Source organism: Ranitomeya variabilis, chromosome 1, assembly GCF_051348905.1.
Source record: "Ranitomeya variabilis isolate aRanVar5 chromosome 1, aRanVar5.hap1, whole genome shotgun sequence".
Classification (NCBI taxonomy): Eukaryota; Metazoa; Chordata; class Amphibia; order Anura; family Dendrobatidae; genus Ranitomeya; species Ranitomeya variabilis.
The window spans coordinates 26987326-27131504 of record NC_135232.1 but is presented as its reverse complement, the minus strand read 5'-3'; the positions used below and the strand labels follow the sequence as shown (position 1 = coordinate 27131504).

Genomic DNA, 144179 nt, shown 5'->3' with positions numbered 1-144179 from the left:
AGGAAGCAGTGGACTGAGTCTGGTGTGGAAACATCCAGAGCCACCGTGCACAGGCGTGTGCAGGAAATGGGCTACAGGTGCCGCATTCCCCAGGTAAAGACACTTTTGAACCATAAACAGCGGCAGAAGCGCCTGACCTGGGCTACAGAGAAGCAGCACTGGACTGTTGCTAAGTGGTCCCAAGTACTTTTTTCTGATGAAAGCAAATTTTGCATGTCATTCGGAAATCAAGGTGCCAGAGTCTGGAGGAAGACTGGGGAGAAGGAAATGCCAAAATGCCTGAAGTCCAGTGTCAAGTACCCACAGTCAGTGATGGTGTGGGGTGCCATGTCAGCTGCTGGTGTTGGTCCACTGTGTTTCATCAAGGGCAGGGTCAATGCAGCTAGCTATCAGGAGATTTTGGAGCACTTCATGCTTCCATCGGCTGAAATGCTTTATGGAGATGAAGATTTCATTTTTCAGCACGACCTGGCACCTGCTCACAGTGCCAAAACCAGTGGTAAATGGTTTACTGACCATGGTATTACTGTGCTCAATTGGCCTGCCAACTCTCCTGACCTGAACCCCATAGAGAATCTGTGGGATATTGTGAAGAGAAAGTTGAGAGACGCAAGACCCAACACTCTGGATGAGCTTAAGGCCGCTATTGAAGCATCCTGGGCCTCCATAACATCTCAGCAGTGTCACAGGCTGATTGCCTCCATGCCACGCCGCATTGAAGCAGTCATTTCTGCCAAAGGATTCCCGACCAAGTATTGAGTGCATAACTGAACATTATTATTTGATTGTTTTTTTGTTTGTTATTAAAAAACACTTTTATTTGATTGGACGGGTGAAATATGCTAATTTATTGAGACAGGTTTTTTGGGTTATCAGGAGTTGTATGCCAAAATCATCAGTATTAAAACAATAAAAGACCTGACAAATTTCAGTTCGTGGATAATGAATCTATAATATATGAAAGTTTAATTGTAATCATTACATTATGGTAAATAATGAAATTTAACACTATATGCTAATTTTTTGAGAAGGACCTGTATATCTACTCTATTCTAACCTGTCAGTGTGATTTTACTGTACACCGCGCTGAATTACCTGCTTTTCAAAGGACACCGGTGCGTAAAAATCGGACAAAACTCGCATGGTGCGAGTGCTGTGCGATTTTTTTCTCGCACCCATTGACTTGCATTGGCGAGTCTAGTCCAAGACTTGCAGCATGCTGCGATTTTTTTCTCAGTCCGATTTCGGCTGAGAAAAAAAATCACAAATGAAAAGACACCTATTGAATAACATTGGTCCGAGTGCAATCCGATTTTTTATCAGATTGCACTCGTCCGTTTTCCTCGCCAGTGGAAATGAGCCCTTAGTCTCAGCTCTCCCCAATTGCCCTAGTGCACTGACAATCAGGGTAACGGGATTGTGAGGTCAGCTGTGTAATGTCCACTGACATCGAGCCCATGGGTTAGGCCGGCGTCACACTAGCGAGTTTTACGGACGTAAGAGCGCAGAAAATACGTCCGTAAAACTCGCCACACAAACAGCACAATTAGGCCGGCGTCACACTCAGCGTAAGACAATACGGTCCGTTTTTTACGGCCGTAATACGGAGAAATGTTCCCAAAATAGTGATCTGTATGTCATCCATAGGCAGGGTGTGGCAGCGTATTTTGCGCATGGCATCCTCCGTATGTAATCCGTATGGCATCCGTACTGCGAGATTTTCGCGCAGGCTTGCAAAACCGACATCTAATGGATTTATGTGCTCAAATGTCCGTTAAAACATATATACAGTATGTATACAGTATATATATATGTCATTGAGACACATATATATATTCTGTATTTATATTTAATTCAGCGCGATATATGTGAAAAGTCGGTAATTCAATTGCCGGCTTTTCATTTCTCCTGCACAAACCCGACATGATATGAGACATGGTTTACATACAGTAACCATGTCATATCCCCCTTTTTTTTTGCATATTCCACACTACTAATGTTAGTAGTGTGTATGTGCAAAATTTGGGCGCTGTAGCTGCTAAAATAAAGGGTTAAATGGCGGAAAAAATTCCAGATGTGCCTTTTCTGGGGTGGCTGGGGGCAGATGTTTGTAGCCGGGGGGGGGCCAACACACAAGATCCACCATTCACAATAGGTGACGTCTCAGCTCCCCTCCTCCTCCTGTATAATGACTGATAACACCTCTATATACAGTAGATAACACAGGATCCACCATTCACAATAGGTGATGTCACAGCTCACCTCCTCCTCCTGTACAATGACTGATAACACCTCTATGCTCAGTAGATAACACAGGATCCACTATTCACAATAGTTGATGTCACAGCTCACCTCCTCCTCCTGTACAATGACTGATAACACCTCTATATACAGCAGATAACACAGGATCCACCATTCACAATAGGTGATGTCACAGCTCACCTCCTCCACCACCTGTACAATGACTGATAACACCTCTATATACAGTAGATAACACAGGATCCACCACCCCCAATAGGGGATGTCACAGCTCACCTCCTCCTCCTGTACAATGACTGATAAACCTCTATATACAGTAGATAACACGGGATACACCATTCACAATAGGTGATGTCACAGCTCACCTCCTCCTCCTGTACAATGACTGATAACACCTCTATATACAGTAGATAACACAGGATCCACCATTCACAATAGGTGATGTCACAGCTCACCTCCTCCTGTACAATGACTGATAACACCTCTGTATACAGTAGATGACACAGGATCCACCATTCACAATAGATGATGTCACAGCTCACCTCCTCCTGTACAATGACTGATAACACCTCTATATACAGTAGATAACACAGGATCCACCATTCACAATAGGTGATGTCACAGCTCACCTCCACCCCCTCCCTTCACAATGACAAAAGATGGGGTCTATTGCTTCTAATGTACATAATGATTTCCTGAAATAAGAAGTGTTAATCTTAACAATCCTCATTGTCTAGTGTGAAAATTGCAAAATTTCAAAGCTTTTTTTTATAATATTGATTGCGATATGAAAAAAAAATTATCAAGAATTAAAAAATGTATATTTATCACAAAACCTGGATTTAATCAATAGGTCACTTATCTGATGACTTTTCATGTCGTCAGCTGGTTTTCTGGCATTTTTTTTCTTTTTTCAATTTTATTGTGCAAAAACAAGTGACAGGTTCCTTTAGTCCTTTCTGCCTCTTTTGGGGCAGGAACGTTAGTTCTACACATCAGAGACTACAAGGTCTCCTCTCTGCCTTTGTTACATTCACTTTGTCAACTTCATACATGTTCTACATCTCATGTTTTAGGATTAGGGGCTTGGTGATAACATTTCCGGATTATCCATGGAGGTCAAGAGTGTGTTAGAAATCCTCAATATATGTGGTCTCCTTGGGTAATGTAGGGGTTGTAGATACCGTCCATTATCCACGATTGCAGAACTCTCCTGGTTTTTATCCATCATTATAAATATGTCAGAAGAATAATATGGAGTGAGTTATTATGTCATTTAGGGGAAGGGGTTAATACTGGTGGTGTAGGGCAGAAAAGTTTTTCTGGTGGTCAGATAATTTTTTTTAATACAGAGTTCCTGTAATGTGGTAATGTGCCCCCAGACGGACCCGGATACACTCTAATTCAGAGGTCATACATTGTATCATGATTTATGATCAAGTTTTCATTTTTCCCGGTTTCTCCTCTGGGATTTGGATTTTTGTCCTCCCTGATTCGTAATGCCTTTGTCATGTCCAGATGGAGTTATCATGAGTCAGTGCGGAGCTTCAGCCTCCAAAGTTTAGGCAGAATGTTCGGTATCGGAATTCAGCTCTGAATCTTATCTGGTGTCGTGAAAAATTGCCAGAAAATCGCATTACTTGTTCTGACTTTACAGTCGAGGGCTTTGCAACAATTCCCTAATTGATAACATATTCAAACCAAGCAAGAAAAAGAGCGGTGATCCCCGTGCGCTGCCCAGAGTGAAGATGACGGTTTAGAGTGTGTTCTCTGAATCTTCATTCATTCATTCATTCATTCATTCATATAATGCGTTTCGAAGTTGGGTTGATTCCTTCATAACGCGTTTCGGAATGAACCCGACTTCGAAACACATATGAACGAATAAGGATCCAGAGAACATACTGTAAACCCTCGTCTTCACTTTGTGGTATTATCGCTCTTTTCCTTGCTTAGTTTGAACACATTTCTTCCCACCGGCGTGTGGGTCAGTGGTCAGAGCAGCAGCCCTTAATTTTTACTAGTAGGGACTTGTACCAGATCACACCAAGGCCGGTGGGCATAATCAATCCTTTGATCACTGTGTCTTATATTGAGGGTAACACGCTTGGAGCACTTTTTCTCTTTTTTTTGCTAATAACACGGTTGCCATCGATCCTGGTGCCACTTACTCAACAGATTTCTCATGTTTTGCTCTTCGTATTTTTTGGTATAACTTTCTGTCCACTACTTGTTGTCATGTGTAATCCATCCCTAACAGCAGAGATCATTACAGGACCTGTGGGTGAACCTTTGTCTCTCTACAGGAAGTGGGGGAGGGTCTTTGACTATCTTCAGGAAGTAATGGTGTGTCTTTGTTATTTTACAGGAAGAGGGGGGGTATTTGTCTCTCTACAGGAAGTAGGGGTGTGTCTTTGTTGCTTCACAGGAAGTAGGGGATGATCTTTGTCTCTCTACAGGAAGTAGGGGTGTGTCTTTGTTGCTTCACAGGAAGTAGGGGATGATCTTTGTCTCTCTACAGAAAGTAGGGGTGTGTCTTTGTTACTTCACAGGAAGTAGGGGATGATCTTTTTCTCTCTACAGAAAGTAGGGGTGTGTCTTTGTTACTTCACAGGAAGTAGGGGATGATCTTTGTCTCTCTACAGGAAGTAGGGGTGTGTCTTTGTTGCTTCACAGGAAGTAGGGGATGATCTTTGTCTCTCTACAGGAAGTAGGGGTGTGTCTTTGTTGCTTCACAGGAAGTAGGGGATGATCTTTTTCTCTCTACAGAAAGTAGGGGTGTGTCTTTGTTACTTTACAGGAAGTAGGGGATGATCTTTTTCTCTCTACAGAAAGTAGGGGTGTGTCTTTGTTACTTCACAGGAAGTAGGGGATGATCTTTTTCTCTCTACAGAAAGTAGGGGTGTGTCTTTGTTACTTCACAGGAAGTAGGGGATGATCTTTGTCTCTCTACAGGAAGTAGGGGTGTGTCTTTGTTGCTTCACAGGAAGTAGGGGATGATCTTTGTCTCTCTACAGGAAGTAGGGGTGTGTCTTTGTTGCTTCACAGGAAGTAGGGGATGATCTTTTTCTCTCTACAGAAAGTAGGGGTGTGTCTTTGTTACTTTACAGGAAGTAGGGGATGATCTTTGTCTCTACAGGAAGTAGGGGTGTGTCTTTGTTACTTTACAGGAAGTAGGGGATGATCTTTGTCTCTCTACAGGAAGTAGGGGTGTGTCTTTGTTACTTCACAGGAAGTAGGGGATGATCTTTTTCTCTCTACAGAAAGTAGGGGTGTGTCTTTGTTACTTTACAGGAAGTAGGGGATGATCTTTGTCTCTCTACAGGAAGTAGGGGTGTGTCTTTGTTACTTTACAGGAAGTAGGGGATGATCTTTGTCTCTCTACAGGAAGTAGGGGTGTGTCTTTGTTACTTTACAGGAAGTAGGGGATGATCTTTGTCTCTCTACAGGAAGTAGGGGTGTGTCTTTGTTACTTCACAGGAAGTGAATGGCAGCAGGCAGGTGTCAGTGCATCTACACGCACAATGAGGTAGCGGCCTTTGGAGGCTGCCTGGTGTTAGGAAGGGCAGCAAAGAAGCCACTTCAGAAAGTGCATGGATTGGATCACAGAGGACGGACATAAAGTTATGTTCTCCGAAGAAGCCCTTTCCGACTATTTGGGACATCTGGAAGAATGCCCTCTCTCCTTGTGTCTGACACTGATCGATGTGATCGGTGCAGAGGAGGAGAAAAAGCTGCATGCGGCAGAGCTGTGTATATCTATGGGCATGTAACAGAGCTGTGTATGTCTGATTGGGCATGTAGCAGGTCTGAGTCTATATGTGCATGTAACTTTACTGTGTATGTCTATGGGCATGTAGCAGAGCTGTGTATATGTGCATGTAGCTTTGCTGTATATATATGTGGTCATGTAGCAGAGCTGTGTATGTCTATATGATCATGTAGCAGTGCTGTGTATATCTATGTGCATGTAGCTTTGCTGTATATATATGTGGTCATGTAGCAGAGCTGTGTATGTCTATATGATCATGTAGCTTAGCTGTGGATGTCTATGGGCATGTAGCAGTGCTGTGTATGTCTATATGATCATGTAGCAGAGCTGTGTATATTTATATGTGTATGTAGCTTTGCAGTGTATGTCTATGGGCATGTAGCAGAGCTGTGTATATCTATATGTACATGTAGCTTTGCTGTGTATGTCTAAGGGCATGTAGCAGAGCTGTGTATGTCTATATGATCATGTAGCAGAGCTGTGTATATCTATATGTGCATGTAGCTTTGCTGTGTATGTCTATGGGCATGTAGTAGCAGAGCTGTGTGAGTATAATACACACAACAGAGAGACACTATCAATTGATTTTTTTACCTCCTTATTCCATCCTAGTGCATTAAAATTAGTGATAATGACCCCTCTGCTTTACACCACTAGGGAAGTTTTAATTAGTAGGAAAAATGTTTTTCCTATTTTCTGCTGTCTACACCTAGGGTGAGTCTTATGGTAAGATGCGTCTTATAGTGCAAAAAATACGGTAAGAGTTTCAGGGAACAAAACAATGACGTTTTGGGTCCTTAGCCAGGAAACTCCCTAATTCCAATTTAATTGAGAACCTGTGGTCAATCATTAGAGCAGCACCGTGGTTCAGAGGTTAGCACTGTTTCTGGGGTCCTGGGTTCAAATCCTACCATTTTGCATAGGTTTACTCCTGGTTCTCAGGTTTTTCTCCCACTCTCCATATACATACTGATCTTGAATGTAGATTGTGAGCCCCAATGGGGACAGTAATGGTGATAATGTCTGTAAAGTGGTGTGGAATATAATGGTGCTATATAAATGAGTAAAATAAATAAAATTAATAAATACAGTAAATCCACAAAAATCGAGTGGACAAACAATCGTGATTAACTTCAAGGTCTGATGTAAATACTCGGAGGACCCCCGAGCGTGCTCGAGAAATCTCGAGTAACGAGTATATTCGCTCATCACTAGTGACCATCAGTCAGGATCTGCCCAGAAGCCGATATCCAGCCGCCGGGGAGAAGGGCAAAAGTCTGGAGCACAAGGGGTAGAAGTCTGGAGAATAATGGGCAGCGCTGGGAGTATTGAGACGAATTTCTCCAACCCAGGTATCATTTTAACATAGCGCCAACCTGACAATGTTGGCTCTGACGGGATTATGTGGGCTATTAGGGGTAGTGGTTCAGTGGCTCTGGCTGACGGGATGATGTGGGATATTAGTGGTAGTAGTCCGGTGGCACTGACGGGATGATGTGGGATATTAGGGGTAGTAGTCCGGTGGCTCTGGCTGACGGGATGATGTGGGATATTAGGGGTAGTAGTCCGGTGGCTCTGGCTGACGGGGTGATGTGGGATATTAGGGGTAGTAGTCCAGTGGCTCTGGCTGACAGGATGATGTGGAATATTAGGGGTAGTAGTCCGGTGGCTCTGGCTGACGGGATGATGTGGGATATTAGGGGTAGTAGTCCGGTGGCTCTGGCTGATGGGATGATGTGGGATATTAGGGGTAGTAGTCCGGTGGCTCTGGCTGACGGGATGATGTGGGATATTAGGGGTAGTAGTCCGGTGGCTCTGGCTGACGGGATGATGTGGGATATTAGGGGTAGTAGTCCGGTGGCTCTGGCTGACGGGGTGATGTGGGATATTAGGGGTAGTAGTCCAGTGGCTCTGGCTGACAGGATGATGTGGAATATTAGGGGTAGTAGTCCGGTGGCTCTGGCTGACGGGATGATGTGGGATATTAGGGGTAGTAGTCCGGTGGCTCTGGCTGACGGGATGATGTGGGATATTAGGGGTAGTAGTCCGGTGCCTCTGGCTGACGGGATGATGTGGGATATTAGTGGTAGTAGTCCGGTGGCTCTGGCTGATGGGGTGATGTGGGATATTAGTGGTAGTAGTCCGGTGGCTCTGGCTGATGGGATGATGTGGAATATTAGGGGTAGTAGTCCAGTGGCTCTGGCTGACAGGATGATGTGGAATATTAGGGGTAGTAGTCCGGTGGCTCTGGCTGACGGGATGATGTGGGATATTAGGGGTAGTAGTCCGGTGGCTCTGGCTGACGGGATGATGTGGGATATTAGGGGTAGTAGTCCGGTGCCTCTGGCTGACGGGATGATGTGGGATATTAGTGGTAGTAGTCCGGTGGCTCTGGCTGATGGGGTGATGTGGGATATTAGTGGTAGTAGTCCGGTGCCTCTGGCTGACGGGATGATGTGGGATATTAGTGGTAGTAGTCCGGTGGCTCTGGCTGATGGGGTGATGTGGGATATTAGTGGTAGTAGTCCGGTGGCTCTGACTGGCGGGATGATGTGGAATATTAGGGGTAGTAGTCCAGTGGCTCTGGCTGACAGAATGATGTGGAATATTAGGGGTAGTAGTCCGGTGGCTCTGGCTGACGGGATGATGTGGGATATTAGGGGTAGTAGTCCGGTGGCTCTGGCTGACGGGATGATGTGGGATATTAGGGGTAGTAGTCCGGTGCCTCTGGCTGACGGGATGATGTGGGATATTAGTGGTAGTAGTCCGGTGGCTCTGGCTGATGGGGTGATGTGGGATATTAGTGGTAGTAGTCCGGTGGCTCTGGCTGATGGGATGATGTGGAATATTAGGGGTAGTAGTCCAGTGGCTCTGGCTGACAGGATGATGTGGAATATTAGGGGTAGTAGTCCGGTGGCTCTGGCTGACGGGATGATGTGGGATATTAGTGGTAGTAGTCCAGTGGCTCTGGCTGATGGGGTGATGTGGGATATTAGTGGTAGTAGTCCGGTGGCTCTGGCTGACAGGATTTGGTATATTAGAGTGAGTGTGGCTATGCGGCACTCAGCTTTATATATAGATATAATCATTATAAGTTGTTATAACTAACCACAGTTAAGCTACTATACCCGGGCAACGCCAGGCTCTTCAGCTAGTCATATATAAAAACAAAGTCCTTTATTTGGCATAGAAATGGAAAAGGAACTTTAAGTCCAGATTGTCATTTGCAAATGAGGCTGAACTAGTCCGGGTGGGTGTTGATTCCCCCTTGACTAGTCCAGTCTTGGGCACTGTCTTATTTGCATATGACAAAAGTTGGCTTTTAAAAGAAGGCGTTAAGGTACCTTCACATTAAGCGACGCTGCAGTGATAGCGACAACAATGCCGATCGCTGCAGCGTCGCTGTTTGGTCGCTGGGGAGCTGTCACACAGACCGCTCTCCAGCGACCAACGATGCTGAGGTCCCCGGGTAACCAGGGTAAATATCGGGTTGCTAAGCGCAGGGCCGCGCTTAGTAACCCGATGTTTACCCTGGTTACCAGCGTAAAATGTTAAAAAAACAAACAGTACATACTCACCTTCGCGTCCCCCAGCGTCTGCTTCCTGCACTGACTGAGCGCCGGCCCTAACAGCAGAGCGGTGACGTCACCGCTGTGCTTTCACTTTCACTTTACGGCGCTCAGTCAGTGTGGGAAGCGGACGCCGGGGGATGCGAAGGTGAGTATGTACTGTTTGGTTTTTTACATTTTACACTGGTAACCAGGGTAAACATCGGGTTACTAAGCGCGGCCCTGTGCTTAGTAACCCGATATTTACCCTGGTTACCAGTGTAAAACATCGCTGGCATCGTTGCTTTTGGTGTCAAACCTGACGATACACGGCGATCGGACGACCAAATAAAGTTCTGAACTTTGTTCAACGACCAGCGATATCACAGCAGGATCCTGATCGCTGCTGCGTGTCACACTCAACGATATCGCTAGCCAGGACGCTGCAACGTCACGGATCGCTAGCGATATCGTTTAGTGTGACGGTACCTTTAGGGCTTACCTAATGAGGAGCATTCACTAAGCCATAGGTCTAGGTAAACACAAGGACCGAAGGCGAAGGCACAGTGAGCTGGATGACACGTGGAACAAAGAGGACCAAGATTATGGGTTATGCTGGATGGCAGGCATACAAATGGAGTAGGCCACATCATATGCCAGATGTGTAGACAAACACAGGACATCGAGATATATGGTAGTCCAGGAATTGCTGGAGCATAATGTGAACAAGTGCAGATAATAAATCATTTTGCTTACAGCAGATGAAGGGTTAAACTGCAGTTGGATACATATTGCAAAATCTTCCGGAGTTTGCAGAGATGATTGCAGTGTAATGTGAACAAGTCCATAAAATAGGGTTAATAGGCTATGGGTGGCAATTCCTTAGCATTAGGGATGAAGGGACAAACTTGAAAAGTTACACTGTAGGCAGTAGCAATATTAATATGAGCACTCTCTGGAGAGGAGTTTGTAATGCTTACAGCAGACGATGGATTGATCCGCAGGTCTGAGCCAAGAGAAGTTGCAGAATGTGGAACCTACAGGAGTTTTCAGCCATAATTACAGCTGAAGGTACAGGATGGAGACAAACTCCTAATTGCATTGTAACTGAACACTAAGGCTAGTTTCACACTAGCGTTAACTGCAATACGTCGCAAATGCGTCGTTTTTGCGAAACGCCGCATCCAGCAAAAGTTTTTGCTGGATACGTTGTTTCGTCATAGAGTAACATTTGCGACGCATTTGCGACGCATTTCCAAACGGTGAATGCGTTTGGCGGCGTTTGGGCGTATGGTAGCGGTCCGTCGGGAGAAAAAAACGTTACATGTAACGTTTTTTGCTCCCGACGGTCCGCTTTTTCCGACCGCGCATGCGCAGTCGGAACTCCGCCCCCACCTCCCCGCACTTTCCCGCACATCACAATGGGGCAGCGGATGCGTGGGAAATATGCATCCGCTGCCCCCGTTGTGCGGCGGAGACCACACTAGCGTCGGGAACGTCGGCCCGACGCGCAGCGACGGGTTGTTCCCGACGCTAGTGTGAAAGTAGCCTTAGTTAATCATACAACCAGGTTTGTTAGAACTGGCCTTAAGGCCATGTGCACATGTTCAGGATTTTTCGCGTTTTTTTCGCGTTTTTTCTCTATAAAAACGTGATAAAAACATGAAAAAAACGCTAACATATGCCTCCTATTATTTACAGGGTATTCCGCATTTTTTGTGCAAATGTTGCATTTTTTTCCGCGAAAAAATCGCATCGCGGAAAAAAAAGCAACATGTTCATTAAATTTGAGGAATTGCGGGGATTCCACACACCTAGGAGTGCATTGATCTGCTTACTTCCCGCACGGGGCTGTGCACACCATGCGGGAAGTAAGCAGATCATGTGCGGTTGGTACCCAGGGTGGAGGAGAGGAGACTCTCCTCCACAGACTGGGCACCGTATAATTGGTCAAAAAAAAAGAATTAAAATAAAAAATAGTCATATACTCACCTTCGATGGCCCCGGAGTCTTCCCGCCTCACCGCTGCATGCTGCCGCTTCCGTTCCTATAGATGGTGTGGTGAAGGACCTGCGATGACGTCTCATGTGACCGCTCACGCGACCAATCACAAGCCGCGACGTCATAGAAGGTCCTGAACCACACCGGCATCTATAGGAACGGACGCCGCTGAGGGGATTGGCTGTCTGCAGAGGGTGAGTATAACCATTTTTTTATTTTTTTTATTATTTTTAAACATTCTATCTTTTACTATAGATGCTGCAAAAGAGAAAGCTACTTGAAAATCCAACAAATATCCACTGCCTCTTGGCTATAAAATGTACCTCTCCTCCCAGGGCCGGACTGGGACCAAAAAGCAGCCCTGGCACAAATAAAAACTCACCAGCCCACATACGAGTGTCGTAGAATCAAATCGTAAAGCACTGACAGGATGTGCCGACTTTTTTGCTTTATTTGTTAAACCAATCAAATGTGTTATACCACTTTACATATGTAACCTGCAGTGGCCATAGGGGGAATAGACATGAATTCAACACAGATAGCCTGCAGACTATTATCACACTGCAGAATATGCTAAAAAATACAGCACTGATCACACACATAACACACACTACAATTACCTCACACACATGTAACACATATACACTACAGATACCTCACACACAAGTAACACACTACAGATACCTCCCACACGTGTAACACACACTACAGATACCTCACACACGTAACACATACACACTAGATACCGCACACACATGTAACACACACTACAGTTACCTCACACACATGTAACACACACTACAGATACCTCACACACATGTAACACACACTACAGATACCTCACACACATGTAACACACACTACAGATACCTCACACACATGTAACACACTACAGATACCTCACACACATGTAACACACTACAGATACCTCACACATGTAACACACTACAGATACCTCACACACATGTAACACACTACAGATACCTCACACACATGTAACACACTACAGATACCTCACACACATGTAACACACACTACAGATACCTCACACACATGTAACACACTACAGATACCTCACACACATGTAACACACTACAGATACCTCACACACATGTAACACACACTACAGATACCTCACACACATGTAACACACACTACAGATACCTCACACACATGTAACACACACTACAGATACCTCACACACATGTAACACACACTACAGATACCTCACACACATGTAACACACTACAGATACCTCACACACATGTAACACACTACAGATACCTCACACATGTAACACACTACAGATACCTCACACACATGTAACACACTACAGATACCTCACACACATGTAACACACACTACAGATACCTCACACACATGTAACACACTACAGATACCTCACACATGTAACACACTACAGATACCTCACACACATGTAACACACTACAGATACCTCACACACATGTAACACACACTACAGATACCTCACACACATGTAACACACACTACAGATACCTCACACACATGTAACACATACTACAGATACCTCACACACATGTAACACACACTACAGATACCTCACACATGTAACACACACTACAGATACCTCACACACATGTAACACACTACAGATACCTCACACACATGTAACACACACTACAGATACCTCACACACATGTAACACACACTACAGATACCTCACACACATGTAACACACTACAGATACCTCACACACATGTAACACACTACAGATACCTCACACATGTAACACACTACAGATACCTCACACACATGTAACACACACTACAGATACCTCACACACATGTAACACACTACAGATACCTCACACATGTAACACACTACAGATACCTCACACACATGTAACACACACTACAGATACCTCACACACATGTAACACACACTACAGATACCTCACACACATGTAACACACACTACAGATACCTCACACACATGTAACACACACTACAGATACCTCACACACATGTAACACACTACAGATACCTCACACACATGTAACACACACTACAGATACCTCACACACATGTAACACACACTACAGATACCTCACACATGTAACACACACTACAGATACCTCACACATGTAACACACACTACAGATACCTCACACACATGTAACACACTACAGATACCTCACACACATGTAACACACACTACAGATACCTCACACACATGTAACACACACTACAGATACCTCACACATGTAACACACACTACAGATACCTCACACACATGTAACACACTACAGATACCTCACACACATGTAACACACACTACAGATACCTCACACACATGTAACACACACTACAGATACCTCACACACATGTAACACACTACAGATACCTCACACACATGTAACACACTACAGATACCTCACACATGTAACACACTACAGATACCTCACACACATGTAACACACTACAGATACCTCACACACATGTAACACACACTACAGATACCTCACACACATGTAACACACTACAGATACCTCACACATGTAACACACTACAGATACCTCACACACATGTAACACACTACAGATACCTCACACACATGTAACACACACTACAGATACCTCACACACATGTAACACACACTACAGATACCTCACACACATGTAACACACACTACAGATACCTCACACACATGTAACACACACTACAGATACCTCACACACATGTAACACACACTACAGATACCTCACACATGTAACACACACTACAGATACCTCACACACATGTAACACACTACAGATACCTCACACACATGTAACACACACTACAGATACCTCACACACATGTAACACACACTACAGATACCTCACACACATGTAACACACTACAGATACCTCACACACATGTAACACACACTACAGATACCTCACACACATGTAACACACACTACAGATACCTCACACATGTAACACACACTACAGATACCTCACACATGTAACACACACTACAGATACCTCACACACATGTAACACACTACAGATACCTCACACACATGTAACACACACTACAGATACCTCACACACATGTAACACACACTACAGATACCGCACACACAAGTAACACACACTACAGATACCGCACACATGTAACACACGCTACAGATACCTCACACACATGTAACACACACTACAGATATCTCACACACATGTAACACACTACAGATACCTCACACACATGTAACACACTACAGATACCTCACACACATGTAACACACACTACAGATACCTCACACACATGTAACACACACTACAGATACCTCACACACATGTAACACACTACAGATACCTCACACACATGTAACACACACTACAGATACCTCACACACATGTAACACACACTACAGATACCTCACACATGTAACACACTACAGATACCTCACACACATGTAACACACACTACAGATACCTCACACATGTAACACACTACAGATACCTCACACATGTAACACACTACAGATACCTCACACATGTAACACACACTACAGATACCTCACACACATGTAACACACACTACAGATACCTCACACATGTAACACACACTACAGATACCTCACACACATGTAACACACACTACAGATACCTCACACATGTAACACACACTACAGATACCTCACACACATGTAACACACACTACAGATACCTCACACACATGTAACACACACTACAGATACCTCACACATGTAACACACTACAGATACCTCACACACATGTAACACACACTACAGATACCTCACACACATGTAACACACACTACAGATACCTCACACATGTAACACACTACAGATACCTCACACATGTAACACACACTACAGATACCTCACACACATGTAACACACACTACAGATACCTCACACATGTAACACACACTACAGATACCTCACACACATGTAACACACACTACAGATACCTCACACATGTAACACACACTACAGATACCTCACACATGTAACACACACTACAGATACCTCACACACATGTAACACACTACAGATACCTCACACACATGTAACACACACTACAGATACCTCACACATGTAACACACACTACAGATACCTCACACATGTAACACACTACAGATACCTCACACACATGTAACACACTACAGATACCTCACACACATGTAACACACACTACAGATACCTCACACACATGTAACACACTACAGATACCTCACACACATGTAACACACACTACAGATACCGCACACACAAGTAACACACACTACAGATACCGCACACATGTAACACACGCTACAGATACCTCACACACAAGTAACACACACTACAGATACCGCACACACGTAACACACACTAGATACCGCACACACATGTAACACACACTACAATTACCTCACACACACATACACTAGATACCTCACACACATGTAACACATACACACTACAGATACCTCAGACACATGTAACACACACACACTACAGTTACCCCACACATGTAACGCACACACACTACAGATAACACACACACTCTGTGCTGCAGCAGTGGCTGATATACATGTGCAGCTCCTTCTGCTCACAGCAAGCACTTTCCCAGCACCTCCCCCGCTCTCTCCTTCTCTGTCGGGGCTGTGGACCAGAGCAGGAGAAGATGTTATGGTGGGGAATTGAGCGGCTTCTCTATCGGTTCCTGGGAGCACACACAGGGAGATATTCCTGACCTTGCAGCTTGATTGCAGGCTCTCTCTCTCCCTCAGAGGCGCCCAGTGCAGGGGGACAGGAGCACTGGCCAATCAGCTCTTCTATCAATCTGATGCTCATTGGCCAGTGTTCTTCTCCAGCAGGCACGCCCCTTTTTTGAATGGCTGAACCCGGCGCAGCAAAGAAAAAAAATAAATCAGTGCATAGAAAAATGATTGCACCCCCTCATGCCCTGTCACCTCACTAGACAGGGAGAAGTGTGCAGTCTGATGTCCTGATCACAGGCTGCAGCGGGAGGCATGGCCGGAGCAGCACAGCACAGCGTGGCCCCTCATCCTGTTTGTATGTTACCTCGCTGCAGCGCTAGTGATCAGGACGTCAGACCGCCCACTTCCTCCTAATACGGCGCGATCAGTGTGCAAGGGAAGCAAATGCCGCCCGGCGTGCTGGCTGCTGAAGGGAACTCTGGAACGCCCACTGACAACGCGGAGGGGGCGATAGGTCTAGCGGCCCATTACAAGGACCGGCCCTTCTGGCATTTGCCAGAAATGCCCTATGGCCAGTCCGGCCCTGTCTCCTCCTGTTTCTCTCCCTAATCACCTTCCATGTGCGATTTAGTATTATCGGGTAAGAAGATCTGTGTGAACTCAATAAACTCTGGTTTTGCTCCTGGCTTTAATGATGTGCAGAGCTCTCTCCTCCGGCTTATTATATGGCAGGTGTCTCAAATCAAATTATTCTCCTTTACATGATGTGAGGTATAACTTTATACCAGATCCGTCAGAGCTGAGCTGCTTTATTCCTCCTCTAATCACTGTCCATGGAGGAAAAAAACACATTTATCAATGGAACTGCAAAAGCGTAAATCCAACCGAGGGTTTGTATGATCTCCTCCTATTTGTGGGGGTTTCCTATCAGAGGCCAGCAGCTGTCGTCATTGTGCACGTCACCGGAGGCGCATGGCAGTGACATCATGTGCTCCCGTCGCTTGCACGCTGCAGTCAGCTGCCAGCTTCAGAAGATGACACCGCGTGGTGAGGGAGCGGGGGGAAGGTTTGTTTTTTTTTGTAAATTTGTGAGTACATGGTGGTCATACTACTACATGGATGATTACAGGCTCTGCATTATACTGTATGGATGACTATCGGGTGCACATTATATTATATGAAGAGTATAGGCTGTGTATTATACTAATATGGAGGACTATGTGCTGTGCATTATACTATATGAAGGACTATGGGCTGTGCATTATACAAACCCTGGCAAAAGTTATGGAATCACCGGCCTTGGAGGATGTTCATTCAGTTGTTTAATTTTGTAGAAAAAAAGCAGATCACAGACATGGCGCAAAACTAAAGTCATTTCAAATGGCAACTTTCTGGCTTTAATAAAAACTAAAAGAAATCAAGAACACAAAATGTTGTAGTCAGTAATGGTTACTTTTTTTAACCAAGCATAGGGGAAAAATTATGGAATCACTCAAATATGTGGGGAAAAAATATGGAATCATGAAAAACAAACAAACAAAAAATCACTCCAGCGCATCCCTAGTATTTTGTTGCACCACCTCTGGCTTTTCTAACAGCTTGCAGTCTCTGAGGCCTGGACTTAATGAGTGTCACACAGGACTCTTCATCAATCTGGCTCCAACTTTCTCTGATTGCTGTTGCCAGATCAGCTTTGCAGGTTGGAGCCTCATCATGGACCATTTTCTTCATCTTCCACCAAAGATTTTCAATTGGATTGAGATCCGGACTATTTGCAGCCCATGACATTGACCTTATGTGTCTTTTTACAAGGAATGTTTGCACAGCTTTTGCTCTATGGCAGGATGCATTATCATCTTGAAAAATGGTTTCATCATCCCCAAACATCCTTTCAATTGATGGGATAAGAAAAGTGTCCAAAATATCAACATAAACTTGTGCATTTATTGAAGATGTAATGACAGCCATCTCCCCAGTGCCTTTACCTGACATGCAGCCCCATATCATCAATGACTGTGGAAATTTGCATGTTCTCTTCAGGCAGTCATCTTTATATATCTCATTGGAACGGCACCAAACAAAAGTTCCAGCATCATCACCTTGCCCGATGCAGATTCGCGATTCATCACTGAATATGACTTTCATCCTGTCATCCACAGTCCACGATTGCTTTTCCTTAGCCCATTGTAGCCTTGTTTTTTCTGTTTAGGTGTTAATGATGGCTTTCGTTTAGCTTTTCTGTATGTAAATCCCATTTCCTTTTGACGGTTTCTTATAGGTCGGTCACAGACGTTGACTCCAGTTTCCACTAATTCGTTCCTCATTTGTTTTGTTGTGCATTCCCTGTTTTGGAGAAATATTGCTTTAAGTTTCCGGTCTTGACACTTTGATGTCTTCCTTGGTCTACCAGTATGTTTGCCTTTAACAACCTTCCCATGTTGTTTGTATTTGGTCCAGATTTTAAACACAGCTAACTGTGAACAACCAACATCGTGTGCAACATTGCGTGATGATTTACCCTCTTTTAAGAATTTGATAATCCTCTCTGTCATGGATTCCTTCTCCGTGGTTTCACTAATTTGTTACGTGCCCGCTCTCAGCACGTGACTTGGGTTGTGCCTGCAAGGGTTAATCTATCTCCCCTCTCTCAGTCCAGCATTCAACCTCTGTCCTATGCTGTAATGGGAGCATAAATCACATACCGACCCAGGCCACACACCCGCTCATACACGCTGCCACCACTCACTGAATAAATGGGCGATGAGTCCCAGAAAAATTAGTACTAACAATGTCTACCACTCATAAGGCTCACACACATCATGCTATGGATTCTTTTAGAACATTCAAGGTTCAACTTGTTAAAGTTTTATACTTAAATTCAAAAACGGTTCAGTGCTTACAGTAAGAAAAGTTATAAAAATATGATAGTAAAAAGACATATAACTTATGCAAAACAGTATAAAATAACAGGAGAAAACTTACAGAAATTATCTAACTTGGTAGTCTGATTTCTGCTCCCTGAGGGTAGGATTAATGTAGATTGGATCACACAAGCTCGGCCCCCCCATTATGTGAACACGTTTCTCCGTATACAGGTCTAATTTATAGCTTTGGTCTGGAGGTAAGGTTTCTAGACCAGCCCCTCAGATTAATATTACAATTGCATGGTTTTTGATTGGACCCCCCCAATGAATATATTATTTTCCCTTGAGATCCTTTGTGTAACAGCGCTCACAGAGATACCATCAGGCTGTAATTAACATCTCTTTTCCAAGAGCTAGAAGGTGTCAAATGTTACCTCTCTTCTTGGCTTCCAGCAGGACCCCCTGGTGAGATTGGATATAGAATTCTACTTGTCCCAGGAAAATACATATTACCACCTGGGTGCGAACCTACAGCCTTCAGGACAGATGTTCCTAGTCACACAATACCTATACATAAGGTCACTGCACACACACATATATATATATATATATTATACATACACATATTTCACCACCCTCTCCTTTGTTTCAATTGACATCTCTCGAGTTGGAGCCATGATTCATGTCAGTCCACTTGGTGCAACAGCTCTCCAAGGTGTGATCACTCCTTTTTAAATGCAGAATAACGAGCAAATCTAATTTGATGCTGGTGTTATTTTTGGGAATTGAAATTTAGAGGGTGATTCCATAATTTTTTCCCACATAATTGACTGAGTCCATATTTTTTCCCCGCTGCTTGTTCTAAAAAAGTAACCATTACTGTCTAAAACAGTTTTTGTTCTTGATTTCTCTCAGTGTTTATTAAAGCCAGAAAGTTGACAAATGAAATGACTGTAGTTTTGTGCCATGTCTGTGATTTGCTTTTTTTTCTACAAAATTACAAAACAACAGAATGAACATCGTCTAAGGTCGGTGATTACGTAATTTTTGCCAGGGGTTGTACTTATGTGGAGGACTATGTGCTGTGCATTATACTATATGAAGGACTATGAGCAGTACATTATACTAATATGGAGGACTATGCACTGTGCATTATATATGGAGGTGCCTTATGCTTTATGGAGGAATATGGGCTGCGCATTATACTATATGGAGGACTATGGGGCGCATTATACTATATGGAGGCCTATAAGGGGTGTATTATACTATATCAAGGACTATGGGCTGTGTATTATACTACCATGGAGAACTATGGGCTGTGCATTATATATAGAGGTGCATTATACTATGTGGAGGAATATAGGTGGTGCATTTCATTATTTGGAGGACAATGTGGTCCGTTATACTATATGAAGGACTATGGGCTTTGCATTATCCAAACGGAAGACTATGGGGGGCACATTATACTATGTGAGGACTATAAGGGTTGCATTATGCTATATGAAGGACTATGGGGGTGCATTACATTGTATGGAGGACTATGGGGGTGCATTATACTATAGGGGTGCATTATACTATATGGATGACTGTGGGGGATGCATTACACTGTATGGAGGACTATAGGGTGCATTATACTATATGGAGGATTATGGGGAGTGCATAATACTATATGGAGGACTATGGGGGATGCATTACACTGTATGGAGGACTACGGGGGTGCATTATACTATATGGAGGACTATGGGGGTGCATTACAATATATGGAGAACTATAGGGGTGCATTATACTATAAGGATGACTATAGGGGTGCATTATGCTATATGGAGGACTATGGGGAGTGCATTCTGCTTATGCTATGGGGACCCATGACTTGTATGACCCCTGGTGAGTATAATGGTATATTTTTTTCTATACATTAAAGAACATATAAAGGACATATTTACGGTATATACATATCTGGATGAGGGGGGGCCGCAGTCTAAATCTTGCACGGGGCCCATAAGACTCTAGATACATCTCACTGACCAAGGCCCAGAAATAAATTGAAAACACAGACCCATTCAATAAAAATCTGAATACCGCTAAACAAACCCTCTAAATGCAGATCCAAACCCTCCAAAATAATCGCAGACCCCAGGGGAACATTTTCATGCGTAAACCTAAAATCTAACAACAACATACAGACTCCAGGTCGGACTACTACCCTCATATCTCACACACACCTCAGACCCTAAATTCACACTGATCTTGGTCCAGACAGCAGATAATCATCTAATTTCCTCAGCGTGTCACTTACTTGCCAACATTCCTGAATTTGCTGAGAGTCCAGGTCACGTGGGAAACTTGGGAAACTTGCAGCCTTGTGGCTCTCATTGATGTAGGGACATGTGAATCAGATGGGCCAATTTGCAACCTTGGATATTAAAAGTGGAGGGGTGATATCAGATTGCTGGGTTGTTGATTTTCTAGATTTTTTAAGGTTGAGGTTTTAATAAGTTGCATCTTGATGAACCCAACCGAACGGTCAGTATACTGGACACTAATCTCCGAGCACGTTTACCAGAACGATAATGATATCTTCCAGTTATTTTATACAAAACCTGGAAACATTCAGTGGATTGTGAAATAGGATTTGTCAGTTCTTCAGTGTTACGGGTAATGTCAAAAAAGTTGCTTTACAGTAATTTTTACTTTTCCTGCACATAGGAAATGATCTATAGCGAAGTTCAGACTATATTTACCACTATCTACAGTTATTACCACCAAAATTACCTATTGACCACACATTGTAAATTAAGTTTATTAGTGATGTGTATAAACTCTTTGCTGTTTGCAATAAACCAATAAAACAAGAACAATGTGAATTATTCAGCACAACTAATATACCAAGTAGTTTCTTCAAACGCACCACAAATTGTCACTTTTACTGACTCCTGCAGTCTCTGGATTATTCACCCCTTTGTGACAAGTGTCTTTAGTCTTTAGTTGACCCCTTTGGCTGTTCTGCCTGCTGGTCCTCTGGTTCTTATGACCTTCGGCCAACGTAACATATACATCTCACTAGACAGCACCTTCTGACAGCATTCCTGAGGAGTCCTAGCCCATTCTCCATGGCCAATGGCTGCCAGGTCACTAATTGTTTTGGATTTGTGTGCTGCAACTGCCTTTTTTACCTCCCACCAAAGATTTCCTATGTATCATGTGGCCGCAATGCAGGTAGGTGCAGGCTTCACTAGTTGGCAGTAGAGAGGAAGCAGATCTGCACCTAAACAGAGCTGGCCTGCAGTGCAGCAGTGAGGCTACCACAGGTGGCAGGAGAATAGTCAAACAAGCCGGTTCTATATAGTCAGTAGCGCAGTACCAAAGGAAAAGACAAAACACAGAGTCAGAGACAAGCCAAGAGGTCAGTAACAGTCAGGATTGGATAAGCCAAAGACAGAAGACAAAAACAGGTCAGGATACCAGCCAAGTCAAAACCAGGGGAAAACAGAGACACGGGTTCAGGCAGCTAAAGCAGCAGGACTAATCAGGATATACCAGTCAACTACACACGCCATAGGTAGAACTATAACTGACACCAGGATGCAGGATGCAACAGAGACAAATAGCAAAATCAGACCGAGAAAAGGGGAAACAGTACTCAAAGCCCAGTCTGGATCATGACACTATGGAGTTCAAGTCAGGTGACTGTGGCTTCCATTCCAGAAACTTCCAGAACTTCTTCTGAAACCAGGCCTTGGTGGACTTTGAGGTGCGCTGGGTTCATTGTTGGGTTGAAACGTCCTATGAGCTTCAGGTTCCTCACGTAGAAAATATGTTTTTTTCCTAGAATTTCCAAATATTTCATTGAATTCATCTTATCATACACATGCTCCATGTGTTCAGGACTGGATGAAGGAAAGCAGCTACAAAGCATCATCAAACTACCACCACAGTCATCATTGAGCCACCACCGTCTTTCACTGTAAGAATCACAGAGCTGCCATGATGCTTCACTGTAGCCATCACCGAACCACTGCAAAAATTAATTGTGGGGATCACTGAGCTACCTCCATGCTTCACTGTAGGCATCACCAAACCACCGCAATGCTACATTGTAGGCATCACTGAGCTACCTACATGCTTCACTGTATGAGTCATTGAACCCCCACCATGCTTCACCGTAGGTAATGAATGCTTCATTTTTCAAAAATACCATGGACCTAGAGGCCTGAAAAGTTCCAGTTTTGTTTCATTGCTCCACAGAACATAATCACAAAACTACTGTGACATATATAAGGTTTTGAGCTTATCTTTTTTGTGCTTTTGCATAAGTAGAGGTGATGTGTTGGAGTTCGGGCATGTAGATCATAAGTGTTTAGTATGCCCCTTACTGTTTAAACTGAAACCTCAGAGCCTGTTGCTACCAAATCTTGCTGCAGGTCTTTTGCAGTCATTAGGGGTTTTAAGATCTCCTGCCTTCTCAGAGGCAGAGATAGTGGAGTGTGTTGAGCTTGGTATACTATAGAGAGTGGGGCAGCGTGGATGTCTCAGTATGGAGAAGGGACAGCATGGGAGGTTCAGTATGGAGTTGGGCAGTATGAAGACTCAGTATGGAGAGTGAGGCAGCATGGGGGCTAAATATGGTTAAGAGACAATGTAGGGGTCTCAATATGGAGAAGAGGCAGAATGGATATTTTTCATTCAATGGTGGTGCCACTCCAACAGAAGAGCTTACCTATGAGTATGTGCATGTTTGGTACCATTATTACTCATATCATCTTTGTTTCTACGATATACAGTTTGTACTTTAATATTCATGCACTACCACAACATTGGATTGTTGAGATATCTTGTATATTTTTACGATAACCTCTCTAGCTGTCAATGTTCCCCTTTTCTGTTACGTTCCTTTTCTGACCTGTACTGTGTTTTTACTGGGTTTTTTTTAATATGTTTGCCATATTTATGATGCTTTTCACCATTTATTTTCCCATTTTAATGTTTCTGTTGAGAGTGGGGCAGCATGGTATGGAGAAGAGACAGCATGGATGATTATTTTTTATTCAGTCAACATTATAATGACACAGTTATTTTTAGGGCCACCATGTTGGGATATGGTAGGATGTGCTGCAGAAGACCAGAGAAGATGGAAGTCTACATAGGTGCTTGTGAAAAGTCATTACGGCATCCGTTCTAGACCAGATGAAGAAGAAATTGGTGATAACAACTCCAATCAGAGAAGACTTTACCTGTGAGATACGTGGATATAAGGGTGCATTTACACTGGAGAACCACAATCTTTAAATGACTGCCGACTGGCTATATGAATCTGTATTCATGTACTGATGATGGTTTTGGTGATGTATTCCTGTGCTGAGGCTGGTTCTAGTAATGTATTCCTATACTAACAGTGGTTTTGGTGATGTATTCATGTACTAATGATGGTTCTCATACTGTATTAATGCAGATGCAGTAATCTTTAATTTGTTAGACTTGATACTAGATGAGTACAGGGTAAGTGTGCTGTCCTTTGCCCGCATGAACAACACAAAGAGTGAAAATGCAGCCTTCTGAATGAGGCCATACACAGTCTGTCAACCAAACAAGTTATACCTAAGGCCTCTGTACACTTTATATACAGTAACTATTTGTGTCGGGGTCGTCACGACAATAACCCTCATTCACCAGTCATCCCAAATTAAAGTATGAGCAGAGCATTTGGTACCAGGTAAGAATGAGTCAGACAAAGGGCTGGTTCAATCTCAGTGCATGCTCGTGCGTCTACAAGTATCGGCAACGATCATAGCAACTGACTTTATTTCCGGATACGCAGTACTATATTGTGTGTTAGGAGAAGCAATAGGCGGGGTTTAAGCAGTACATGTCTAGTATTCGGTCTTTCTGATTTGTCCTGATGTCTTCTGGTGAATCCTCCTCTCTTCACATTCCTCAAGTTTCGATTTCAGAAGAAATGATACTTGGCTTCTCAGAAACGAAAGTAGGGCATAGGTGAATACTGGCAGCCATTTTAAATATAGTTACATCTACATTAGCTAGCAGATGGGGAAAACTTATTGTTTCACAGCATAACTTTATAAAAGTACAAAAAGTGTATAAAGATATATCTTTTCACCCTGACAATCCCCCCTAAACACTAAGTTTTTCCCTTAAAGAAAGATCCTTCGAGACTGTCCATGTGATGGGGAAAGGGGAGGTGGATTTCTTCATCCAGACACCTCAGAAACTCTCCCCTAGCGAGAGGCCTCCAGGCAGCCGAACCCTTCACTAGCCTCACATGGAGTTCTCCCACTGTCCCTAAACTAAATCTCTTAGCGTCATCTGAGAATAGGGGGTTTTGTCTAATTTCTTGAGGGGGACGTACTTAGGGATCTCCCCTGGATCAGTACCGTCGTACTCTAGTGGGTCTACTTCTTGATTGAGGAAGGTGCCAGTCGGAATTGCTTTGGCAATAACCTTTTTATACAAGGGAATAACACAACAGAGAATTATCGATCCAACTATAAGGAGGGCAATCAGTACCAGACAAGCTTGTTGAAGGAATCCCTTGAGCCCACCCAACCAGCCGGAAAAGAAAGATGTGTCTACTCCAGCATTAGTTTTCAATTCTGCTGCTAACCCAGTTATCTTTTTAAGGGCTATCATGGTTTTTCCATTCACTCCAGAGTTCTGAGGGATATAGGTACAACATTCTTCTCCTATCATCCCACAAACTCCTCCTTTCTCAGCTAAGATCATATCAAGGGCTAGTCGGTTTTGGAGAGTCATTCTAGTGTTAGGGCCCAATTCCTCAACTATACCCTGAAAGGCATCTTGGCTAAAATTGACAAACCTTTGTTCACTGTAATATATGTAATTGATCCAATCAACATTTTTATTAATCTGCACCTGTGGGATTAGAGAAGCAAAGCCAGCATAGATCTGGTTCTGGGCCTTAAACTGTTCGGGCACCCCCCTTGGCACTCCAATGGCATCAATATATACTAGTGGATCTTCTTCAAAACTCATGTGGAGCTGATCGAGACTTCTCCTCTTTCTGGCAGGTTCATCAGGTACCTCTGGATCCCAAGGTAAAATCTTGAACTGCATAGCTAGTTTAACAAGGGTGCATTGGCCTGTCCAGGCATTAGGCAACCTAGGACGGAGCTTACCATCTCCACATAACCAATAAATGTCATACATATATTGTGTATGTTTAATTAGCAAGTCAGTATCTAGAGAACTGTTCTCTTTGCAGAAACCTGTCTCGAAGATCCCTACTGGTGTACGTGTGGTATCGTGGGAATTATAGCAGGTGTAATTGTCAGCTAATACGGTTACTTCTCCTGGGACCTTTAGTTTAGGTTCCTCATGAATTAGTGGGACGTAATCTGGGCAATCAGTGGGCTTCAGACCTTTCAACAGATTCATGACACAGGCAGTGGTGTTGTCATCAGGAAAAAGCAATGCGTGTGTGTAGAGATGTGAATTCGCAGCAGCACAAGCAATACATCCTACAGAGATATTCTGGACTCTTACATTGTATCTCACCCATTCTAACCACAGGTTTTTCCTTGGGGCTGTTTGTGTTTCTATGGAGAAAACTTCTTGCCAACTGAGACCTGGAATGGGGATTACTTCGTTAACTACATTTTGCAAACGCTCACCTGGGCTTGTTTTAGCTGTACTGGTAACGGGGGCCTTGGTTGGTCTGAAGCTAATATCCTGGAGCTGTATATGGCCTAAATTCCCATAGTATCCACCATTAAATACATAATGAAAATGCCTTCCCAGTACAAATGTCTGCAGGTCAGCAGATTGGGGGCTTTCAAGATTTAGGAGGAGGGGGTAACAGTTTCTACCCCATTTACAGCCTCTAGGTGGTTGCAAAAGGGCTGTTAGATGCATTCTCTCGCGAAGACTCCTACCCGTCCCATCCTTAGGGAACATGGCTTCGCTAGGTCTATATCCCCAATCATCCCCCGTATTCCAGGCAGCATCTGACCAATAATAACAATTATTGTTGTCATTTCTGGTAACATATATAAAACTGGATGATTCCCTCTACCACCCGTTGAGTCTCGGGGCACTTGACTACATCACAGAAATCAAATCGCCAGATATTTACCGGGGCCGTTAGGTTTACCCAGAGAATAGTGGCACCAGGATTCTTATTTACAATAGGGGCCGAAGAGGTAGGGGCGAGGATGGCCTCCAGCCCCAGGATCAAAAACGACAGCGACATTTCCCTTCAGTCACTACAGTGACTAAACGCTGGTTCGGTCTCTTTTACAGTGTGAGGCGTGGATCCAGCTAGGTTTTCCTTCGAGCTTGACAGCTGTGGCTGTGGTCAGGAGCACTTGGTATGGTCCGTCAAATCTTGGTTCCAGGCTCTTCCGGACGTGCCACTTTATCACTACCCAGTCTCCTGGCTCCAAGGGATGGTGTCCAGGAACCTTGTGTAGGTCTGGAAGAGAACTGAAGACAGTTAAATGCACTTTAGCAAGGTGTCTATGTAAGGCCTGCACATAGCTAGTCAAGTCCTGTTACTTGAGCTGCAACTGTTGTGGAAAGAAACATCCAAGATTGGGGCTCCTGCCAAACAGAATCTCATACGGTGACAGTCCTGTCTTCCTGTTTGGGGTATATCTTACTGAAAACAAAGCTAGAGGAAGGCATTCTGTCCATGGTTTACCAGTCTCTGCCATTACCTTCTGGATTTTAAGCTTAAGAGTTCCATTTAGTCTCTCCACTTTTCCACTGCTCTGCGGATGGTATGGAGTATGCAATGCTTGACTTACCCCCAGTGCTGCCATTACCTCTGACATGATCTCTCCAGTAAAATGGGAGCTCCGATCGCTTTCAATGACTTCAGGAACTCCATACCTGCATATGATCTCAGCCATCAGTTTCTTCGCCGTTGTCTTAGCCGTAGCTTTGGCAACTGGGTAGGCTTCTGGCCAACCTGAAAATAAATCAATGCAGACCAACACATACTCATACGTCCCTACCCTGGGTAACTGAATATAATTAATCTGCAGTCTCTGTAGGGTGTCACACATGGCCGTCTTCGAGTGGTGCACATTCCCGTGCAGAACCTGTGCCATCATTGGGTACAGTACCTGTGGTAGGCAGACCTTTTCACCCCTCCCCCATAACCCAGTGACGGTATCAGAGCAAGCCCCTATCTCTTGCCACCTATTTTTCTCCTCCTTACTTGCCTGTTCTTGTAACTGGGCTAAGATGTCTTTTGACACAAGTGGAGATGGTGGGGTGTCTAGGTGATGTACTTTAGAGGCTACAGGAGTGCTTGCTGCTTTCTTGGCAGCCTGGTCTACCAGTGCGTTACCCTTTGTCCGTCCATCAGTGCCTTTGGTATGTGCCTTTACCTTTATGATGCCTGCTTGGGTGGGAAGCTGTAGTGCATTCATAAGTTGCTGGACTGCCTCAGCATGTTTAATGGGGTGGCCATTTGCTGTCAGGAAAGCCCTGGCTCTCCAGATAGGCCCATAATCGTGTGCAATGCCAAAAGCATACCTGGAATCAGTGTAGATATTTACAGTCTTACCTTCTGCTAGTTTGCACGCTTCTGTGAGCGCCTTGAGCTCGGCTTCTTGTGCAGACATATGAGCTGGCATTGACTCTGCCTTGATTACCTCATGTTCTGAGACCACAGCATATCTGGTACAGAAGCGTCCTCGGTCATCTTGGTGACGGGATCCATCTACAAAAAGCTCAAAATCAGCATTAGATATCGGCACACTAGAGACCAGCCGTTTCCTGAGACATCAATTCTAGACAATCATGTGGTTTGGAAACCTGATCTTGTTCCTCTGGATCCATTCTAGAAAGAAAAAGAGTGTCCTTTTTCATGTCACCTCCCCCTCCCCCATTTGGATCCATAGGAACTAGGAGAAGAGTAGCGGGGTTTAGGACAGTGCACCTTTTCAAAGTCACATTAGTAGGCATGAGAATAGCACACTGAAGTCGCAGCTGTCTGGCCATGGACAGGTGGCCAGGTTGTACTTGGTTAAGGATACTATGTACATCATGTGGGGTATGGACCATCAGTGGGTGATCCAAAACAATCTCTGAAGACTTGTGTAGCAACAGCTGGACAGACAACACGGCCCGAACACAGGAGGAACTTCCTCTTGCCACTGTATCCAGGCGGCCGCTGTAAGAAGCAACAGGTCACTGTTTGTCTCCAAGAAGCTGAGTCAGCACACCTGTAGCATGTCCTGCATAGGTGAGTACTGTCTGCAAGGCAGTCTGCAATACTGTACGGCAGTGCTCTGGTGTCTTGTAATCATGTACGGGGCCTGCAGTGTGTAACACTATATCACAGGGTAAATTCCCTCCTTGGGTGGACATAGCGTCTCCTGGTTGCAAGGGGCCATAAACGGCAAGGTAGGCCTGACACTCTTGGGCTATGACTGGGCCTCCCTTGTTGGCTATCTGTTGGGCCAAACCGCCTCTATGTGACAGGGTAGAGTTGGCTGGGTTTACTATGGCTCCCATCTGGTGGGTAATTATGTCCCCATACCCCACAGAGAAAAGAACCTGGGAGCCCTGAGGTGTGATGTAGTAGCGTGAATGACAGGGGGACCAAACTTCAGGTTCTTGGAGAATCTGGCCTTGTAGGTGTGAAGGTTTCACAGGAAGAGGAGATCTAGGGGCCTTTCCGGGCTGGGGGGGGGGGTCTGCCATCTACACGGATTAAAACAAACTCTTGGTCTGAGAATTGACATGACAGGCTTGGGAGGGAGTGAGATTCCCATACATGGTTAAAAAGGGGTATTTTAGTATGAGACTGGATTTGTATACAATGGGAGGAGGGCAGGGGCTGGAGTCTGTTACATGGGCCACTGATAAGGAATGGAGCTTCGTCCTTGTACTGCGGTGGGGACTAGAGAGCGAGTAAGAATCACTGCGGCTGCTGATTTAACCTTTAATTTCCCTGCTGATGCAGAATGGGCTGTTTGTTACAATGAGAATCTCAGATCTTTAAATACTATCATAAGACACCCATAGAACTTCTCGGCAGTCCAGGATATATTGGTGCCTTGGCTTTAAGGGGCATAGGGCTTACAGTTGGGAGTAGAGGCTTAATTTCCTGGGGAGGGACCATATTATCTAACAGCGAGCCCCCCTGTTTCAGATTATTATTTTTAATTATTTATCTTTCTAACACATTAATCTCAGTCACTTTCTCAGTTCCTTCTGGTACCACAAAACATCCAGTTTTTTTGTCAGAGTAATAGACAACTTTTCTTTTTCAACGTAGCAAAAACAATCAGAATTCACTTCCTCTGTTGATCCTCAATTTGCTATATATCAACCACTCAACTTGAAGCAGGTGAATCTTTTACCAATCTGTCAATTACACTGATAATCAAACAATCACTTACAAGTTTCCTTCTAAAACTAGGTACCATATTTCACTTTCAAATTCCAGCTTATAATATTTCCTTGTACTTCAAAACAATATTGTCGCTTTAAACAAAACACAGATCTACCAGCGCGTACTACACCAAGAAAATACAAAGAGAATGCAGCTATGTGTCCAGTCCATTCCAGGGACACAGAGATAAGAAAAATCACAGCATTCCTCAACACAGAGAAAGCAATAGCGCAGCTGTTTGACCCCTCCCATCGGGTATCTTAGAAAACTTTAACACAGAAACGAAATACAGCAGTTCTCAGACTTAATTTCTACAAAACCTTCCTCTGATCCTCCCTCTTCATCAACCTCTTTCCATCCTTCGTTCTTTAAGCCTCATGCAACTCGTAAATGAGCTTGCGCTTGTTCTAACAATCCTTTATCCTTCAACATGCCCCTTTTGTTCTCTATGAGATTGTGCCATGTAGACGGCTGCAATCTCCCTGACTAGGGCAATCCTACATGCTAGTACAACCTCTCAACATTCTTGACTGCCTTCTTTCCCTCCCGTGACTCTACTATTGTCTTGACTTCCACAGCATCCTCATTTAACTTGTGGGGCACGGACTTCTTCTGCTTTAAGAGACGCAGCATGACTCACAGAATACTATGCCCCGCTGCAGCAGGCCACAGACAACGATATCAACACTGTGTCCTATAGCACGGAACCTCGCGTTCAACGTACTAGGAATATAGAGCCTCGCGCTCAGTATTTGCTGTCCCTAACCTGAACAACAGTGATTAACAGACTATCCTGTCACGATATTCTAAACCGTTGGGAGGCGGTCTCCTTGTGAGACCCCTCCACTGAAATTCTGGTGGTCCCCCTCTTGGGACGTCTTAATTACCTATTTGTACTGAAATTCTGGTGGTCCCCCTCTTGGGACGTCTTAATTACCTGTTAGTACAATATCACAGAGGCTGCGTCTCCTATCCCTTTCTCTAAGCCGCCCCACAATCTACAACTTTCTCAATCTTTCTCTCTACTTCGCTACTAGACAATAGTCACGGGTAGGGTGGTTGAATGGAGTACAATGACCGGTGGAGGAGGTATGGTGTACACGAGGACGCGCAGGATGCGACGTCTCTCAGTTGCTGGTTCAGAGCGTGGCACGGGATCGCGCTCGGTCTCACCACTCGACTGGTCACCCCTAGGACCCAAGGAGACCACAGACAAACCAATAACGGCTGAGACACTAGCAAGTGTGACACATACAGAGAATATGATCTCCACTTACCGTGTTTGGAGGGTGATCAGTCCTCGAGGTCAGCCACTCCGGGTGTCATCCACGGACATCCAGGGATGGGTCCAGGGGGTCTCGGATCGCTGGCCATGCCCCACATTGGGCGCCAAATTGTCGGGGTCATCACGACTAACCCTCATTCACCAGTCATCCCAAATTAAAGTATGAGCAGAGCATTTGGTACCGGGTAAGAATGAGTCAGACAAAGGGCTGGTTCAATCTCAGTGCATGCTCGTGCGTCTACAAGTATCGGCAACGATCACAGCAACTGACTTTATTTCCGGATATGCAGTACTATAATGTGTGTTAGGAGAAGGAATGCAATAGGCAGGGTTTAAGCAGTATATGTCTAGTATTCAGTCTTTCTGATTTGTCCGGATATCTTCTGGTGAATCCTCCTCTCTTCACATTCCTCAAGTTTCGATTTCAGAAGAAATGATACTTGGCTTCTCAGAAACGAAAGTAGGGCATAGGTGAATACTGGCAGCCATTTTAAATATAGTTACATCTACATTAGCTAGCAGATGGGGAAAACTTATTGTTTCAGAGCATAACTTTATAAAAGTACAAAAAGTGTATAAAGATATATCTTTTCACCCTGACAATTGTATACAGTAATATATACCAATTGTTTGGCTGGCAGCTATCTTTCACAAATCTTATCCTTTGTTCTGTATGAGTGAGTCACTGACAGACACCTCTGGCGATAGCTTATCTCTTAGAAAACAAAAGGATATACAGTCCGAATTCGGACATGATGGATCATTGTTAGTGATGAGCGAGAAGTAAACATTGAGTATCAAGCATAAAATAAGTCAATGAGTCAAACATTGCACTACAGAGGATGTCAGGAGAGCCAGCCACAGCAGCACAGAGTCATGTCCTGCCAGTTACTCTGTGCCTGTGTCTGTGTCAGTGAACCTGACCATTGGGGTCAGCAGGTGCTGTGCTGGGGACTGCCAAGGAGTGGTACCTGCAGCTCAAGTCTAACTACACCATAAGAAGCCCTTGCGAAAACCAGGTAGCCGTTTAGCTACGCCTATGTGAAAGCGGAGAGAGGAGGAAGAGGAGGAGAGAGGACAAGTTACATTGTATCCACCTTAGCTATTGTATAAGACCAATGCTGTGAGAGGGGAGGAAGAGGAGGAGCGAGGACATGTTACATTGTATCCACCTTAGCTATTGTATAAGACCAATGCTGTGAGAGGGGAGGAAGAGGAGGGAGGACATGTTACATTGTATCTACATTAGCTATTGTATACGACCAAAGCTGTAAGAGGGGAGGAAGAGGAGGAGAGAGGACATGTTACATTTTATCTACCCTAGCTATTGTATAAGACCAATGCTGTGAGAGGGGAGGAAGAGGAGGAGAGAGGACATGTTATATTGTATCCACCTTAGCTATTGTATAAGACCAATGCTGTGAGAGGGGAGGAAGAGGAAGAGAGAGGACATGTTACATTATATCCACCTTAGCTATTGTATAAGATCAATGCTGTGAGAGGGGAGGAAGAGGAGAGAGGACATGTTACATTGTATCTACCTTAGCTATTGTATAAAACCAATGCTGTGAGAGGGGAGGAAGAGGAGGAGAAGGGACATGTTACATTGTATCTACATTAGCTATTGTATACGACCAATGCTATGAGAGGGGAGGAAGAGGAGGAGAGAGGACATGTTACATTGTATCCACCTTAGCTATTGTATAAGACCAATGCTGTGAGAGGGGAGGAAGAGGAGGAGAGAGGACATGTTACGTTTTATCTACCTTAGCTATTGTATAAGACCAAGGCTGTGAGAGGGGAGGAAGAGGAGGAGAGAGGACATGTTACATTGTATCCACCTTAACTATTGTATGAGACCAATGCTGTGAGAGGGGAGGAAGAGGAGGAGAAGGGACATGTTACATTGTATCTAGATTAGCTATTGTATACGACCAATGCTGTAAGAGGGGAGGATGAGGAGGAGAAGGGACATGTTACATTGTATCTACATTAGCTATTGTATACGACCAATGCTGTAAGAGGGGAGGATGAGGAGGAGAGAGGACATGTTACATTGTATCCACCTTAACTATTGTATGAGACCAATGCTGTGAGAGAGGAGGAAGAGAAGAAGGAACATTTTACATTGTATCTACCTTAGCTATTGTATAAGACCAATGCTGTGAAAGGGGAGGAAGAGGAGGAGAGAGGACATGTTACATTGTATCCACCTTAGCTATTGCATAAGACCAATGCTGTGAGACGGGAGGAAGTGGAAGAGGTGGAGAGAGGACGTGTTACATTGTATCCACCTTAGCTTTTGTCTAAGACCTATGCTGTGATGGGAGGAAGAGGACATGTTACATTGTATTTGCGTGTTGTGAAATTGGATTTTGGGCTCCCCCGGTGGCCACTGGTGGAATTGAACTTGTGTGCATCATCCCCTCTGTTCACCTGTTCCCATCAGGATGTGGGAGTCGCTATTTAACCTTGCTCCTCTGTCACTTCCATGCCGGTCAACATTGTAATCAGAAGCCTTTCTGTGCATGTTCCTGCTACCAGACAACTTCCAGCTAAGTCGGACTTTTGTCCTTGTTTGTTTTTTGCATTTTGTTCCAGTTCACAGCTGCAGTTTAGTTTCTGTGTCTGGAAAGCTCTTGTGATCTGAAATTGCCACTCTGATGTTATGAGTTAATACTAGAGTCTTAAAGTAATTTCAGGATGGTGTATTGATAGGGTTTTCAGCTGACCATGAAAGTACCCTTTCTGTCTTCCTGCTATCTAGTAAGCGGACCTCGATTTTGCTAAACCTATTTTCATACTACGTTTGTCATTTTCATCTTAAATCACCGCCAATATATGTGGGGGCCTCTGTCTGCCTTTCTGGGAAATTTCTCTAGAGGTGAGCCAGGACTATAATTTCCTCTGCCAGGATTAGTTAGTCCTCCGGCCGGCGCTGGGCGTCTAGGGATAAAAACGCAGGCTACGCTACCCGGCTACTGTTAGTTGTGCGGCAGGTTTAGTTCATGGTCAGTTTAAGTTTCCATCCTTCCAAGAGCTAGTTCCTATGTATGCTGGGCTATGTTCTCTTGCCATTGAGAACCATAACAGTTTGACCGGCCGCAAAGGGTTAAATTAATTGGCAGAGAAAGGAGAGAAAAAAGAAGTCTGCTGAAAAATTTTTTTTTTTTTTTTTTCCTTCAGTTCTGAGTGTGCTTTCAATTGAATCACTTGCAAGTCTGCCTATATTGCAGCCTTCCTCTCTCTCTCTCCTTCTAATCCTGGAATGGCTCTGTGTTCACCTGTTTAAAATGGATATTCAGAGTTTAGCTGCAGGTTTGAATAATCTCACCACGAAAGTTCAAAATTTACAAGATTTTGTTGTTCATGTTCCTATATCTGAACCTAGAATTCCTTTGCCTGAATTTTTCTCGGGGAATAGATCTTGCTTTCAAAATTTCAAAAATAATTGCAAGTTGTTTTTGTCCCTGAAATCTCGCTCTGCTGGAGATCCTGCTCAGCAGGTCAGGATTGTGATTTCCTTGCTCCGGGGCGACCCTCAAGATTGGGCTTTTGCATTGGCTCCAGGGGATCCTGCGTTGCTCAATGTGGATGCGTTTTTTCTGGCCTTGGGGTTGCTTTATGAGGAACCTCATTTAGAGCTTCAGGCGGAAAAAGCCTTGATGTCCCTATCTCAGGGGCAAGATGAAGTTGAAATATACTGCCAAAAATTCCGTAAATGGTCTGTGCTTACTCAGTGGAATGAGTGCGCCCTGGCGGCGAATTTCAGAGAGGGTCTCTCTGATGCCGTTAAGGATGTTATGGTGGGGTTCCCTGTGCCTGCGGGTCTGAATGAGTCCATGACAATGGCTATCCAGATCGATAGACGTCTGCGGGAGCGCAAACCTGTGCACCATTTGGCGGTGTCTACCGAGAAGACGCCAGAGAATATGCAATGTGATAGAATTCTGTCCAGAAGCGAACGGCAGAATTTTAGACGAAAAAATGGGTTGTGCTTTTATTGTGGTGATTCAACTCATGTTATATCAGCATGCTCTAAGCGTACTAAGAAGCTTGATAAGTCAGTTTCAATTGGCACTTTTCAGTCTAAGTTTATTCTATCTGTGACCCTGATTTGTTCTTTATCATCTATTACCGCGGATGCCTATGTCGACTCTGGCGCCGCTTTGAGTCTTATGGATTGGTCCTTTGCCAAACGCTGTGGGTATGATTTAGAGCCTCTTGAAACTCCTATACCTCTGAAGGGGATTGACTCCACCCCATTGGCTAGTAATAAACCACAATACTGGACACAAGTAACTATGCGAATTAATCCGGATCATCAGGAGATTATTCGCTTTCTTGTGCTGTATAATCTACATGATGTGTTGGTGCTTGGATTGCCATGGCTGCAATCTCATAACCCAGTCCTCGACTGGAACGCTATGTCTGTGTTAAGCTGGGGATGTAAGGGGATGCATGGGGACGTACCTTTGGTTTCCATTTCGTCATCTATTCCCTCTGAGATTCCTGAATTCTTGTCTGACTATCGTGACGTTTTTGAAGAACCTAAGCTTGGTTCATTACCTCTGCACCGGGAGTGCGATTGTGCCATAGATTTGATTCCGGGTAGTAAATACCCTAAGGGTCGTTTATTTAATCTGTCTATGCCTGAACATGCTGCTATGCGAGAATATATAAAGGAGTCCTTGGAAAAGGGACATATTCGTCCTTCGTCATCTCCCTTAGGAGCCGGTTTTTTCTTTGTGTCTAAGAAAGATGGCTCTTTGAGGCCGTGTATTGATTATCGGCTTTTGAATAAAATCACGGTTAAATATCAATATCCGTTGCCACTGCTGACTGATTTGTTTGCTCGCATAAAGGGGGCCAAGTGGTTCTCTAAGATAGATCTCCGTGGGGCGTATAATTTGGTGCGAATTAAGCAGGGGGATGAGTGGAAAACCGCATTTAATACGCCCGAGGGCCACTTTGAGTATTTGGTGATGCCTTTTGGCCTTTCAAATGCCCCTTCAGTCTTTCAGTCCTTTATGCATGACATTTTCCGTGATTATTTGGATAAATTTATGATCGTGTATCTGGATGATATTCTGATTTTTTCGGATGACTGGGACTCTCATGTCCAGCAGGTCAGGAGGGTTTTTCAGGTTTTGCGGTCTAATTCCTTGTGTGTGAAGGGTTCTAAGTGCGTTTTTGGGGTTCAAAAGATTTCCTTCTTGGGATACATTTTTTCCCCCTCTTCCATCGAGATGGATCCTGTCAAGGTTCGGGCTATCTGTGATTGGACGCAACCCTCTTCTCTTAAGAGTCTTCAGAAATTTTTGGGCTTTGCTAACTTTTATCGTCGATATATTGCTGGTTTTTCTGATGTTGTTAAACCATTGACTGATTTGACTAAGAAGGGTGCTGATGTTGCTGATTGGTCCCCTGCTGCTGTGGAGGCCTTTCGGGAGCTTAAGCGCCGCTTTTCTTCCGCCCCTGTGTTGCGTCAGCCTGATGTTGCTCTTCCTTTTCAGGTTGAGGTCGACGCTTCTGAAATCGGAGCTGGGGCGGTTTTGTCGCAAAGAAGTTCCGACTGCTCCGTGATGAAACCTTGTGCTTTTTTTTCTCGTAAATTTTCGCCCGCCGAGCGGAATTATGATATTGGGAATCGGGAGCTTTTGGCCATGAAGTGGGCTTTTGAGGAGTGGCGTCATTGGCTTGAGGGGGCTAGACATCAGGTGGTGGTATTGACCGACCACAAAAATTTAATTTATCTTGAGTCCGCCAGACGCCTGAGTCCTAGACAGGCGCGCTGGTCGTTGTTTTTCTCTCGGTTTAATTTTGTGGTGTCATACCTACCGGGTTCTAAGAATGTTAAGGCGGATGCCCTTTCTAGGAGTTTTGAGCCTGACTCCCCTGGTAATTCTGAACCTACAGGTATCCTTAAGGATGGAGTGATATTGTCTGCCGTTTCTCCAGACCTGCGGCGGGCCTTGCAGGATTTTCAGGCGGATAGACCTGATCGTTGCCCACCTGGTAGACTGTTTGTTCCTGATGATTGGACCAGTAAAGTCATTTCTGAGGTTCATTCTTCTGCGTTGGCAGGTCATCCTGGAATCTTTGGTACCAGGGATTTGGTGGCAAGGTCCTTCTGGTGGCCTTCCCTGTCACGAGATGTACGAGGCTTTGTGCAGTCTTGTGACGTTTGTGCTCGGGCCAAGCCTTGTTGTTCTCGGGCTAGTGGATTGTTGTTGCCCTTGCCTATCCCGAAGAGGCCTTGGACGCACATCTCGATGGATTTTATTTCGGATCTTCCTGTTTCTCAGAAGATGTCTGTCATCTGGGTGGTGTGTGACCGTTTCTCTAAGATGGTCCATTTGGTTCCCCTGCCTAAGTTGCCTTCTTCTTCCGAGTTGGTTCCTCTGTTTTTTCAAAATGTGGTTCGTTTGCATGGTATTCCGGAGAATATCGTTTCTGACAGAGGAACCCAATTCGTGTCTAGATTTTGGCGGGCATTCTGTGCTAGGATGGGCATAGATTTGTCTTTCTCGTCTGCTTTCCATCCTCAGACTAATGGCCAGACCGAGCGGACGAATCAGACTTTGGAGACATATTTGAGGTGTTTTGTGTCTGCAGATCAGGATGATTGGGTTGCTTTTTTGCCTTTAGCGGAGTTTGCCCTCAATAATCGGGCCAGCTCTGCCACCTTGGTGTCTCCTTTTTTCTGTAATTCGGGGTTTCATCCTCGATTTTCCTCCGGTCAGGTGGAATCTTCGGATTGTCCTGGAGTGGATGCTGTGGTGGAGAGGTTGCATCAGATTTGGGGGCAGGTGGTGGACAATTTGAAGTTGTCCCAGGAGAAGACTCAGCTTTTTGCCAACCGCCGGCGTCGGGTTGGTCCTCGGCTTTGTGTCGGGGACTTGGTGTGGTTGTCTTCTCGTTTTGTCCCTATGAGGGTTTCTTCTCCTAAGTTTAAGCCTCGGTTCATCGGCCCGTACAAGATATTGGAGATTCTTAACCCTGTGTCCTTCCGTTTGGACCTCCCTGCATCTTTTTCTATTCATAATGTTTTTCATCGGTCATTGTTGCGCAGGTATGAGGTACCGGTTGTGCCTTCCGTTGAACCTCCTGCTCCGGTGTTGGTTGAGGGCGAGTTGGAGTACGTTGTGGAAAAATCTTGGACTCCCGTGTTTCCAGACGGAAACTCCAGTATCTGGTCAAATGGAAGGGATACGGTCAGGAGGATAATTCTTGGGTGACTGCCTCTGATGTTCATGCCTCCGATCTGGTCCGTGCCTTTCATAGGGCTCATCCTGATCGCCCTGGTGGTTCTGGTGAGGGTTCGGTGCCCCCTCCTTGAGGGGGGGGTACTGTTGTGAAATTGGATTTTGGGCTCCCCCGGTGGCCACTGGTGGAATTGAACTTGTGTGCATCATCCCCTCTGTTCACCTGTTCCCATCAGGATGTGGGAGTCGCTATTTAACCTTGCTCCTCTGTCACTTCCATGCCGGTCAACATTGTAATCAGAAGCCTTTCTGTGCATGTTCCTGCTACCAGACAACTTCCAGCTAAGTCGGACTTTTGTCCTTGTTTGTTTTTTGCATTTTGTTCCAGTTCACAGCTGCAGTTTCGTTTCTGTGTCTGGAAAGCTCTTGTGATCTGAAATTGCCACTCTGATGTTATGAGTTAATACTAGAGTCTTAAAGTAATTTCAGGATGGTGTATTGATAGGGTTTTCAGCTGACCATGAAAGTACCCTTTCTGTCTTCCTGCTATCTAGTAAGCGGACCTCGATTTTGCTAAACCTATTTTCATACTACGTTTGTCATTTTCATCTTAAATCACCGCCAATATATGTGGGGGCCTCTGTCTGCCTTTCTGGGAAATTTCTCTAGAGGTGAGCCAGGACTATATTTTCCTCTGCCAGGATTAGTTAGTCCTCCGGCCGGCGCTGGGCGTCTAGGGATAAAACGCAGGCTACGCTACCCGGCTACTGTTAGTTGTGCGGCAGGTTTAGTTCATGGTCAGTTTAAGTTTCCATCCTTCCAAGAGCTAGTTCCTATGTATGCTGGGCTATGTTCTCTTGCCATTGAGAACCATAACATTGCGGCGCCCCAGGGTCCTGGTCAGCGCAGTGGTATTGCTTTCCTCTCGGGGAGAGTGATGCTACATTTGGATGCAAAGAAAGATAACTGTATTCAGGTATCACAAACATGCAACACATTTCACACTCCAGGCCACCAGGGGGAGCTCCTGCTCCTATTTATTAGGACACTCCCCATATATAGATAACTGGTAGTCTGTAGGGAAAAGCTAGTCAGTTCCAGACAGGAGTCAGTTCCTGACAGAGCTCCAGACAGGAGTTCTGTTAGAACATTCCAGACCAGAGTCTGAGGAGGATGGAAGGTTAAAGGAGCTGTGCATGCCCTCAGAGCTGCAGCTCCCAGAAAGAGACATTGAAAGGCAGAACTGTATTGCAGCGAGCATGAAGGAAGTCGAAGCAATGGAGAGGATGCCAGAAGGGGACCAGCCCCGCTCAAGCTGTCTCCTTCTGAGGCGCAACATCCCGGTAGCCGGAACACCGAGGGAGTAAGGACCTCTACGACTTATTTCAGAGACCGGCAGGACAGCTAATTTCAGGTTACCTGTCCGCACCTACACCCAGGAGGCATGGTGACACCTACAGAGCCGGGTCATCTAAGAGACCCTATAAACAGGCTCAAGTCACCAGTCCTATCCTATATGGGGGACAGAGAGAGCGAAACATCACATCTGTGAGACCCTTATGTGAAGCCTTAGGCAGTAAGGGACTACACCACTGCAGCGCAAAGGAAGGCTACTGATTTCCACCTGGAAAAGGGGACTCTGGATTTGCCTCTGTCACGATATGGTATGAAATATCATATAAGTTTAGTTTCTCTTGTCAGCCCAGGATGTGGGCTAAGAAACCCCCCTTCTCTTTTTCTTCAGAGTTGAGCTGCCTTTCCACTGTGCATGGGGGAAGAGAGTTTTATTGACGAAAGGCATTTACAACCGGTATTTCCTGTAGTAGACAGTGCTCAGCTTTAACTGTTAGAGAAACTTCTAGAACCATGCGGTCCTTTGTTCTGTTATTGTGAGATATTAGACAAACTATTTAGGATAGTAGAATGATAAATACATATTCTTGATCTCCATCGAAGCATCTACCCATCACTCTAAACACAGTCGTCTAACTCCATCGGGGGAAGAAGTAGGGATTGCTCTGTAAATAATAGGACATATTTGATCTCATACATAAGAAAGCTCATGTTAATACAAGCTGAATGCTGGGTGTGATATGATTCTGATATGTACTGGAACGGAGTTATAAGCATTAGACCAATTTGTATTCAAAGTACTCAGACTGAAAGGTAGGAGGATCTGGAAAAGCCAGCCCTTTCTGTGAGGTCACAGGCTGTAGGTTATAAAGTTGCTGGCAGGCTTCCAGGGGGGGAGTTGTGAGTTTTTACCTGAAGCGACCAGACTGCGAGTGCCAATGCACTGGGATAGATGGAAAGCTCTCCTAGCCTAGCCTGCAATGCAATGATCTGAGAATATGTGAGTGTTACCTTTTCTTCCTTTAATCCTTTTATTTTCATAATTACCTTGTACATATTTGCAATTGTCTCATTTGTAACATCTTTGTAAAATATTTTATAAACACTGCCTAAAAATCATTTATGGAGTATAATATTTAATACTAGTTCGTTCTTCCTGCCCTAAACCGTACCCTGTCTCTGAAGGGAATTACGCTACTATTTTGGGGGTTAGCTCCGGACCTGTTTGATCGGAGCTGGTGGCAGCTTACCGTGTGCCGGCTTTTTGGGGGGGTCACTGTAGCGACTGCGGCTTGATAATTATTGTTCCTGCCTGAGTGGGAGTAGTTATCGCGTTGCTGCAGTGCGCCCAATAGCCAGTACATAGCAGGCAGCCTTTCTGGCGACTAATTACCCCAGGTGCAGTACCTAATCTGACCTGAGAATAAGGGGGGCGCCAGAGAGCTGCAAGTGTTAAGTGGAACTGTAAGCGGGATAGACACAAATCCCTGCAGTTCATGGTATACTGAAGAGCAGTGGGATACCTAAAATAAGCCCCTGCTGTAAACTAAGAGGTCAATAGCCTCGTGTGTGTTTTTTTTCATCACATTGTGGCAGTGGAGGGATAACTAGGATAAGCCCCCCTGCACATGTGATAGCCGTCTGCTGGTCTAAAGTCACCCCAATCCGTGACATATTGTGGGCAGCGGCTAAGGGACCTTGACAATTGGTGACAGTCACGGTGTGAATCGTGACATATTGGTGGCAAGGCGGTGGGATATTAGAGCATTAGTGATTTGGTTTGAGCAATCATTCCTCTCACTAAAAACTTGCAGAAAGTTCTTGCGAGAACTCTGCGCAAATAAGTTTGGAGAACGAACTCAGTGTTTATTAGTTGTGAGACAATTGTGTACTGGTAATTATCCCCTCCCTTTCTCTTTGTTTTTCTATTCTCTCTTTTATGTGGCAACCATGGTTGGGCTAGGAGAAGCCTTCTATGAACAGCAGACCAGAGACACCCTTGTTGCCTTATGCAAGTCACAGCACATTGACTATGCAAGCAAAAGCAAAAGCGAACTGGTCGCAGCCCTGATGCAATGGGAAGCCGCTCTAGACCACTCACAGAGCCCAGAGGCCGCAGAAGCCGGCACAAGCGAACATGGTGCTGCCGCAGAGGTCCAACCACAGAATACGGGCCCTACTGGCAACCAAGGGGGCGCAGACCTCCTCCTGCAGCTGGCTCTGCAACAATGCCCCACAGATGACCTAGAGAGACGTCTGCAGCTGATCCAGCAATACCAAGAGCGAGCCGAGCGAGAGGCCTGAGCAGAGCGAGAGGCCCAGCGAGCCGAGCGAGAGGCCCGAGCAGAGCGAGAGGCCCAGCGAGCCGAGCGAGAGGCCCAAGCGCAGCGAGAGTACCAGCTGCAGATGGCCCAACTGCAAATGCAGGGGTCGCCTCAGAGCCGTGAGCCCAGCAGCGCTCAGACACCAAAGCCCCGGCCCGACCACTTTCCGGTTATGGAAAAGGATGGGGACTTGGACACTTTTCTGCGGGCCTTTGAGAAAGCCTGCAGGCAGTACCAGCTGCCTACACAAGAATGGGCACGGTATCTGACACCAGGGCTGAGAGGAAAAGCTCTGGAAGTGTTTGCTGCACTCCCTCAAGAACAAGATGGTGACTATGAGGCCATCAAGCAGGCTCTGATAGCCAAGTACCAGCTTACACCCGAGGTGTACCGTAAAAAGTTTCGGACCCTCCAACGTGGCCCACACGACAGTTACAGTGATGTGGTGCATGGACTGGGGACCCACTTTGACCAGTGGACCCAAGGACTGTCAGTGACCACCTTTGCACAGCTGCGAGACCTGATGATCAAAGACCAGTTCTTCCGTCTTTGCCCAACTGAGGTGCGACAGTTCGTGATGGACAGAGAACCCAAAGACGTGACGAAAGCAGCGCAGATTGCCGATGCCTATGAGGCCAACCGTAGATCGGAAGTGCGGAAGCCAGTCACCTCCAGCTGGAGAGGGGGTAAGCCTGCATCCAACGCCAGTACCCCTGCCAGCCAACACACCAGAGGTCCTGTCCCCGTGGCCAACAGCACCAGACCTACCACCGAACTTCGCCAGTGTTACCACTGCAGGCAGACTGGACACCTCAGTCACCAATGTCCAGCCAAGCAGAAGAACCCCTCATCCCAGGCCCCAGGGCCTAATGCAGCTGTTCTTTTGGTGGGTGGTGTGGTTGGGAGGGTGTGTGACAACGTACAGCCCGTCACTGTGGGAGGTCGTGTTGCTACCGGCCTCAAGGACACCGGGGCTGAACGAACCCTCATCCGACCCGAACTGGCGGCCCCTGAAGAAATCATTCCGGGGAAAACCCTAACTGTCACTGGGATTGGGGGCATCAGCTGTCCCTTACCGATGGCCCGGGTTTTTATTGATTGGGGTGCCGGGAGCGGGGTGAAAGAAGTGGGGCTGTCTGATAATTTGCCCACTGATGTTTTGTTGGGGACTGATTTGGGGAGGTTGTTTGCATACTACGTCCCTGACACCCCTCCCCAATCTGCTAATAAGGGTAACGTTAACCCTGATGATGATGATGATGATGATGGGAAATCGCATGTGTTACCTGACCATGCTTTATCTTGTAATGATGCATCTGTTAACCATTTTTTCCCTAGGATTGATGGTGAAAATGTTGTACCTGTGCCAACTGTACCTGATAACGCTGTTTCTATGAAAGTTGATGTGTCCGTAGGTACAGGAGTGCTCAGTCACGTCGCTCTGCGGAGTGAGACGGCTGAGGAACCCCTAGCAGGGGCAAGTGTCGGTGCTACCGGAAATGGGGAAATACATGGGAACCGTGAGGAAGGTGATGCCATGCAATTGACCAGTGCCACCGAGGAAGGTAACTGGCCCATAAGTAGCAATGCTCCTGAGGTAATGGGGGTGGATGGGGAGGTAGAGCCCATAGCAGCGTCGGCTGTTGGGTCTGTAGAAATCCCCGGGGAGACAGCCTACGTAGCTGCTGTCACCCGCAGTCAGAGTGCCCGGAACGCAGATAACTGTCTGCCTCCCGGACCCTCCTCAGTCATCAGTATGATTGAACCAGAGGTGGACCCAGAACAGGTCCCAGAGGGCTCCCGTGGGGAAGGGACCCTAACGTCACTTCTGGCTTCCCCTAGCCAGGAGTTTAAGGCCGCTCTGCACACAGATGCGAGCCTAGAGAGTTTGAGACAACTCGCCGGGACGTCATTCTCTGAAACTGATAAGGAGAAGGTGTTCTGGGAAGGAGGAAGGTTGTACCGGGAGACAGTACCCGGAGAATCACAAAAGGAGTGGTTGAGGGAAAGACAGCTGGTCGTCCCACAGCAATTCCGGGGTGAGTTGTTGCGGATTGCCCATGAGATCCCGCTAGCTGGACACTTGGGTATCAGCAAAACTAAGGCCCGGCTGTCTCAACACTTCTATTGGCCTAAGATGGGGACAGATGTGTCAAACTACTGCCGCTCCTGTGTCACCTGTCAAAGAGTGGGGAAGGCGGGGCCTGCTCTTAAGGCTCCCCTGATCCCTTTGCCAGTGATAGAGGAGCCTTTCCAGAGGATTGCGGTGGACATTGTGGGCCCGCTGGCCGTCTCCAGCAGCTCTGGAAAGCGATTTATTCTTACTGTGGTAGACTACGCTACCCGGTACCCAGAGGCAGTAGCTCTGTCGTCAACTAGGGCAGATAAGGTGGCGGATGCCCTGTTGGCCATCTTTTCACGGGTAGGATTTCCCAGGGAAATGCTTACTGATCGAGGGACCCAATTTATGTCTCACCTAATGGAGGCTCTCTGTAAGAAAATGCAGGTGAAGCACCTGGTATCGGGTGCGTATCACCCACAGACCAATGGCTTGTGTGAACGTTTCAATGGTACCCTCAAACAGATGCTACGCATGCTGGTTGAGACACAAGGGCGCGACTGGGAGCGGTACCTCCCACACCTGCTATTCGCTTACAGAGAGGTTCCGCAGGCCTCGACGGGGTTCTCCCCCTTCGAGCTCCTGTACGGCAGGCGAGTCCGGGGACCCCTTGGGTTGGTAAGAGAATCCTGGGAAGAGGAGCCGAACCCTTCTGAAGTGTCCATAGTGGAGTATGTCATGCGCTTCCGTGACAAGATGCAGACCTTGACGCAGTTGGTGCATGACAACATGACGCAGGCTCAGGCTGATCAGAAGCACTGGTACGACCAGAACGCCCGGGAGCGGACCTACCACGTGGGTCAAAAGGTGTGGGTGCTGGTTCCTGTACCAACGGATAAGCTTCAGGCAGCCTGGGAGGGCCCGTACGTCGTCCACCAACAGCTCAACCCGGTCACCTATGTGGTCACGCTTGACCACACTCGGGGTAGGCGAAAGGCCTTTCACGTCAACATGATGAAGGCTCATCACGAACGCGAACCTTTCGTCCTACCGGTCTGCAGCGCACCCGAAGACGGGGAGGAAGACGCCCTCCTGGACATGCTGGCCCAAGCCAAGGCCCGTGGGTCCATTGAGGACGTGGAGGTAAGCGCCTCGCTAGATGAACCACAGCGGTTGCAGTTGCAAACCACACTGGAACCCTTCCGGGTCGTGTTCTCCAACCGGCCTGGAAGGACTGAGTTAGCGGTCCACGAGGTGGACACCGGGAATCACGCCCCACTACGGCGAACACCCTATCGAATCTCTGACCAGGTGCAGCAGATTATGCGCCAGGAGATCGATGAGATGTTACAGCTGGGGGTGATTCGACGGTCAAAGAGCGCGTGGGCCTCACCTGTAGTTCTCGTGCCAAAGAAGGACCGGACCACCCGGTTCTGCGTGGACTACAGGGGGCTCAACGCCATTACAGCCTCTGACGCGCACCCAATGCCGCGCATCGAGGAGCTGCTTGAGAAGTTAGCTGGCGCAGAATACCTGACAATAATGGATCTGAGTCGCGGATACTGGCAGATTCCCCTGAGCCCCGAGGCGCAGGAGAAGTCCGCCTTTATCACACCCTTTGGACTGTACGAGTCCATGGTCATGCCCTTCGGCATGAAGAATGCCCCTGCCACTTTCCAGCGGATGGTCAATCTCCTGCTTCAGGGACTGGAGAAGTACGCCGTGGCGTACTTAGATGACATTGCCATCTTCAGTCCCTCCTGGGATGAACACCTGCAGCATCTCGAGGAGGTGCTCGGGCGAATTCACCGAGCAGGACTGACTATCAAGCCGGGAAAGTGCCAGATGGGCATGAGGGAGGTTCACTACCTGGGGCACCGGGTAGGCGGAAACACCCTAAAACCAGAGCCTGACAAAGTGGGCGTGATCGTGAACTGGCCCACTCCCAGGACCAAGAAACATGTGATGTCCTTCCTGGGCACTGCAGGGTACTATAGGCGCTTCGTGCAGCACTATAGTAGCCTGGCAAAACCTTTGACGGACCTCACCAGGAAGAAGCTACCCCACATCGTCAACTGGACAGATGGCTGTGAGGGGGCCTTCCAGGCGTTGAAAACAGCACTGTGCAACGCCCCTGTGTTGAAAGCAGTCGACAGCAGTCGACCGTTCTTGGTACAGACCGACGCCAGCGAGTTTGGCCTTGGTGCTGTGCTCAGCCAGGTTGACTCGGAGGACCAAGAGCACCCCGTGTTGTACCTGAGCCGGAAACTTTTGCCGAGGGAAGTGGCCTACTCCACCATTGAGAAGGAGTGCCTGGCCATAGTCTGGGCCCTGCAGCGCTTGCAGCCCTACTTGTACGGTCGCACCTTCACCGTGGTGACCGACCACAACCCTCTGCGCTGGCTAAGCACCATGTGTGGAACCAATGGCAGGTTGCTGCGCTGGAGCCTTGCCCTTCAGCAATTTGACTTCACCATTAAACACAAAGCGGGCAAAGAGCATGGGAATGCAGATGGACTCTCCCGCCAGGGTGAACCCACGGAGGTGCGCATGGAGGCATACCGAGAGGTTCTGCCGCCGTAGCGCACGCTAAAAGGGGGAGGTGTCACGATATGGTATGAAATATCATATAAGTTTAGTTTCTCTTGTCAGCCCAGGATGTGGGCTAAGAAACCCCCCTTCTCTTTTTCTTCAGAGTTGAGCTGCCTTTCCACTGTGCATGGGGGAAGAGAGTTTTATTGACGAAAGGCATTTACGACCGGTATTTCCTGTAGTAGACAGTGCTCAGCTTTAACTGTTAGAGAAACTTCTAGAACCATGCGGTCCTTTGTTCTGTTATTGTGAGATATTAGACAAACTATTTAGGATAGTAGAATGATAAATACATATTCTTGATCTCCATCGAAGCATCTACCCATCACTCTAAACACAGTCGTCTAACTCCATCGGGGGAAGAAGTAGGGATTGCTCTGTAAATAATAGGACATATTTGATCTCATAAGAAAGCTCATGTTAATACAAGCTGAATGCTGGGTGTGATATGATTCTGATATGTACTGGAACGGAGTTATAAGCATTAGACCAATTTGTATTCAAAGTACTCAGACTGAAAGGTAGGAGGATCTGGAAAAGCCAGCCCTTTCTGTGAGGTCACAGGCTGTAGGTTATAAAGTTGCTGGCAGGCTTCCAGGGGGGGAGTTGTGAGTTTTTACCTGAAGCGACCAGACTGCGAGTGCCAATGCACTGGGATAGATGGAAAGCTCTCCTAGCCTAGCCTGCAATGCAATGATCTGAGAATATGTGAGTGTTACCTTTTCTTCCTTTAATCCTTTTATTTTCATAATTACCTTGTACATATTTGCAATTGTCTCATTTGTAACATCTTTGTAAAATATTTTATAAACACTGCCTAAAAATCATTTATGGAGTATAATATTTAATACTAGTTCGTTCTTCCTGCCCTAAACCGTACCCTGTCTCTGAAGGGAATTACGCTACTATTTTGGGGGTTAGCTCCGGACCTGTTTGATCGGAGCTGGTGGCAGCTTACCGTGTGCCGGCTTTTTGGGGGGGTCACTGTAGCGACTGCGGCTTGATAATTATTGTTCCTGCCTGAGTGGGAGTAGTTATCGCGTTGCTGCAGTGCGCCCAATAGCCAGTACATAGCAGGCAGCCTTTCTGGCGACTAATTACCCCAGGTGCAGTACCTAATCTGACCTGAGAATAAGGGGGGCGCCAGAGAGCTGCAAGTGTTAAGTGGAACTGTAAGCGGGATAGACACAAATCCCTGCAGTTCATGGTATACTGAAGAGCAGTGGGATACCTAAAATAAGCCCCTGCTGTAAACTAAGAGGTCAATAGCCTCGTGTGTGTTTTTTTTCATCACATTGTGGCAGTGGAGGGATAACTAGGATAAGCCCCCCTGCACATGTGATAGCCGTCTGCTGGTCTAAAGTCACCCCAATCCGTGACATATTGTGGGCAGCGGCTAAGGGACCTTGACAATTGGTGACAGTCACGGTGTGAATCGTGACAGCCTCCAAACCGACTCTGCCTGCCCTGTGATCTGGTGCCCTGGATTGTTGATGCTGAAGTCTTCAGTAAAGGTAAAGAGACTACAACCTTGTGTCCTTGTTCTTCACTGCGCCATTCATCATTCACCATCTACACACCGGGAAGCGCTGGGGATACACTTCACCTGTGGGAGGGTATACCATCTATGTGCCATAATATCACCCCAGCAGACCCCTAAAAGCAGTGTCAGTCACCCTGACCGAATACCACAGGTGGTGTCATGAACATTCTCCATAAGGACCTTTACCTTTTATATGGACGTCCCAGGGCCACGGACCGGGTCAGCCACCGTGACATCCACCTGTGAACTGAAGGACCCGGTACCGAGTACCCCACTGCCCTTGGGGGGCGATCCATATCCACTTTAGCTATTGTATAAGATCAATGCTGTGAGAGGGGAGGAAGAGGATGGAAGACATGCTACATTGTATCCACCTTAGCTATTGTATAAGATCAATGCTGTGAGAGGGGATGAAGAGGAGGGAGGACATGTTACATTGTATCCACCTTAGCTATTTTGTGAGTTGTATGCTGTGAGAGGGGAAAGAGAGCAGCAAAGATGACTATTTAAGGAGGTTTTTCCTTTGCATTTCAGAAATCCAACCAGGACTCAACTCTATTCAGAAGCAACTCCTCTGCATCAGTCCTGTGTACAGGAGAATAGAGGGGCTCTTTAAGGGGTCAGATGTTGACATACAGGGATCTCCCCATAGATGGCACTAGAGAAGCCGCTTTCTTTCTGCTTTAGAGAAAAATATTCTGCATGCTCTTCTCAGCTGTGATACTCCCCAGACGTCTGATCTTGTTTGCAGTCCGTCTTGTGAATGATATAATTTAGGATCATCTCTCTGTCAGCTCTGTGCTCCCCTGTATACTTTGCAGCACGTGTATGATATATATATATATATATATATATATATATATATATATATATATATATATATATATATGTTATGATCATTTTTAAACTTATGTGCAGGGTGTCAGGCATAGAAGCAGAGCTGAAATGAGAGTTCAGGCGCTGATCATCCACATTGTGTAGAAGTTTCCAGAAGCAGCACATTTTGTACTGAATATACAGATATAGGTCGTACAGTATGTAGAGACACACATCTCACGGCATCGGAGAATCCTCAGCAATGTATCCTGGTGACACAATGAAGCTGAAAAAGTTTCACAAAGCAAACAAGCAAATAGAAATATCAGGTCTTCCTATTTTTTTGCAGGACAAGTTGTAGTTTTGAATGTCACCATTTATTTTATCATAACATTTATTCTAAATTGGTAACAAAAATTCCAAATGTGGAGAAATTTAAAAAAAAATAAAAATTCTTGAATGACATAGTTACATACGTAGATTGAAAGAAGACGCAGGTCCATCAAGTTCAACCTTATACATTCATTGTCACTATTTTTTTTCCCCTGTGCTTATTGTGTGGTAAAAACAACCTGATATTATAATTATCCAGGTCAGAATGATTTTGGCAACACCAAACATGTCCAAGTTTTTTTTTTTACTATTTTAATAACGAAAAAAAATTCAGATATTTAAAAAAAAAAAAAACTTTTACGCATATGTTGCCATTTTCCGGAACAAATAACTTTTTTATTTTTCCATTATAGGAGCTGTGTGAGAGCTTGATTTTCCCCAGGGCAATCTGAAGTTTTGTTGCTACAATTTGGGGATATATAAGATGTTTCGATCATTATTTTGTTTTTTTTTGCTGTGTTGTGGCAACCCAAAAAAAACCCACAATGTTGGCAGCGTTTATAATTTTTTGCATGTGGAATTATATACTTAACAAAAAAGTGTGAAACAACTGAAAGTATGTCTTACTGTATATTCTAGGTTCTTCAAAGTAGCCAGCTTTTGTTTTGATGACTGCTTTGCACACTCTTGGCATTCTCTTGATGATCTACAAGAGGTAGTCACCGGGAATGGTTTTCACTTCACAGGTGTGCCCTGTCAGGTTTAATAAGTGGGATTTCTTGCCTTATAAATGGGGTTGGGACCATCAGTTGTGTTGTGCAGAAGTCTGGTGGATACACAGCTGACAGTCCTACTGAAAAGACTGTTAGAATTTGTATTATGGCAAGAAAAAAAGCAGCTATGCTGCTCAATACTCATGTATAATGGGGCTCATTTTGCTGCTGTCTTGTAAATGTTTTATCCCACACTACAGCTGGATTCACAGCTGCACTGCTCAGTATATAGTTATGTTACTTGTTTTTATAACTCCTTTAATTTCCATTGGTTCTCACCATGGATTTACTTGTTTTCATGAATTGAATTTTTAAGTAAATAATTTTCTGTTTTATCCAATAGTTCTGCGAAACTCTTCCTCCAGAGTTTGGTATTTTGACTGCATCTCTGCTGCAGGACACAGCACCCACCAGTGCAATATTCTTAGCTTTTCATCTATATAAATAAATAATAAATAATCTATATATAATATCTTTGTACAAGTGATATTTTTTCTATAGCCAAAAATAGTGTATTTCTTTGTGTACGCACACATCAGCTTAGTCTGGACAGCACTTGAAATGACCGGTACATGGACCGAGCTGCTAGGAAGTGAAACAGTAATTGTGATTGTAAAAAATTAATCAACCACATCTTCATTATTAGAGGACTAAAATTTACTTTAAAGAATGAAGACACTGTTCTTCTTTCCCAACCATAGTCTTACGATATGAAATGTGTAAAGAAAATTATCAAAGGGTCATCATTAGATTTTTGCACTCCCATCGGGAAGGTTAAACAATCGGGACTGAAGAACCTGGATTATGTCCGATGAGTTTCAATACTTCCATTCTATTTACCAAAGGACAAAAGACAAATATGTTTTATTATCTTCTCTCTTATCTTAGATGTGGTTGCCTTTGTTTTTTTTTTGGTCTGGCTTCAGTCCACAAAGAGAAAAAATGTGACCCTGACATTTCCTAGGTCCGATGTTTACTTCCTGGCAGAAGAACACAACTTAATAGCAATAAAAAAGTTTCCTCTTGATTTTGGAAACAAAGGTTATAATACAGGTGTAAAGTAATAAAAAGAAGCCAGAGTTTGGCACCCAACAATTAAAGGAAACTTTTATGTTAAAGGGGCTGACCCCATATCTTTTTATTTTTCTGGCACGATAAGGAATACATCAACCGATCTTCCACGATCTAACGACCTTCTAAATAATCCACACGTATTACTAATGGTCTTGAGGCTGGTTACTACAAGAGGAGAAAAGCTTATAAAACTAGTCGGCTCTCCTGTGTGGCATAGTACAGGGGTGATAGATCTCTGCCTGCTAACTTATCCATGATATGACCTGACAGACCCTGCCAGAAGGTTGACAAGCCAGCTCCACCGCCAAGGTACAGAAGCGTAAGGTCTACTGGACCACGGAGTCTGTGCTCTGACTTAGAGACAAGAGGGATTAAGCAGCTGAAAAGGTGCGGCCAGGAACCTCAAATATCGCTCAGAACATCTCCAGGAACCTCCCAAGGTCACGGGTCTCCGGAACACAACACACCTAAATGGAATTTGCCGAGGCCAGGCCTTTTCCAGAGAGACCATAAATGCCATCTTGGTCTGGTCAGAAGGAAAGAGATGAGCGTGGAGTGTGAACTGGATCTCCTTGGGATCTCCATCGTAGTGGGATGGAAGTAGAAGCTGAAGCTTAGCAGTTCCACCAGAGACTGAGGCGTTAGGTGGTTCCCTTGGGGAGGCTGATAGTATGGAGGAGGGTTGGCCAGAGGCAAAAGGCAGAGCAGACACTGCAGTGGACAGGCCATGCGGCTGGGTGGCCACCACATTTTAGCCTGCCTCATCTGGACCTGATCCTCAAATTCAGCGCAGGCCTCTTGCACATTTGACTTGGGATCTCAGGGTCCAGATTTGTCAGCGGGGTCCATGGTCCGAACGTACTGTAATGGTGGTGGGAGTGGACCCACTATGCCATGACCCGGGCTTACTCTAGAGGGGCGTAACTAGGTGACCACCTGATAATCACTAGAGGATGTGATGGTGAGGATAGGCTTGGCCACAGGTAGTCACCAGGTACCTCTCCAGGACAGTCCATGGGTCTGCAGCATCTGGCCGGAGGGTCAGGCACGGGTACGAGGTACAGGAGGGCGAAGGCAAAGATGTGGTCAGACAATCTGAAGTCAGGAGAGGTAGCACAGGTTCTTTATACATTGCTGAGGTCAGAAGCAGATAGATTAGGATAAACGGTAAACGAGCCGGGTCACTAACAGGAGAGACAGAACCAACATGCACAAACAGGAACTAGAGACAAGCTACTACGAACCTGCGTTCAGGCAATGAGTGGTGGCGGGGGCTGCCTAATAAACCCCCTGCTGCCTGGGGATAGGCAAGGGAAACCAAACTGTGGTGTAGTAGTGTACAGTCATGGACAAAAATTTTGAGAATGAGACAAATATTAATTTTTCCAAAGTCTACTGCTTCATTTTTTCTAATGGCAATTTGCATATACTCCTGAATGTCAGAGTGATCAGCTTAACAGCAATTACTGTACTTGCAAAGTCAATATTTGCCCAGAAAATGAACTTTAACCCCCAAAACACATTTCAACATCATTGCAGTCCTGCCTTAAAAGGAGCAGCTAACATCGTTTTAGTGATTGATCCAGTAACACAGGTGTGGGTGTTGATGAGGACAGGGCTGGCGATCAATCAGTCATGATTACGTAAGAATGACATCACTGGACACTTTAAAAGGAGGCTGGTGCTTGGTATCATTGTTTCTCTTCAGTTAACCATGGTTATCTCTAAAGAAACACGTGCAGCCATCATTGCACTGCACAAAAATGGCCTAACAGGGAAGAGTATCGCAGCTACAAAGATTGCACCTCAGTCAACAATCTATCGCATCATCAAGAACTTCAAGGAGAGAGCTTCCATTGTTGTCAAAAAGACTCCAGGGCGCCCAAGAAAGACCAGCAAGCGCCAGGACCGTATCTTAAAACTGTTTCAGCTGCGGGATCGGACTCCCAGCAGTGCCGAGCTTGCTCAGGAATGGCAGCAGGCTGGTGTGAGGGCTTCTGCATGCACTGTGAGGCGGAGACTCTTTGAGCAAGGCCTGGTTTCAAGGATGGCAGCAAAGAAGCCACTTCTCTCCAGAAAAAACATCAGGGACCGACTGATATTCTGCAAAAGGTACAGGGAGTGGACTGCTGAGGACTGGGGCAAAGTCATTTTCTCTGATGAATCCCCTTTTCGATTGTTTGGGACATCTGGAAAACAGCTTATTCGGAGAAGAAGAGGTGAGCGCTACCACCAGTCTTGTCTCATGCCAACTGTAAAGCATCCTGAAACCATTCATGTGTGGGGTGGCTTCTCAGCCAAGGGAATCGGCTCACTCACAGTCTTGCCTAAAAACACAGCCATGAATAAAGAATGGTACCAGAATGTCCTGCAAGAGCAACTTCTTCCAACCGTCCAAGAGCAGTTTGGCGCCCAACAATGCCTTTTCCAGCATGATGGAGCACCTTGCCATAAAGCAAAGGTGATAACTAAATGGCTCATGGAACAAAACATAGAGATTTTGGGTCCATGGCCTGGAAACTCCCCAGATCTTAATCCCATTGAGAACTTGTGGTCAATCATCAAGAGACGGGTGGACAAACAAAAACCAACAAATTCTGGCAAAATGCAAGCATTGATTATGCAAGAATGGACTGCTATCAGTCAGGATTTGGTCCAGAAGTTGATTGAGAGCATGCCAGGGAGAATTGCAGAGGTCTTGAAGAAGAAGGGTCAACACTGCAAATATTGACTTGCTGCATTAACTCATTCTAACTGTCAATATAACCTATTGGTCCTCATACTATGATTGCAATTATATTTCTGTATGTGATATAAACATCAGACAAACACTAATAAAAACCAGAGGGCAGCAGATCATGTGAAAATATAATTTTGGTGTCATTCTCAAAACTTTTGGCCATGACTGTATATAGAGGATCTGTAAGTTCTTCCATGTAGTGCAGTACTGTATATAGAGGATCTGTCAGTTCTCCTGTGTGATATAGTACTGTATATAGATGATCTGTCAGTTCTCCTGTGTGATGTAGTACTGTATATAGAGGATCTGTCAGTTCTCCTGTGTGATGTAGTATGTATATAGAGGATCTGTCAGCTCTCCTGTGTGATATAGTACTGTATATATGCAGCGCCCCCGCTGTTGCAGGGCCGAGGGGTACCTGGCACCGGGCCTCTCTGTCTCGGTTCTGGGATTGTCACGGTGGCTAGACCCGGTCCGTGACCCTGCTGAGGGGCGCCCAATAAAAGGGTGTAGATGGTGATGGTGTTATGGTGTGGTGCAGGTCGCGGTGAATAACGAGGACACCAGGTTGCAGTCTCTTTACCTCTTTACTGAAGGCTTCAGGATCCTCAGTCCAGAATACGGTTAACCGGGCTGCCTGAGTCCGGCCGGTCCAATGGCACCTCCAGAGTCCCCTTTGCAGGTGGAAATCTGTGCCTACCTTCTAGCGCTTATGTGTTGTGGTCCTTCCCTGCTGTGCTTACGGGATAGTCCTCACAACTGTTGTGTCTGTTTCTCGTGTTCCCTCACGACTCGACTATGATGTTCTTCTTCATCCCCCAGATGATATGGATAGGACGCACCCGTATGACGGGTGGGCTCGGAGGTCTTCCGGGACCCTAGAGTCGCCCCTCTCCAAATGTTGCCCAATGTGTCTGCTTAGGTGATTTTGGGTGAGACAGCCCGCCTAGAACTGACTGTCCTGCCGTAGGTTTGAAGTAAGGCCTGGAGCTCAATACTTCCTCGGCGATTCTGGCCACCGGCTGCGCGCCTCAGTAGGATGTTGCCTTGTCTTACAGCACGACTCCTACTGGTGATTCTCCTTGTTGCGTTGATCTCGTTTCTCACTCAGCACAATAAACCTCGCTTCTTGACCTTTCTTGGGGTACCGCCACTACAAAGTGCAGGAGCGGTCCCGTAACCTTCTTTCTGTTCGCTAGGCCTCTGTCAGGATCCCACCCCTGACAGGGACCCCCCTGAATCTTCCCCTGCAACACCCTCTGCCACAGGATGTTGCCTGGTTCCAACCCAGTCAGCTTTCTTCCTAACTTCCTATCTAACCCCCAGTTTTACCAGATTGTGAGGAGTGGCCTAATACAAAGCACCCTTAGCTCCCCCTGGAGGCCAGACTGTGAAGTGTATTGGTGTCTGTGATACCTGGTCAGGTGAACTCCTTCAATGCCATCAGACGTACCATAGCCCCCCTTAGTGGCGGAGCAACAGTACTGCAACGACCAGGACTCTGGGGCGCTGCACTCCCTGTTATGGACCTGGTGGTTAGGAGCACCCGGAATGACCTGATGGTTAAACTAGAAATAGGGACAAGCTCTGGGGAAGTGGGAACTCTGCTGACCGCAAACCCTACTCCTATCACACACACTAGAAATAGCCGTGGAGCGTACCTAACTCTCCCTAGACGCCTCTTCACAGCCTAAGAGCTAACTACCCCTAAAGATAGAAATAGAAGCCTTACCTTGCCTCAGAGAAATTCCCCAAAGGAAAAGGCAGCCCCCACATATATTGACTGTGAGTTAAGAGGAAAGTCACAAACACAGGAATGAAACAGGTTTTAGCAAAGGAGGCCAGTCTTCACTAAATAGTCAGAGGATAGAAAAGGGAACTATGCGGTCAGCACAAAAAAAACTACAAAAACCACGCAGAGTATGCAAAAAGACCTCCACACCGACTCACGGTGTGGAGGTGCAACTCTGCACCCCCAGAGCTTCCAACTCCTGTACTGGGAAGAAAACAACAATACATGTCAGCAAAAAGACATACAATTTTTGAAATGCAAGAACAAGTAAACTTGAACAGAGCTTCCCTTTATGGGAGGTGAGGACACTTGAACGTTACAAACATGGTTAAATATTTTAGACACAACCGCTGCTGCTGCTCTCTCCTATGGTGGACTACATAGTTACATAGTTACATAGTTACATAGTTATTAAGGTTGAAGGAAGACTGTAAGTCCATCTAGTTCAACCCATAGCCTAACCTAACATGCCCTAACATGTTGATCCACGGGAAGGCAAAAAAACCCCATGTGGCAAAGAGTAACTCCACCATGGGGAAAAAAATTCCTTCCCGACTCCACATACGGCAATCAGACTAGTTCCCTGGATCAACGCCTTATCAAGGAATCTAGTGTATATACCCTGTAACATTATACTTTTCCAGAAAGGTATCCAGTCCCCTCTTAAATTTAATTAATGAATCACTCATTACAACATCATACGGCAGAGAGTTCCATAGTCTCACTGCTCTTACAGTAAAGAATCCGCGTCTGTTATTATGCTTAAACCTTCTTTCCTCCAGACGTAGAGGATGCCCCCTTGTCCCTGTCTCAGGTCTATGATTAAAAAGATCATCAGAAAGGTCTTTGTACTGTCCCCTCATATATTTATACATTAAAATAAGATCACCCCTTAGTCTTCGTTTTTCCAAACTAAATAGCCCCAAGTGTAATAACCTATCTTGGTATTGCAGACCCCCCAGTCCTCTAATAACCTTGGTTGCTCTTCTCTGCACTACACTTTTCTCATACCCCAAGATCAGACAACAGAGCAGGTGGAGGTGTTGGGCTGCTCCTTTCACCCAAATGTACCTTCCAAGTTATCCCCCAAGTACCCTCACTTGTATTCCCTTCCTTTGAGGTCCATGCTGTCAGACTCTACGTCCCCTTCTCCATGTGAGTGGCGGTGGTGTATCGTCCTCCCGGCCCTTCTCATCAGTTCCTGGATCACTTTGCCACTTGGCTTCCACACTTTCTCTCCTGTGACACCCCCACCTTTATCATGGGTGATTTCAACATCCCCATTGCTTCTCCCCTTTCCCCGTCTGCTTCTCACCTTTTATCTCTAACCTCCTCTTTCGGCCTCTTGCAGCATACTAACTCTCCAACGCATGAAGATGGAAACTCCCTTGACTTGGTCTTCTCCCGACTTTGCTCAGTGGATGATTTCACAAACTCCCCTCTCCCGCTCTCTGACCACAACCTTCTTTCATTCTCTATCAAGAACTGCCATCCCACTCAGGTCACCCCCACTTTCCACACTTATAGAAACATACAGGCCATTAACACCCAGAAACTTATGAAGAATTTGCAGTCCTCATTGGCCCCAATCTCCTCCATCTCATGTCCTGATTCTGCTCTGAACCATTACAATGAAACCCTGCAAAGTGCCCTGGATGAAGCTGCTCCTCCTATACATAGAGCAACTCGACACAGACGGCGACAACCGTGGCACACGCTGCAAACACGCTTCCTGCAGCGATGCTCCAGGTGCGCCGAACGTCTGTGGAGAAAATCTAATCTACCCGAAGATTTCATCCATTATAAGTTCATGCTAAAAACATACAACTCTGCCCTTCACCTCTCCAAACAAACCTATTTCAACACCCTCATCACCTCACTGTCCAATAACCCTAAACGTCTCTTTGACACTTTCCAGTCCCTACTCAACCCAAGAGAGCAGGCTCCAACCACAGATCTCCGCGCTGACGATCTGGCCAATTACTTCAAAGAAAAAATTGACCACATTCGACAGGAAATCATCTCCCAATCTCTTCATACCAGGCACTGTCCTCCCTCCCCCACTGCATCTAGTTCACTCTCTGACTTTGAACCAGTTACTGAAGAAAAAGTAAGCAGGCTCCTTGCATCGTCTCGCCCGACCACTTGCACCAGTGACCCCATTCCGTCACATCTCCTCCAGTCCCTTTCCCCGGCTGTCACCTCTCACATAACAAAAATATTCAACCTTTCCCTCACTTCCGGTATTTTTCCCTCCTCATTTAAGCATGCCATCATACATCCATTACTTAAAAAACCCTCCCTCGACCAAAACTGTGCCGCTAATTATAGACCTGTCTCTAATCTTCCCTTCATCTCTAAACTCCTCGAACGCCTGGTCCACTCCCGTCTTACCCGCTATCTCTCAGATAACGCTCTTCTCGACCCTCTTCAATCTGGCTTCCGCTCTTTACACTCTACTGAAACTGCCCTCACTAAAGTCTCTAATGACCTACTAACAGCTAAATCTAATGGTCACTACTCCATGCTAATTCTATTGGATCTTTCCGCAGCATTTGACACTGTGGATCATCAGCTCCTCCTCACTATGCTCCGCTCCATCGGCATCAAGGACACCGTTCTCTCTTGGTTCTCCTCCTATCTCTCTGACCGATCCTTCTCTGCATGTTTTGCTGGTTCCTCCTCCTCTCACCTTCCCCTTACTGTTGGGGTTCCTCAAGGATCAGTCCTAGGCCCCCTCCTCTTCTCTTTGTATACCGCCTCTATTGGACAAACAATCAGTAGATTTGGTTTCCAGTACCATCTCTATGCTGATGACACCCAATTATACACCTCTTCTCCTGCTATCACTCCGACCTTTTTAGAAAACACCAGTGATTGTCTTACCGCTGTCTCTAACATCATGTCCTCCCTTTATCTGAAACTGAACCTGTCAAAAACTGAACTCCTCGTGTTCTCTCCCTCTACTAACCTACCTTTACCTGACATTGCCATCTCCGTGTGTGGTTCCACCATTACTCCAAAGCAACATGCCCGCTGCCTTAGGCTCATCCTTGATTCCGAGCTTTCATTCACCCCCCACATCCGATCACTGGCTCGCTCTTCTTATCTGCATCTCAAAAACATTTCTAGAATTCGCCCTTTTCTTACTTTTGACTCTGCAAAAACTCTTACTGTTTCTCTTATTCATTCCCGTCTGGACTATTGTAACTCTCTACTAATCGGCCTCCCTCTTACCAAACTCTCCCCGCTCCAATCTGTCCTGAATGCTGATGCCAGGATCATATTCCTCACCAACCGTTACACCGATGCCTCTACCTTGTGCCAGTCATTACACTGGCTACCCATTCACTCCAGAATCCAGTACAAAACTACTACCCTCATCCACAAAGCACTCCATGGCTCAGCACCACCCTACATCTCCTCTCTGGTCTCAGTCTACCACCCTACCCGTGCCCTCCGCTCCGCTAATGACCTCAGGTTAGCATCCTCAATAATCAGAACCTCCCACTCCCGTCTCCAAGACTTTACACATGCTGCGCCGATTCTTTGGAATGCACTACCTAGGTTAATACGATTGATCTCCAATCCCCACAGTTTTAAGCGTGCCCTAAAAACGCATTTGTTCAGACTGGCCTACCGCCTCAACGCATTAACCTAACTATCCCTGTGTGGCCTAATTAAAATTAAAAAAACAAAAACAAAAAAAAACCATCAGGTTCCTCGCATCATGTTCTCATACACTTTATGCAGTTAATAGCCCTCTGTGTCTGTACTGCTACATACTTAGGCGGTTAACTGGTTCATGCAGCTTTACATGAACACCCGAGCCTTACACTATGGCTGGTCCAAATAACTAAAGCAATTGTTACCATCCACCTCTTGTGTCTCCCCTTTTCCTCATAGATTGTAAGCTTGCGAGCAGGGCCCTCATTCCTCCTGGTATCTATTTTGAACTGTGATTTCTGTTATGCTGTAATGTCTATTGTCTGTATAAGTCCCCTCTATAAGTTGTAAAGCGCTGCAGAATATGTTGGCGCTATATAAATAAAAATTATTATTATTATTATTATTATTATTATTATTATTATTAAATAACATACTATAAATAACTTCTCTTACCCAACCGGGTATTCTACTGAGTGCAATTTCTAAACAATAATTTAACATTGTCTTTAAGGACGTGTAAGCTGTATCCACTAAAGACCTTCTTATAAAACGCTATAAGGCTAATCAACTTTTCTTCATTTTCCATCTTTACATCTGCAGGACGGCCTGTCTATCTGCCCAGGCCTACTGCCTCTCGCTCTATTGCAGGACCGCCCCATTCCTCATCCGGGCCTACTGCCTTTCTGCTACTATACACAGTATAGAACCTATCAACTTTCTCTCAGTTCAAGATCGCTGAGCCGTCTCTGTGTGGCTCCTAGGAGGACTCACCATCTAACCCCGTATGGGCTCACTTCCTGTCCTCATTCTCTAACACATTATTAAACCTCTCTTACAATTAACTAGCTAACTACATATAACTTTTACATGTAAGCATTATTACTTGTTCTTTTAAGACATCATTACACCTTAAGTGCTATTGGCGAACGTTCCCTTTAAGAGAGAACCAAGTCTCTTGGAGGTAGTGCAACTTCTCAAGCTGCAAGTTCGTATACAGCAAGGACTCCAGTACTATTTCCAGGAACAGTTTCTTCGCAGAGTCCTTTTCTTTGTAAAACCAGTAGAGGGCACCTTTAAGAAGGTGCAAACTATTTACAAGGAGTTTGTAATCATGCAGTGTTCATGATCCAGCAGTTCTTTATAAACTCGGGTAAACAAGGAACAAAAGGAAAATAAAGACAAAAAGAGAAAAATAGGGATCCCAGGTAAACTAAGGGATCCCCTTAAGAGTTAACCCTAGTCGGGTTGTAGCAGCAAAAAGACACATAGAAAGACGAACAGTTAACTATGTACATTCCCGTGGTATCGAGGTTTATCCCTCCAAGTCTGGGGATGGCTTCCGTGAGTACTGCCCTCCACCTACTACCACATAGAGTGCGTCCGCACCCTGGATAGGGGTCTGTGTACTCACGGTTCTCCTCGGGGTGATGGTCCGCAGGCATTTGGCACACAAGGAGATTGGAGCAATGACCGCCGGTCCCGGAGAATCGTCGGATGGTGGCGCAGTCACTTCCGGCTTGTATTTGCGCACATGCAGGGCATACCACCCTTTGTCTTCCCAGTGGCGGGTGTACCGAACGCGGTCCCCCGGGTAAAGATCCCGGCCTGGGTGCCCCTCGATGAGGTGCGCCTCCACATCCCGCCGGTTCATGAATACCTCCAAAGCGAGACCGGGCTCTTTGATGAAGCCCCAACCTCCCTGCAGCCGGAAGGTGTTGATGACTCCATGGCGCTGCGGGCCCCAGTCTTCTTCAGCCGCCCGCCTAACCTGGATCTTGGCCTGGAGGTCCCTTTCTCGCTCGGCCCGTCGGCAGAGTTCCTTCTTGCGGGCCCACTCTTCCTCCTGTCTGCGCAGCTGTTGGCGATACTCCCGTTGGTGGATAACCTCAATGCTCTCCCCCTCGGGCTGAGCCTCTCCGGGGAACCCGATCAAGTTGGTGGTGGCGTGGGTCCACTTAAAGGTCATCCACTCACTCTGGAGGTTCGCTGGCTGTGCAACAGGCCGTCAGGGGACATCAGCGGTCTTTAGCGTCTCCCACGGCCTCTCACATTCAAGGCGGCTACACACCCCTCTGAGTGGTTGTGGTGGAGGGGAGTCTATGTCAACAAGCAGGAGCTCTTCGGCCGCCCGGGCTGGGTCAATGGCGCCATCCGCCTCCCCGGTGTCCCCGGCGTCAGCCTCCTTCTCCTCGGATTGCGGTACCAGCGCTTGGGGATGATGGGGTCCCTCACTGGTAGCGGCTTTCCGCCGACACAGACTCCAGAGTTGCCGGCATAGCTCCTCCACTTCCGCCCCAAGAATTTCCTGGTCCTCGCAGCCTGGTGAGAGTTTGCTCAGCTCCCATTGGCTGGGACCGGTGCAGGTCTTCTCCCCCTCTTCTGGGGAACCTTGGCTCGTCATCTTGCCAATCTGGCTCTGTCTCATGTCATCCAGGGCTTCTAGCTTCGCCCCATCTGCAGGGCGGTCCTTTTTCCCGCCGCCGTCCCAGACTAAGAGGCGGGCCTCCCTCGTTGATGGGCATATCTCCCGAACATAGTAGTACTTGTGAGGGGCTGGCTCAACCTTCGCGCCGTTCTTCCAACCTACTCCCACGATGACACGCCCCACTCGTTCCGCACGCCACATGTCACAATGGCGGTGGTTTTGGTGGGAATTTCTGGCGGCAATACGCAGTCTTTGCAATAAGTCACAGTCCAAGCACAATAAATCACAGTTCCAAGGTACACATGACCCGATTCTTCAGGCTTAAGTAGATCCTGTTCGTGACGCCAAGTTGCAGCGCCCCAGCTGTCGCAGGGCCGAGGGGTACCCTGCACCAGGCCTCTCTGTCTCGGTTCTGGGATTGTCACGGTGGCTAGACCCGGTCCGTGACCCTGCTGAGGGGCGCCCAATAAAAGGGTGTAGATGGTGATGGTGTTATGGTGTGGTGCAGGTCGCGGTGAATAACGAGGACACCAGGTTGCAGTCTCTTTACCTCTTTACTGAAGGCTTCAGGATCCTCAGTCCAGAATACGGTTAACCGGGCTGCCTGAGTCCGGCCGGTCCAATGGCACCTCCAGAGTCCCCTTTGCAGGTGGAAATCTGTGCCTACCTTCTAGCGCTTATGTGTTGTAGTCCTTCCCTGCTGTGCTTACGGGATAGTCCTCACAACTGTTGTGTCTGTTTCTCGTGTTCCCTCACAACTCGATTATGATGTTCTTCTTCGTCCCCCAGATGATATGGATAGGACGCACCCGTATGACGGGTGGGCTCGGAGGTCTTCCGGGACCCTAGAGTCGCCCCTCTCCAAATGTTGCCCCCTGTGTCTGCTTAGGTGATTTAGGTGAGACAGCCCGCCTAGAACTGACTGTCCTGCCGTAGGTTTGAAGTAAGGCCTGGAGCTCAATACTTCCTCTGCGTTTCCGGCCACCGGCTGCGCGCCTCAGTAGGATGTTGCCTCGTCTTACAGCACGACTCCTACTGGTGATTCTCCTTGTTGCGTTGATCTCGTTTCTCACTCAGCACAATAAACCTCGCTTCTTGTCCTTTCTTAGGGCACCGCCGCGATGAAGTGCAGGCGCGGTCCCGTAATGTTCTTTCTGTTCGCTAGGCCTCTGTCAGGATCCCACCCCTGACAGGGACCCCCCTGAATCTTCCCCCGCAACACCCTCTGCCACAGGATGTTGCCTGGTTCCAACCGAGTCAGCTTCTGTCTAACTTCCTATCCAACCCCCAGTTTTACCAGATTGTGAGGAGTGGCCTAATACAAAGCACCCTTAGCTCCCCCTGGAGGCCAGACTATGAAGTGTATTGGTGTCTGTGATACCTGGTCAGGTGAACTCCTTCAGTGCCATCAGACGTACCATCACTCCCCTTAGCGGCGGAGCATCAGTACTGCAACGACCAGGACTCTGGGGCGCTGCATATAGAGGATCTGTCAGCTCTCCTGTGTGATATAGTACTGTATGTTGAGGATCTGTCAGCTCTCCTGTGTGATATAGCACTGTATATAGAGGATCTGTCAGTTCTCCCGTGTGATCTAGTACTGTATATAGAGGATCTATCAGCTCTCCTGTGTGATCTAGTACTGTATATAGAGGATCTGTCAGTTCTCTTGTGTGATATAGCACTGTATATAGAGGATCTGTCAGCTCTCCTGTGTGATGTAGTACTGTATATAGAGGATCTGTCAGCTCTCCTGTGTGATCTAGTACTGTATATAGAGGATCTGTCAGCTCTCCTGTGTGATCTAGTACTGTATGTTGAGGATCTGTCAGCTCTCCTGTGTGATATAGCACTGTATATAGAGGATCTGTCAGTTCTCTTGTGTGATATAGCACTGTATATAGAGGATCTGTCAGCTCTCCTGTGTGATGTAGTACTGTATATAGAGGATCTGTCAGCTCTCCTGTGTGACCTAGTACTGTATATAGAGGATCTGTCAGCTCTCCTGTGTGATCTAGTACTGTATGTTGAGGATCTGTCAGCTCTCCTGTGTGATATAGCACTGTATATAGAGGATGTGTAAGCTCTCCTGTGTGATCTAGTACTGTATATAGAGGATCTGTCAGCTCTCCTGTGTGATCTAGTACTGTATATAGAGGATCTGTCAGCTCTCCTGTGTGATCTAGTACTGTATATAGAGGATCTGTCAGCTCTCCTGTGTGATATAGCACTGTATATAGAGGATCTGTCAGTTCTCTTGTGTGATATAGCACTGTATATAGAGGATCTGTCAGTTCTCCTGTGTGATATGGTACTGTATATAGAGGATCTGTCCTATGTGATGTAGTATGTATATAGAGGATCTGTCAGCTCTCCTGTGTGATGTAGTACTGTATATAGAGGATCTGTCAGCTCTCCTGTGTGATATAGCACTGTATATAGAGGATCTGTCAGCTCTCCTGTGTGATCTAGTACTGTATATAGAGGATCTGTCAGCTCTCCTGTGTGATCTAGTACTGTATGTTGAGGATCTGTCAGCTCTCCTGTGTGATATAGCACTGTATATAGAGGATGTGTAAGCTCTCCTGTGTGATCTAGTACTGTATATAGAGGATCTGTCAGCTCTCCTGTGTGATCTAGTACTGTATATAGAGGATCTGTCAGCTCTCCTGTGTGATCTAGTACTGTATATAGAGGATCTGTCAGCTCTCCTGTGTGATATAGCACTGTATATAGAGGATCTGTCAGCTCTCCTGTGTGATCTAGTACTGTATATAGAGGATCTATCAGCTCTCCTGTGTGATGTAGTACTGTATATAGAGGATCTGTCAGTTCTCCTGTGTGATATAGCACTGTATATAGAGGATCTGTCAGCTCTCCTGTGTGATGTAGTACTGTGTATAGAGGATCTGTCAGCTCTCCTGTGTGATATAGCACTGTACATAGAGGATCTGTCAGCTCTCCTGTGTGATGTAGTACTGTATATAGAGGATCTGTCAGTTCTCCTGTGTGATATAGCACTGTATATAGAGGATCTGTCAGCTCTCCTGTGTGATCTAGTACTGTATATAGAGGATCTATCAGCTCTCCTGTGTGATGTAGTACTGTATATAGAGGATCTGTCAGCTCTCCTGTGTGATATAGCACTGCATATAGAGGATCTGTCAGTTCTCTTGTGTGATATAGCACTGTATATAGAGGATCTGTCAGCTCTCCTGTGTGATGTAGTACTGTATATAGAGGATCTGTCAGCTCTCCTGTGTGATCTAGTACTGTATATAGAGGATCTGTCAGCTCTCCTGTGTGATATAGCACTGTATATAGAGGATCTGTCAGTTCTCTTGTGTGATATAGCACTGTATATAGAGGATCTGTCAGCTCTCCTGTGTGATGTAGTACTGTATATAGAGGATCTGTCAGCTCTCCTGTGTGATCTAGTACTGTATATAGAGGATCTGTCAGCTCTCCTGTGTGATCTAGTACTGTATGTTGAGGATCTGTCAGCTCTCCTGTGTGATATAGCACTGTATATAGAGGATGTGTAAGCTCTCCTGTGTGATCTAGTACTGTATATAGAGGATCTGTCAGCTCTCCTGTGTGATCTAGTACTGTATATAGAGGATCTGTCAGCTCTCCTGTGTGATCTAGTACTGTATATAGAGGATCTGTCAGCTCTCCTGTGTGATGTAGTACTGTATATAGAGGATCTGTCAGCTCTCCTGTGTGATCTAGTACTGTATATAGAGGATCTATCAGCTCTCCTGTGTGATCTAGTACTGTATATAGAGGATCTATCAGCTCTCCTGTGTGATCTAGTACTGTATATAGAGGATCTGTCAGTTCTCCTGTGTGATCTAGTACTGTATATAGAGGATCTGTCAGCTCTCCTGTGTGATCTAGTACTGTATATAGAGGATCTATAAGCTCTCCTGTGTGATCTAGTACTGTATATAGAGGATCTATCAGCTCTCCTGTGTGATCTAGTACTGTATATAGAGGATCTGTCAGTTCTCCTGTGTGATCTAGTACTGTATATAGAGGATCTGTCAGTTCTCTTGTGTGATATAGCACTGTATATAGAGGATCTATCAGCTCTCCTGTGTGATCTAGTACTGTATATAGAGGATCTATCAGCTCTCCTGTGTGATGTAGTACTGTATATAGAGGATCTATCAGCTCTCCTGTGTGATGTAGTACTGTATATAGAGGATCTATCAGCTCTCCTGTGTGATGTAGTACTGTATATAGAGGATCTGTCAGTTCTCCTGTGTGATGTAGTACTGTATATAGAGGATCTGTCAGCTCTCCTGTGTGATCTAGTACTGTATATAGAGGATCTATCAGCTCTCCTGTGTGATGTAGTACTGTATATAGAGGATCTGTCAGTTCTCCTGTGTGATCTAGTACTGTATATAGAGGATCTGTCAGTTCTCCTGTGTGATGTAGTACTGTATATAGAGGATCTGTCAGCTCTCCTGTGTGATCTAGTACTGTATATAGAGGATCTATCAGCTCTCCTGTGTGATCTAGCACTGTATATAGAGGATCTATCAGCTCTCCTGTGTGATGTAGTACTGTATATAGAGGATCTGTCAGCTCTCCTGTGTGGTCTAGTGCTGTATATAGAGGATCTATCAGCTCTCCTGTGTGATGTAGTACTGTATATAGAGGATCTGTCAGCTCTCCTGTGTGGTCTAGTGCTGTATATAGAGGATCTGTCAGCTCTCCTGTGTGATGTAGTACTGTATATAGAGGATCTGTCAGCTCTCCTGTGTGGTCTAGTGCTGTATATAGAGGATCTGTCAGCTCTCCTGTGTGATGTAGTACTGTATATAGAGGATCTGTCAGTTCTCCTGTGTGATGTAGTACTGTATATAGAGGATCTGTCAGCTCTCCTGTGTGATGTAGTACTGTATATAGAGGATCTGTCAGTTCTCCTGTGTGATCTAGTACTGTATATAGAGGATCTGTCAGCTCTCCTGTGTGATGTAGTACTGTATATAGAGGATCTATCAGCTCTCCTGTGTGATGTAGTACTGTATATAGAGGATCTGTCAGTTCTCCTGTGTGATCTAGTACTGTATATAGAGGATCTGTCAGCTCTCCTGTGTGATGTAGTGCTGTATATAGAGGATCTGTCAGCTCTCGTGTGATCTAGTACTGTATATAGAGGATCTGTCAGCTCTCCTGTGTGATCTAGTACTGTATATAGAGGATCTATCAGCTCTCCTGTGTGATGTAGTACTGTATATAGAGGATCTGTCAGTTCTCCTGTGTGATCTAGTACTGTATATAGAGGATCTGTCAGTTCTCCTGTGTGATGTAGTACTGTATATAGAGGATCTGTCAGCTCTCCTGTGTGATCTAGTACTGTATATAGAGGATCTATCAGCTCTCCTGTGTAATCTAGCACTGTATATAGAGGATCTATCAGCTCTCCTGTGTGATGTAGTACTGTATATAGAGGATCTGTCAGCTCTCCTGTGTGGTCTAGTGCTGTATATAGAGGATCTATCAGCTCTCCTGTGTGATGTAGTACTGTATATAGAGGATCTGTCAGCTCTCCTGTGTGGTCTAGTGCTGTATATAGAGGATCTGTCAGCTCTCCTGTGTGATGTAGTACTGTATATAGAGGATCTGTCAGCTCTCCTGTGTGGTCTAGTGCTGTATATAGAGGATCTGTCAGCTCTCCTGTGTGATGTAGTACTGTATATAGAGGATCTGTCAGTTCTCCTGTGTGATGTAGTACTGTATATAGAGGATCTGTCAGCTCTCCTGTGTGATGTAGTACTGTATATAGAGGATCTGTCAGTTCTCCTGTGTGATCAAGTACTGTATATAGAGGATCTGTCAGCTCTCCTGTGTGATGTAGTACTGTATATAGAGGATCTATCAGCTCTCCTGTGTGATGTAGTACTGTATATAGAGGATCTGTCAGTTCTCCTGTGTGATCTAGTACTGTATATAGAGGATCTGTCAGCTCTCCTGTGTGATGTAGTGCTGTATATAGAGGATCTGTCAGCTCTCGTGTGATCTAGTACTGTATATAGAGGATCTGTCAGCTCTCCTGTGTGATCTAGTACTGTATATAGAGGATCTGTCAGCTCTCCTGTGTGATGTAGTACTGTATATAGAGGATCTGTCAGTTCTCTTGTGTGATATAGCACTGTATATAGAGGATCTATCAGCTCTCCTGTGTGATCTAGTACTGTATATAGAGGATCTATCAGCTCTCCTGTGTGATCTAGTACTGTATATAGAGGATCTATCAGCTCTCCTGTGTGATCTAGTACTGTATATAGAGGATCTGTCAGCTCTCCTGTGTGATGTAGTGCTGTATATAGAGGATCTGTCAGCTCTCCTGTGTGATCTAGTACTGTATATAGAGGATCTGTCAGCTCTCCTGTGTGATGTAGTACTGTATATAGAGGATCTGTCAGCTCTCCTGTGTGATGTAGTACTGTGTATAGAGGATCTGTCAGCTCTCCTGTGTGATGTAGTACTGTATATAGAGGATCTGTCAGCTCTCCTGTGTGGTCTAGTGCTGTATATAGAGGATCTGTCAGCTCTCCTGTGTGATGTAGTACTGTATATAGAGGATCTGTCAGTTCTCCTGTGTGATGTAGTACTGTATATAGAGGATCTGTCAGCTCTCCTGTGTGATGTAGTACTGTATATAGAGGATCTGTCAGTTCTCCTGTGTGATGTAGTACTGTATATAGAGGATCTATCAGCTCTCCTGTGTGATGTAGTACTGTATATAGAGGATCTGTCAGTTCTCCTGTGTGATCTAGTACTGTATATAGAGGATCTGTCAGTTCTCCTGTGTGATGTAGTACTGTATATAGAGGATCTGTCAGTTCTCCTGTGTGATCTAGTACTGTATATAGAGGATCTGTCAGCTCTCCTGTGTGATCTAGTACTGTATATAGAGGATCTGTCAGCTCTCCTGTGTGATGTAGTACTGTATATAGAGGATCTGTCAGCTCTCCTGTGTGATGTAGTACTGTATATAGAGGATCTGTCAGCTCTCCTGTGTGGTCTAGTGCTGTATATAGAGGATCTGTCAGTTCTCCTGTGTGATGTAGTACTGTATATAGAGGATCTGTCAGCTCTCCTGTGTGATGTAGTACTGTATATAGAGGATCTGTCAGTTCTCCTGTGTGATGTAGTACTGTATATAGAGGATCTGTCAGCTCTCCTGTGTGATGTAGTACTGTATATAGAGGATCTGTCAGTTCTCCTGTGTGATCTAGTACTGTATATAGAGGATCTGTCAGCTCTCCTGTGTGATCTAGTACTGTATATAGAGGATCTGTCAGCTCTCCTGTGTGATGTAGTACTGTATATAGAGGATCTGTCAGCTCTCCTGTGTGATGTAGTACTGTATATAGAGGATCTGTCAGCTCTCCTGTGTGGTCTAGTGCTGTATATAGAGGATCTGTCAGTTCTCCTGTGTGATGTAGTACTGTATATAGAGGATCTGTCAGCTCTCCTGTGTGATGTAGTACTGTATATAGAGGATCTGTCAGTTCTCCTGTGTGATCTAGTACTGTATATAGAGGATCTGTCAGTTCTCCTGTGTGATGTAGTACTGTATATAGAGGATCTGTCAGTTCTCCTGTGTGATCTAGTACTGTATATAGAGGATCTGTCAGCTCTCCTGTGTGATCTAGTACTGTATATAGAGGATCTGTCAGCTCTCCTGTGTGATGTAGTACTGTATATAGAGGATCTGTCAGCTCTCCTGTGTGATGTAGTACTGTATATAGAGGATCTGTCAGCTCTCCTGTGTGGTCTAGTGCTGTATATAGAGGATCTGTCAGTTCTCCTGTGTGATGTAGTACTGTATATAGAGGATCTGTCAGCTCTCCTGTGTGATGTAGTACTGTATATAGAGGATCTGTCAGTTCTCCTGTGTGATGTAGTACTGTATATAGAGGATCTGTCAGCTCTCCTGTGTGATGTAGTACTGTATATAGAGGATCTGTCAGCTCTCCTGTGTAATCTAGCACTGTATATAGAGGATCTATCAGCTCTCCTGTGTGATGTAGTACTGTATATAGAGGATCTGTCAGCTCTCCTGTGTGGTCTAGTGCTGTATATAGAGGATCTATCAGCTCTCCTGTGTGATGTAGTACTGTATATAGAGGATCTGTCAGCTCTCCTGTGTGGTCTAGTGCTGTATATAGAGGATCTGTCAGCTCTCCTGTGTGATGTAGTACTGTATATAGAGGATCTGTCAGCTCTCCTGTGTGGTCTAGTGCTGTATATAGAGGATCTGTCAGCTCTCCTGTGTGATGTAGTACTGTATATAGAGGATCTGTCAGTTCTCCTGTGTGATGTAGTACTGTATATAGAGGATCTGTCAGCTCTCCTGTGTGATGTAGTACTGTATATAGAGGATCTGTCAGTTCTCCTGTGTCATCAAGTACTGTATATAGAGGATCTGTCAGCTCTCCTGTGTGATGTAGTACTGTATATAGAGGATCTATCAGCTCTCCTGTGTGATGTAGTACTGTATATAGAGGATCTGTCAGTTCTCCTGTGTGATCTAGTACTGTATATAGAGGATCTGTCAGCTCTCCTGTGTGATGTAGTGCTGTATATAGAGGATCTGTCAGCTCTCGTGTGATCTAGTACTGTATATAGAGGATCTGTCAGCTCTCCTGTGTGATCTAGTACTGTATATAGAGGATCTGTCAGCTCTCCTGTGTGATGTAGTACTGTATATAGAGGATCTGTCAGTTCTCTTGTGTGATATAGCACTGTATATAGAGGATCTATCAGCTCTCCTGTGTGATCTAGTACTGTATATAGAGGATCTATCAGCTCTCCTGTGTGATCTAGTACTGTATATAGAGGATCTATCAGCTCTCCTGTGTGATCTAGTACTGTATATAGAGGATCTGTCAGCTCTCCTGTGTGATGTAGTGCTGTATATAGAGGATCTGTCAGCTCTCCTGTGTGATCTAGTACTGTATATAGAGGATCTGTCAGCTCTCCTGTGTGATGTAGTACTGTATATAGAGGATCTGTCAGCTCTCCTGTGTGATGTAGTACTGTGTATAGAGGATCTGTCAGCTCTCCTGTGTGATGTAGTACTGTATATAGAGGATCTGTCAGCTCTCCTGTGTGGTCTAGTGCTGTATATAGAGGATCTGTCAGCTCTCCTGTGTGATGTAGTACTGTATATAGAGGATCTGTCAGTTCTCCTGTGTGATGTAGTACTGTATATAGAGGATCTGTCAGTTCTCCTGTGTGATGTAGTACTGTATATAGAGGATCTGTCAGTTCTCCTGTGTGATGTAGTACTGTATATAGAGGATCTATCAGCTCTCCTGTGTGATGTAGTACTGTATATAGAGGATCTGTCAGTTCTCCTGTGTGATCTAGTACTGTATATAGAGGATCTGTCAGTTCTCCTGTGTGATGTAGTACTGTATATAGAGGATCTGTCAGTTCTCCTGTGTGATCTAGTACTGTATATAGAGGATCTGTCAGCTCTCCTGTGTGATCTAGTACTGTATATAGAGGATCTGTCAGCTCTCCTGTGTGATGTAGTACTGTATATAGAGGATCTGTCAGCTCTCCTGTGTGATGTAGTACTGTATATAGAGGATCTGTCAGCTCTCCTGTGTGGTCTAGTGCTGTATATAGAGGATCTGTCAGTTCTCCTGTGTGATGTAGTACTGTATATAGAGGATCTGTCAGCTCTCCTGTGTGATGTAGTACTGTATATAGAGGATCTGTCAGTTCTCCTGTGTGATGTAGTACTGTATATAGAGGATCTGTCAGCTCTCCTGTGTGATGTAGTACTGTATATAGAGGATCTGTCAGCTCTCCTGTGTGATCTAGTACTGTATATAGAGGATCTGTCAGCTCTCCTGTGTGGTCTAGTGCTGTATATAGAGGATCTATCAGCTCTCCTGTGTGATGTAGTACTGTATATAGAGGATCTGTCAGTTCTCCTGTGTGATCTAGTACTGTATATAGAGGATCTATCAGCTCTCCTGTGTGATGTAGTACTGTATATAGAGGATCTGTCAGTTCTACTGTGTGATCTAGTACTGTATATAGAAGATCTATCAGCTCTCCTGTGTGATGTAGTACTGTATATAGAGGATCTGTCAGCTCTCCTGTGTGATCTAGTACTGTATATAGAGGATCTATCAGCTCTCCTGTGTGATCTAGTACTGTATATAGAGGATCTATCAGCTCTCCTGTGTGATGTAGTACTGTATATAGAGGATCTATCAGCTCTCCTGTGTGATGTAGTACTGTATATAGAGGATCTGTCAGTTCTCCTGTGTGATGTAGTACTGTATATAGAGGATCTGTCAGTTCTCCTGTGTGATGTAGTACTGTATATAGAGGATCTGTCAGTTCTCCTGTGTGGTGTAGTACTGTATATAGAGGATCTGTCAGCTCTCCTGTGTGATATAGTACTGTATATAGAGGATCTGTCAGTTCTCCTGTGTGGTGAAGTGCTGTATATAGAGGATCTGTCAGTTCTCCTGTGTGATGTAGTACTGTATATAGAGGATCTGTCAGTTCTCCTGTGTGATCTAGTACTGTATATAGAGGATCTATCAGCTCTCCTGTGTGATGTAGTACTGTATATAGAGGATCTATCAGCTCTCCTGTGTGATGTAGTACTGTATATAGAGGATCTGTCAGTTCTCCTGTGTGATGTAGTACTGTATATAGAGGATCTGTCAGTTCTCCTGTGTGATGTAGTACTGTATATAGAGGATCTGTCAGTTCTCCTGTGTGGTGTAGTACTGTATATAGAGGATCTGTCAGCTCTCCTGTGTGATATAGTACTGTATATAGAGGATCTGTCAGTTCTCCTGTGTGGTGAAGTGCTGTATATAGATGATCTGTCAGTTCTCCTGTGTGATGTAGTACTGTATATAGAGGATCTATCAGCTCTCCTGTGTGATGTAGTACTGTATATAGAGGATCTGTCAGTTCTCCTGTGTGGTGTAGTACTGTATATAGAGGATCTGTCAGCTCTCCTGTGTGATATAGTACTGTATATAGAGGATCTGTCAGCTCTCCTGTGTGGTGAAGTGCTGTATATAGATGATCTGTCAGTTCTCCTGTGTGATGTAGTACTGTATATAGAGGATCTGTCAGTTCTCCTGTGTGGTGTAGTACTGTATATAGAGGATCTGTCAGTTCTCCTGTGTGGTGTAGTACTGTATATAGAGGATCTGTCAGTTCTCCTGTGTGGTGTAGTACTGTATATAGAGGATCTGTCAGTTCTCCTGTGTGATCTAGTACTGTATATAGAGGATCTGTCAGCTCTCCTGTGTGATCTAGTACTGTATATAGAGGATCTGTCAGTTCTGAACACTAGAATTCCCTGGCTCGGCCGTCCGTGATTCACCGCCTCTTCCGGTATTTCCGCCCCCTCACTACTAGACGCTGGGATTTCTGGATACAACAGATGATTATGAAGGAAAACTATGTGAATACATTGAGAAGAGAAAGTTTCAGTTCCGTGCTTGGCTCTGGTCTCGGCTCTGGTCTCGGCTCAGGTCTCGGCTCTGGTCTCGGCTCAGGTCTTGGCTCTGGTCTTGGCTCTGGTCTCGGCTCTGGTCTCTTCTCTTCTCTTTTATTGAATCGGAATCTGTGGATCCCTCTGAGGATTTCTGGAGGACGGAGGCTCAGTGAGTAGATCTGTTGTCACCCGGGGGAAGAATGTGCTGACAACTCGGGTACAGCTGTTTATGTACACAGTGGTTGTCAGGCTCGGTGTGTGCTACATTCGCAGTTATCAGCCGAGGCTTAGACCTTAGTGATTATTATGATACTGGATTGGTGCCATAGTGAGTATAGAGGACGACCCGAAGATGTGAGACACTGAGGAGATGAGTAACAATGTATCGTCCGGGAAGGAATCGCGCTCTGTAACATTGTGTTCGGATACAGATGTAACAGAGATTGTCACATTTATCGGATGTGAGGCATCTGTTTACGTGGGACTGCAAATCTACACCGGCAGTCACTCTCCAGGAGTTAAGAAAGAACAGAAGCCCCATCTGATACATCTGTACTGGTAGTTGTATGGCGGTTCAGTGGTTAGCACTGTACGGTGGCTCAGTGGTTAGTACTGCACAGTGGCTCAGTGGTTAGCACTGTATGGTGGCCCAGTGGTTAGTACTGTGTGGTGGCTCAGTGGTTAGCACTGTATGGTGGCACAGTGGTCAGCACTGTTAGGTGGCTCAGTGGTTAGCACTGTATGGTGGCTCAGTGGTTAGTACTGCAGTGGCTCAGTGGTTAGCACCGTATGATGGCTCAGTGGTTAGCACTGTATGGTGGCTCAGTGGTTAGTACTGCATGGTGGCTCAGTGGATAGCACTGTATGGTGGCCCAGTGGTTAGTACTGTGTGGTAGCTCAGTGGTTAGTACTGCATGGTGGCTCAGTGGTTAGCACTGTATGGTGGCCCAGTGGTTAGTACTGTGTGGTGGCTCAGTGGTTAGTACTGCATGGTGGCTCAGTACTTAGCACTGTATGGTGGTTCAGTGGTTAGCACTGTATGGTGACTCAGTGGTTAGCACTGTACGGTGACTCAGTGGTTAGCACTGTAGGGTGGCCTAGCTAGTTGTTAGTACTGTACGGTGGCTCAGGGGTTAGCACTGTATGTGGCTCAGTGGTTATCACTGTATGGTGACTCAGTGGTTAGTTCTGTATGGTGGCTCAGGGGTCAGCACTGTACGGTGGCTCAGTGGTTAGCACTATATGGAGGCTCGATGGTTAGCACTGTACAGTGGCTCAGTGGTTAGCACTGTATGTTGGCCTAATGGTTAGTACTGTAAGGTGGCTCAGTGGTTAGCACTGTATGGTGGCTCAGTGGTTAGCACCGTATGGTGGCTCAGGGTTAGCACTGTATGGTGGCTCAGTGGTTAGCACTGTATGGTGGCTCAGTGATTAGCAGCTCTGGGGTCCTGGGTTCAAATCCCTCCAAGAACAACATCTGCAAAGAGTTTGTATGTTCGCCCTGTGTTTGCATGGGTGTCCTCCAGGTTCTCTGGTTTCCTCTCACACTCCAAAGACATACTGATAGTGAATTAGATTGTGAGCCCCAATGGGGGCAGTGATGATAATGTGTGTAAAGTGCTGCAGAAATATGATGGCACTACCTTATTTTTCAGATTTTTTTCCCCCTCTAAAATTGGGAGGAAAATTGGGGGGTGTTTTATAAGGAGCCGAGATCTTAATCAGCGCATGTGCTGCCTCCGGTGGCCATTCTCCTGAAGCCCATCCCATAGAGATCAATGGCTCCTGCCTCACACCGCTGGGACCTCCTCCCAGCCCAGGGCCCTCCGCATCACCCCACCCCTGCCACCGACAGCGACCCTGCCTCTTGTGACCCCACTCCACCACCACTGATCCCCCCAGTAAGCTAAATTTGAACTATAAGACGGACCCCCATTTTCACATTAAACATTTGTTTTTCATGTTTTACTCCTCTAAATTTGGGATGCGTCTTATGGGCCGAAAAATACAGTTTATAAGTGCGTAACATAAATAGGGAGACCCAGGTTTATATGTAGATCTTTAGTAGGTTATTATTATTATTATTATTAGTAGGTCTATGATCTCGGGCGGAGGACCTCTACAGTGTGTAGTAAGGGGCGAGCTGACTGGATGGTAACGATCGGGGTCTCGCTGGTGTCTCCTGCTATGAGGTTGCATTACAGCCATGTTTTAGGGCTTGTTCACACGATCCTTTTTTTGCTGTGGATCCGCAGCCGTTTTCCATGCAGGGTACAGTACAATGTTACCCTATGGAAAACAAAAACCGCTGTGCCCACTATCCTTTTTTTCGCAGGAAAATCCGCGCGGATTTGCCTGCAGAAAAAAAGAAGTACCATGTCTATTCTTTCTGCGGATTCCGCTCCTGTTTTCAACATGCACCAATAGGAAAGTGCTGTTGAAAACCCGCAGAGGAATCCGCAGAAGAATCCGCAGGAAAATCAGTAGTGCAGTTTTGCACTGCGGGTTTTCCAAATCAGGACCTGAAAAAAACCGCAGCAAAAAAAGGATCGTGTGAACATAGCCTAAATATAATTGCACCTGTCATTAAATTGGAAGGTTAGAAAGTGTTAAAATTTTCCATAAGATGATTCCCAAGAAGAGGAGGCGTCTGTTTATGTAACTGCGGCCATGTCTGAGGCTAATCTGCCCACACAGATCTCCACAGAGGAATTGTAGGTCCCCAAGACTTAGTCACTGAATTCAGGATTCTCCTTCAGTCCCATCGCCCTCGGTATAAAACATCCACCCCTCGTCCCCCAGTGTATAACATCCACCCCTCGTCCCCAGTGTATAACATCCACCCCTCGTCCCCAGTGTATAACATCCACCCCTCATCCCCCAGTGTATAACATCCACCCTCGTCCCCCAGTGTGTAACATCCACCCCTCGTCCCCCAGTGTGTAACATCCACCCCTCGTCCCCCAGTGTGTAACATCCACCCCTCGTCCCCCAGTGTGTAACATCCACCCCATCCACCCCTCGTCCCCCAGTGTGTAACATCCACCCCTCGTCCCCCAGTGTGTAACATCCACCCCTCGTCCCCCAGTGTATAACATCCACAACTCGTCCCCCAGTGTATAACATCCACCCCTCGTCCCCCAGTGTATAACATCTACCCCTCGTCCCCCAGTGTATAACATCCACCCCTCGTCCCCCAGTGTATAACATCCACCTTTCGTCCCCCAGTGTATAACATCCACCCCTCGTCCCCAGTGTATAACATCCACCCCTCGTCCCCCAGTGTATAACATCCACCCCTCGTCCCCAGTGTATAACATCCACCCCTTGTCCCCAGTGTATAACATCCACCCCTCGTCCCCCAGTGTGTAACATCCTGCTCCCTCGTCGCTTAATGTATAACATCCACCCCTCATCCCCCAGTGTATAACATCCACAACTCGTCCCCCAGTGTATAACATCCACCCCTCGTCCCCCAGTGTATAACATCTACCCCTCGTCCCCCAGTGTATAACATCCACCCCTCGTCCCCCAGTGTATAACATCCACCCCTCGTCCCCCAGTGTATAACATCCACAACTCGTCCCCCAGTGTATAACATCCACCCCTCGTCCCCCAGTGTATAACATCTACCCCTTGTCCCCCAGTGTATAACATCCACCCCTCGTCCCCCAGTGTATAACATCCACCTTTCGTCCCCCAGTGTATAACATCCACCCCTCGTCCCCAGTGTATAACATCCACCCCTCGTCCCCCAGTGTATAACATCCACCCCTCGTCCCCAGTGTATAACATCCACCCCTTGTCCCCAGTGTATAACATCCACCCCTCGTCCCCCAGTGTGTAACATCCTGACCCCTCGTCCCTCAATGTATAACATCCTGTTCTCTCGTCCCCCAGTGTATAACATGTGTCCCACTGGTGTATAACCTCCGGCCCCTCGGTCCCAGTGTGTAACCTCCAATTCCCCCCGGGTGTATAACCTCCATCCTCCGGTGTATAAGCTTCTTTACCCTGTTGCCCAGTGTATAGCATTCGGACCCTCACCTCCATTATATAACCAACACCCCCCCCCCCGTCCCCTGGTGTATACCCTCCGTCACCTGGTGTATAACCTCCACAACCCTCCATAACCCCCCCCCCCCCCCCCCCCCCGTCACCTGGTGTATAACCTCCACAAATCCCCCCCCCCCCCCCCCCGTCACCTGGTGTATAACTTCCAGCCCCCTTCCATGCCGTCTGCAGTTACTACCATGTGACAGAGCGGCCGATGGTGCAGAGCTCACTGATACCAGAGCAGTCTAATAGGAGCCAACGGGGGTGGGGAACAAATCTGATCATGACATTTCTTCCTCCTGAATCTTCCCCCATCTCCTATGACTGATATTATTGAGATGTAGAAGGAGTAGCACCAACTCAGCCACAAAGTGGAGACCCCATAACATTACAGAGTGGGGGCCAAGTGCTGAGGAGCAAAGCTCAGAAAACTATAACCAGAGAGTCCAGACCTCGTCTGGTATAACATGAGCACAAACACTGCACCCCCCACCAGGAGCTTCATGGCCGAGCAGCTGCATGCAGCTGTACATCACCGAGCACAATGCTGAGCGTCGGATGTAGTGGTGTAAAGCCACCACCACTGGACTCTGGAGGAGACGTGTTCTGTGCAGTGACGAATCACAGTTCTCTATCTGCATCTGATAGAGAAGTAATTCCTGGAGGATGTTACCCCCTGACAGCATTGTGCCCCCTGTACAGTTGGTGAGGTGGATAATGCTATGGGCTGTTATCAGGGGTTGGCATCGGACCCTTGAAATCTTAATCTTCAGCACAAGACATTGTGGACAATTGTAACTTCAGCTTACAATTGTAACTTCAGCTCATCCAACACCAATAATGGAGACTGTGAGCCCGGCCTCCCCCCAACATCAGGGTCTGACCTCACAAATGCTCCTCTGATGAAAAAAAGTTCCTAGAGGAAAATAAATACTGTTATCCATGTGATAAATACTGTACATATATACATCATTTTCATTTTCTTCTTGTAACTTGATAATATTGGGATCCAAACTCCGCACCTATGGTGTGTACAACAGAGGCTGCCTCAGTGACCCACATCCTGCACTGTGCTGTAAGAGATGTTCTCAGTCAGTTCCCCTCAGACACTATTTTCTGAACCAGAGAAGGGCCAAAGAGGTGCAGGAGACGGAGAATGAACCAGAGAAGGGCGAAACAGGTGCAGGAGGAGGAGGATGAACCAGAGAAGGGCCAAACAGGTGCAGGAGGAGGAGGATGAACCAGAGAAGGCCAAACAGGTGCAGGAGGTGGACGGTGTTGTGAACTGTGTTTCTGGGCTCCCTCTGGTGGTCACTAACGGTACTGTGTTAGGCATGTCTTGTTGCAGGCCTGGGCTCCAGCTGGGTCATTAAGCAGCGGGTGTTCCCTATTTAGGTCTCCTCTGGACTCAGTCTCTTGCCTGGCATCGTTGTATCCAGTCCTATAAGGTTTCCTCCTGATTCCTTTCCGTCTGTCTCATGCAAGAAAAGCTAAGTCCGTTTTGAATACTTTGGATCATTTGCATTTTTCAGTGTTTTTGTCCAGCTTGCTTGATATGTGATTTTCTGGCTCGCTGGAAGCTCTAGGGTGCTGATATTCCCCCTCCGCACCGTCAGTCGGTGTGGGGGTTCTTGAAATATTCAGCGTGGATGTTTTTGCAGGGTTTTCTGCTGACCGCATAGTTCACTTTCTATTTTCTGCCTATCTAGACTAGTGGGCCTCACTTTGCTGAATCTAGTTCATCTCTACGTTTGTGTTTTCCTCTTGCCTCACCGTTATTATTTGTTGGGGGCTTTCTATATCTTTGGGGTTCAATTTCTCTGGAGGCAAGTGAGGTCTTATTTTCCCTCTAGGGGTAGTCAGTTCTCCGGCTGGCTCGAGATGTCTAGAATCAACGTAGGCACGTTCACCGGCTACTTCTAGTTGTTGTGTTAGGATCAGGTATGCGGTTAGCCCAGTTTCCACCTCCCTAGAGCAGTTCCTATGTTTTTTGTTTACCTTGCCGGAATACCAGAGATCCTCTACCACTGGTATCATAACAGAATGCCAGGCCAAAAGAAAATGTTTATTGCATCGCAGAAGCGGGATTAAAAAGAAGTTCTGAGTTTTTTGTTTGTTTTTTTTTGTGTTGCTGCAGTTCGCCTAGCTTCTTCCATCCCCTTTTTCTCTGAGTGGCTTGAGCTCTGCTGCAGATATGAATGTCCAGACTCTGACTTCTAGTGTGGATCAGCTTGCTGCTAGGGTGCAAAGCATTCAGGATTTTGTTATCCATAGCCCTATGTCTGAACCAAAAATACCTATTCCTGAGCCGTTTTTTGGAGATAGATCTAAGTTCCTGAATTTTAGGAATAATTGCAAATTGTTTCTGTCTCTGAAACCTCGTTCCTCTGGTGATTCCGCTCAGCAAGTTAAGATTGTTATCTCCTTCTTGCGCGGCGACCCTCAAGATTGGGCCTTCTCTCTGGCGCCAGGAGATCCTGCATTGGTGAATGTTGATGCGTTTTTTCTGGCACTTGGTTGCTTTATGAGGAGCCTAATCTTGAAAGTCAGGCTGAAAAGATGTTGCTGGCTATCTCTCAAGGTCAGGACGAAGCTGAGGTGTATTGTCAAAAATTTCGGAAATGGTCCGTGCTTACTCAATGGAATGAGTGTGCCCTGGCCGCAAATTTCAGAAATGGTCTTTCTGAAGCCATTAAGAATGTGATGGTGGGGTTTCCTATCCCTACAGGTCTGAATGATTCAATGGCTCTGGCCATTCAAATTGATCGACGTTTGCGGGAGCGCAAATCTGCTAATCCTTTGGCAGTGCTGTCTGAACGGTCACCTGATTCTATGCAATGTGACAGAATTCTGACCAGAGCCGAGCGGCAAAATCATAGACGTCAAAATGGGTTGTGTCTTTACTGTGGTGATTCTACACATGTTATCTCAGCATGCTCTAAGCGCTTAAAAAAAAATTGTTGTTAATCCTGTCGCCATTAGTACTTTTCAGCCTAAGTTTATTTTGTCTGTGACTTTAATTTGTTCATTATCTTCTTACTCAGCTATGGCTTTTGTAGATTCTGGTGCTGCTCTGAGTCTGATGGATTTGTCGTTTGCCAGGCGCTGTGGTTTTGTCCTGGAGCCTTTGGAAAATCCTATTCCTCTTAGAGGAATTGATGCTACGCCATTGGCAGAGAATAAACCTCAGTATTGGACGCAAGTGACCATGTGCATGACTCCTGTACATCAGGAGGTGATTCGTTTTCTGGTACTGCATAAAATGCATGATGTTGTTGTTTTGGGTCTGCCATGGTTACAGGCCCATAATCCAGGGGATTCATGGCGATTCTCCATTGGTGTCTATTGCTTCTTCTACTCCTTCTGAGATCCCTGAGTTTTTGTCAGACTATCAGGATGTATTTGATGAACCCAGGTCCAGTGCCCTTCCTCCTCATAGGGACTGTGATTGTGCTATAGATTTGATTCCTGGTAGTAAATTTCCTAAGGGACGACTCTTTAATTTATCTGTGCCAGAGCATGCCGCGATGCGGAGTTATATAAAGGAGTCTTTGGAGAAGGGACATATTCGCCCATCCTCTTCTCCTCTTGGTGCAGGATTCTTTTTTGTGGGCAAGAAAGACGGGTCTTTGAGACCTTGTATAGATTATCGTCTTCTGAATAAGATCACGGTGAAATTTCAGTATCCTTTGCCATTATTGTCTGATTTGTTTGCTCGGATTAAGGGTGCCAGTTGGTTCACCAAGATAGATCTTCGCGGTGCGTATAACCTTGTGCGCATAAAGCAGGGAGATGAATGGAAAACAGCATTTAATACGCCCGAGGGTCATTTTGAGTACTTGGTGATGCCTTTTGGACTCTCTAATGCTCCTTCTGTGTTTCAGTCCTTCTCATGCATGACATCTTCCGGAAATATCTGGATAAATTTATGATTATTTATCTGGATGATATTTTGTTTTTTTCTGATGATTGGGAGTCCCATGTGAACCAGGTCAGGATGGTGTTTCAGGTTCTGCGTGAGAATGCTTTATTTGTGAAGGGTTCAAAATGTATCTTTGGGGTACAGAAGGTTTCTTTTTTGGGTTTTATTTTTTCCCCTTCTACTGTGGAGATGGACCCAGTCAAGGTCCGTGCCATTCAGGACTGGACTCAGCCCACGTCTGTTAAGAGCCTGCAGAAGTTCTTGGGCTTTGCTAATTTTTACCGTCGTTTTATCGCTAATTTTTCTAGCGTGGTTAAACCTTTGACGGATATGACCAAGAAGGGTTCTGATGTTGCTAATTGGTCTACTGCGGCCGTGGAGGCCTTTCGGGAGCTGAAGCGTCGGTTTACTTCAGCGCCAGTCCTGTGCCAGCCGGATGTCTCTCTTCCCTTCCAGGTTGAAGTTGATGCTTCGGAGATTGGTGCAGGGGCCGTTTTGTCGCAAAGAAGTTCTGATGGCTCCGTGATGAAGCCATGCGCCTTCTTTTCAAGAAAATTTTCGCCTGCTGAGCGGAACTATGATGTTGGTAATCGGGAGGTGTTGGCTATGAAGTGGGCATTTGAGGAGTGGCGACATTGGCTCGAGGGAGCTAAACATCGTGTGGTGGTCTTGACTGATCATAAAAATCTTATTTATCTTGAGTCTGCCAAGCGCCTGAATTCTAGACAGGCTCGTTGGTCGTTGTTTTTCTCCCGTTTTGACTTTGTGGTCTCGTACCTGCCTGGTTCGAAGAACATGAAGGCTGATGCACTTTCTAGGAGTTTTGTGCCTGACTCTCCGGGAGTCTCGGAGCCGGTTGGTGTTCTCAGAGAGGGAGTAATTTTGTCTGCCATTTCCCCAGATTTGCGACGAGTGCTGCAGAAATTTCAGGCTGATAGGCCTGATCGTTGCCCACCAGAGAGACTGTTTGTCCCTGACAGATGGACCAGCAGAGTTATTTCTGAGGTTCATTCCTCGGTGTTGGCGGGGCATCCTGGGATTTTCGGTACCAGAGATTTGGTGGCTAGGTCCTTTTGGTGGCCTTCCTTGTTGCGGGATGTGCGTTCGTTTGTGCAGTCCTGTGGGATTTGTGCTCGGACTAAGCCTTGCTGTTCTCGTGCCAGCGGGTTGCTTTTGCCCTTACCTATCCCGAAGAGGCCTTGGACCCACATTTCCATGGATTTCATTTCGGATCTTCCGGTATCTCGGAAGATGTCTGTCATCTGGGTGATGTGCGATCGTTTTTCTAAAATGGTCCATTTGGTGCCCTTGCCTTAGTTGCCTTCCTCCTCTGATTTGGTGCCTTTGTTCTTTCAGAATGTGGTTCGTTTGCACGGCATCCCTGAAAATATTGTGTCTGACAGAGGATCCCAGTTTGTGTCCAGATTCTGGCGATCCTTTTGTGCTAGGATGGGTATTGATTTGTCTTTTTCGTCGGCTTTTCATCCTCAGACTAATGGCCAGACCGAGCGAACTAATCAGACGTTGGAGACTTATTTAAGATGTTTTGTTTCTGCTGATCAGGACGACTGGGTTACCTTTTTGCCACTGGCCGAGTTTGCCCTTAATAATCGGGCTAGTTCTGCCACTTTGGTTTCACCCTTTTTCTGCAACTCTGGTTTTCATCCTCGTTTCTCCTCGGGTCAGGTTGAACCTTCTGACTGTCCTGGGGTTGATTCTGTGGTGGATAGGTTGCAGCGGATTTGGAACCATGTGGTGGACAATTTGAAATTGTCACAGGAGAAGGCCCAGCGTTTTGCCAACCGCCGCCGCGGTGTGGGTCCCCGACTTCGTGTTGGGGATTTGGTTTGGTTGTCTTCTCGGCATGTTCCTTTGAAGGTCTCCTCTCCTAAGTTTAAGCCTCGCTTTATCGGTCCTTATAAGATTTTGGAAATCCTTAACCCGGTGTCTTTTCGCTTGGACCTTCCAGCGTCATTTGCTATTCATAATGTGTTCCATAGGTCCTTGTTGCGGCGGTACGTGGTGCCTATGGTTCCTGCTGTTGAGCCTCCTGCCCCGGTTTTGGTTGAGGGCGAGTTGGAGTACGTGGTGGAGAAGATTTTGGATTCTCGTATCTCTAGACGGAGACTTCAGTATTTAGTTAAGTGGAAAGGCTATGGTCAGGAGGATAATTCCTGGGTTGTCGCCTCTGATGTTCATGCGACTGATTTGGTTCGTGCCTTTCACGCTGCTCATCCTGATCGCCCTGGGGGTCTTGGTGAGGGTTCGGTGACCCCTCCTCAAGGGGGGGGGTACTGTTGTGAACTGTGTTTCTGGGCTCCCTCTGGTGGTCACTAACGGTACTGTGTTAGGCATGTCTTGTTGCAGGCCTGGGCTCCAGATGGGTCATTAAGCAGCGGGTGTTCCCTATTTAGGTCTCCTCTGGACTCAGTCTCTTGCCTGGCATCGTTGTATCCAGTCCTATAAGGTTTCCTCCTGATTCCTTTCCGTCTGTCTCATGCAAGAAAAGCTAAGTCCGTTTTGAATACTTTGGATCATTTGCATTTTTCAGTGTTTTTGTCCAGCTTGCTTGATATGTGATTTTCTGGCTCGCTGGAAGCTCTAGGGTGCTGATATTCCCCCTCCGCACTGACAGTCGGTGTGGGGGTTCTTGAAATATTCAGCGTGGATGTTTTTTCAGGGTTTTCTGCTGACCGCATAGTTCACTTTCTATTTTCTGCCTATCTAGACTAGTGGGCCTCACTTTGCTGAATCTAGTTCATCTCTACGTTTGTGTTTTCCTCTTGCCTCACCGTTATTATTTGTTGGGGGCTTTCTATATCTTTGGGGTTCAATTTCTCTGGAGGCAAGTGAGGTCTTATTTTCCCTCTAGGGGTAGTCAGTTCTCCGGCTGGCTCGAGACGTCTAGAATCAACGTAGGCACGTTCACCGGCTACTTCTAGTTGTTGTGTTAGGATCAGGTATGCGGTTAGCCCAGTTTCCACCTCCCTAGAGCAGTTCCTATGTTTTTTGTTTACCTTGCCGGAATACCAGAGATCCTCTACCACTGGTATCATAACAGGAGGGTGAACCAGAGAAGGGCCAAACAGGTGCAGGAGGCGGAGGATGAACCAGGGAAAGGACAAACAGGTGCAGGAGGAGGATGATGAACCAGGGAAGGGCCAAACAGGTCCAGGAGGTAGAGGATGAACCAGAGAAGGGCCAAACAGGTGCAGGAGGTGGAGGATGAACCAGAGAAGGGCCAAACAGATGCAGGAGGTGGAGGATGTACTAGAGAAGGGCCAAACAGGTGCAGGGTCAAAGACTCAGGAGGGGATGCTCCAGGAGGAGTGTGAGAGGCACCATTGTGAGAGAGGGCGTGACTCCGATTAGTATGCTGACTTAATGCCCGTGAGAGTGTGGGCTTCCCTGGAACTGTAGACAAGTGATTGCCTGAGACAGAGTGGGTGCAACACTCAGCAATGACTCGAGCTCATGCGTCAAGAAAAAAGGGAAGATTGCAAATTTGTTAAAGGGAACTGAGCTTTGACCAGGGGGCACAGATACACATTCTGCAAAGAGCCTTCCTTCCTCCCTTCCTTCTTACCCTTATTAATCCGTCCATCCTCTTTTCCTTCCTTCCCTCTTTTCTTCCATCCTTTCTTCACTCTTGTTTTTCCTTTCCTTCCCTCCCTCCTTCTTTCCCTTCCTCCCTCCCTACTTCCCTTCCTTCCTTGCTTCCTTCCTCCCTGTACTGCTTCCATGGCATCTTTCACTACTGCAAGGCTATGCTAGTCCGGACCGATTGGAGCAGTGCAATAAAAGGTTGATTCGACAAACGAAAAAGCATAAAAATTAACAAAAGACTATCATTATAAAAAAAAAAATCCAGAATTAATTAATACAAAATAACCCCTTCTTTACATAGCATGTAATAGTGTCAGCTAGGGACCCTCCCGACTGTCAACTAGGGGCCCCCCTACTGTCAATTAGGAACCCCTCTACTGTCACTAGGGAACCCCTACTGTCAGCTATTGACCCCCCTACTGTCATCTAGAAACCCACCCTACTGTCAGCTATGGACCCCCCTTACTGTCATCTAGGGACACCTATGACTTCATGGGAGAATGCCACGTGCTCTACAGACTACGATCCTGTAGTATTGGAGTATATAGAACACAAAATCAAAGAAGGGGGGATTAAAAAAATGTCGACACAAAACCAATTTTTTTTACGAATTTTAGGGTTTTTCTTTCACTTACAAGTGCTTTTCACAAAATTAGAATATCATCAAAAAGTTAATTTATTTCTGAACTTTTTTCTCTGTTTTTCAGCATAATTATTTGGTGAATTGTATAGGGCCTTAGAAAACTACAAAAAAAAATAAATAAATAAACTCTGGAAGGAAAAAATTAAAAAGTTTTGGTTCTTGAAAGAAGTGGAGGAAAAACAAAACGAAAGTTGTCTACTAAGGAAAGGAGTTAAATATGACCATCAAAGTGATACATCTGGAAAGTAGCATTGTCCTGTGTGAAAGAAAACAAAAATAATAAATAATAAATTAATTAAATAAATATTGTCCGCCAGGATGAAGGAAATAGCGACACATAATGTCACACGTCGCCGTGTTCCCAGCAGCGAGATTTCTTGCTGACGCTGCAGATCCTTCTGGATGGACATTGCATACTATGGGGGCTGCTCTGGGGCCCCTGAGAAGGAGGGACTGATATGTCACTTTTAAAATGGGCAGCAAGGACGTGCGAGTGTTAAATGAAAAGCCCCTTAAAATCCTGCCAAAAAGGCAAAGCCATGAAGAAAACAGCTGGCCTGAAAATAAACCGAAAATTACACGTTTCATTGACTGCACTTCTGTATTTAGACTTTTCCCTCCACGCACCGTGTAATTGACTACAGAGCGGTTTTATGACTCGCACATTATAGCGGTTTATGTCTCTTGCACAGGATGACTGCATTATCACATAGTGCTGCCACACATCACATCTCCCTGTTCCTAATGCCATCGATGTACCTGATTCATGCGCTAAATGCCCCCAACGTCCTGGATGGAAGAGACATCAGGGTCGGTGGTTGCTAAAGTGTGAAATGTCTCGAAAAAAATCGCTAAATACTACAAAGTATTATGTAGGCTTGTTTGTCAGTACTAACTCGGCACTGTATGGAGGTATGTGAGCACAAATGTTGTATATGGCGGTGTTATGTGGGTTGTTTGTGGCGGTATAATGTTGGCTCTATATGGCGGTGTGTGGCTGAAATTCGGTGAAAAAAATTACATATGTTTATCTTGCATAACATTTGGGCACTATATTGCGGCATTATGTGGGTTGTTCATAGCAGTATAAACTTGGCACTATATGTCAGTATGTGGGCTTAAATTATGAGAATAAGTGATACGTGCATTTTGCATATTATATGTTGATAATATGACGGTATTATATGAGCTGTGTGTGGCAGTATTATTTGGGGCTTATATGGCGGTGCATGGCCATAAATTATGAGAATAAATGATATGTGTATTTTTCATATTATTTGGTGACAATATGACCGTATTATATAAGCTGTGTGTGGCAGTATTATTTGGGGTTTATATGGCGGTGCGAAGCCATAAATTATGAAAATAAATGACATTTCTATTTCGCATATCATTTGGGGACTATATATAGCAGTATATATGGAGGAGACAGGTTACGGATGGCTTTGTAGGTCAGTATTAGTAATTTGAACTGGATACGCTGAGGGAATGGGAGCCAGTGAAGAGATTTGAGGAGGGGGGAATGTAGGAGTAGTGAGGAAAGACATGAATTAGTCAGGCAGCAGAGTTAAGGACGGACTGGAGAGGTGCAAGGGTGTTAGCAGGGATGTCACAGAAAAGGATGTTGCAGTAGTCAAGGCGGGAGATGATGAGGGCATGCACAAGCATTTTAGTAGATTGACGGTTGAGGAAAGGACGGATTCTGGAGAGATATTTGAGTTGGAGGCAGCAGGAGGTGGCGGGAGCTTGGATGTGCGGTTTGAAGGACAGGGCAGAGTCAAGGGTTACTCCGAGGCAGCGGACTTCCGGTACGTGGGAAAGTGGGACATCTTTAATTGTCATAGATAGATCAGGTAGGAGGTTAGGTGAGATTGAGGAAAGACGATGAGTTCAGTTTCGTCCACATTGAGTTTTAGGAATCGAGAGGAACCTATGATCTTTTGTCTGTGCTCCCGGTGTTTATAAATGTGGATGCTACATACACTATATGTGACACAAAAACATATGTATACACACACATGCATGAATGCACACATACACAGAGCACATACATACACATATACAGTATATCACCAAGAGTCCATACCTTCTAGACCAGGTGTCTCAAACTGCATTCCTTGAGGACCGCAAACCATACGCGTTTTTGCAAGATTTCCTTAGCATTGCATAATGTGCTGTAATCATTATGTGTGTAGGTGATTAAATTATGGGCTGTCAGTCACACAGGGCGGCTCTTCCACAGACGCTCCTTCTTTGTAACCACTTATTCTCTGACCCAGAGATGAGGATTCTGACACAGGACTCCATGTATTAATTAAAAATTACCTACAAATGATTAATAAAATAGGTTTTACAAACTGGAGGGTCAGTAAGAAGAACTTTTTCATGGGATCATCGACTCAAATTAAGTTACATTTGAATTATTAAGCACCATCCCGATGTTCCAAAATCCCTATAACAACACTTCCTGTCTTGTCATGTTATGGAGTCACTAGTGGAAATGTGGAACTGAATGCCTTGTAAGTTCTGCCGGATAACTGTCTACACATTTAGGAATTAATTACCCTAATTACATTTTATAGATATGATTATTTTTTTAGTTTGCTAGTAAATCCATCTTGAACATTTGAAGAATGAAGCCTTTCAGTAAGGTTTTTCTTCTGTGAGGAATTAAACAGGTTGTAAGAAGTAACAAGACGTAACGAAAGAACTAAGGTTTCATGGAATTCTGGATGTTGCCATCCATTGGGATTAGTATATGGTGTAGATAAGATGAGACATCACTTAGAGCAAAAAAATTACTTTGTGTAGACTTTATGTATTTATGCAGAAACTGTTGTGACCTGGCAGGTCTGGGCAGGATAGGACTTGGCATTCATGTTATCAAAAACTCACAGCTCCTTCCCGTAATCCCTCTCGAAACTGCGGCACAGTCTCCACTCCACAACCACTCGAGATGCCAAGCTTTATCACCTACAGTAAGTGCAATAATCCGGCACCGAACACTACGGAAACTTCCACACAAGTCAGATTTTACTGTTTTTAACCATAACCCTAATAACTAAGTAGTTTATGGAGTAAAGTTGTCAGCTACAGTCAGTACAATGGAGATAATTTGTAAGAACTGGATGGCTTGACCTGTCATTTCATGGTCTTCATCTTGGTCTAGGGAGTTGGATTTGGCGCCTGGCGTCCAGTAGTTGACGTCAAGATCTTGATATCCACCATATTAATTCCGTGGTTCAGTAGAAACAGGGTCCATTGATTGAATGATATAGTTCCTGATCACATGAAGTCAATCACCGCCACAGTTAGTAGGCCGCCCTAGGTGCTGGCTTGAAGGAGAGGCACCATTAGTCCACTCTTCCTGGGCAAGAAACTTCATAATTACCACAAGGAACCATTACTTTTATTATTCTGCGTCTATGTGGAAATATCTTAGCCTAAGAGTGCCTAAGAGCAAGGATCAAGGGTCTTATGGGATATCTGCATGTAAGAGGTGCAAACCCCGAGGACATCGCTGGGTTCTGGAGGACACAAGTAAAGAGATGGAGCCGCTCTGATTCTCAGCTGCTTGTGGTGTACAAAGGGTTACATTTTTTTTCATTCTGGCTGTGTCCGTGACAAGTATGCGGTTACAATCGAGCATTTCATGGCTTGACTTTTACATTTCGCAAACACAGAAAAAGCTCAATTCTTTTGTATATTCGTTATTCTCCATGAGATTCAAAAGATTTTTCTCCAGATCTCATTGTCTCTCTCAGATAGTTTATGTAAGGAATTATCTCCAGCATTTTACCTATGATCCCCACACATTCTTTACTATATTATTATCCCCAGAGGAAGCCGTTCTGTGTGTGATTCATTCGTTTTATGAAGATCCAGAAAGGAAATGCTACAAAGTAACGATTCTTTACATTTCATGTTGTTTTAAGCAAAGCAAATTAGAATTGTCACTTATAAGGTTCCTCGGCTCATTCGTAGCGTGATTACCGGGACCCCCCCACTGTTAGGGTACAGAGACAGTCATCACACACATTGGTCCCTATCCCCAATGTGGCCGCATATACATTATCTACCAGAGAGGGCCCTATATACAATGTCTACCAGAGAGTGCCCCCATATACAATGCCTACCAGAGAGTGCCCCCATATACAATGCCTACCAGAGAGTGCCCCCATCTACAATGTCTACCAGAGAGTGCCCCCATATACAATGCCTACCAGAGAGTGCCCCCATATACAATGTCTACCAGAGAGTGCCCCATATACAATGTCTACCAGAGAGTGCCCCATATACAATGTCTACCAGAGAGTGCCCCCATATACAATGCCTACCAGAGAGTGCCCCCATATACATTATCTACCAGAGAGGGCCCCATATACAATGTCTACCAGAGAGTGCCCCCATATACAATGCCTACCAGAGAGTGCCCCCATCTACAATGTCTACCAGAGAGTGCCCCATATACAGTGTCTACCAGAGAGTGCCCCCATATACAATGTCTACCAAAGTGCCCCCATCTACAATGTCTACCAGAGAGTGCCCCCATATACAGTGCCTACCAGAGAGTGCCCCCATATACAATGCCTACCAGAGAGTGCCCCCATATACAATGCCTACCAGAGAGTGCCCCCATATACAATGTCTACCAGAGAGTGCCCCATATACAATGTCTACCAGAGAGTGCCCCATATACAATGTCTACCAGAGAGTGCCCCGTATACAATGTCTACCAGAGAGTGCCCCATATACAATGCCTACCAGAGAGTGCCCCCATATACAATGTCTACCAGAGAGTGCCCCCATATACAATGCCTACCAGAGTGCCCCCATATACAATGTCTACCAGAGAGTGCCCTGTATACAATGTCTACCAGAGAGTGCCCCATATACAATGCCTACCAGAGAGTGCCCCCATATACAATGTCTACCAGAGAGTGCCCCATATACAATGTCTACCAGAGAGTGCCCCATATACAATGCCTACCAGAGAGTGCCCCCATATACAATGTCTACCAAAGTGCCCCCATCTACAATGTCTACCAGAGAGTGCCCCCATCTACAATGTCTACCAGAGAGTGCCCCCATATACAATGCCTACCAGAGAGTGCCCCCATATACAATGTCTACCAGAGAGTGCCCCCATATACAATGCCTACCAGAGTGCCCCCATATACAGTGCCTACCAGAGAGTGCCCCCATATACAATGCCTACCAGAGAGTGCCCCCATATACAATGTCTACCAGAGAGTGCCCCATATACAATGTCTACCAGAGTGCCCCCATATACAGTGCCTACCAGAGAGTGCCCCCATATACAATGTCTACCAGAGAGTGCCCCATATACAATGTCTACCAGAGAGTGCTCCCATATACAATGTCTACCAGAGAGCCCCCATATACAATGCCTACCAGAGAGTGCCCCCATATACAATGTCTACCAGAGAGTGCCCCCATATACAATGCCTACCAGAGAGTGCTCCCATATACAATGTCTACCAGAGAGCCCCCATATACAATGCCTACCAGAGTGCCCCCATATACAATGTCTACCAGAGAGTGCCCCCATATACAATGTCTACCAGAGAGTGCCCCCATATACAATGCCTACCAGAGAGTGCTCCCATATACAATGTCTACCAGAGAGCCCCCATATACAATGCCTACCAGAGTGCCCCCATATACAGTGCCTACCAGAGTGCCCCCATATACAGTGCCTACCAGAGAGTGCCCCCATATACAATGCGTACTAGAGTGCCCCATATACAATGTCTACCAGAGAGTGCCCCATATACAATGTCTATCAGAGAGTGCCCCATATACAATGCCTACCAGAGAGTGCCCACATATACAATGTCTACCAGAGAGTGCCCCCATATACAATGCCTACCGGAGTGCGCCCATATGCAGTGCCCATCAGAGAGTGCCCCCATATACAATGCCTACCAGAGTGCCCCCATATACAATGTCTACCAGAGAGTGCCCCGTATACAATGTCTACCAGAGAGTGCCCCATATACAATGCCTACCAGAGAGTGCCCCCATATACAATGTCTACCAGAGAGTGCCCCATATACAATGTCTACCAGAGAGTGCCCCATATACAATGCCTACCAGAGTGCCCCCATATACAATGCCTACCAGAGTGCCCCGTATACAATGCCTACCAGAGAGTGCCCCATATACAATGTCTACCAGAGAGTGCCCCCATATACAGTGCCTACCAGAGAGTGCCCCCATATACAATGTCTACCAGAGAGTGCCCCCATATACAGTGCTTACCGGAGTGCGCCCATATGCAGTGACCATCAGAGAGTGCCCCCATATACAGTGCCTACCAGAGTTCTCCCATTCACAATACCCACTTTGTCCCCCAATTAGCAGCGCCTACTAGAGAATGTCCCCATTTACAGTGCCTACCAAAGACAGTTAAGTATAGATTTCTTTTATTTTATGCAGCACTCTGGGGCCTTTCATAAGGAGCACTCCAGTAGTAGACGATCCCATAAACATCAATAAAGCCCTCGTCTCTCTGCTCATGCCTTGGGCATCTTACAGCTGTCTTCGCTAGCTCTCATGTATCAGCACACCTTCATTCCTGTGCTGCTGCTGCTGCTGCTACTGACTGCCTCCTCTCCCCTGTGCCAACAATGACACTGCTGCCTCCTGTGACAGCTGCCTCTCCTGCTGCAGATTCTTCATAGAGCTCTGTTCTCCTCTTCTACACTGAGAAAGTCTATGCAATCCAACTTCAGCAGACTCAGAGCGCTCTCCTCCCTCTCTGACCTATATAATCTTCTTCACTTCGTGCTGGTATCTCAATGGAGACTAGAGAGTGCAGATAACTTGATCCCCAATCCATAAGCAATATTTTGCCCTTATTTATGTCAGAATCAGCAGCATAGCCAGCCATGTTCAGGAGTTACACAGACTGTATAGCACCACTACCAGCTGTATATAGATGTTTCACTGAATCTTCAGCAGCACAGCTGGCAATATACAATTGTTACACTGAATCTACAGCAGCACAGTCAGCTATGTACAATTGTTACACTGAATCTACAGCATCACAGTCAGCTATGTACAATTGTTACACTGAATCTACAGCAGCACAGCTGGCTATGTACAATTGTTACACTGAATCTACAGCAGCACAGCCGGCTATGTACAATTGTTACACTGAATCTACAGCAGCACAGCCGGCTATGTACAATTGTTACACTGAATCTACAGCATCACAGTCAGCTATGTACAATTGTTACACTGAATCTACAGCATCACAGTCAGCTATGTACAATTGTTACACTGAATCTACAGCAGCACAGCCGGCTATGTACAATTGTTACACTGAATCTACAGCAGCACAGCCGGCTATGTACAATTGTTACACTGAATCTACAGCAGCACAGCCGGCTATGTACAATTGTTACACTGAATCTACAGCAGCACAGCCGGCTATGTACAATTGCTACAGCATCACAGCCAGCTATTTACAGATATTATACTGAATCTACAGCATTACAGTCAGCTATGTATAGATATTACACTGAATCTACAGCATCACAGTGAGCTATGTACAATTGTTACACTGAATCTGCAGCAGCACAATGAGCTATGTACAATTGTTACACCGAACCTACAGCAGCACAGCCGGCTATGTTCAGTTGTTACACTGAATCCACAGCAGCACTACCAGCTATGTACAGATGTTATACTGAATCTAGAGCAGAATAGCTAGCTATGTATAAATGTTACACTGAAACTACAGCAACACAGCCTGCTATGTACAAATTTTTCCACAGAATCTACAGCAGCATAGTCAGCTGTTTACAGATGTTGCACTGAATCCACAGCAGCACAGCTGGCTATGTATAGATATTACACAGAATTTACAGCAGCACAGCCTGCTGTTACAAATTTTATGCAGAATCTACAGAAGCACAGCCAGCTATATACAGATGTTGCACTGAACCTACAGCAGCACAGGTGTCAATGTAAAGATGTTAAATTGAAGCTACAGCAGCTCAGCTAGCTATGTTCAAATGGAACACAAAATATACAGCAGCAAAGCCAGTTATGTGCAGATGTTACATTGAATGTAAAGCAGCGCAACCAGCTTTGTATATAGATGTTACACAGACTACAGCAGCACAGCCAGCTATGTACAGATATTATACTGAATCTATAGCAGAACAGTCAGCTATATACAGACGTTATACAGAATCTACAGCAGCACAGCCATCTATGTACACATGTTACACAGACTCTACAGCAGCACAGCTAGTTATGCACAGGAGATGCATACATCTTTATTGATAAACCTGATGCATTTCAAGATCAGAAAATGGGAAGAATCCTACGTAAAGTTGAACAATTGAGATGCCATTGACTTCAGTGTAGGAGATACATAGAATATGTAGACTGGACTGAATGGGGCTCCATTTGTGTATTTACCCTTGTCTAGGAGCTCACTTAGCTGAGTATAGCAAATAAACTCTGAACAAATACAGCAAATGATGATTTCCTCTATATTCCAGATAACTTTCATTAATGGACCATTGTGCTAGACAGCATGGAATCATTGCCGCTCTGTTCCTGACTCTCAAACTTGGACTGTGGCATTGTAAAGGTATGTCCTGAACTGTAGGTTTCAATGTCAAGATTATGAATGTAACCTAAAAAAATAGAGAGGTTCTCCATTAGTTTTCCAGTAGACAAATCCATTCCATCTGATGGTGAAGATATATTTTCAGCAAACTGGAACTGGAGACCATATTAAAGCACACACATCCTATATTGTCTGCATAGAAGCGGCTATATTGGAGCACACTCTTCCCTCCTATATTGTCTGTATAGAGGAGGCCATATTGGAGCACACACTTTCCTCCTGTATTGTCTGTATAGAGGAGGCCATATTGGAGCACACACTTCCCTCCTATATTGTCTGTATAGAGGAGGCCATATTGGAGCACACACTTCCCTCCTGTATTGTCTGTATAGAGGAGGCCATATTGGAGCACACACTTCCCTCCTGTATTGTCTGTATAGAGGAGGCCATATTGGAGCACACACTTCCCTTCTGTACTGTCTGTATAGAGGAGGCCATATTGGAGCACACACTTCCCTCCTGTATTGTCTGTATAGAGGAGGCCATATTGGAGCACACACTTCCCTCCTGTATTGTCTGTATAGAGGAGGCCATATTGGAGCACACACTTCCCTTCTGTACTGTCTGTATAGAGGAGGCCATATTGGAGCACACACTTCCCTCCTGTACTGTCTGTATAGAGGAGGCCATATTGGAGCACACTCTTCCCTCCTGTATTGTCTGTATAGAGGAGGCCATATTGGAGCACACACTTCCTGTATTGTCTGTATAGAGGAGGCCATATTGGAGCACACACTTCCCTCCTGTACTGTCTGTATAGAGGAGGCCATATTGGAGCACACTCTTCCCTCCTGTATTGTCTGTATAGAGGAGGCCATATTGGAGCACACACTTCCTGTATTGTCTGTATAGAGGAGGCCATATTGGAGCACACACTTCCTGTATTGTCTGTATAGAGGAGGCCATATTGGAGCACACACTTCCCTCCTGTATTGTCTGTATAGAGGCGGCCATATTGGAGCACACACTTCCTGTATTCTCCGTATAGAGGAGGCCATATTGGAGCACACACTTCCTGTATTCTCCGTATAGAGGAGGCCATATTGGAGCACACACTTCCCTCCTGTATTGTCTGTATAGAGGAGGCCATATTGGAGCACACACTTCCCTCCTGTATTGTCTGTATAGAGGAGGCCATATTGGAGCACACACTTCCTGTATTGTCTGTATAGAGGAGGCCATATTGGAGCACACACTTCCCTCCTGTATTGTCTGTATAGAGGAGGCCATATTGGAGCACACACTTCCCTCCTGTATTGTCTGTATAGAGGAGGCCATATTGGAGCACACACTTCCTGTACTGTCTGTATAGAGGAGGCCATATTGGAGCACACACTTCCCTCCTGTATTGTCTGTATAGAGGAGGCCATATTGGAGCACACACTTCCCTCCTGTATTGTCTGTATAGAGGAGGCCATATTGGAGCACACACTTCCCTCCTGTATTGTCTGTATAGAGGAGGCCATATTGGAGCACACACTTCCTGTACTGTCTGTATAGAGGAGGCCATATTGGAGCACACACTTCTCTCCTGTATTGTCTGTATAGAGGAGGCCATATTGGAGCACACACTTCCCTCCTGTATAGTCTGTATAGAGGAGGCCATATTGGAGCACACACTTCCCTCCTGTATTGTCTGTATAGAGGAGGCCATATTGGAGCACACACTTCCCTCCTGTATAGTCTGTATAGAGGAGGCCATATTGGAGCACACACTTCCTTCCTGTATTGTCTGTATAGAGGCGGCCATATTGGAGCACACACTTCCCTCCTGTATTGTCTGTATAGAGGAGGCCATATTGGAGCACACACTTCCCTCCTGTATTGTCTGTATAGAGGAGGCCATATTGGAGCACACACTTCCTTCCTGTATTGTCTGTATAGAGGCGGCCATATAGGAGCACACACTTCCCTCCTGTATAGTCTGTATAGAGGAGGCCATATTGGAGCACACACTTCCCTCCTGTATTGTCTGTATAGAGGAGGCCATATTGGAGCACACACTTCCTTCCTGTATTGTCTGTATAGAGGAGGCCATATTGGAACACACACTTCCCTCCTGTATTGTCTGTATAGAGGAGACCATATTGGAGCACACACTTCCCTCCTGTGTTGTCTGTATAGAGGAGGCCATATTGGAGCACACACTTCCCTCCTGTATAGTCTGTATAGAGGAGGCCATATTGGAGCACACACTTCCCTCCTGTATTGTCTGTATAGAGGAGGCCATATTGGAGCACACACTTCCCTCCTGTATTGTCTGTATAGAGGAGACCATATTGGAGCACACACTTCCCTCCTGTGTTGTCTGTATAGAGGTGGCCATATTGGAGCACACACTTCCCTCCTGTATTGTCTGTATAGAGGCGGCCATATTGGAGCACACACTTCCCTCCTGTATTGTCTGTATAGAGGAGGCCATATTGGAGCACACACTTCCTGTATTGTCTGTATAGAGGCGGCCATATTGGAGCACACACTTCCCTCCTGTATTGTCTGTATAGAGGAGGCCATATTGGAGCACACACTTCCCTCCTGTATTGTCTGTATAGAGGAGGCCATATTGGAGCACACACTTCCCTCCTGTATTGTCTGTATAGAGGAGGCTATATTGGAGCACACACTTCCCTCCTGTATTGTCTGTATAGAGGAGGCCATATTGGAGCACACCCTTCCCTCCTGTATTGTCTGTATAGAGGAGGCCATATTGGAGCACACCCTTCCCTCCTGTATTGTCTGTATAGAGGAGGCCATATTGGAGCACACACTTCCCTCCTGTATTGTCTGTATAGAGGAGGCCATATTGAAGCACACACTTCCCTCCTGTATTGTCTGTATAGAGGCGGCCATATTGGAGCACACACTTCCCTCCTGTATTGTCTATATAGAGGAGGCCATATTGGAGCACACACTTCCTGTATTGTCTGTATAGAGGAGGCCATATTGGAGCACACACTTCCCTCCTGTATTGTCTGTATAGAGGAGGCTATATTGGAGCACACACTTCCCTCCTGTATTGTCTGTATAGAGGAGGCCATATTGGAGCACACCCTTCCCTCCTGTATTGTCTGTATAGAGGAGGCCATATTGGAGCACACCCTTCCCTCCTGTATTGTCTGTATAGAGGAGGCCATATTGGAGCACACACTTCCCTCCTGTATTGTCTGTATAGAGGAGGCCATATTGAAGCACACACTTCCCTCCTGTATTGTCTGTATAGAGGCGGCCATATTGGAGCACACACTTCCCTCCTGTATTGTCTGTATAGAGGAGGCCATATTGGAGCACACACTTCCTGTATTGTCTGTATAGAGGAGGCCATATTGGAGCACACACTTCCCTCCTGTATTGTCTGTATAGAGGCGGCCATATTGGAGCACACACTTCCCTCCTGTATTGTCTATATAGAGGAGGCCATATTGGAGCACACACTTCCTGTATTGTCTGTATAGAGGAGGCCATATTGGAGCACACACTTCCCTCCTGTATTGTCTGTATAGAGCAGGCCATATTGGAGTACACACTTCCCTCCTGTATTGTCTGTATAGAGGAGGCCATATTGGAGCACACACTTCCTGTATTGTCTGTATAGAGGAGGCCATATTGGAGCACACACTTCCCTCCTGTATTGTCTGTATAGAGGTGGCCATATTGGAGCACACACTTCCCTCCTGTATTGTCTGTATAGAGGAGGCCATATTGGAGCACACCCTTCCCTCCTGTATTGTCTGTATAGAGGAGGCCATATTGGAGCACACCCTTCCCTCCTGTATTGTCTGTATAGAAGAGGCCATATTGGAGCACACACTTCCTTCCTGTATTGTCTGTATAGAGGAGGCCATATTGGAGCACACACTTCCCTCCTGTATTGTCTGTATAGAGGCGGCCATATTGGAGCACACACTTCCCTCCTGTATTGTCTGTATAGAGGCGGCCATATTGGAGCACACACTTCCCTCCTGTATTGTCTGTATAGAGGAGGCCATATTGGAGCACACACTTCCCTCCTGTATTGTCTGTATAGAGGCGGCCATATTGGAGCACACACTTCCTGTATTGTCAGTATAGAGGAGGCCATATTGGAGCACACACTTCCCTCCTGTATTGTCTGTATAGAGGAGGCCATATTGGAGCACACACTTCCCTCCTGTATTGTCTGTATAGAGGAGGCCATATTGGAGCACACCCTTCTCTCCGGTATTGTCTGTATAGAGGCAGCCATATTGGAGCACACACTTCCTTCCATGACACACAACTATACACGTCATCCTCTGACCTTACCCCCGCTGTACTAAAGGATGCCAGTAACTGTCCGTCTGCAGTCTCCAACATCATGCCCTCTCTGTATCTGAAACTCACCCTTTCCAAAACAGAACTTCTTCTGCTCCCGCCATCTACTAACCTCCCTAAATCTGACATTTCCCTCTCGTGGGTGGCGTCATAATAACACCTAAGTTGCAGTCTGAGTGTTATGTATGACACTAATCTTTCCTTCACCTCCTATATACAATCTCTTGCCCGCTCTTGTCTCCTGCACCTGAAGAACATTTCTAGAATCCGTCCCTTCCTCACCATGGAAACAACAAAGTCCCTCACTGTCCCCCTGATCCACTCCTGCCTGGACTACTGTGATTCTCTAGTACAGTAGAGATTAATTACTATAAATTGGCCTCCCCCTCACTCGAATTTCCCCTCTCCAGACCATTCTTAATGCAGCAGCCAGGGTCGTCTATCTGGCTAATTAGTACTCGGACGCCTCCGCTCTGTGACGGTCATCACACTGGCTGCCCATACATCCAATTTATGCTGCGTGTTCTCACCCACAAAGCTCTCCACAGTGCAGCCCCCCAACATCACCTCCCTCATTTCTGCTTATTACCTACCCGTCCTCTCCACAGTGCGGCCCCCCTACATCACCTCCCTCATTTCTGCTTATCACCTACCCGTCCTCTCCACAGTGCGGCCCCCCTACATCTCCTCCCTCATTTCTGCTTATCACCTACCCGTCCTCTCCACAGTGCGGCCCCCCTACATCACCTCCCTCATTTCTGCTTATTACCTACCCGTCCTCTCCACAGTGCGGCCCCCTACATCTCCTCCTCATTTCTGCTTATTACCTACCCATCCTCTCCACAGTGCGGCCCTCTACATCTCCTCCCTCATTTCTGCTTATTACCTACCCGTCCTCTCCACAGTGCAGCCCCCCATACATCACCTCCCTCATTTCTGCTTATTACCTACCCGTCCTCTCCACAGTGTGGCCCCCCTACATCTCCTCCCTCATTTCTGCTTATTACCTACCCGTCCTCTCCACAGTGCGGCCCCCCATACATCACCTCCCTCATTTCTGCTTATTACCTACCCGTCCTCTCCACAGTGCAGCCCCCCATACATCACCTCCCTCATTTCTGCTTATTACCTACCCGTCCTCTCCACAGTGTGGCCCCCCTACATCTCCTCCCTCATTTCTGCTTATTACCTACCCGTCCTCTCCACAGTGCAGCCCCCCATACATCACCTCCCTCATTTCTGCTTATTACCTACCCATCCTCTCCACAGTGCGGCCCCCCTACATCTCCTCCCTCATTCTGCTTATTACCTACCCATCTTTTCCACAGTGCGGCCCCCCTACATCTCCTCCTCATTTCTGTTTATGGGATTACCCGCTCGTTACGCTCTGCAAGCGACTTTTAACTAACATCCGCACTATTCCGTACCTCACACTTCCAGCTCCAAGACTTCTCCTGAGTTGCACCAATCCTCTGGAATGTCCTACCTCAAGAAATTAGGACTATCCATAACTTGCAGTTTTAGACGCTCCCTAAAAAACACATCTGTTTAGGACGGCCTATCACGTTCCTTAAAGGGAACCTGTCACCTGAATTTGGCGGGACCAGTTTTGGGTCATATGGGCGGGGTTTTTGGGTGTTTGATTCACCCTTTCCTTACCCGCTGGCTGCATGCTGGCCGCAATATTGGATTGAAGTTCATTCTCTGTCCTCCGGAGTACATGCCTGCACAAGGCAATCTTGCCTTACACAGGGGTGTACTATGGAGGACAGAGAATGAACTTCAATCCAATATTGCGGCCAGCATGCAGCCAGCGGGTAAGGAAAGGGTGAATCAAACACCTGAAAACCCCGCCCATATGACCCAAAACTGGTCCCGCCAAATTCAGGTGACAGGTTCCCTTTAATCGATGTTTTTTAGTTTTTATATGTAGCCCATTCACTATTTCTCTGAACATAATTCTCCATCAGCTCATGCAGCCTTTATCTATCCCCCATTCCCTCAAGATGGCTGGACCATCATTGTATATAAACCCTTGTACTTTGTGTCTCCCCCACGTCATTGTAGATTGTAAGCTCTCACGAGCAGAGGAGTCATTATTTTGCTTTAATTATTGAATTATCTTTACCCTTGTTACTTATGACTGTTGTATATGAACCTGTAAAGTGCTGCGGAATATGTTGGCGCTATATAAAGATTATTATTACTATGTATATATCTCATATATATATATACTATAGCAGCACAGCCAGCTTTGTACACAAGTTAGGCTGGTTTCACATTTGTGGATAGAGGGCTGTGTACGTCCCCCGTGAAGCTCCGCCCACTGAAGCACCTCCTCCGGTCAGCTCCGCCTACGTCGGCATGAGGCATGCGTGTTTTGACGGTGCGGTGGCCTGCCCAGAACGCAACGAGTTGCAATTTGGTGCGGTCGCCACACCGTCAAAACGACGCATGCGGAGGCTTCCGCATACATCCGCATGGCCTGCGTACCCAATGTTAAAGATAGGGTACACAGGACGCATGCAGCCGTAGGCGGAGCTGAATGAAAAGGTGCGGCAGTGGGTGGGGCTTCACGGAGGAAGTTCGCAGCCCTGCTGAACGCTAGTGTGAAACTTGCCTTACACAGACTATGTAACAACAGTGACTACTATCTATAGGAGACACTCAGACTTTACAGAAGTACAGATTTGTAAAGTTACATAGACTGAACACCAGCACAGCCAGCTATGTACAAGAGTTACATAGACTGAACCCCAGCACAGCCAGCTATGTACAGGAGTTACATAGACTGAACACCAGCACAACCAGCTATGTACAAGAGTTACATAGACTGAACACCAACACAGCCAGCTATGTACAAGAGTTACATAGACTGAACACCAGCACAGCCATCTATGTACAGAGTTACATAGACTGAACACCAGCACAGCCATGTGTGTACAGGAGTTACATAGACTGAACACCAACACAGCCAGCTATGTACAAGAGTTACATAGACTGAACACCAACACAGCCAGCTATGTACAGGAGTTACATAGACTGAACACCAGCACAGCCATCTATGTACAAGAGTTACATAGACTGAACACCAGCACAGCCAGCTACGTACAGAGTTACATGGAGTGAACACCAGCACAGCCAGCTATGAACAGGAGTTACATAGACTGAACACCAGCACAGCCATCTATGTACAGGAGTTACATAGACTGAACACCAGCACAGCCAGCTATGTACAAGAGTTACATAGACTGAACACCAACACAGCCAGCTACATACAAGAGTTACATAGACTGAACACCAGCACAGCCAGCTATGTACAGAGTTACATAGACTGAACACCAGCACAGCCAGCTATGTACAAGAGTTACATAGACTGAACACCAGCACAGCCATCTATGTACAGGAGTTACATAGACTGAACACCAACACAGCCATCTATGTACAGAGTTACATAGACTGAACACCAGCACAGCCATGTGTGTACAGGAGTTACATAGACTGAACACCAACACAGCCAGCTATGTACAAGAGTTACATAGACTGAACACCAACACAGCCATCTATGTACAGGAGTTACATAGACTGAACACCAGCACAGCCATCTATGTACAAGAGTTACATAGACTGAACACCAGCACAGCCAGCTACGTACAGAGTTACATGGAGTGAACACCAGCACAGCCAGCTATGAACAGGAGTTACATAGACTGAACACCAACACAGCCAGCTATGTACAGAGTTACATAGACTGAACACCAGCACAGCCAGCTATGTACAAGAGTTACATAGACTGAACACCAGCACAGCCATCTATGTACAGGAGTTACATAGACTGAACACCAACACAGCCAGCTATGTACAGAGTTACATAGACTGAACACCAGCACAGCCAGCTATGTACAAGAGTTACATAGACTGAACACCAGCACAGCCATCTATGTACAGGAGTTACATAGACTGAACCCCAACACAGCCAGCTATGTACAGAGTTACATAGACTGAGCACCAACACAGCCAGCTATGTACAGAGTTACATAGACTGAACACCAACACAGCCAGCTATGTACAAGTGTTACATAGACTGAACACCAACACAGCCAGCTATGTACAAGAGTTACATAGACTGAACACCAACACAGCCATCTGTGTACAGGAGTTACATAGACTGAACACCAACACAGCCAGCTATGTACAAGAGTTACATAGACTGAACACCAACACAGCCAGCTATGTAAAGGAGTTTCATAGACTGAACACCAGCACAGCCATCTATGTACAGGAGTTACATAGACCGAACACCAGCACAGCCATCTATGTACAGGAGTTACATAGACCGAACACTAGCACAGCTAGCTATGTACAAGAGTTACATAGACCGAACACCAGCACAGTCAGCTATGTACAAGAGTTACATAGACTGAACACCAGCACAGCCATCTATGTACAGGAGTTACATAGACTGAACACCAGCACAGCCAGCTATGTACAGGAGTTTCATAGACTGAACACCAGCACAGCCAGCTATGTACAAGAGTTACATAGACTGAACACCAGCACAGCCAGCTATGTACAGGAGTTTCATAGACTGAACACCAACACAGCCAGCTATGTACAGGAGTTTCATAGACTGAACACCAGCACAGCCATCTATGTACAGGAGTTACATAGACCGAACACCAGCACAGCCAGCTATGTACAAGAGTTACATAGACCGAACACCAGCACAGCCAGCTATGTACAAGAGTTGCATAGACTGAACACTAACACAGCCAGCTATGTACAAGAGTTACATAGACTGAACACCAGCACAGCCATCTATGTACAGGAGTTACATAGACCGAACACCAGCACAGCCATCTATGTACAGGAGTTACATAGACTGAACACTAGCACAGCTAGCTATGTACAAGAGTTACATAGACCGAACACCAGCACAGTCAGCTATGTACAAGAGTTACATAGACTGAACACCAGCACAGCCATCTATGTACAGGAGTTACATAGACTGAACACCAGCACAGCCAGCTATGTACAGGAGTTTCATAGACTGAACACCAGCACAGCCAGCTATGTACAAGAGTTACATAGACTGAACACCAGCACAGCCAGCTATGTACAGGAGTTTCATAGACTGAACACCAACACAGCCAGCTATGTACAGGAGTTTCATAGACTGAACACCAGCACAGCCATCTATGTACAGGAGTTACATAGACCGAACACCAGCACAGCCAGCTATGTACAAGAGTTGCATAGACTGAACACTAACACAGCCAGCTATGTACAAGAGTTACATAGACTGAACACCAGCACAGCCATCTATGTACAGGAGTTACATAGACCGAACACCAGCACAGCCAGCTATGTACAAGAGTTACATAGACCGAACACCAGCACAGCCAGCTATGTACAAGAGTTGCATAGACTGAACACTAACACAGCCAGCTATGTACAAGAGTTACATAGACTGAACACCAGCACAGCCATCTATGTACAGGAGTTACATAGACCGAACACCAGCACAGCCAGCTATGTACAAGAGTTGCATAGACTGAACACTAACACAGCCAGCTATGTACAAGAGTTACATAGACTGAACACCAGCACAGCCAGCTATGTACAGAGTTACATAGACTGAACACCAGCACAGACAGTTATGTATAGAGTTACACAGCAGCACAGACAACAATCTACAAGAGTTATCAGACTGTAGACCAGCACAGTCCACTACATACTGGACTTACACAGACTTTTACAGTCGCACAACTAGCTATGTACAGGGATATACAGTGGGAAATATAACAGCATAGCCTCCTATATACAGGAGTTAAACAGACTCTACAACAGCACAGATAGTGATGTACAGGAATTACATTAACAGTTCAACAAAGTAACCAGCTACTAGAGTTATACAGACCCTACTGAAATTTACCTACATGGCTTGGTGCTAATTAAAATACTTTGTGCAGACAATTATTTCTATTGGCTGCTCTGTATTAAACAGGATCACTGTGCAGGGACCGAACTGTGATGAGAGTGATTGAGCATGTGTGCCCTGCAGGATTCAGCTCATTACCTGGAAGGGCAAATCATGTTTATATATATCATTATAAACTTTGTAGAACACGTGGCATGGTACTATGGCAGAAAATATCAAAGCTCTGCACTGAATTAAATTGTTTCTTACACCAGCAGGTAAATGGTAATCATTTATTGTTATTTATTGTTATGATCTGTACAGTGCAAGTGAGATCGGTGAACAGCTCCATTAGGATCGAAAGAGACACTGTGTCTGACATTGTGTCTTTATACTCTGCGCTCATTGAAGGTTTGAGCTAAAACATTTGTTGTTTTCTTTTGCTTCTATTTTTTTTAGAAACTGCAGCGTCTTTCCCACTACTGAAACTAGAAATTTACAATGATTCACTGCAACAGCGTTTATATGTGGAATGGAACATAAGCGGAAAGACGTATGAGATATCAAACATAATGTTTCACATCCAGGTGGCCAGGTCCGAAAAAATGAATATTATTGAAGATGTAAGTAGTTCTGCTACTGTGGTGGCTGCACGTAGAATGTAACCATGTATCTCTGTATACAGGGAGCTCCCCCTAGTGGTGACTGCAGACAGGATCTTATCATGTATCTCTGTATACAGGGAGCTCCCCCTAGTGGTGGCTGCAGACAGGATCTTATCCTGTATCTCTGTGTACAGGGAGCTCCCCCTAGTGGTGGCTGCAGACAGGATCATATCATGTGTCTCTGTATACAGGGAGCTCCCCCTAGTGGTGACTGCAGACAGGATCTTATCATGTATCTCTGTATACAGGGAGCTCCCCCTAGTGGTGGCTGCAGACAGGATCTTATCATGTGTCTCTGTATACAGGGAGCTCCCCCTAGTGGTGACTGCAGACAGGATCTTATCATGTATCTCTGTATACAGGGAGCTCCTCCTAGTGGTGGCTGCAGACAGAATTTTATCATGTATCTCTGTATACAGAGAGCTCCCCCTAGTGGTGACTGCAGACAGAATCTTATCATGTATCTCTGTATACAGGGAGCTCCTCCTAGTGGAGGCTACAGACAGAATCTTATCAAGTATCTCTGTATACAGGGAGCTCCCCCTAGTGGAGGCTACAGACAGGATCTTATCATGTATCTCTGTATACAGGGAGCTCCCCCTAGTGGTGACTGCAGACAGGATCTTATCATGTATCTCTGTATACAGGGAGCTCCCCCTAGTGGTGACTGCAGAGAGGATCTTATCATGTATCTCTGTATACAGGGAGCTCTCCCTAGTGGTGACTGCAGACAGAATCTTATCATGTATCTCTGTATACAGGGAGCTCCCCCTAGTGGTGACTGCAGACAGGATCTTATCATGTATCTCTGTATACAGGGAGCTCCCCCTAGTGGTGACTGCAGAGAGGATCTTATCATGTATCTCTGTATACAGGGAGCTCCCCCTAGTGGTGGCTGCAGACAGGATCTTATCAAGTATCTCTGCATACAGGGAGCTCCCCCTAGTGGTGGCTGCAGACAGGATCTTATCATGTATCGCTGTATACAGGGAGCTCCCCCTAGTGGTGTCTGCAGACAGGATCTTATCATGTATCTCTGTATACAGGGAGCTCCCCCTAGTGGTGACTGCAGACAGGATCTTATCATGTATCTCTATATACAGGGAGCTCCCCCTAGTGGTGACTGCAGACAGGATCTTATCATGTATCTCTATATACAGGGAGCTCCCCCTAGTGGTGACTGCAGACAGGATCTTATCATGTATCTCTGTATACAGGGAGCTCCCCCCTAGTGGTGGCTGCAGACCGGATCTTATCATGTATCTCTGTATACAGGGAGCTCCCCCTAGTGGTGACTGCAGACAGGATCTTATCATGTATCTCTGTATACAGGGAGCTCCCCCTAGTGGTGGCTGCAGACAGGATCTTATCAAGTATCTCTGCATACAGGGAGCTCCCCCTAGTGGTGGCTGCAGACAGGATCTTATCATGTATCTCTGTATACAGGGAGCTCCCCCTAGTGGTGTCTGCAGACAGGATCTTTGTTGTGAATTTGCTTTTTGCTCCCTCTAGTGGTTACTAGTTTTTTGACTCTGGTTTTTCTGTCATTCCTTTTATCCGCACCTGGGTCATTAGTTAGGGGTGTTGCTATATAAGCTCCCTGGACCTTCAGTTCTATGCCTGGCAACGTAGTTATCAGAGCTAGTCTGCTGTGCTCTTGTCTACTGATCCTGGTTCCAGTTATATCAGCTAAGTCTGCCTTTTGCTTTTTGCTATTTGTTTTGGTTTTGTATTTTTGTCCAGCTTGTTCCTAATCTATATCCTGACCTTCGCTGGAAGCTCTAGGGGGCTGGTGTTCTCCCCCCGGACCGTTAGACGGTTCGGGGGTTCTTGAATTTCCAGTGTGGATTTTGATAGGGTTTTTGTTGACCATATAAGTTACCTTTCTTTATTCTGCTATCAGTAAGCGGGCCTCTCTGTGCTAAACCTGGTTCATTTCTGTGTTTGTCATTTCCTCTTACCTCACCGTTATTATTTGTGGGGGGCTTCTATCCAGCTTTGGGGTCCCCTTCTCTGGAGGCAAGAAAGGTCTTTGTTTTTCCTCTACTAGGGGTAGCTAGATTCTCCGGCTGGCGCGTGTCATCTAGAATCAACGTAGGAATGATCCCCGGCTACTTCTAGTGTTGGCGTTAGGAGTAGATATATGGTCAACCCAGTTACCACTGCCCTATGAGCTGGATTTTTGTATTCTGCAGACTTCCACGTTCCTCTGAGACCCTCGCCATTGGGGTCATAACAGTTTGCCAGGCCAGTATTAAATGTTTAATGCATTGCAGAAGAGGGATTATAAGAAAGAAGATTCTGAGTTTTTTTTTTTTTTTTCTTTTTCCCCTTTACCTCAGAGTGGCTATGCTTGCTGCAGACATGAATGTCCAGACCTTGATTACAAGTGTGGACCAGCTGGCTACTCGTGTGCAGGGCATACAAGACTATGTTATCAGAAATCCTAGGTCAGAACCTAAAATACCGATTCCTGAACTGTTTTCCGGAGACAGGTTTAAGTTTAGGAATTTCGTGAATAATTGTAAATTGTTTTTGTCCCTGAGACCCTGTTCATCTGGAGATTCTGCTCAGCAAGTAAAAATTGTTATTTCGTTCTTACGGGGCGACCCTCAGGATTGGGCTTTTTCGCTGGCGCCAGGAGATCCGGCATTGGCTGATCTTGATGCGTTTTTTCTGGCGCTCGGTTTACTTTATGAGGAACCCAATCTTGAGATTCAGGCAGAAAAGGCCTTGCTGGCTATGTCTCAGGGGCAGGACGAGGCTGAAGTGTATTGCCAAAAATTTCGGAAATGGTCCGTGCTGACACATTGGAACGAGTGTGCACTGGCCGCTAATTTTAGAAATGGCCTTTCTGAAGCCATTAAGAATGTTATGGTGGGTTTTCCCATTCCCACAGGTCTGAATGATACTATGGCACTGGCTATTCAAATTGACCGGCGGTTGCGGGAACGCAAAACCGCAAATTCCCTCATGGTGTTGTCTGAACAGACACCTAATTCGGTGCAATGTGATAGAAAAACCGCAAATTCCCTCATGGTGTTGTCTGAACAGACACCTGATTTAATGCAATGTGATAGAATCCTGACTAGAAATGAGCGGAAAATTCATAGACGCCGGAATGGCTTGTGCTACTACTGTGGTGATTCTACACATGTTATCTCAGCATGCTCTAAACGTATAGCTAAGGTTGTTAGTCCTGTCACCGTTGGTAATTTGCAACCTAAATTTATTCTGTCTGTAACCTTGATTTGCTCACTGTCGTCTTATCCTGTCATGGCGTTTGTAGATTCAGGTGCTGCCCTGAGTCTCATGGATCTCTCATTTGCTAAGCGCTGTGGTTTTACTCTTGAACCATTAGAAAATCCTATTCCTCTTAGGGGTATTGATGCTACGCCATTGGCAGCAAATAAACCGCAGTATTGGACACAGGTTACCATGTGCATGACTCCTGAACACCGCGAGGTGATACGTTTCCTGGTTTTACATAAGATGCATGATTTGGTTGTTTTAGGGCTGCCATGGTTACAGACCCATAATCCAGTCCTGGACTGGAAGGCTATGTCAGTCTCAAGTTGGGGCTGTCGTGGTATTCATGGGGATTCCCTGCCTGTGTCTATTGCTTCTTCTACGCCTTCGGAAGTTCCGGAGTATTTGTCCGATTATCAGGATGTCTTCAGTGAGTCTGAGTCCAGTGCACTGCCTCCTCATAGGGACTGTGACTGTGCTATAGATTTGATCCCAGGCAGTAAATTTCCTAAGGGAAGACTGTTTAATCTGTCGGTACCTGAACATACCGCTATGCGTTCATATATCAAGGAGTCTCTGGAGAAAGGACATATTCGTCCGTCTTCTTCCCCTCTTGGTGCGGGATTCTTTTTTGTGGCAAAAAAGGACGGATCTTTGAGGCCTTGTATTGATTATCGGCTTTTAAATAAGATCACTATCAAATTTCAGTATCCTTTGCCGCTGTTGTCTGACTTGTTTGCCCGGATTAAAGGTGCCAAGTGGTTCACCAAGATAGACCTTCGTGGTGCGTACAACCTTGTGCGCATTAAGCAAGGTGATGAATGGAAAACCGCATTCAATACGCCCGAAGGTCATTTTGAGTACTTGGTGATGCCTTTTGGGCTCTCCAATGCGCCTTCAGTTTTTCAGTCCTTTATGCATGACATTTTCCGGAAGTATCTGGATAAATTTTTGATTGTTTATCTGGATGATATTTTGGTTTTTTCTGAGAATTGGGATTCGCATGTGGAGCAGGTCAGGTTGGTCTTTAAAATTTTGCGTGAAAATTCGTTATTTGTCAAGGGCTCAAAATGTCTTTTTGGTGTACAGAAGGTTCCCTTTTTGGGGTTCATTTTTTCCCCTTCTGCTGTGGAGATGGACCCAGTCAAGGTCCGAGCTATTCTTGATTGGACTCAGCCCTCGTCAGTTAAGAGTCTTCAGAAGTTCTTGGGTTTCGCTAACTTCTACCGTCGTTTTATCGCTAATTTTTCTAGCATTGTGAAACCTTTGACGGATATGACCAAGAAGGGCTCCGATGTAGCTAACTGGGCTCCTGCTGCCGTGGAGGCTTTCCAGGAGTTGAAACGCCGGTTTACTTCGGCGCCTGTTTTGTGCCAGCCCGATGTCTCACTTCCCTTTCAGGTTGAGGTGGATGCTTCAGAGATTGGAGCAGGGGTCGTTTTGTCGCAGAGAGGCCCTGGTTGCTCTGTTATGAAACCTTGTGCCTTTTTCTCTAGGAAGTTTTCGCCTGCCGAGCGAAATTATGATGTGGGCAATCGGGAGTTGTTGGCCATGAAATGGGCATTTGAGGAGTGGCGTCATTGGCTCGAGGGTGCTAAGCATCGTGTGGTGGTCTTGACTGATCACAAAAATCTGATGTATCTCGAGTCTGCTAAACGCCTTAATCCGAGACAGGCCCGCTGGTCATTGTTTTTCTCCCGCTTTGATTTTGTTGTCTCGTATTTACCAGGTTCAAAGAATGTGAAGGCCGATGCTCTTTCTAGGAGCTTTGTGCCTGATGCTCCTGGAGTCACTGAACCTGTTGGTATTCTTAAAGATGGAGTTATCTTGTCAGCTATTTCTCCGGATCTGCGACGTGTGTTGCAGAGATTTCAGGCTGATAGGCCTGAGTCTTGTCCACCTGACAGACTGTTTGTCCCGGATAAGTGGACTAGCAGAGTCATTTCCGAGGTTCATTCCTCGGTGTTGGCAGGTCACCCGGGAATTTTTGGCACCAGAGATCTAGTGGCCAGGTCCTTTTGGTGGCCTTCCTTGTCAAGGGATGTGCGGTCATTTGTGCAGTCCTGTGGGACTTGTGCTCGAGCCAAGCCTTGCTGTTCTCGTGCCAGCGGTTTGCTCTTGCCCTTGCCTGTCCCGAAGAGACCTTGGACACATATCTCCATGGATTTCATTTCTGATCTTCCGCTATCTCAGGGCATGTCCGTTATCTGGGTGATATGTGATCGCTTCTCCAAGATGGTCCATTTGGTTCCATTGCCTAAGCTGCCTTCCTCTTCCGATCTGGTTCCTGTGTTTTTCCAGAACGTGGTTCGTTTGCACGGCATCCCTGAGAATATTGTGTCAGACAGAGGATCCCAGTTCGTTTCCAGGTTCTGGCGATCCTTTTGTAGTAGGATGGGCATTGATTTGTCGTTTTCGTCTGCCTTCCATCCTCAGACTAATGGACAGACGGAGCGAACCAATCAGACTTTGGAGGCTTATTTGAGGTGTTTTGTCTCTGCTGATCAGGACGATTGGGTGACATTCTTGCCGTTGGCTGAGTTTGCCCTTAATAATCGGGCTAGTTCCGCCACCTTGGTTTCGCCTTTTTTCTGCAACTCTGGTTTCCATCCTCGCTTTTCTTCAGGTCATGTGGAGCCTTCTGACTGTCCTGGGGTGGATTCTGTGGTGGATAGGTTGCAGCGGATCTGGAATCATGTGGTGGACAACTTGAAGTTGTCACAGGAGAGGGCTCAGCGCTTTGCCAACCGCCGCCGCGGTGTGGGTCCCCGACTACGCGTTGGGGATTTGGTATGGCTTTCTTCCCGCTTTGTTCCTATGAAGGTCTCCTCTCCCAAATTTAAACCTCGTTTTATTGGGCCTTACAAGATATTGGAAATCCTTAATCCTGTATCTTTTCGTCTGGATCTTCCTGTGTCGTTTGCTATTCACAATGTATTTCATAGGTCCTTGTTGCGGCGGTACATTGTGCCTGTAGTTCCTTCTGCTGAGCCTCCTGCTCCGGTGTTGGTTGAGGGCGAGTTGGAGTACGTGGTGGAGAAGATCTTGGATTCTCGCCTCTCCAGGCGGAGGCTTCAGTACCTGGTCAAGTGGAAGGGCTATGGTCAGGAGGATAATTCCTGGGTGGTCGCCTCTGATGTTCATGCGGCCGATTTAGTTCGTGCCTTTCATGCCGCTCATCCTGATCGCCCTGGTGGTCGTGGTGAGGGTTCGGTGACCCCTCACTAAGGGGGGGGGTACTGTTGTGAATTTGCTTTTTGCTCCCTCTAGTGGTTACTAGTTTTTTGACTCTGGTTTTTCTGTCATTCCTTTTATCCGCACCTGGGTCATTAGTTAGGGGTGTTGCTATATAAGCTCCCTGGACCTTCAGTTCTATGCCTGGCAACGTAGTTATCAGAGCTAGTCTGCTGTGCTCTTGTCTACTGATCCTGGTTCCAGTTATATCAGCTAAGTCTGCCTTTTGCTTTTTGCTATTTGTTTTGGTTTTGTATTTTTGTCCAGCTTGTTCCAAATCTATATCCTGACCTTTGCTGGAAGCTCTAGGGGGCTGGTGTTCTCCCCCCGGACCGTTAGACGGTTCGGGGGTTCTTGAATTTCCAGTGTGGATTTTGATAGGGTTTTTGTTGACCATATAAGTTACCTTTCTTTATTCTGCTATCAGTAAGCGGGCCTCTCTGTGCTAAACCTGGTTCATTTCTGTGTTTGTCATTTCCTCTTACCTCACCGTTATTATTTGTGGGGGGCTTCTATCCAGCTTTGGGGTCCCCTTCTCTGGAGGCAAGAAAGGTCTTTGTTTTTCCTCTACTAGGGGTAGCTAGATTCTCCGGCTGGCGCGTGTCATCTAGAATCAACGTAGGTATGATCCCCGGCTACTGCTAGTGTTGGCGTTAGGAGTAGATATATGGTCAACCCAGTTACCACTGCCCTATGAGCTGGATTTTTGTATTCTGCAGACTTCCACGTTCCTCTGAGACCCTCGCCATTGGGGTCATAACAGATCTTATCATGTATCTCTGTATACAGGGAGCTCCCCCTAGTGGTGACTGCAGACAGGATCTTATCATGTATCTCTATATACAGGGAGCTCCCCCTAGTGGTGACTGCAGACAGGATCTTATCATGTATCTCTATATACAGGGAGCTCCCCCTAGTGGTGACTGCAGACAGGATCTTATCATGTATCTCTGTATACAGGGAGCTCCCCCCTAGTGGTGGCTGCAGACCGGATCTTATCATGTATCTCTGTATACAGGGAGCTCCCCCTAGTGGTGGCTGCAGACAGAATCTTATCATGTATCTCTGTATACAGGGAGCTCCCCCTAGTGGTGACTGCAGACAGGATCTTATCATGTATCTCTGTATACAGGGAGCTCCCCCTAGTGGTGGCTGCAGACAGGATCTTATCATGTATCTCTGTATACAGGGAGCTCCCCCTAGTGGTGACTGCAGACAGGATCTTATCATGTATCTCTGTATACAGGGAGCTCCCCCTAGTGGTGGCTGCAGACAGAATCTTATCATGTATCTCTGTATACAGGGAGCTCCCCCTAGTGGTGACTGCAGACAGGATCTTATCATGTATCTCTGTATACAGGGAGCTCCCCCTAGTGGTGTCTGCAGACAGGATCTTATCATGTATCTCTGTATACAGGGAGCTCCCCCTAGTGGTGACTGCAGACAGGATCTTATCATGTATCTCTGTATACAGGGAGCTCCCCCTAGTGGTAGCTGCAGACAGGAACCTATCATGTATCTGTGTATACAGGGAACTCCCTGTAGTTGTTGCTTATTTTCTATGTGATTTCCTGTTATATTTTTAACTATATTACAGAAATATTTCAAACCAGAATTTTCCAGTAGTCATACAAGTTTCCATTGGACTTGGGATTCTCAGCTTCCCTTGGAATGTGACTCTCATTCGGTGCGTATACGGAGCGCGGCTGAAGGAAATATCTCAACTACAGAAATAAAATGGAGCATATGGAGTTCATGGAAAACTCATTATGGTGAGTTGGGGCTGCCATTTTTAACTTAAAGTCCTTCTCCTTTTCTGGGGGGGTGTTTTGCAGTTTAATGGGTTTGTGGGAAATACGGACTCTTCTTCTCTACCAGAAAAAATTGTGTTTCCCATTTCACACTACACTTTTCTTCTAGGGATATCCTCGCCATTACTTCCCCAGTAGTCACAGTTTTCCCACAATAGTAACAAAAGGGCCCAGTACCATATAGGATGCCACTAATAATTACAGCAAGGCTGCCCCTATGGCTTCCTCAGTAGTCGTTCCTTCCTCTTCCATAGTATAGGCGCCGCTGATCTAATACATAAGGAGAATAAATTGTGCTTTCTTATCTTTACTGGGAAAATGAAATCTGAGACTGCAGTCCAGAAAACAGGGGATTCTGTCTTCTGTGTAACCAACATTGATTTGGGCGTTAAAAAAAACAACACATTTTTGATGAGTAACAAAATAACATCCTGCTCCAAAGTGAAGAACATTTCATCACTGCTCTGATTGATTCAGTTGTTTTTAACTTTTTGCTCTGGTAGTTATATATGATGGCCAAGAAAATATCTCACGTGGCATTTGGATTTCACCTCTAGGATAAATTTTAGAGTTTAATGCAAGATTTCAAAATGTCAATACAGGATCTGCACCCTTGTGGGAATTGTTATGTATACAGCCATGACTGTCCCGAGAAGTAACTGCATAAAGCCATATACATTGAGCTCCCTCTAGTGGAGACTGTATAAATCTGTATGTAGTGAGCTCCCCTAGTGGTGACTGTATAAATCTATATGTAGTGAGCTCCTCCTATTGGTGACTGTATAATCTGTATGTAGTGAGCTCCCTCTAGTGGTGGCTGTATAAATCTGTATGTAGTGAGCTCCTCCTATTGGTGACTGTATAATCTGTATGTAGTGAGCTCCCACTAGTGGTGGCTGTATAAATCTGTATGTAGTGAGCTCCCCCTAGTGGTGGCTGTATAAATCTGTATGTAGTGAGCTCCCTCTAGTGGTGGCTGTATAAATCTGTATGTAGTGAGCTCCCCCTAGTGGAGACTGTATAAATCTGTATGTAGTGAGCTCCCCTAGTGGTGACTGTATAAATCTATATGTAGTGAGCTCCTCCTATTGGTGACTGTATAATCTGTATGTAGTGAGCTCCTTCTAGTGGTGACTGTATAAATCTGTATGTAGTGAGCTCCCACTAGTGGTGGCTGTATAAATCTGTATGTAGTGAGCTCCCCCTAGTGGTGGCTGTATAAATCTGTATGTAGTGAGCTCCCTCTAGTGGTGGCTGTATAATCTGTATGCAGTGAGCTCCCCCTAGTGGTGACTGTATAAATCTGTATGTAGTGAGCTCCCCCTAGTGGTGGCTGTATAAATCTGTATGTAGTGAGCTCCCTCTAGTGGTGGCTGTATAAATCTGTATGTAGTGAGCTCCCCCTAGTGGAGACTGTATAAATCTATATGTAGTGAGCTCCCTCTAGTGGTGACTGTATAAATCTGTATGTAGTGAGCTTCTCCTAGTGATGGCTGTATAATCTGTATGTAGTGAGCTCCCTCTAGTGGTGGCTGTATAAATCTGTATGTAGTGAGCTCCTCCTATTGGTGACTGTATAATCTGTATGTAGTGAGCTCCCTCTAGTGGTGGCTGTATAAATCTGTATGTAGTGAGCTCCCCCTAGTGGTGGCTGTATAAATCTGTATGTAGTGAGCTCCCTCTAGTGGTGGCTGTATAATCTGTATGTAATGAGCTCCTCCTAGTGGTGGCTGTGTAAATCTGTATATAGTGAGCTCCCCCTAGTGGTGACTGTACAAATCTGTATGTAGTGAGCTCCCTCTAGTGGTGGCTGTATAAATCTATATGTAGTGAGCTCCCTCTAGTGGTGGCTGTATAAATCTGTATGTAGTGAGCTCCCTCTAGTGGTGGCTGTATAAATCTGTATGTAGTGAGCTCCTCCTATTGGTGGCTGTATAAATCTGTATGTAGTGAGCTCCTCCTATTGGTGACTGTATAAATCTGTATGTAGTGAGCTCCTCCTAGTGGTGGCTGTATATATCTGTATGTAGTGAGCTCCTCCTATTGGTGACTGTATAAATCTGTATGTAGTGAGCTCCCCCTAGTGGTGACTGTATAAATCTGTGTAGTGAGCTCCCCCTACTGTTGACTGTATCAATCTCTATGCATACAACGCCCCCTAGTGGTGAGTGCAGTGACTATAATGAGGGAGCAGTTCCACCACAGATCCTAGAGGCATCAGATGATCGGGCCACTGACTGTCTATAGTATGAAAGTCTCACAATAAATTCTTGGTGTTTTTTTTCTCATTGACTTTAGTGGTTTTCACCACAACCGCGACTGAAACCTCAATGAAAGTGGTGACGTATCCGCCAGTATAAGGGTCTTAATCACTTCCTATTCTATAATAATTAACCCCTTATTCCCCCGCTTTTCCCCTATAGGAGACAATAACGAGAGATCTAGCACAGTAATTTACCCACACGAGCGGGTGGTCCTGGAGGGGTCCGACGTCACCTTTTGCTGTTTGCCTGGACGGGATCAGACCATACAAGAAATGATGTACCGTTCTAAAAAGATCGAGCGATCCCGCGACATGGGGACGGACCGTTATGTCATCTCAGTAAGAAACGTGACAAGGACAAGATCAGACGGAGGCACCGTCCTGTGTGTGGTGGACAATATCGGAGAGGACCTCACTCCCGGGAACGTGCTCATCGTCAGCAGTAAGTGGCCGGTGGTGACACGATCTCCCGATGGGACAGTTATGGAAAGTTCCTGATGACACCTGCTGCGGTATCACTGCTACATAGTTATTATTTTGCCACCGTCAATCCCTTTGATTTGGGCTCTGAAGGTTTTTTGTGGACATATTATGAGTGTAAGATTCTGGGAAAGTTCCGTATGATGCGGTCACTGTGTGGCAGTATGATGCGGTCACTATGTGGCAGTATAATGTGGGCACTGGATGACGCTAATATGGACGTTCTGGGTAGATAGATTATGGGGTCTATGTAGTGAACTGTTAAGTAAGTTCTACTCATGATGGAAATGTTTCTCCTGACGAGACCCTTGTAGAATGTGCATTCTTCCCACATGTATGAAGCCATTACACTATGTTCCAAATTATTATGCAAATGACATTTTTCTCGGATTTTCCTAAATGATCGGTGCAAATGACAGTCAGTCTAATAAAAGTCATCACCCGTTAGAGTATACATCGAATTTTATTGAAGAAACCTCCCAATGATAACAGTATAATCTCCAAAATGAATAAAAACTCAAAATGCACTGTTCCAAATTATTAGGCACAGTAGTATTTCTAAACATTTGATATGTTTTAAAGAAATGAAAATGCTCATTTGTGGAATTTGCAGCATCAGGAGGTCACATTCACTGAACAAAAAAGCTATTTAACTCCAAAACATCCTAACAGGCCAAGTTACATGTTAACATAGGACCCTTCTTTGATGTCACCTTCACAATTCTTGCATCCATTGAACTTGTGAGTTTTTCGAGAGTTTCTGCTTGTATTTCTTTGCATGAAGTCAGAATAGCCTCCCAGAGCTGCTGTTTTGATGTGAACTGCCTCCCACCCTCATAGATCTTTTGTTTGATGGTACTCCAAAGGTTCTCTATAGGGTTGAGGTCAGGGGAAGATGGTGGCCACACCATGAGTTTATCTCCTTTTATGCCCATAGCAGCCAATGACTCAGAGGGATTCTTTGCAGCATGAGATGGGGCATTGTCATGCATGAAGATGATTTTGTTCCTGAAGGCGCGTTTCTGCTTTTTGGACCATGGAAGAAAGTTGTCAGTCAGAAACTCTATTTACTTTGCTGAGGTCATTTTCACACCTTCAGGAACCTTAAAGGGCCCTACCAGCTATATCCCCATGATTCCAGCCCAAAACATGACTCCTCCACCTCCTTGCTGACATTGCAGCCTTGTTGGGACATGGTGGCCATCCACCAACCATCCACTACTCCATCCATCTGGACCGTCCAGAGTTGCTCGACACTCATCAGTAAAAAAAACTGTTTGAAAATTAGTCTTCATGTATGTCTGGGCCCACTGCAACCGTTTCTGCTTGTGAACACTGTTTAGGAGTGGCCGAATAGTAGCGTTATGCACCACAGCAAGCCTTTGAAGGATCCTACACCTTGAGGTTCGAGGGACTCCAGATGCACCAGCAGCTTCAAATAACTGTTTGCTGCTTTGTAATGGTATTTTGGCAGCTGCTCTTTTAATCCAATGAATTTGTCTGCCAGAAAACTTCCTCATTATGCCTTTATTTGCATGAACTCTGTCTGTGCTCGGTTTCAGTCACAAACCAGTCTCATCAGAGTATGATGATCACTCTTAAGTTTTCGTGAAATATCTAATTTTTTCATACCTTGTCCAAGGCATTGCACTATTTAACACTTTTCAGCAGCAGAGAGATCCTTTTTATTTCCCATATTGCTTGAAACCTGTAACCTGCATAATAATGTGGAACTTCATTTTTAAGTAGTTTGCCTTTAATTAGAATCACCTGGAAAACTAATTATCACATGTGTTTAAGATTGATTTCAGTGATTCATTGAGCCCTGAGACACAATACCATCCACAAGTTTATTTTAAAAACAAAACAATTAAATCTTTAAGACACTAAAATCCAATTTGCATAATAATTTGGAACACAAGTGTATACCTTGGATGTTTCTTGACATTTTTCTATAAGATTTGGCAGTATTATGTGGGCACTGTATCACACTAATAAGCAGTGGAGTAACTAGAGTCTCATGGACACAGGTGCAAGATATGGACCAGACACCCCTATCTTGAAGAAATATATATGAGCCCCCCATCATCGTGGTATATATGTCTCCCATCTTGGTACAGTGGCATGTAAAAGTTTGGGCGCCCATAGTCATAATAACTACTGTTATTCTGAACAGTAAGCAAGTTGAAGATGAAATGATCTATAAAAGGCCTAAAGTTACAGATGACACATTTCCTTTGTATTTTAGGCAAAAAAGAAATATAAATATATATTCATCTTTTACATTTTAAAAATTACAAAAAGGAAAATGGGACAATGCAAAAGTTTGTGCACCCTTGCAGATTTGTGTGCTCAGATAACTTTGACCGAGGTTTCAGACCTTAATTACCCTTTTAGAGTTATGGCTTGTTCACTATCATCTTTACGAAAGGCCAGGTGATGCAAATTTCCCAGCTTTATAAAAACCCAGCCTCCTCTAAACTTGTGCCAATAAACAGCAGCCATGGGCAGCTGCCAAGCACTCTGAAAATGAAAATGGTGGAGGCCCAAAAAGAAGAAGGCGGCTATAAGAAGATAGCAAAGCGTTTTCAAGTTTCCCGTTCCTCAGTTCTAAATGTAATTAAGAAATGACAGTTGCCAGGAACAGTGAAGGTCAAGATAAGGTCTGGATGATCAAGCAAAATTTAAATGAGAGCTGCTTGTAGGATTGCAAGAGCGGCAAATCAGAACCGCTTGTTTGACTGCAAAATATGTTCAGAAAGATTTAGCAGACTATGGAGTTGTGGTAAATTGTTCTACTGTTCAGAGACACCTGCACAAATATGACCTTCATGGAAGAGTCATCAGAAGAAAACCTCTCCTGCGTCCTCACCATAAAATTCAGCTTCAGAAGTATGCAAAAGAACATCTGAAGAAGCCTGATGCATTGTGGAAACAAGTCCAGTAGACCGATGAGGTTAAAATGGAGCTCTTTGGCCACAACAATCAAAGGTATGTGTGGAGGAAAAAGGGTAAATAATTTCAGGAAAATAACATCTCACCTACCATTAAGCATGGGGGTGGATCAATCATGTTTTAGGGTTTGTTTTGCAGCCAATGGCACGGGGAACATTTCACAGATAGAGGGAAGAATGGATTAAATGACATTTCCACAAATTCTTGATGTAAACATAACACTATCTGTAAAAAAGCTGAAGGTGAAAAGAGGAAGAGGATGGCTTCTACAAATGGATAATGATCCTAAACACGTCAATTCACAATAGAGGACCTCAAAAAGCGCAAACTGAAGGTTTTACAATGGCCCTCACAGTCCCCTGATCTGAACATCATTGATAATCTGTGGCCAGACCGCAAAAAGCAGAGGATGCAAGACGCTCCAGGAATCTCACAGAACTGGAGGAATTCTCCAAGGAAGAATGGAGGAAAGTCCCTCAATCAAGAATTGAAAGTCTCTTGTTTGGCTACAAAATGTGTCTACAAGCTGTGATACTTGCAAAAAGGAGGCGCTACTAGGTACTAACCATGCAGGGTGCACAAAGTTTTGCATTGGCCCATTTTCCTTTTTGTGTTTTTTAAAATGTAAAAGATGAGAATATATATTTTTTGCCTAAAATACAAATGAAATGTCATCTGAAACTTTAGGCCTTTTAGAGATCATTTCATCTTCAGGTTGATTAATTATTCACAATAACAGTCATTTTGACAAGGGGTAGACAAACTTTGACATGCCACTCTGTTAAGCAGCGCCACTCAATCCAAGAAAGTTGCTACAGAAATTTTGCTCAAACCTCAAAATCTGCAATCATTTTTTAATTCCAAAAAAATGACATTTAGCAGAAATTTTGTCAAGATTATAAAAACATATTTATCATGGAGATTTTTAAGATGGGGGAGGGGGGGTCTCTGTCCTTTCATGTGTGATTCATTGTTGCCACATTGTTTCAGGGCCGCCAGATCAGCCGAAAAACTTTTCATGTGTGACCCAAGATATGAAATCCTTAATCTGCTGCTGGATCCCTGGACCGATCTATAACTTCTTTCGGACTCTCAAGGCCGATTATGTTCTATATGAATGGTAGGAACATTCAGTAATAACAGGAAAAGTGTCCAAATTCCCAGCATCGAGTTACATGATCCAATTGTCTGCAGCCACCACTAGGGGGAGCTCCCTGTATACAGAGATACATGATAAGATCCTGTCTGCAGTCACCACTAGGGGGAGCTCCCTGTATACAGAGATACATGATAACATCCTGTCTGCAGTCACCACTAGGGGGAGCTCCCTGTATACAGAGATACATGATAAGATTCTGTCTGCAGCCACCACTAGGGGGAGCTCCCTGTATACAGAGATACATGATAAGATCCTGTCTGCAGCCACCACTAGGGGGAGCTCCCTGTATACAGAGATACATGATAAGATCCTGTCTGCAGCCACCACTAGGGGGAGCTCCCTGTATACAGAGATACATGATAAGATTCTGTCTGCAGCCACCACTAGGGGGAGCTCCCTGTATACAGAGATACATGATAAGATCCTGTCTGCAGTCACCACTAGGGGGAGCCCCCTGTATACAGAGATACATGATAAGATCCTGTCTGCAGTCACCACTAGGGGGAGCTCCCTGTATACAGAGATACACGATAAGATCCTGTCTGCAGTCACCACTAGGGGGAGCTCTCTGTATACAGAGATACACGGTAAGATCCTGTCTGCAGCCACCACTAGGGGGAGCTCCCTGTATCCAGAGATACATCATAAGATCCTGTCTGCAGCCACCACTAGGGGGAGCTCCCTGTATACAGAAATACATGATAAGATCCTGTCTGCAGTCACCACTAGTGGGAGCTCCCTGTATACAGAGATACACGATAAGATCCTATCTGCAGTCACCACTAGGGGGAGCTCCCTGTATCCAGAGATACATCATAAGATCCTGTCTGCAGCCACCACTAGGGGGAGCTCCCTGTATACAGAAATACATGATAACATCCTGTCTGCAGCCACCACTAGGGGGAGCTCCCTGTATACAGAAATACATGATAAGATCCTGTCTGCAGCCACCACTAGGGGGAGCTCCCTGTATACAGAAATACATGATAAGATCCTGTCTGCAGTCACCACAAGGGGAGCTCCCCGTATACAGAGATACATGATAAGATCCTGTCAGCAGTCACCACTAGGGGGAGCTCCCTGTATACAGAGATACATGATAAGATCCTGTCTGCAGTCACCACTAGGGGGAGCTCCCTGTATACAGAGATACATGATAAGATCCTGTCTGCAGTCTCCACTAGGGGGAGCTCCCTGTATACAGAGATACATGATAAGATCCTGTCTGCGGCTACCACTAGGGGGAGCTCCCTGTATACAGAGATACATGATAAGATCCTGTCTGCGGCTACCACTAGGGGGAGCTCCCTGTATACAGAGATACATGATAAGATCCTGTCTGCAGCCACCACTAGGGGGAGCTCTCGGTATACAGAGATACATGATAAGATCCTGTCTGCAGCCACCACTAGGGGGAGCTCTCTAAATACAGAGATACATGATAAGATCCTTTCTGCAGCCACCACTAGGGGGAGCTCCCTGTATACAGAGATACATGATAAGATTCTGTATGCAGCCACCACTAGGGGGAGCTCCCTGTATACAGATACGTCATAAGATTATGTCTGCAGCCACCACTAGGGGGAGCTCCCTGTATACAGAGATACATGATAAGATCATGTCTGCAGTCTCCACTAGGGGGAGCTCCCTGTATACAGAGATATATAATACAATTCTGTCTGCAGCCACCACTAGGGGGAGCTTCTTGTATACAGAAATACATGATAAGATTCTGTCTGCAGCCAACACTAGGGGGAGCTCCCTGTATACAGAGATACATGATAAGATCCTGTCTGTAGCCACCACTAGGGGAGCTCTCTGTATACAGAGATACATGATAAGATCCTGTCTGCAGCCACCACTAGGGGGAGCTCCCTGTATACAGAGATACATGATAAGATCCTGTCTGCAGCCACCACTAGGGGGAGCTCCCTGTATACAGAGATACATGATGAGATCCTGTCTGCAGCCACCACTAGGGGGAGCTCCCTGTATACAGAGATACATGATAAGATTCTGTCTGTAGCCACCACTAGGGGGAGCTCCCTGTATACAGATACGTCATAAGATTATGGCTGCAGTCACCACTAGGGGGAGCTCCCTGTATACAGAGATACATGATAAGATCCTGTCTGCAGTCACCACTAGGGGGAGCTCCCTGTATACAGAGATACATGATAAGATCCTGTCTGCAGCCACCACTAGGGGGAGCTCTCTGTATACAGAGATACATGATAAGATCCTGTCTGCGGCTACCACTAGGGGGAGCTCTCTGTATACAGAGATACATGATAAGATCCTGTCTGCAGCCACCACTAGGGGGAGCTCCCTGTATACAGAGATACATGATAAGATCCTGTCTGCAGTCACCACTAGGGGGAGCTCCCTGTATACAGAGATACATGATAAGATCCTGTCTGCAGTCACCACTAGGGGGAGCTCCCTGTATACAGAGATACATAATACAATTCTGTCTGCAGCCACCACTAGCGGGAGCTCCCCGTATACAGAGATACATGATAAGATCCTGTCTGCAGTCACCACTAGGGGGAGCTCCCTGTATACAGAGATACATGATAAGATCCTGTCTGCAGCCACCACTAGGGGAGCTCCCTGTATACAGAGATACATGATAAGATCCTGTCTGCAGTCACCACTAGGGGGAGCTCCCTGTATACAGAGATACATAATACAATTCTGTCTGCAGTCACCACTAGGGGGAGCTCCCTGTATACAGAGATAAATAATACAATTCTGTCTGCAGCCACCACTAGGGGGAGCTTCTTGTATACAGAAATACATGATAAGATTCTGTCTGCAGCCACCACTAGGGAGAGCTCCCTGTATACAGAGATACATGATAAGATTCTGTCTGCAGCCACCACTAGGGGGAGCTCCCTGTATACAGATACGTCATAAGATTATGTCTGCAGTCACCACTAGGGGGAGCTCCCTGTATACAGAGATACATGATAAGATCCTGTCTGCAGTCACCACTAGGGGGAGCTCCCTGTATACAGAGATACATGATAAGATCCTGTCTGCAGCCACCACTAGGGGGAGCTCTCTGTATACAGAGATACATGATAAGATCCTGTCTGCGGCTACCACTAGGGGGAGCTCTCTGTATACAGAGATACATGATAAGATCCTGTCTGCAGCCACCACTAGGGGGAGCTCCCTGTATATAGAGATACATGATAAGATCCTGTCTGCAGTCACCACTAGGGGGAGCTCCCTGTATACAGAGATACATGATAAGATCCTGTCTGCAGTCACCACTAGGGGGAGCTCCCTGTATACAGAGATACATAATACAATTCTGTCTGCAGCCACCACTAGGGGGATCTCCCCGTATACAGAGATACATGATAAGGTCCTGTCTGCAGCCACCACTAGGGGGAGCTCCCTGTATACAGAGATACATAAGATTCTGTCTGCAGCCACCACTAGGGGGAGCTCCCTGTATACAGAGATACATGATAAGATCCTGTCTGCAGTCACCACTAGGGGGAGCTCCCTGTATACAGAGATACATGATAAGATCCTGTCTGCAGTCACCACTAGGGGGAGCTCCCTGTATACAGAGATACATAATACAATTCTGTCTGCAGCCACCACTAGGGGGAGCTCCCCGTATACAGAGATACATAAGATTCTGTCTGCAGCCACCACTAGGGGGAGCTCCCTGTATACAGAGATACATTATAAGATCCTGTCTGCAGTCACCACTAGGGGGAGCTCCCTGTATACAGAGATACATGATAAGATCCTGTCTGCAGTCACCACTAGGGGGAGCTCCCTGTATACAGAGATACATAATACAATTCTGTCTGCAGCCACCACTAGGGGGAGCTCCCCGTATACAGAGATACATAAGATTCTGTCTGCAGCCACCACTAGGGGGAGCTCCCTGTATACAGAGATACATGATAAGATCCTGTCTGCAGTCACCACTAGGGGGAGCTCCCTGTATATAGAGATACATGATACAATTCTGTCTGCAGCCACCACTAGGGGGAGCTCCCTGTATACAGAGATACATTATAAGATCCTGCCCGCAGTCACCACTAGGGGGAGCTCCCTGTATACAGAGATACATGATAAGATCCTGTCTGCAGTCACCACTAGGGGGAGCTCCCTGTATACAGAGATACATAATACAATTCTGTCTGCAGCCACCACTAGGGGGAGCTCCCCGTATACAGAGATACATAAGATTCTGTCTGCAGCCACCACTAGGGGGAGCTCCCTGTATACAGAGATACATGATAAGATCCTGTCTGCAGTCACCACTAGGGGGAGCTCCCTGTATATAGAGATACATGATACAATTCTGTCTGCAGCCACCACTAGGGGGAGCTCCCTGTATACAGAGATACATTATAAGATCCTGCCCGCAGTCACCACTAGGGGGAGCTCCCTGTATACAGAGATACATGATAAGATCCTGTCTGCAGCCACCACTAGGGGGAGCTCCCTGTATACAGAGATACATAAGATTCTGTCTGCAGCCACCACTAGGGGGAGCTCCCTGTATACAGAGATACATTATAAGATCCTGTCTGCAGTCACCACTAGGGGGAGCTCCCTGTATACAGAGATACATGATAAGATCCTGTCTGCAGTCACCACTAGGGGGAGCTCCCTGTATATAGAGATACATGATACAATTCTGTCTGCAGCCACCACTAGGGGGAGCTCCCTGTATACAGAGATACATTATAAGATCCTGCCCGCAGTCACCACTAGGGGGAGCTCCCTGTATGCAGAGATACATAATACAATTCTGTCTGCAGCCACCACTAGGGGGAGCTCCCTGTATACAGAGATACATGATAAGATCCTGTCTGCAGTCATCACTAGGGGGAGCTCCCTGTATACAGAGATACATAATACAATTCTGTCTGCAGCCACCACTAGGGGGAGCTCCCTGTATACAGATACGTCATAAGATTATGTCTGCAGTCACCACTAGGGGGAGCTCCCTGTATACAGAGTTACATGATAAGATCCTGTCTGCAGCCACCACTAGGGGGAGCTCCCTGTATACAGAGATACATGATAAGATCCTGTCTGCAATCACCACTAGGGGGAGCTCCCTGTATACAGAGATACATAATAAAATTCTGTCTGCAGCCACCACTAGGGGGAGCTCCCTGTATACAGAGATACATGATAAGATCCTGTCTGCAGTCATCACTAGGGGGAGCTCCCTGTATACAGGGATACATAATACAATTCTGTCTGCAGCCACCACTAGGGGGAGCTCCCTGTATACAGATACGTCATAAGATTATGTCTGCAGTCACCACTAGGGGGAGCTCCCTGTATACCGAGTTACATGATAAGATCCTGTCTGCAGCCACCACTAGGGGGAGCTCCCTGTATATAGAGATACATGATAAGATCCTGTCTGCAGTCACCACTAGGGGGAGCTCCATACTCACCTTAATGTGGTGCGAATAAAAAAAAAAAACAACCTGTCCTGCAAAAAAACCCAAACCACCCTCATATGGGTATAAAATTGAAAACATTATGTCTTATATGTCTTATATGTCTTATATACAGCAATGAAAAGGCTAAGAATTTTTTTTAAAAAAATTTGTCCTTAACCCCTTCAACCACGGACCATTTTCAGTTTTTTCGTTTTAATTTTTTGCTCCTCTTCATCCCAGAGTCAGAACTATTTTATCTTTCTGTCAATATGGCCGTGTCACGGCTTATTTGTTGTGGGAAGAGTTGCACTTTTGAATAACACAATTGATTTTACTATATAATGTACTGGAAAACGGTAAAATTGTCAAAAAAATTGTTGTGGTGACCCAAAAACCATGATTCTGGCGTTTAAATTTTTTTTTTCTTGTTACGCTGTTTACCGATCGGATTAATTCTCGTTATATAGTGATAGATCGGGTTAGTATAGTATAGATTCTAAACGCGGTGATATCAAATATGTGTATTTTGATTTTTTTTTTATTGTTTTATTTTGAATGGGTCAAGAAGGGGGGTGACCTGAACCTTTTTTTTTTTTTTAAACATTTTTTTACTTGCTTCAATAGTCTCCTTAGGAGACCTGATGCTTCGATCTTCTATCTTCTTGTCCTATAGATAGTGGGGCATCTGCCTATGTTTCCTACGTCGCGAAGGGGTTAAAGGGAATCTCTCTGCAGGTTTTTTATTTAATCTGAGACCAGCAGGATGTAGGGGCTCAGACCCTGACTTTAGGGATGTATGACTTACTGGGCTGCTTCTTGCAGTTTTGATAGAGTCCCTGTTTTAGTAGACAAAGTATATGTAGCAGTGTATAACCCCGCCCACACCACTGATTGGCAGCTTCCTGCATCAACTGCCAATCAGTGTTGTGGGCGGGGTTACACAGATTTGCCTGACTAGCCTGCATGTGACACCTAGTCCTGCAGTGATAATCTCCTGTTGATAAAACACTGATTGTATTAAAAGTACAGAACTCAGGGCAATAAGTGAAACATCCCTGGAATCGGGCTTTCTTTCCCTATCTTATGTTGCTGTCAGATTAAGTAACAAAAACCTGCTGACAGATCCCCCTTTAAGAAGTTGTTTCTTTTATGATTACATAGTTTCTGGCTTTGTGCTGCCGTCTAGTGGCTAAATGTGGAAGTGTGTAAAATCACTAAAGCGTTATTCAAACAATAATAATAATAATAAGTTATCCCCTAAACTGATACCTTGGTGATCTCTGGGGGCCGGACTGCTGTGACCTCCCCACTTTCTCAAACCTTGGGCCCTGCAGTCCCATCTTGAATGGAGTAGAAGCCGAGCATGGCCACCTCTGCTACATTCATGAAGGGGCTGCAGAGGTCACTTTTTGGGGTTCAGGGATCTGATCTGGGGATTGCTAGGGGTCCCTGCAGTCGATCCCACAGCAATCAGTTTCTTACCTCCTACACTGTGGTAAGTAACTTGTTCCTTGGGAGTAACTGTTTAATAATACTGCATGGAACTTTATTTGGAGCGATTGTCCAGATGGTGCAGCCCCTTTAAGAACAGGTGGGTTCCTCCTGGTGTGATGTCAGAGCTGTGACCAATCAGATCTCTCCCCCTGCTGCTCCCACCCCTGCAGTCTCATGCATAGGCTGAAGCACAGACTGTAATGTGATCCCTCGCATTGCACACTGCAGCTGCATCCCCCTCCTCTCCCTTCTACCTTTCGACTCCTGATCGTATTATATCTACATTTATATTTCAAAACTTTTTTTTTAAGGTTTTCTATGAAATCCTATTCCTGCGAAAGAGATCAGTGTATTTTGCCGATTCAGGAGGATCAGCCGGTGTATAACTTTACCATGACGGCTAAAAACCTCCTAGGAGAGAGGAGCATCGACTCCATGGTGCATCTACACCAGAGAGGTACGATTTATCTGTGGATGCGGCGTATCACAGAGCCAAAATATAAATCCGATGGTTAATAATCAGCTGCAGAATTTATACAAGTAAACACAATAAATAGCTGTAAATTAATATTCCATGTCTAATAATCTGCCGTAAATGGACACGACTGTTGTCGAATGACCGTTACATTCCTACAATGCAGCCACCTTTCTTAAAAAAAAAAAAACTTGGTAAATTATAAAAATAGATGTAAAGCTTCTTTGGTCATGAATAGTGATGAGCGCACATGTTCGGATGAGGTGTTATCTGAGCATGCTCGGGTGCTAACCGAGTGTTTTCAGCATGCTCAAAAAATAGGTTTGACACCCCGCAATCCATACATGCAGCCGCAGGGACTCGAACGTATTATTCGAGCACGCCGAAAACACTTGGTTAGCAGCCGAGCATGCTCAGATAACACCTTATCCCAAGTCCTGAATCATGTATACAGTGTTTCACTCTTCTCCGGATTGTTACAATGTATCACTCCAGTTTTATGTCACTCTTCTTACTTTTCCCAGTTCTGCTCTTTCCTCCTTCCAATTTAAGAGCAACTCACCAGAACTCTTCTGTGATCTTATTGTCCTGGTCCCTGCGAGCAGATTACACCGCCCTGCAGATCCGGTGTCAGGTGAAGGACCTGGTAAGTGAGGACTGGAATCTGTCAGCAGGGACTACATGACTATTCTGAAAAATGGCTCCTTGTAGAACACTATCGTTAGCTGCCCCATCCTGCTCCAGGGTCCCAATGCAACTGCCGCCTCTGCCCCTCCATGCTATAATGTAGAACAGCCCAGAAACAGTCATCTGGGCGGAGCCATTTGTATAAATAGCCAATCAGTATTACTTCCTGCTCCACCATCTGATTTCTGGCACATGCCCTACACACAGCACTAAAGGCAATTGCACTAAGCTCAGGAGGAGGATTAAACTAGGCAAAATGTCAGAGGAATGGCTCCGCCCAGATGACTGGTTGGGAATCATTATAATAGAACATGAATACAAATAAAAACAAATCATCTGTATTAATCATGTTGATATAGGTTTTAAAGAGCCCCATGATGTATACATACAGGGTATGAGATAACTTCTGCTTGTTGAGCGTCAGCTGTGCATACCTACTAACATTACTGTAGTACATTAGAAATATTTAAGCCCCGCCCCTGAGGAACACCACAAACGATTCTTTTGCAAAACTCACAAGCTGGAAAGAGAAACTTAGTTTGGTTTTATGTAAATTGGAGCCTTTTAAGCACTGGACAGCAGCTTCTTATTTGCTGGCATTGTATCTGAACAATCCTGGAAGATTTAGGGCCACCGGCAGGTCTCCGAGTGGGACTGTATTCTATGAAATGTCGGAACCCAGAGAAATTGAATATTTTTTTTCTCAATCCAATTAATTAGGTCAACGTGACAATTAGAGGAAAAGGTCCAGCAGAGATATACAAAGTCATCCTCGGCGGGTTACAGGCGGATACAAACTATGACCTGAGGGTGCGCTGTATGGCGGAGTCATCACTGGCAGGATGGAGCAACTGGAGTCATCTGGCAGTCAAGACCCGGGAAGATGGTAGGTGCTAAGTTTACTAAGAAAAGTAACTACAGAACACAGCGCAGTAAGTGGAACATCCCTGGAATCGGGCTCTCTTTCCCTATTTTATGTTGCTGTCAGATTAAATAACAAAAACCTGCTGACAGATCCCCTTTAAGAAGTTGTTTCTTTAATGATCACAATTTCTATTTCTATAAGTCACTGCTATGGCTGTGCTCTTCCGGTGTGGCCCCCGAAGACCCCGAGGCCCGTTGCATTTGGTTTAGCTGTAGTTATACACACAAACAGGTAGAAAAAGTATCAATTTTAATAATCTTCTACTATTTCTCGGACATTAATTTCAGCCCCTACGGGAGCTCTGGATGTTTGGAGATCTGTTATGGAGGATGATGATGATGATGATGATAAAAGGATTGTTATCCTCTACTGGAAAGTGAGTATGGGCTCTATAGTGTCACTGCTTTTACAGTAAAGAATCCCTTTCCTTGGATGTGGTGGATGCCCCTTGCCATCATTGCAGGCGTACAGGTGAAAAGATTATTGGCCGTTTTACTGAATAACCCCAAGTTTGACCACCTGTCTTGATTCTGGGGTCCACCCATTCCCTTAATAACCTGGGCCACTCTGCATTGCACCATGATTTTATTTGGCTCGGCAGCAGCTGCCTGGCATTGGTCACTACGGCGGAGTTTACTGTTGACCACCAGGCCCTATCGACGTCCGTTTTACAGGTTAGGTAATAAGTGTTCACTTTTCTTGCTTTCTTTGCCTCTCCACACCCATCTCGAAATTTCTCGCCAGCTCCACACAGTACAGTTTTTGCGCATGCGCAGTTTAGGAATTAACTTTCTTCTGCGCATGCGCCGGTTTTGGCATCATTTCTGGGTCAACGGCTTCATCTCTCGCAGCTGCATCATCCGCTCCATTTTACATAGATGTTGCAGGGCAAATAATGGAGCTGTTGAACCATAAGCAACACCAGGACCGGCGCCTGCGCAGAACACTGGATGTACTTTTAAAGGGATTTTCCGGGACTTTAACAATGATGGCCTATCCTTGGGATACCCGGCACTCCTGCTGTTTAGCTTTTCCCGGTGTCAGCGGCCGAAACTGCACAGCACAGCGCCATCGACTGTATAGTGGTCACTGACGGGTACTGCACATCCGCCCCCTATTCAAATCAATAGGGATTAGAGTTGCAGTACCCGCCACGGCCACTGTTCCATTGGCGGAGCTGTTCTGTGCAGACCAGCGGGGTACAGAGCGTCGCACCCCCTACCGATCACACAATTAGGACCACCAACCCATTTAATTGATGTTATGTTTGGATACTTTCTTCAGACTTTTAAACTTATTTCTTTACAATTATTTTGAAGCCTTCATCAATATTCAAAGCCAATGGAAATATCTCTCACTATCATATAAAAGTGCGGCCGCTAGAGGGCGCTCCGACAGCAAAGGAGATCAGCGTCTCGGGTGTGAACAGCACCCAAATATCCATAGGGAGACAAGTGTATACGATCAGCGTCACGGCACACAATAGTGCTGGAGGATCAACACCTGCGGAGCTGAGGGTCCCAGCAAACACTGCAAAAGGTATAGTGGACGCTGGAGGGATTGGTGCGAGATAGAATACTTTAGAATTATCATTATCGTGTAGTATTCGTTATACGTGACCCTCTACAGTTTATAGGACAGTTTTGATAAAATTCCGATAATCCGGCACTTCATCCGAGGAGATTGTCAGATTACTGGAATTTTCTCGTGTTACTTTTACACGAGTTTTGGGGTTACATTACTAATCACGTGTGTCCTCCTGTAATAATATAGGCTCTAATTTAATAATTGCTGAAAGGACGTCGGGCAGAGATGGAGGCGTTATTGTAAGATGGAGAAAGGCGCCCGGCGCTCACGGATATGTTGTGGAATGGTGCGCCGCGCCAAGGTCTCCTCATTGTGACCTACGGTGGAAAAAGTACAACGCCACCGTCCAGAGCGACGTCATCGTATCCCGTAAGAACAGCAACATTAAAAAAAAAATTCCAAACTTAAAAGGGTGTGAAAACTTTAAAAATATTTTGTATTTATTGTTTTTAATTGCTCCAGTGCATTAGCATTAAAAAATTAAGCAATTTTGTAAGCAGTCTTCAGTACAAATGCCTTACCGTTTGGGTTTTACAGCTTCTATACAGATCTGTTTCCATGGTGACAGACTACAAACAAACCCTTTGTAGTCAGATCTTTCCAGTGGAATATTATTAACCTGCCCTGTTTGCAATGATTCTTCACTTATTTTTTTTTTTTTTTATTATTTTAAAAGTAGTGGAGCTCGAAACAAAACTTGACCTTGGCTGCAAAAGTATATTAAAAAAAAATAATAAATCACCTGTAAATATTAGCTACTTGTTCGTTTGTTTTTTTAAATCAATTGTTTTCCTATATTACAGTAAAAAAAGTTTAAAAAAAAAAATACAATTCACAGCAAAGCCTGCTTGTGCATACAGCCTTGTCCCCCCAAAAATCACTGCGACCCCTAATAGCCTTGTTGCCCCATTATATCTCATATAAACTTTAGGATCCCATATTAAATCAGTGACCCCATAATATCCGTGCTGTCCCCCATGATATCTAGAAAGGCGACACAGGAATCAATTTACCCCTCTTTTTAACCCATAAGACCCCATATATTAATCACTGTGAACCCATAATTGCCATTCTACCCCTATACTGGTCGCAGACACCATAATAACCAGTAGCCCCCATTATTATCACTGCTAACTAATAACTGCCTTTCTGTTCCCATAAAAGCTACTTTAACTCAAAAATATTTACTGTACCCCCCCCCATAACAGACAATGTGACCCCAGAATATTATTATTAATAACAACGGTCAAATCTTACAACATTGCAGGAGACTTCAGACCAGGAGTAAGATACGAGTTCCGAATATACGGATCTACGGGCGACGGGGAACATCTCCTGGAGAAGAAAGAGGGGTACACGACGGAGCTGGGTACATTCGGTTATATTCTACCACATATATTGTAGTCTAGATTTTCTGTGTTATTTTATGTGTTACATTCTGTTATATTTTCGTATATTTTATATTTATATTCTGCATTATACAGTTGTGTGAAAAAGTGTTTGCCCCCTTCCCTATTCTTTTGCATGTTTCGGCTCAACAAACAAATGTAAATATTAGACAAAGGTAACACAAGTAAATCACAAAATGCAGTTTATAAATGAAGATCTTTATTAGTAAGGGAAAAAGAAATCCAAACCTACAGGGTCCTGCGTAAAAAAGTGATTGCCCCTAAACCTAATAACTGGTTGGGCCGCCCATTAACAGCAACAACTGCAATCAAAGTGTTTGCGATAAGTGGCAATGAGTCTTTTACAACTCTCTGGAGGAATTTTGGCCACTCATCCTTGCAGAATTGTTGTAATTCAGCCACATTGGAGGGTTTCCGAGCATGAACTGCCTTTTTAAGGTCACAGCATCTCAATTGGATTAAGGTCAGGACTTTGACTAGGCCACTCCAAAGTCTTAATTTTGTTTTTTTTAAGCCATTCAGAGGTGGACCTGCTGGTGTGTTTTGGATCATTGCCCTGCTGCATAACCCAAGTGTGCTTCAGCTTGAGCTCACGAACAGATGGCCGGACATTCTGCTTCAGGATTTTTTGGTAGACGGCAGAATTCATGGTTCCATTTACCACAGCAAGTCTTCCAGGTCCTGGAGCAGCAAAACAGCACCAGACCATCACACTACCACCACCATATTTTACTGTTGGTATGATGTTCCTTTTTTGAAATCATTTTTACATCTACACCAGATGTAATGGGACATATACCTTCCAAAAAGTTCAACTTTTGTCTCATCAGTCCACAGAGTAATCTCTCAAAAGTCTTGGTGATCATCAAGATGTTTTCTGGCAAAACTGAGATGAGCCTTTATGTTCTTATTGCTCAGCAGTGGTTTTCATCTTAAACTCTGCCATGCAGACCATTTTTGCCCAGTCTCTTTCTTATGGTGGAGTCATGAACACCGACCTTAACTGAGGCAAATGAGGTCTGCAGTTTTTTGGATGTTGTTGTGTGGTCTTTTGTGACCTCTTGGATGAGTCGTTGCTGCACTCTTGGGGTAATTTTGGTCAGCCGGCCATTCCTGGGAAGGTTCACCACTGTTCCATATTTTTGCCATTTGTGGATGATGGCTCTCACTGTGGTTCGCTAAAGTCTCAAAGCTTGAGAAATGGCTTTAGAACCTTTTCCAGACTCAATTACGTTGTTTCTCATTTGTTACAGAAATTCTTTGGATAGCGGCATGATCTCTAGCTTTTGAGGAACTTTTGGTTTACTTCATTTTGTTAGGCAGGTCCTATTTAAGTGGTTTCTAAATTGAGAACAGGTGTGGCAGTAATCAGGCCTGTGTGTGGTTAGGGAATGTGAACTCAGCTTCCCAAAGATGTGATAAACCAAAGTTAATTTATGTTTTAAGGGGGTGGGAGGCAATCACTTTTTCATACAGGGCCCTGTAGGTTTGAATTTCTTTTTCTCTTAATAATTAAGACCTTCATTTATAAACTGCACTTTGGGGTTCCTTGTGTTCTCTTTGTCTACTATTTACATATGTTTGATGATCTGAAACACTTAAGTGTGACAAACATGCAAAAGAATAGGAAAATCGGGAAGGGGGCAAACACTTTCACACAACTGTAAATATATACATACACACTTATATTCTATAATTTGTATCCTGTTATATTCTATATATGATTATATCTTGTTATATTCTATATTACATTCTAAATATATTTCTTTGTGTATTTTTACTTTATTTTTAGCTTCTTCCGTGAAGCCAAATGTGAGAATCAGTAACATTAAAGCCAGGTCATTTTTCGTGGATTGGTCGCCATACCCATTGGACGGGTCTCAGGAAGGATTTGTTACCGGATACAATGTTTTTGTGAACGATACAGAGAAAGGCTGCAGGCAGTCGGGTGAGGATCCCTACCATCTATTTGTCTATTTACCACATATCTATCTAATCTATCATTCATCTTTTCACAGATGACATGTGCAGATTTTATATCGAAGATCCAAATAAAATGCAGCTCACAATAACTCGACTAATACCGAATAGAAAATATAAGGTAGCTGTTGTGGCCATCACCGGTGGAGGAGAAACCCGTAGCGATGACAGTGGGGCCGACACCGCAGAGGACGGTGAGTGTCATCTTATAATACATTAATCAGTGATTATAGATATTGGATATATTGCCAAGTATCACATTTTATGCTATCTCATGATGAACATTTTAGTTGTATTTATAGAGTGCACAAGATGCTACTTCTCAACTACAAATCTCACCATGTAGCAGGTATATAACTAGTGACGGCTACGACCCCTAAATAAACGGCATGTACTGAGCTTGGGTCTGTTACTGTACCTAAACCATAGACTTTCATTATTATATTTATGTACTGAGCTTGGGTCTGTTACTGTACCTAAACCATAGACTTTCATTACTATATTTATGTACTGAGCTTGGGTCTGTTACTGTACCTAAACCATAGACTTTCATTATTATATTTATGTACTGAGCTTGGGTCTGTTACTGTACCTAAACCATAGACTTTCATTACTATATTTATGTTCTGAGCTTGGGTCTGTTACTGTACCTAAACCATAGACTTTCATTACTATATGTACTGAGCTTGGATCTGTTACTGTACCTAAACCATAGACTTTCATTACTATATTTATGTACTGAGCTTGGGTCTGTTACTGTACCTAAACCATAGACTTTCATTACTATATTTATGTACTGAGCTTGGATCTGTTACTGTACCTAAACCATAGACTTTCATTACTATATTTATGTACTGAGCTTGGATCTGTTACTGTACCTAAACCATAGACTTTCATTACTATATTTATGTACTGAGCTTGGGTCTGTTACTGTACCTAAACCATAGACTTTCATTACTATATTTATGTATTGAGCTTGGATCTGTTACTGTACCTAAACCATAGACTTTCATTACTATATTTATGTACTGAGCTTGGATCTGTTGCTGTACCTATGCCCTAGACTTGTATGTACTACTATACTTATGTATTGAGCTTGGATCTGTTACTTTATCTACATTCTAGACTTTTGTCTTTTACCGAACTTCTAATAACTGATCCTAGCACAGTACATGAGTACGGTAATAAAAACATATTTAGAGCACGCACTAAAAGGAATTACATAAGAATATTAACAGAAACAAAATCTAGAAATCTAGAACATAGATACAGCACAATATTCAGGGTCAGTACATAAGTATGGTAATAAAAAAAATTAAAATATAGATACAGTACCAAGTTCAGGGTAAGTATAGTACATGAGTATAGCAACAAATAAGACTAGAACATCGATAAAGTAACACATCTAAGCTCATTATGTATGTTTGGCAAAATAAATCAGTCTAGAACACAAAGTATTTATTTTTAAATATAGTAATAGATCCAAGCTCAGTACATACTTGTAGACTTATTTTCATATGCTAAACTTGGATTTATGTTGGTTTATGTTCTAGTTTTATTTCTGTTACTATACTTACAGTTGGGAAAATAGGTATTTGATACACTACAATTTTGCGAGTTTTCCCACCTGCGTTTCTCCAATGGAGAGGTCTGTAATTTTTATCTAAAAATAATAAACAGAAAATCACACTGTATGATTTAAAATAATTAAATTGCATTTTATTGCATGAAAAGTATTTGATCACCGAACAACCAGCAAGAATTCTTATATTCTTATAAAAAACACCTGTTCACACACTCACACTCCAACCTCTCCACCATGGCCAAGACCAAAGAGCTATCTAAGGACACCAGGGACAAAACTGTTGACATGCACAAGGCAACAACTGTTGGCATAAATATTAGAACATGGAAGAAACACAAGATGACTGTCAATATTCCTCAGTCTGGGGCGCCATGCAAGATCTTGCCTCATGGAGTAAGGATGATTCTGAGAAAGGTCAGGAATCAGCCCAGAACTACAAGGGAGGATCTGGTCAATGACCTGAAAAGAGCTGGGACCACAGTCTCAAACATTACCGCTAGTAACAGACTACGCCATCATGGATTAAAATCCAAAAGAGCACGCAAGGTCCCCCTGCTCACACCAGCACATGTCCAGGCCCATTTGAAGCTTGCCAATGATCATTTAGATCGATGTTTCCCAACTCCGGCCCTCAAGAGCCACCAACAGGTCAATGTTTTCAGGATTTCAGGTGATGGGATTCTTGGTCATCTAGCTGATGCAAGTATCACCTGTGTAATACTAAGGACATCCGGAAAACATGACCTGTTGGTGGCTCTTGAGGACCGGAGTTGGGGAATACTGGTTTAGATGATCCAGAGGACTCATGGGAGAAGGTCATGTGACCAGATGAGAACAAAATATAATTTTGGTATCAACTCCACTCGCTGTGTTTGGAGGCAGAAGAAGGACATGTACAACCCAAAGAACACAGTCCCAATCGTGAAGCATGGTGGAGGAAACTGCATACTTTGGGGGCGCTTTTCTGCAAAGGGGACAGGACGACTGCAAGGTATTGAAGGGTGGATGGATGGGTCATGCATTGAGAGATTTTGGCCAACAACTGCCTTCCCTCAGCAAGAGCATTGAAGATGAATCGTGGCTGGGTCTTCCAGCATGATAAAGACCGGAAACACACAGCCAGGGCAACTAATGTGTGGCTCTGTAAGAAGCATTTCAAGGTCCTGCAGTGTCCTAGCCAGTGTTCAGACCTGAACCCAATAGAAAATCTTAGTAGGGAGCTGAAACTCAATGTTCTCCATCGCCAGCCCCGAAACGTGAAAGATCTGGAGAAGATCTGCATGGAGGAGGGGGCCAAAATCCCCGCTGCAGTGTGTGCAAACTTGGTCAAGAACTACAGGAAACATCTGACCTCTGTAATTACAAACAAAGGTTTCTGTACCAAATATTAAGTCCAGTTTTTCTATTGTATCAAATACTTATTTAATGCAATCAAATGCAAAATAATTATGTAAAAATCAGACAATGTGATTTTTTTGGTTTTTATTTTTAGATTTTGTCTCTCACAGTTGAAGAGATAAAAAATTACAGACCTCTCCATTGTAGGTGGGAAAACTTGCAAAATCGTCAGTGTATCAAAAACTTATTTTCCCCACTGTAAGTACTAACCCTGTATGTGGTACTGTATCTATGTTCTAGAGTTGCTGTTACTCCACTTAGATATAGTACCACATACAGGGTCAATACATATGTTCTACATTTGTTTACTGTACTGTATGCAAGATCAGTACATATACTGTATATATTGTACATCATGTATCTTACGCTATCTACATTCTGCGTATGGATTTGGTACAGTATTTATGTTCCAGATCAGCTTCTTTTAGCATACTTTCATATTAAGCTTTGTAAAATATTGACTGTTTTTTAATGTATCTGTTTTTCTTGCAACCTCTCCCCTCCAAAAAAACAGATGCAATCATCCCATTAGTCTCCTAGAAACTGATCACATAAAAGCTTACCAAAACACTTGCATTGGTCAGTTATATCTGAAAAATGGACTACAATATGATGTGTCATCACAGTGAAGCCGCGACAGCATGGGTCCAGAAGATCGCGGCATCTGATTACTCGTATATCTGCGCTGGTTAGAACGGCTTCACCTTCCTATCAACAGTTCAGGTTTTCCTTGCTCTGTTCATGCAAGGGTTAAACAGAGTCCTGAGTCGTCACAGCTGTTCTGAGTTCATCACTTCCCTTTGGTTTAAATACTCTCCTTGAAACTTCAGTTGTTGCCAGTGAAAGCTTGCAACTACCTGGTTTGGAGATGGAGGAGTGAGCTGAGAAAGGAGCAGGCATTTGCATTTGGAATGGTTTTAGGAGCTATCTGTGTGTAGTTGGTTTGTGTTTCTCCCAGTCTCTATTCCCATTTGGTGTGCCTCACCCTCTCCTTCCTTTATTCCCACTCCATTGTTTGAGAGTACTTTTCTATGATTGCGGTTTTCTTTTATTCCTATCTGCTCCCCCTCTGTGACTTTACAGTAGAGCAGAATGAGCATTCCTGCTCACTATTCAGGGTGGTACTTGGGGTAAGACAGGGATAGGAATGTTATCGCCGCATGGGGTGAAAGAACCCACCTAAGGACGCTAGAGAGCTCAGGGCAGTGAAGGGCAAGTATTAGGGGTACCCACTTGTATCCTTCCCTACTGGCAGAGCTTCCTCCTCTTCTTGTCTTGCCATGTGCCATCTTGCTTTGGGTAGAAGAGTGACAACATGACTGATATTTATGCAGACATGTGAATATACCAATAGAATATAATGTGTCTGTGTGCTGCCGTGTACAGCACCAGGATAAACATTGATATCTGAATAGTACCTTAATGTTTCATTGTTTTCTGATTAAATGTGTTACTGTATGTATTATCTATACCTAGACTTATTTCTGTTACTATACTTATGTACTGAGTGTGGCTCTGTTACTGTGTCTATGTTCTAGGTTTATTTCTTTTACCGTACTCATGTACTGAGCTTGGATTCACGTTCACAGTTTGGTTTATACAAATTTTTCCGTTTCCCTGTTTGTAGTTGGATGTTTCTATGATTACTGAACTACAATTTTAAACATTTGATAAGTTTTTAAACTTTTTTTGATAAATCAATCAAGTTTATGCAAAAACTCAATATTGACAGTGTTACTCTATATTTTTCATCTATATTTTTGCATATTAGCTTCTGGGCCAAACCCTGACTGATGACAAACTATTCTTGCCTTATCAGTGCTCAGAATGTGTAACTAAAAAAAAATAATTTTTTTTATTTGTTTCAAAACTTTAGTCCATGACTGTCTATTCTAGCTATAGATCAGGTACATATTTTCTTATTTTTGCGTGCTAAGTTAGTGACCTTATTCACATGTCCTTATTAATTTAGCATCTACAAAAAATGTTTTTTTTTATATGTGTGATGATCCATTTTTATCATCATGCGTCATTTGTTTTTCTTGAACAAAAAAAATGTAGCGCTTTTCGTGAAGATTATCATTCTGCAAGTTTAATGTATGAGTGGTAAAAGAAACAAGTAACATATCCAAATTCTGTATATAAGTATAGTATCATATATAAGCCTAAAACATGCAGTATGAGATCTAAGTTCAGTACATCTTTCAGTCTTTTTTTTTCACCATACTTATGTAGTGAGCTTGGATCTGCTACGATTTTTATGTCCTAGTCTTATTTTACAATACTTAGATATAGTAACAAATCCTAGTTCAGTACACAAATATTAGAAAAGACACAAGACTAAAACATAGATACAGGATCAGAGTTCCAAGCTCAGTACGTTTTAGTTTTGTTTCTTTTACTATATTTATGGACTGAGTGTGGATCTTTTACTGTTTAGTCTTGGAAAAGAAAGACACATATATATAGTAGTAGCAAGGGCAATTGGAAAAAGGGGTAGAGGATGAAATGTATGCATGCTCACCTGATGGGCCTGTGAATGGCACAACACTCGTATACACCCATAAAAAAAAAAAAAAGGGCTGCTGCCATCTTGTCTGCAGATTAGGAGAACTTCTGCACATAGAATGTAGAGCTGTCTGATGATTAGATAACCGCGTTGCTGGGTAGAATCACTGATTCCAAGCACATTAATGTGCTAAAAGTAGTTTTCATGCAGTTACAGACTGGACCGGTCACTTTCTTAAATCAAACTACGTATGTTCTAGTGTTATTTCTTTTACCATACTTATGTGCAGAGCTTGATTTTGTTACGGTATCTGTTGTAAGCTTGTTTATTTTATTATACTTCTTTATTGACCCAGGAATTATGTTCTTGATTTGTTTCTGCTATTATACTTAGGTACTGAGCTTGAATCTGGTACTGTATCTATGTTCTAGCCTTATTTTTATTTTTTTTACCTACTTATGTACTGAACTTGGATCTGGCACTCTTAAGATTATATTTAATACTATATTTAGATATATTGAGCAGTGATGAGCGAATATACTCGTTACTCGAGATTTCCCGAGCATGCTCTGGGGTCCTCCGAGTATTTTTTAGTGCTCGGAGATTGTTTTCATCGCCTCAGCTGAATGATTTACATCTGTTAGCCAGCATAAGTACATTTGGGTGGATTCCCTAGAAACCAGGCAACCCCCACATGTACTCAGGCTGGCTATCAGATGTAAATCATTCAGCTCAGGTGATGAAAACTAAATCTTTGAGCACTAAAAAATACTTGGAGGACACCCGAACATGCTCGAGAAATCTCGAGTAACGAGTATATTCGCTCATCACTAATACTGAGCTTTTATAGCTTACTGGAGGTTATAAGCATGTTTATTTTACTATACGTATGTACTGATCTTGGACTTGTTACAGTATCTATGTTTTAGGCTTGTTGCTCTTACCATACTATTCTCTTGGGTTTCAGCTGAAGCAGTGGTTCGTTCCATAATTGTGCCAATTATTACAGTGTCATTGCTGGCATTAGTGCTACTATTAATTGGATGCTGGAAAAGAGCATGGTGAGTGTTCATAGACTAGGTACAACTTTACTACAAATATTCTCTGCAACTAAAGACACAGACGGCAGTCACAATGTGGCCATAACGCTAAATTAAAAACTGCAATACGACCAAAGATAATATTCCCACAGACTGGCTGTGATCTCATGTTTCTTATTAAAGAATAGGTTCAGGCTTGAGATATACTGCCGCCCTGCTGGTCACCTAGAACCAGGGTAGAACCTGAGAATGTATCAGATAATCACATGCATCTATCCTCTTGTAAATACTTTAAGAATTCTCTCTTTTTAGGCTGAAAAGAATATGTCTCCCTGATATCCCAGATCCTAACAGCTGCAAAATACTTTCCTTCGATGGAACAAAGGTAAAAGATATAATTTTATGTTTTATTCTGCTTTATCTATTTTAACATATCTTTGGATAAAGAGGTTCTCTACTCACTAATAAAGCATATTAGGACAAATGACGGAGTGCTACTGGGACAGATAATATTTAAATAGAGGACAGATGAAAGAATAACACCGGCAGAATCAGACTACACACCGTTTGTAGTCTGTTACCATGGAGACACATTGAAGCTGTATACCCAAAACGGTTGTGGATTATTTTTAGACAAACCTTCTATTTATTTTCCTCCTAGATGCCCAGGATCAATGTTGACACATAATATATCAATTATATAAGTTTTTCACTGCTGTCAGTCACTTGGTATATTTTTTTCTTATTTAACCAGGGTGCATTTAATAGACATATCCTACTGACCACCAACCGTGAACCACAAATTGTGGATATTGTCAGAATTCAGGAAAACAGCCAACATAAAACATATGAGGAGCTGACCGAATCCTCCGACCATCAACTACACGAGCTCGATACCAAAGTCGAAGGGAGCAAGACCGACGAAGACTTCAGCGAAAATTATCTTCCCGGTGGTAATGAGAAATCCTTGTATTCACTGATGAATGAGCCGTCCTGCAAATCCCAGCCGTTTCCCTATCTGCAATTCTGCAACCGGACCTACACCGGCACATCGGATGATCTGTGTGACCGCGGGCAAGGATACAGACCTCAGACAAACACTGCCCAGGTGCACAGTCCGCCATACTCCATGCAAGCTGCCGATTCAGGATCGGGACTTCCGGAGGAGTCGGCCATTTGCTTTAATAGCCCCGTTTATGGCAGTGAACCAGTGAGTCCGACTTCTGTGGGTTCAGCTACATTTATTCTAGAGGAGTGACGGGAACATTATCATTGAAATGTTGGACCTTTACACACGAGCCATAAATAAAACCTTCCCGACAATGTTATTGTGGCTGTCAACATTGGAAGCGTCCGGCTCGTGTATCAAAGCCGGAGAGAAAGTTGCCTTGTTCTCCATGTTTGCACTCAAGACTCCTGGTAGAACTTATCTAATACTTATCCACTCTAGTAAGCAGCGTGTGCTAAAGCTGGCCATACGTGTTACATTCACCTTTGACGGGGGTCTCTCAATAGCAGACATTGGTGAGAGAAGGCTCGGGCAGCTGGATAACAACACCTGGTGTCTGGCGGTGGGTTACTCTCCAAATACAGTATCGGGTGTATGGCGAGTTCCGGAGGAAGGAGTTCGGACAACATAAATTTAGCGCTGACTTTAATTGCTTGTCTCGCAAACAAAACTAGAAAACAAACCTGACACATGAGTCTGATGAAAAGACCAGGCAGCCCGATCGGTAATCTCTTGGGTCAACACAAATTATTTTATGTGCCCTCATCCTAGCCCGCCGAGATTACTGCAACCCTATAGCATCCCTCTAAGGTCGAGGTCACACTTATGAGTTCAAGGTGAGAAACTCAAGCGAGTTTCTAACATCAATACCTGGCACAGCCGCCGGTACTCAGGACCGAGTGTGCGGCTGCATAGAAATACATGCAGACACACACTCCGCTCCCGAATATTGATGCACGAGTTTCTCGAATTGAGCTCGCAAGTGCGACCCCGGCTTAACTCTTCCTCAGCTTTGGTTCCATTTTAATTCTGTCCCTTCACCAGCTATACACCAATTAGCAAACAAATGTCCATTCCTGACCCATCTATTCATTTCTACACAAATCTCCAAACCTGTAATGTCTGGTCCTCAACCTGCACCCTCCTCACCTAATCTCTCCATACATGTCCTAATCTACTGATATACCTCCACACAATCTCCAGCATATAACCTGTCCTCTCCTTATATCTTGGCCCTAAACCTCCCACTTTAGCTAACTTGTCAGTCATGCAGATGAAATAACTAATATCCCCCTACCCTGATGAAAGATTTTCAGACATACCATATTATCCCCCACCACCACCACCACCGACCGTTTTATGTACTAAACATTAATGTATGTATTTTTTATTATTTGCAGATTAGTTTTATACCACAATAAAGGATTCTAGTTTCTATCTCTATGATGTGAATCTGAATTTCTAAAAATGAAGTTGGAAGTTTAGGAAAAAAAAATGTATGCAATTTTTTTTAAAATTTTTAACATAAAAAAAAGATTTTATGTTGGTGTCGAAACTGGGAAAGTTCTGCGTGAACATAAGTTGATGACTGCCGAAAAAAACAGGTCCGAGCATCAGGGAATAGGACCACTGTATGCAAGCACTGGGAAAAAGACTCTATGATCACAAAATGACTCTGCTCATTCTGTCCTAGTCTATA

General features: G+C 45.1%; 1 protein-coding gene across 1 annotated transcript; it reads left to right on the top strand.

Moving 5' to 3' along the window:
* Positions 1-73964: 73964 nt before the first annotated feature.
* OSMR (oncostatin M receptor) lies at positions 73965-143916 on the top strand. The gene is made up of 18 exons (XM_077281505.1): positions 73965-74189; positions 94788-94879; positions 105588-105751; positions 113874-114048; positions 116511-116792; positions 120776-120905; positions 128188-128333; positions 128876-128997; positions 129759-129924; positions 130251-130339; positions 131283-131502; positions 131737-131919; positions 132818-132919; positions 134752-134907; positions 134978-135133; positions 141399-141492; positions 141784-141856; positions 142226-143916. The coding sequence occupies exons 2-18, from the start codon at positions 94801-94803 to the stop codon at positions 142727-142729; spliced, it is 2841 nt and encodes a 946-aa protein (XP_077137620.1). The 5' UTR covers positions 73965-74189; positions 94788-94800; the 3' UTR covers positions 142730-143916.
* Positions 143917-144179: the final 263 nt, after the last annotated feature.

Bases quoted from the DNA above. Each gene is read 5' to 3' on its own strand.
- OSMR (XM_077281505.1), top strand. From the start codon at position 94,801: ATGGACCATTGTGCTAGACAGCATGGAATCATTGCCGCTCTGTTCCTG. The intron at 128,334-128,875 runs GTACGATTTATC...TACTTTTCCCAG, and splicing joins GGTGCATCTACACCAGAGAG to TTCTGCTCTTTCCTCCTTCC. The intron at 130,340-131,282 runs GTGAGTATGGGC...ATTATTTTGAAG, and splicing joins TTGTTATCCTCTACTGGAAA to CCTTCATCAATATTCAAAGC.